The 144,179-nt window shown below is 34.8% G+C and overlaps 1 pseudogene; it reads left to right on the top strand.

Annotated features, from left to right (window-relative positions):
• The first annotated feature begins 82,041 nt into the window (after positions 1–82,041).
• On the top strand, positions 82,042–82,632 carry LOC145685184 (macro domain-containing protein PG1779 pseudogene; annotated as a pseudogene).
• The last annotated feature ends 61,547 nt before the right edge of the window (positions 82,633–144,179 follow it).

Raw genomic sequence — 144,179 nt, 5'->3', positions numbered from 1 at the left:
CATAAAAGTTTATAGAAGTAATGAAGTAAATAATATTGTGTAAGTTATCGTTTTCTAATCGGATTAAAACTAGAATATTCGTTTGCATCGCACTTTAACCCGAGATTACTAACCCTATATTTTACCTCTTATTACTAACTATGCGTAAAACTGACGCATATATCCAAAATGTGTTAAATATAAGGCAAAATGGAATAATAAAAAGATATTAATATTGAATGTATTTTATTGCATTACAATACTAACGTAAACAACTTACTGTGAGATGTGCATAAGCAGTTTCTTTGATTTATGGTTTACACTATGTTGCCATACAAAATTGTGTGTTGAATTTAGAAGCTAATTTAATTTTATGCTGATATCACGGACACAAAATATTCTACGAAAACAGAAATATTTGTCTTACATTAAAATGAAGATTTTCAGACTGCCCATACATTGTTATGAGTTTCACTCACTCTTCACGGTCATTTTAACAGTTTGGACAACATTTCCTTTGTTGCTCACCACATATTGGCTTCTTGCATTTTGTGTATGTTGTAGTGAATCGCCGTTTCGAGTAATGACACAGAAAGCAGTATTTGAGGTTTCCTTTTCCAGTGACTGGCTCGGCTTACTGTTCTTCTGTTATCCCCAACAACTTAGTTATTGTAACTTTAAATTCTCTGCTTATAGACGGTGTAGCAAATCTTTGCTCTTGCCAAGGTGCAACCAATTGCTTGTGTAATTCTATCATGAAATGCAGTCTTGAAAGAGGACTTGTAGTTTCTTCTTTGGGTCTTCGAAAGAACTGATGACAATGTATAACATAAGTATTAATTCCTGCAATATTTGGCATACCATAAAACATTCAAAGTGGTCAACGTCATGTTTTCCTGTTGCTATTCATGTCTCCGCACATGTGGTCAAATGTGTCTACTGACCATTTTCTTTGGTTATATATCAGTATTATTTCAGGTTTGCTTGATGTCTTATCTACGGACGGTCCATTGTGCATAGTTGACAGTTACCTATTGATTCCTCTTCCTGAAGGCATAGAACCGTTGAAGGACTAACTCCATCCAATTGTGTTGAACTAGAAGACTCGTCTTTAGAAATTTTCTTATACTTTACATTGCCACGAGTTTCTACACTTTGCTTCATGGATCGCTCTGCCTCACGAATATTCTCCACAGTTATGTTTTCAGTTTCTGATTCACTCGGTACGTAAGTGGGATCCACATCACTATCGTCAGACCAAAATTGTTCTTCAAGACAATCCTCCTCGCTTCCATCACCGTCATCTATTTCATCAAGCATACGAATTATTCGTCCTTCCTCATTCATAGTCATTCAGTAATTTAAAAATTAAAAAAATGGAAAGGCCTCATAATCATAGCATTCTTTTCAACTCATGTGAGAATGCTGTGCCTGTTTTACGCAGAAAGATTCACTGTTAATCATATACTTGCATAAACATAACGTATTATTTATAACCCCTTAATACTAACCATGAGTAAACCATACGTACAACATTTTTCTATAAATACTAACCATGCGTAAAATCGACGCACTAACTTATAAATAAGCACCTGTTGCTAGCTGTCCCGCTGCAAAAATGAACTATCACTTGCACGAACAGAGAGCCAAATGAACGGAGGTAGCACTGCTAGGAGGTTAGTAAATTGAGACATCAGGGTGGCAAACAACACTAAAATTTTAGTGACTATGCGTAAAATTTACGCAGTGTTAGTAATCTCGGGTTAAAGTAAATCCTACCTGTATATAATTCTTACTGGAAAGCATGTTTAACTCCAATTACTTAATCAATATATTTAATAATATATTTTTATTATCATATTTTTACTATTCAATGTTGTATGCACTTCATTTCCCAAAGCAAAATCTTGCAAATGTATAGTGGGCTAGTGAATATTATCAAATAAATTATCATTTAGTTTACTTAAATACTGCATCGCCTGATTTGAAACCTCGTACTTTAACTACTACTAATAATAATAACAATGATAATAAAATAATAGCCATATCTCATAAGAATTTCAGGCTTACTCGATAAATGAATTAAACGTGGTCTCTATTAGAAGTTCTATTTATTTGAATCCCATAGAAATCCAAAGAGAAACTTCGAGAACAGGTAAAAGAAAAACGTTATTTTGGTTGGGCTGTAACTAGCCTTGAAGAGTTCCTTTCAAGTTACAAATGCCTTATACACTTTCTTTCTTGTCTTTAAGTTAACTGATTCGCTGAACGTATATGAGTAAGTTGTCTTTATTTTCTACTCGGTTATACACGTTTTACAATAATTTCTCTTAAGCTTGAACGACAGGAACATGAATGCAAACACATTTAGGTAAATTAAAATTCGGAATCGAAGCGGGGACCCCGTACACCAAAGACACACGTGCTAACCACTAGACCAGCGATAAGAACGAGTGAAATCTGTTTTGAAGTGTCTGAAATTGATGCCTATTTCGCACTAATGTATTATGTCTATTGTTGAAACGATGAGGTGTATACGGTTTGGGGTTGATATAGTTGTTGTTGCAGAATCTAAAAAGAAAATTAATAAGATGTAGAAAACTTGAGAAAGGCTTTTGAAGAATATGGGATGAAAATAAATGTTAAAAAGACAAAATCCATGGTGATTGAAACGAAGCGATCGGTGTCAAATATAGAAGTAGGAGCGGGAGAAGACAACAAATGACTAGTTTTCCATATCTGAGTAGTATTATTAGTGATGATATGATATGCGAACGTGAAATAAAACCAAGGATAGAAATGGCGAAAGAAGCCTTTAGGATGAAGAAAATATTATTTTGTGGTATCTTGAATAGAGTTGAAAAAGACTCATAAAATGCTTCTTGCATTGTATTTTACTGTATTTATAAAGCAGAATAATGGACATTATGAAAAAAAGGATGAGAAACAATTGAAGGGTTTCGAAATATGTGCGTCGAGAAGAATGGAGAGAAATAGCTGGGTCGAGAGGAAAACGAATGAGAGGGCGTTAGAATTGGAAGGAGAAAAATATTATTAAGAAGAGGAAGAAAAATTGGTTGGGGTATTGGTTAAGAAGGAACTGTATCATGAGGAATGTGCTACAGGGTATGGTGGCAGGAAAGAGAGGGAGGGAATTAATTAAACTATATAGAAACAGAATTAGCCTATTGGCAATATCAAAACAGAAAAATCGTATGTGAAGATGGGAAGGTTAATAGAAGATCGTGGAGCATGGCAGTTTCTCAGCCGCGGTAAGTGACCCGCTGGTAACGGCGGAATACTTCTGATATAATGATGCCGATGATGCACAGTAGAAACAGATAAATCCACTTTACTGTCATTGCTAATACGAATCACAATTCAAATTTCTACAGGCTGTTTATCTGTTTCTACAGCAAATTCCATATTACTGTTTAGCTTATATTTCTCATGGCTTTCGTTTTGCAGTGTAATCAGGTCATGATTTCAAGAGGAGTTAAAACGAATGAACCATTTATCAAACTCGACTGAACTCGACGCGAAAAACTGAATCGGCTCGGAACTCGACTCGAGGTTATTACCTTTAACTTGACTCGAAACTCAATTTGAATTCGAGTCGAGTAGAGTTTTGGGAAACACCTTAGACTCTTTGCTAGCTTTTGACATCTTAAACATAGCGGCTCCCCTTCTACGTTCGCGCCAATGAACCTTGTGCTGGACAAACACTGTGTGCGTGGGTTTTCTCGAGGTTCTCCCGTTTTATCCCAATTTCTTCATTCTACCTTTTCATTCATTTCTTATCATCACTGTCTCCTTTAGCCCATCCGGCATAATCGTGGGACCTAAATCTTAAAGATTTCATTTCAAATCATTTCAATCAAAAAACAGTTACAGGAAGTATGTAATTTCGAATAAAACAAACTACTATATACAATTCTGAAACTACTATATACAATGTGTATTATTCTTTTATGACATTCTCGCGAACCTTATATCTAAATCGAAGGGTGAGAAGACTAAATTCACTCTCTTATTATTATAGATCTATTTCAATTGAAGGAGTTGGAATAGTTGGAAAAGATTTAAAAAAAACATACCCTATATTCCAGTGTGCCACAAACGGTATAACGCAGCACACTGGTGTGTCCAGCAAAGTGAACAGTGTAACGCAAACTAGTTCATATTATTTGCAAGAATATTTGTGGAGTTTCTGTTATACGATTCTTCAATGGATCAGCTGTCTGTATACGGTTAAGCAACCACAAGTATCACATTGAGGGAATGAGTATAATTATTCACTTTAATAGTAATACAAAAGTCTATTTGCTTGTATATTCTACCGGGAGTAACTGCATCCGTCTAGAAAGCTAGGACTAACAACAAAGGGATCCGATGTTGTGACCACACACCGCCCCAAATCTTCAGTGCCACAAGTTCTCTTCTACGCCTTAGCACAATAAAGGCTGTTGCGTTCAGAGAGAGAGAGAGAAACAATTTCATTGCAGTTATATGATTATTAAATGTTAATTTATATTTATAAATTATGTAAATGATCGTATCGTTTTCTGTTTATTATTATTATACATTTGTTAATACGTTGATTGTCAAGTGTATGGAATTCCATAAACACGGCTCTCCTGTGCAGTAGAGCGTGATGATTTTCCATACGCAAACAACGTAGATATTCCAAGTTTGATGTGTTCTTTCTATAGGTGTGTATGTAATAAGACACATATGGCGTAGAAATCAAAACTTAATGTCCATGCCACGTATATGCAAAACCATACTGAAAGAAATTTATGAACAAAGACATTGAATTTGAGTTTAACGTCTCGTTCAGCAACGAAGCTATATGAGACGTCGGACTATTGATTAACGTGAACTCCGAACCACGTGAGCTCTCGCCGGTTCTTCCACGCCAAAAGCGCGTACGCTAACCGCTTAGCCACTAAGGAGCTCATGAACAGATACATTTATGTGCTAAAACAAAGGAGAAAGCAAAGATGTGTGATGTGATTTTGAGTTTATCGTTCCTTTCAGCAGAGAGGCTATATGAGACGTGGACCTACTGATCAACGTGGAATTCGAACCATTTGAGCTACCGCCGGACGAAAACAAAGACCTTTGGAATTGACACCGTTTGGACATTTCAGTCGCACCTACCTAATATTAACGTTTCTACGATAATTTCGTAACACTGTATTATTTCTTTTGTTGATTAGCTTGGTTAGGCTTATTTAAACACTTTCTTCTTTGCTCCGATGTGTCACATCTCTTGTATGAAAATACACTAGCTCTCACTGGAAATCAAATCCAGAACCAACCATTGCACTTGAATGCACTTGAACCATTTGACCACAACAAGGCACATTTAAAAAGAAGTTTCGATTTTGTTCGGAAAATTGTGATTAGGTGTAACATTTAAAAATATATTTCAGAAAGGGTACGGAGCAAACGCACTGTACTTTCTCGCTCGAATTTTTTACACTTACTTATGTTAGGCGGCAACTATTATTGAAACATTTTTCTTGGGAAATTGCGAATAAAATAATGTTTTGGAAAACTTTGCTAAAGTAAAGTACCCTTCAGGTTCAAAAGTAAAGTACCCATTGGTCATATTTCCGTTAGAAATAACTTGATCCATATATTAGAATTATTAAGGATATAATTGTTTGTGAACTATAAGCAAAAGCGTCTGAGTAATTTCTGAGAAAATTATGAAAAAAGTTCCCCCAATAATAAATTATCCTCTGTGGATGTTTTCAGGACAAACGAGCTATGCTATATTGTTAGTGTTTTCATAAAACATTTATTCACGAAATACGAACACAATCGCCTGGGTCGTTTTTGGAAAAATCGCAGGGTAAAACTTACTGTCAATAGTAATATACCATTTCTAGATTTTTCGGATGAGGGAATTATACCATATAGCTAGGTTATTTATGTAATATGTATTTATGAAATACGAACAACAAACCTCTCCTGAGTTGTTTTTGGAATGGTCATCGGAAAAAGATTACCCCCAAAAGTAAACTCTTTTATCTGTAATTTTGACAGTGTATCGAGTAATTTTTAAGCAAATCGTTGGGAAAAAAATCACTATCAAAGTAAACTATCTTTTGGATTTTTCTTTTTTGATAAAGCGAGTTATACCATATTATAAGATTATTACAGAAAATATTTTTTACTGAAATTAGAACAAATTTGTCTCAGTTATTACTGAGAAAATTGTCCAAAAAAATTCAACGCTTGAGAAAACCACTTCTTCTGTATGGTATCGGAATAAACGATTTATGATATATGTTAGTTTATTAATGAAACATTTCTTTACGAAATATGAACAAAATTGCCTGAGGCGTTAATGGGAAAACCATCGGGGGAAAGCTCACCCTAAGATTAAGCTACTCCTTCGTACGAGTTGTCATATTGTTAGGTTATTAATGATACGTTTATTTATGAAATGTGGTCGAGAAAATTGTGCGAAAAGAACGCATACCGTACAGTAAATTACATCATATATATTGTTTCAGAAAAAATATTCATATGCCTTGGAGATTTGTTAATAAAATATATATTTATAAAAAGTAAATAAAATTGTCACAGCCTTTTTTACTTGAGAAAATTGAATTATTTTAAATTTTAATCCTTCAGTAAATTATCCTTCCTTTTAGGTGTCGAAGGGCAAAATTCGAAAGATAGTATGTTATTAAATGGATATGTCTATAATTCGGTCCACATACGTTGAACAGTATGGCCTCTATTTGAGTGCGTGTAAAAGCGTGACGAACCGAGAGGCGAATAGATGGACAGACATGGAAAAATCATTTTTTCGATATGTAGGAGCCATGTAACTTGAATTAATTGAAATCTGGTATTCGGTTTTTTATAATTATCACCATTTTCTTCGTTCGTCGTTCGAAAGTGAAAACGAATAGGCCTACACGACACGAAATGTGATAATTTATAATCCCCAAAATTTAATTTGTTATGTTTAATGTGATGTCACGCTAGAAAAAAAAGCTTATGCATGTTACATCATTTTCGATCGATGGTGATTTCGATGCCTCGATGCAATTTCGAAGAATTGATGCATCATTTCAACGTCGAAGGTGATTCGCTTTTGGGAAGCATTGTTACAGGTGATGAGAACTGGTGTTACTATCAGCAACCAGAGACAAAAGAAACAAGCAAAGAATCTCGCAATAAATCATCCCCAAAGTCCCTCCTCCTCCCAAAAAAGAGAAAGAAAAACTCACTCAATCATCAGAATGAAAAATCATGCTCAATTTCTTCTGGATTCAAAGGGCAATATTTTGGAACATTACACGAAAACTAACAAATATTGTATTCATATTTGTCAGAAACCAGCTTCGCCCAGCAAACGGAGTTAACGGTGTGGGCTACTGACTTCAGATGTATTGTTACAGCACGATAACTCTTGACTGCATATTGCCCGTTTGACAGCTTAGACTATCCACAATTTGAAATTTGAATGCCTCCTGTACCCATCTGATTCATCAAACCTCGCTCCTAGTGATTTTCATGTGCTTGGACCGCTCACCGAAGCCTTGGGAGGCAACTACTACGTTATTAACTGTTAAAATAAAGAACGTCTAACTATATTCTACGTAATTTTCTAGTGCTTACTACACATCAACTTTATACTAACCGGCCAACTACTATTCCGGCCAACAATTGAATTGAAACATCTTCTTTACTTACATTCTGTTGAAGACAGATACAATTAATGTTTTCCACCGTAACTATAATTGTTATTACTCTTCTGTGGCCTTTTTTGTACTAAACAAAATTTATAATTCTTGTAGTGTTTCAAATCTTCGTATCTTCTAGTGTTTCAGCTGTATTTTGCAAATCTGTTCTTGGATGTCCAAAGTTAGCTAGTAATTCTCAAACCATTTTCTGAGTTTATCGGGTGATTTCAAAATATGTAAATATTTGCCATGTCCGTAAGTTACCCTCTGAGGACAGTTAGCCACGTAATTTTCTAACTTTCCACGAATCACCCATTTCGTAATCCGAAATTGTATTCTTCTGCAGCTATAGTCAAATTGAATATATTTTATTAATTCATGTATGGATCATTTCTAGATTGATTTTCTGTTTCAGTAAAGCACCATTTTGTATAATGCGCACTACAATAAGAAGATATAAAGAAACATGGAATGTAATGCCAACAATTTACTCCTTGTTTCGTATATAAACAAAATTTTTTCTCTCATGCAATCGACATGAATAACGACACAATAATGCCAAATATCATTCTAGTGTTTTATTAAAATATCCATTACAAAAATTTCAGGTAATAAAAGAAAAATATATTTATCAAAACAATTTTTGTATCGAAGGGTATGCAAAAAAATATAAAATAAATAGCACGTAGTTTAGGGTCAATCCATACGTAATGGTCCAGAGTACGTTGCTCGACCATGTCCGATAATTATAAAAAATGAGTGATGAACCTTGTGTATGAGAAGGTAAATAACACTTTTTCGTTGTCGTAAATACAGGATTTCTTGAATGGTGGTCACCTTTGTTGCCGATAGAGTGCCGATTTTTGTATTTGCAAGTGGCGTATACTGGTTTGAAGGCATGGCCTTGTCAACCACTGACCTTGTATGTTATTATTATTATTATTATTATTATTATTATTATTATTATTATTATTATTATTATTATTATTATTATTATTATTAACAATAATAATGATAATAATAATAATATAAAGTATGCATAACAATGAACAAGAAGTAGTTGATGTGTTTTGTTTGAATTTTTGCTTTGAGACCATTAATGTTTTATACCGCAAATGAAATTCCATCATACATTTGAGCAGTTAACTTCTTGTGGATTGCATTAGTAAAATGTTAATTTTTATCAATGTCACTTCCCTCAAAAGTCGCCTCTGTTACTGACGTTGGTTATCATTTCGTACCAATCTTCCCGAAAACTCTGACAAGTAAACCTTACGTTTGGATGAATCGAGTTGCTGACTGAGACACATATGAAAAAGTAGTACTAAATGTGGTCAGTATTTCAGTGAAGTTGTAGGTGCGAAGCTCCAGGGGTTTAGGAGATACAGCTACCAGAACATCACATGGAAGTACAGAATAGTCTTCATACAGTTGTTGGTAAAAGCCCTGCAAGACCTCTTGTAACGACAAAAGGTGAATAACAAATATATGGGTACATATTAGGACTAGGAGGAAGTCATATAGTAATGGTGTACCTGATGGCGGCCATCTTGAAATCCGCCATTTTGAATTAAGGTTAAGTTTTTAAAATAGGAATAGGGTTATACGTTAATTTTATTTTACGCGCAATTGGTAAAAAGTTACAGGGAAATTAAATAGGGGCGCCGCCAGAACGAAAACAAATTGGGGCTGTCCAAATGGTAGCCCCCCCTCCATGTCCAATTCAATCACAAATTGTCGCAATCGTTTGCACTTCGTTTGTACAGAAATGTGCAGGCGAAATTTTTGTTTTTACACAATTAGAGGCGCCGCCAGAACGAAAAAAACTGGGGGGGGCGTCTAAGTGGTAGTCCCCCACTATGTACAATTGAATCAGAAATTGTCGCAATCGTTTGTACATCGTTTGTACAGAAATGTGCAGGCGAAATTTTTGTTTGTACACAATTAGGGGCGCCGCCAGAACGAAATCAATGTGGGGTCTGTCTAAATGGTATCCCCTCCACTATGTCCAATTTAATCACAAATTGTCGCAATCGTTTCTACATCGTTTGTAAAGAAATGTGCAGGCGAGATTTTCGTTTCTACACAATTAGGGGCGCCGCCAGAACGAAAAAGAAGTGGGGGCTGTCTAAATGGTATACCCTCCACCATGTCCAATTCAATCACAAATTGTCGCAATCGTTCCTACATCGTTTGTACAAAATGTGCGAGCGAAATTTTTGTTTGTACATAATTAGGAGCGCCGTCAAAACTGAAACAAATTTGGGGCTGTCTAAGTGATAGCCCGCCCAAATGTTCAATTCAATCACAAATTGTCGCAATCGTTTCCGCATCAATCGGAAATGGTCTCAATCGTTTGCACACAAATGTGCAGGCGAAATTTTCGATTGTACACAATTAGGGGCGCCGCCAGAACGAAAACAATGTGGGGGCTGTCTAAGTGGTACCCCCCACCTTGTCCAATTCAAGCGCAATTGATCGCAATCGTTTGTACATCATTTGTACAGAAATGTGCATGGCAAATTTTCATTTGTTCACAATTAGGGGCACGCCAGAACGAAAACAATGTGACGGCTGTCCAAATGGTAGCCCCCCCACCATGTCCAATTCAATCACAAATTGTCGCAATCTTTTGTACTTCGTTTGTACAGAAATGTGCAGGCGAAATTTTTGTTTTTACACAATTAGAGGCGCCGCCAGAACGAAAAAAACTGGGGGGGGCTGTCTAAGTGATAGTCCCCCACTATGTACAATTGAATCACAAATTGTCGCAATCGTTTGTACATCGTTTGTACAGAAATGTGCATGGCAAATTTTCATTTGTTCACAATTAGGGGCGCGCCAGAACGAAAACAATGTGGGGGGCTATCTAAATGGTAGCCCCCACCATGTGCAATTGAATCACAAATTGTCGCAATCGTTTGAACATAGTTATACAGAAATGTGCTGGCGAGATTTTCGTTTGTACACAAATAGGGGCGCCGCCAGAACGAAAACAAAGTGGGGGGCTGTCTAAATGGTAGCCCTCGCACCATGTTCAATTCAACCACAAATTGTCGCACTTGTTTGTACGCCTTTGTACATAAATGTGCAGCTGAAACTTTCGTTTGCACATAAATGAGGCCCCGCCGAAACGATAACAAACTATGGGCTCTCTAATTGATAGCCCTCCCACCATGTCGAATTCAACCACAAACTGTCGCACTTGTTTGTTACGGTTTATTACAGAAATATGCAGGCGAAATTTTCGTTTGTACACAATTGCGGGCGCGCCAAAACGATAACAAAGTATAGGCTGCCTAACTGGTAGCACCTCCCTACGTCCGATTCGAAACAAAAATATCTCAATTGTTTGTACATTGTTTGATTAGTAATGCGCAGGCGAAAGTTTTTTTCCTACGCTATCAGGTGCGTAGACAGAACGAAAAAAAGGGGAGTTGTCTAAGTGCTAGCCCCACCATGTTCGATTGAACCACAAATTGTCGCGATCGTTTATACATCGTTTGTGCAGAAATGTGCAGGTAAAATTTTCGTTTGTATTAAATAATATACGGATGTGAGTATTTTAATATCAGCGGTCAACGTTAATCGGTTTGAATAACGGTTGCTGAGTTTGAAAATGGTACCTATTACACTAGTCGAAAAAAAATTCTTTTTCTCTGGCACACGGAAGAAAATACCTGATTCTAATAGAACTTTTCACGTAGAATTCGAATCTGTAATCAGTTTTTCTCGATCACCCTCAGTTTTCCCGTGACAGAGGTGTTTCTAAGCCCTCTAAGTTTCATAAGAATAGCATTATTCTATCTAGAGAAATAAACATATTTATAAAAAAAATATGCTATGTGTACTGTTCATTTTACAATATTCGTTAGTGCAGATAAAATCACATATAACTTCCACGAAAATTACAATATATGCACGGTTTATATCTTATAGGATTTGAAACAAAACATATTTTCAATGATGTATACACCGTGTCACCATTTTATATCTACTTAATAAATAATACAGAAGAAGTGAGTGGTATCTTCTTTATAAATGGATACTTACCACTCACTTACCTCAACTAATATGTTTTAGTTGTCGACTTTCTTCTGTGTTTGGTTTCTGTAACATCTCGTTTAAGTGTCCAACAGTAATCAGCTAGTATTTTTGAACTTCACTGTCACTGGTATTTCTTCTCCATGGAGGAAATGTTCTGATGAAAATGTTCCCCATACTCATCACTAACAGCACCAAGGTTGTCAGGAAAGAAATGCAGATGGGAGTCTAGAAAGTGAACTTTAAGGGACATGTTGCAACCCATTTCATTGAGTGATTGCAGGAAATCACTCACAATTTCACGGTAATATGGGGCTTTCTTGTTTCCTAAAAAATTTTCTGTTAAACATTTAAATGAACATCAAGCTGCTTTCTCAACCAGAGTTAAGAGATCTTCAAATTTTTGGTTACGAATCAAACATCTTATTTGGGGGTCTACAAAAATCCCTATCGTCACTAACCCGATGAATTTTTTCCTTGAGGTAACAAGATCGTGCATTACTTTTGTATCCTCGTCGCCATAAGTGCCTTTACATCGCAGTGACGGGTATGTGACCGCGCAGTACTCCAAGGAAGGGATGGTTGTATAAGAATTTTTGATTAATTTTGAAGAGTTTTTATTTTGACTAGGGAATTAACATAGGTATAGGGAGTAAAGACACAGATTTGAAGCATCAGTGCACGAAAAGATTCGTATTCTCAGTTTTTCTATTTATTGTTTTATATGTTAAGTTAAACACCACAATATGTATCACTGATATCGCAGATCGTATTATTTTGTAAAATCGTGTCTGTAACCTATTGTCAAAACATTCATCTCAAGACATGATGTAGAGAAAAGAGAAAGAGATAAGACATCTGTAATATATGTATAATTACTCAATAAGTAATTATAAGTAAATTAGACTCAATAAGTAATTGTAGAAATTAGTTAAAGAACACGTAAGAGAGCGAAAAGGAGGTCTAGAAGTCTGAACTTTTTAGAAACGTCCTAGATAGGTGAAAATATAGTTAAAAATTGCAAAAGGTATCATGTAATTTATCTTTCTTTTCTTATATCCTAGTATACTTTTTTCTTTCAAATCCAAACATCTCTATTCAGAATTACGAGATGTTTGTGAAGAGAGGTGAAGAGAGAAACATTTCCATCTCAAGAATTATATCAGAAAAAAATCTTTTGACTTAGGCTAGATTCGAACTCGTAACCCTTGAATCCATAAGTCTGCGCTCTACCGATCGAGCTAACAATTGCTGTTGCAAAAGTATGATTTCTACAACTACCGGTTGCTGAATGGTGTGTATTAACGAAATTGGCCGAGATAATTGCTTCATATAGCTATTGCAATAATAATAATAATAATAATAATAATAATAATAATAATAATAATAATAATAATAATAATAATAATAATAATAATAATAATAAAGAAGATGATGAACAGAATTTAAAAAGTCGCATTGTTAAAAGTTTGGTGTGCGAAGTTAGTCCTAATATGAGATTTTATTAATTATATATAATAAATGTAAGCGTGGTTTATTCGTGCGTGCTACTCAAACTGCGCAGCTCATAAGGGTTGTACGCGTATGGTACAGTAGCCTTGCGTCCTCCAACCGTGAAGAAAGATTCGGTTTCGAACCTATGCGTGTCCTAAGAAGAAGGAGGAGATTCAAAGAAAGAGAAGTGGTTTAGAAATTATGCAAAAATACAATATCTCACGAGGTGAGGTAATATAGAGTTCAGCGTGTCTTTCAGCTGTGACTCTATACCAGATATGCATCTACGACGTAACGTGGAAACCGAACCACACGACTTATGCCGGGAATCGAAACCCATATCACCTCTAGCTCTATCATGGAAGACACAGGGACCTGTAAAAATAATCGAAAATAAACGATATTAATGTTAAATCCATAGCTTTCGAGGTCCTAAAAATTCCTAATTGAAAGATATGAGTGTCTATTCAATAGTTATCGGGGTCGCTAAAGTGAATAATGACACTCCCGATAAAATGGTGCATCCATTATATACTCTGAAGCAATAGGGAGAACTATTGGAGGTGTATTTTATTTATCTACTGTCGAATTTAGTGTGGAATAATTTCAAAGAATTTATTTCGAAACTATCGAGACGAGACTGAGACCGCTATTTGTCGGTTGAAAGGAGACTAATACTATAAATAGTCTCGTATTGTCTCGTTTTGGTACCAGTTCTACTTCGGGGTTTTTTCTCTAGTAACTGGTTGCGTAGTGCACCTACAGTATATAAGACGTCGTATATTTAAATGTTTGAGAACTTACCCCACCTCCACTTGACGGATCCGGGCCCCACCTGGCTTACAACAAGTATAATATATATGTATAATTTCTTAAGATTTTCTTAATACAAATAAAAATACCAAACGTAATATACCAACCAGGAAGATGACCCCTCTAAAAAATTCTTCGGGCCCCCATGGAAGCAAGTAGGCTTTCTTGTCCATTCGCCCAGGGAGTGGAGCGAATACTAAGAAAACACGGGCAGTACAAAGAGATTTTTTAAAAATCATTTCTGAGGTAAATTTTAAGTTCCTAATGGCTCAAATCGCTGTCCACTGCTTAATGCTCACTTTGTTTAATATCTATTAGTTCATTTGTCGTTCGTCAAGATTTTCATTTCTATCCTAAGTCATTTCGTTTTTGTTTTATTTTTTAAATTTATAATGATGTGTGCTTTCACTTTTTAATAGTACTTTGTTTTTCATATAATAATAATGAGCAACGATATAAAACCAAGTGAGCATTTTATCGGAAAAGAAAGCTACAAAACATGAAAGAAGATAAGAGGCAACCGAAGGCTTCTAAAAGGTTTCTTTCGCGTTCTGGACAAAATCATACAAATGTTGAGGTGGGGAGTTGTCAATACCAGTCACTGTTAAGGAAGCATTTGCAGGTCGACATTCTTTTGAAACTGTAAGGTTATTTTACCTGATTGCAGTAATTTAATTGTTGAATTAAAATGGGACGATACGGTCATTTTTGTTACGGGTCTGAATTAAATTTCATGTATTTCAAAATATGTTTGAATACAATTAGTTTTCACGCGGCATATAAGTATATAACTTGAAAGGATATAATCGAAAGCGATGAAAGGTCATTTGGATGACAAGTAGTTTTTTTTTTCAGTACTCTCACTTTCAATCACAGCAGGATATACAGATGCTTGTTTTATTATAACAGTATAACAATAATTATTAATCCATTCTCTGTTATTAAATTTAGATGGAGCGATATTTTAAATTAGTAATAATTCTAATGCAAAGTAGAGTTTTGATTATTAGTTACTTGTGTTCAGGGATGCTCCGACATAGGTGCTATTGATGCGCACGAGACGAATCGAGACAGGATTTTCCAGACAAAATTATAATCGAGACACGGTTCTTCCAATAGAGAATTATACATTTTCGAGTCGAGACATAACTTTTACAACACATTTTCGAGACGAGACAGCTACACATCTTGTCTCGTGGGCATCCCTAATAGGTACAGTGTTCCTTTCAGAAAAAAATCTTCCGGGGGGGTACACTTAGTATTCAGAGGCCCACTGCTGCTACTCTTTTATTTATTATTATATTACAGACGTATTATTTTGATCTCCTCCCGGGGGAAAGTGGGCCCCTAAAAATATGTGTGGACGAAACACTGCACAGGTAGTCTGAGAGTCTGGATCCTTCAATTAGCACAATTTCAGGGGCAGATACACAAAATTATTTGCATTTGTAGGCTATTCCGAAAAATCTTCGAACCCGAAAGAAAAATCTTGGGTGCATCTTTGCTTGTGTTTACATTGTGTTACTGCCTGATTTCGTACGTTTATGTTGGAAAGAAACATGAAAGAATTGAATTGTTCTATAGGCCTAAAGAGCCCTGAAAAGAATTTTTGCGAAGGAACCTGATTTTAAAGTGCTGCCACTGGATCGAGGACAAATTAAATATCAATTAACACACATTCTTTTGTCATTTGTTGTGTATTGAACTAGTTTAACTAAAATTAATAAAGAATTATATGAAATCAAGTATATCTCAAGAACGATTAAATGGACTAGCTTTGATGGTCATTGATAATTACATTCTGAATGTTTCAACTGTATTTGTCAAAATACATCTTAGGTATACATTTTAGTTGTTTCCTGTGCTTATTTAATAAAAAAAAATATATAAATTATTAAAACTGGAACTTTGGTCATGATTCATCCACAGTTAATTAGGTTTAATTTCGCCATTTTTCTTTAATACTCACAGGAAGACTGAATTATTATATATTGAAGAAATTTGTAATTGTAACAATTATCTGAAGAATTTTTGTCCATTACAGCATTCTATTCTTTTATTATCATTTAGGCGGGGGCGACTAAATATTGTTTATTTACACTTACAAAATGTCTACAACCGATCCTGTTACTGTTATATATATATATATATATATATATATATATATATATATATATATATATATATATATATATATATATATATATATATATATATTGTCAACCTAGCCACTCAGTGCCTATTTGGGGATGCAATAATGAGTGCTACTAGGCGCCTTCCACTCACCATCTAAAATGAGTGGGTAACTTATAACTTAACTTGCGAGAGGTTTATTTAGGGATTTAAACAAATAAATATACTTCCACTTCATTTAACATAAAACACTGTATTTCTAAAATCTGATGAATGAATTGTGAGATTCCTGAATATTTGCTATAACGGATATTCGGAGTCATTTGCCAGTAAGGTATAGTACGACCAAGCATTGAGCTTTGAATTCTGACTCGGAGTCACACATACCTGGTTCAATCTGTTGTTGTCCCACGTCGATCTGGTGTTGAACTCTGCACCTTAAGCTGTCACTCCTTGTTGTTGGACGATGAAAGCTGGCATTGAGGAATGGGCCTCTCAATGTAAATCTCCCTCGAAGTTCTGCGTCGTTATAATATGTCGAAGTACAACGTACTGTTTTCTCCTATCATCTGGTGACTAATTAAATGTAACTTGGTTCTCCAGACTCGAACCCAAGTATCTTCAACATCGAAGACCAATCTTGGAACTCTTAGAACTGACTCTCAAGAGCTGATCTGAACTGCCATGGACTGATCTGATCCGCAATCGATCCTCCTGAACTCCATGAACTGATCCCAAAACCTTCTCGTCCTGTGGTTTTGTTTGGCTGGGTCCAACTACCATCGTCTGCTGTTTCGTCTGCTGTTGCACGTGTGACCCCGTTTTCACATGGAGAGACAAATTCCTTCCATGTGTCAAAACTCAAAACTGCAACCCTCGACACGTTCTGATTTTCCGATCCTAAGCAATTCTCCGTACATCCGTAATCTCATGAAATTCATACCATCCCACAAATTCACGTTTTTGTACAATTTCCAGAATCTGGCTAATGTGAGGAAAGACACATTTTCAACATTTCCTTCCTACATTGCCAGACACGATACGATGACATTTTTATACAACATTGTTTACAATGAATTGCTGACACAACTGTTAGCGAGATTGTGCAGCTTGCATTAACTTTACACATTCAACATTAAATTCCCATAACCTTTCTTAATAATTTCAAGACATAAACATAACAATAAATTTGAAATATACAAATAATTATTCTCGAAAATCGAGTTCCTCTACATGTCCCCCCTTAAAAAATTGGTTGCTCCGCAAACCAAATTCGACGTCGTAAGAGGGCGATTTTCTATAAACACCCTGTACATGATATATATACTGACACCATATTAAAGATAAATATCAACTTAAAATGAAATAAAATATGTATTATTATTCAACATGATTATATAAATATTGATTAATCTTCCTTCACCTAACATTTATTTAAAAATTATATATATATTCGAATTTTTTAATCTTTGTATTACTTTTTTAACATTATAAAATACGACATTTCAAAATGTCATGTCACAAAGTATATCCTCGCGACATCTAACGAGTTTTTGCTAAACTACTTGCACAGCACATTTCGTCAAGAGTGAATGTGCATACACATTTGCCAGTACTCTTGAGCTATCTCCTCTTAGAGACAACGCTTTTACAGTATCAAGTAACCAAAAATTTCCATTACTCTGAATGTTCATACTTGCCAACCAATGAAATTATTGGCCGTATCAGTAATGTTTTAACTCCGTCTCTTTCCACCTTTCCGTGGATGGAACTGTAAAAATAAAAACTTGTCACAAAGTTATTAGAACATATGCAATTAACATATTCACATCTGCACTCTATAGCTTGAAAATATTAATGTTTTATTTTCATAAAAATTTTTATTCACTGATTTTTAATCTGAACAGAAAGAAAATCCTGCAGCAGTGCATTGGAAATCCTGATTCTTCAAGCTACTTAGTAACTGCAAGCTCAACAGTTTTTCAATCAAGCTTTGTCAAGGTTAATTCAACTTCCTGCGTTCTATTCACGCGTCATCGTCGACTGGATAACATCAAGTTCCAATCTTGCGTCGCAATTATTACACTAATAGTTTTAAAACACATTATTTTATATAATGACTATATCACACGATGTACGTAAATGTTTTATCTACGTCGAATGTTTATTGGAATTCACTAACAATGTTCCAATGCGTGACCTCTATTCGTGAAATTGCGTACGGGATCTCTTGCACTACGGTAGTGTTACCGACATTCAAAATTCATGCTATTACCTGACCATTACTCTATCTATCTGGCATATCCGTTCGTGAATAAATATTCAAAATGTGATATGTTAAAGTTAAAATGTTATAAAGTGATTAAAACATTTAAAAGTGAAAAATTATTGATTAATATGTGATCTTACTCTAATGGATATATAATTACTTGGACATTACAAAGGACTATTTAATGGATTAATCATATGGGTAAGTACCAAATTTACACGCGACTATATATTATTTAAATACTACAATTATTTACTTGACCTAAACCTATAATTATTATTAACCTAACACTTGTTAACTGTATACAAAAATTGATTGTGATTCAGAAAATGATGGATTTTCCATTTCCTAAAAATCCTAAAGGCTTTGGTCGTTAAATACGGCAGCCTGACTTGCCGTATCATCACACTCAACAATTGGCTACAGTTAACATATTTATAACTATCTATACATGGTTTAACAAAATCTGACGGGTTTTCAAAAATTTAATTCTTCTCCATACCTAAATTTAACAAAATTAACGTGACGTGATTCTCTTTTTTTCATATCAAAGACGTGACTCTTTTTCTTTTAAATCATTATCATAGACTATTTATTTATTTATTTATTTACTTATTTACCTACTTTCATTGTTTAGGATGGCCATTCCGCAACAATTACACTAGGTTAACATCTTCTTATTATTATTACTATTCTTCTTAACTTATTATACTATACTTATCTTTATATTAAATTATTAAATTATTACATTATTACATTATTTTAACACTTGCCGACAGGGCCTATAGCTTGTGAGTAGGACAACTATTGAAGAAAGTCTAAAACTACTTCTTATTTCCAACTCCGAAAGTTCTATATCTTTTCAGGGCTTCTCTTCTGCAGGAAAAATCCTCTGCATATCCCCGATAATATTTCTCCATTTTCTTCTTTTCTTGCGCTTTATTCTTATATTCTACATTTATATAACTATTTCTTCTATTCTCATGGAGTACTCCTAGCGCTCATCTATGCATACTTAATTATCTATATATATCCACTCGTCGATGTATGCTTAAATCTCTAAAGTCAATATTTACTTATATCTTATTACTTATTTATTTATTTAACATTCTTTACTATTAATTATTATTTCTATCTTCTTCTCTCTCTCCACATTTCATTATTAACTTATAGTCTATGTTATAGATCTATTGATGTTCTTCTTTTACGTCTTACGTCTATAATTACATACATTCTAAATCTAATTATCACTAAAATTTCCTTCTTCTCAATACTCACATTCCTAAAATCCAACTCTCTTTTCCTCTTTCTTCCTGACTAATACAACTGAATCGATTAATCTAGACTATTTTTACTTTTATACTAGAAGAATATAATTATATTCTATCTCTACTATTAGATGCTCTACTAACATCTCTCTCTCTCTTCTGACTATCCTAGAATTCCCTAGAATGTCGAATGATTTACTTGCTAATTAATTCTATCTTAATTTTAATCTTACGCTAAGGGATTAGCTAAAAATGAAGGATATCTCCACCAAAAAAAAATTTGCACTGCTTTCACGTGATGTGCGAGTCAATTCTGTGTCTCTTTTCAACAATCACGGAAGACTTATGTTGCATTATAAATAAATATTCTCATCGACGTTTGGTAATCACCCAATTTAACTCGAAGAGAATGGGATTTCCTTCCTGATTAGAGTTTCCCCTAATGAAAGGTTTGGCCTAATTAACAGGGTTTCTTAATTTTTACTTACGTCTAGACTAACTCTACTTCAATTGCATCATTCACTTTGCTTTTTTTTTTCATTCTTGCCTTCTCTTACATCTAAAATCCTAACGCCGAACTAATCACATAAAATCATTCATGTTTCTTTTCCTTTGTTTTGCTTTTCTTCTCCATAGTCTTCCTATTTTTATTCTACGTCACTATTTAAAATTATATTAAAACTATATGCCATAAAGACATACTATAATAACCGATTGATAGTCAGATTTTCTTCCCATAATAATAATACTAATACTATAATTACCCATATATCTACGTTCTATATTACTAACACAAAATATCATATAATTAAATTACTATCGTTACTAAATTCTAAATCCTTAATAATTTACTAATAATATATCCTTATCCCATATATATCTAACCAATAATAATACTAATATCTACATAACACTCTTGTAGTTTCTTGACCATCACTAGGCTAATAACCAAGGTGTTCGTTGTTTGAAGAACAACGCAAAAGCTACTAAATCAAGCAATGATTTATCGCTTGCTACTATAATTTGTGCTATTTTCTCGTATAACGCTACTGTACTCACAAACTCAGAAATCTTTACTGCCTGCGTGCAGTCAAATCTATTTCTAAAATGATCAAGCCATGTATTCACTAGCTCTTGACTAGCACCGCTAGTAAATAACGCACATACTCTATATTTAAGTTGTTCCTCTTTTATTGCGAAAAATATAGCGTTGCGTATTAATGTATTTGTTTCCGCAATATCAGTAATTATGGATAAGAAATGTCTCCTGAATCCCAATTCTACTAACTTATCAACGCTAAAATCCTTCTCAGAAAATTCGATCATGTAATAGTTTTTGTATTGGCGACCCAGAACATTCTCTCTAAATGTCTGTTCTTTGTTTACACTATATGTCGGAAAATATTCCGCAAAATATCTCAAAACTCCTAAATCTAATGAATAATACCTAGTTCCTCTACAATATATATATATATATATATATATATATAGAGAGAGAGAGAGAGAGAGAGAGAGAGAGAGTGAGAGAAAGTTTTGATTCAGAAAAAAGTACAGTTGAACGTACGATGCAACATGGGCTCCTGGAGGGATTTCAAACGAATTTAGTATACGTATACATTACCATCTGAACAATTTAACCCTAAAAATGCTTTCGATCACTGAAATAAATTTCTGCCTACGCTCCTGTAAAGCAGTAAGAATTTTAGAGACTGATCATGGAGTAATGCCTCCCTGGAGCAACGACAGTTCCCCAGAAATCATACCTCTGATAGGTCCGGATGTGACACCAGTATTTGTGTATTACCACTCCTCACTCTAAGTTTATTGAAACTTAAGTCAAAGGAACTGTTCTGAAATCTTTACCGGTTCTCTCCTCTGAAACCGCATGCGAATGGGGCCAACCTTGGTCATATATCACATCTGGAATATTACCGTTTATGTCAGAGATCCCGAAAAATATATATTCTACAAAAATAAAGGATGTTTTCGATTTTATTTTATTTTATTTATTTATTTATTTATTTGCCTGTCAACCTCCCACTGTGACCTCCATGCCAACCAAGGCTTAACTTGAACTTAAGCAACATCGACAGCGTCACTATTCATCTGCGATCACGAAAACTAATACCATAACGATTTTGGTATTAATATTGTTCATATTGAGTACTTTTACATGCCACTTGCCCCCTTATTACGGATGGCTTCAGTGTCTCGCCCCCACAACTGTGGAGCAATTTCAACAAACTTACGTATAGCTATAAACCACCATCTGTAAAATAAATGTGCGGGTGACCTTTTTCGGGGAGGAATTCATTAGCTACTTTTCCAATATCAATTTGGTGGCTTTTTTCTCTTTCCATGCTAAAGATTGCCGAAGAGCTCAACTGCATTTGCACCACTGTCCTATGAATATAGATTTTAATGGCATTTACTTTACTAAGTGCTTGCTTAGGTGTTACAGGAAAAGTGAGATTCTGTTATAAATGAGTAGGGGTCTAAACAAATACGGAAAACTATTAGCAATGACACTACTCGAAATGAGTTTTCGCAATGTAATGGAACAGTATTTTATTCGAATGTGAAAGAAATCATTGCATAAATTGGCCCTTTCCCTCCTTAGAAGTCTAAGCTAAAATACGTATCTAATAATTTTGAATTAGAAATATATGCATCGAGTTTCATATCCTTAACTTTAAGGTCTCCTGAGTTAAGTAAATGAATAACATTCCTGCTAACGAAAGAGTAAAGCTTTGGACTTTAATGGTATCTGGAGTGTAATTATTAATTTCAGCAACCCTGAAAACTATTGAATACACACTCATATCTTTCAATTAAGAATTATTAAATTTTCACCCCTCCCATGAAACCTCCATGCCGATAATGCTAAACTTTGATGTGAACGATATAGAAGGTTTCATAATTCATGTACTCAAAAGCTATGGATTTAACATTAATATCGTTTATTTTCGATTATTTTTGCATGTCTCTGTGTCTCCGGGGGCCCATTAAGGAAGTAAGAGGGGGCGATTGCCCCCTCTAGAGGAAATTATACTTTGCAAGATCGAGAACCCAAAAATTGTTTGAATATTTACCCCAAAATTTGGAACTATATTTGAAATGTCGCTTATACTTGCTCCCTTTCAAAACCACAATATGTCTCTCATGATAGAGCCAGAGATGATACGGGTTTCGATTCCCGGCAGGAGTCGTGTGGTTCGGGTTCCACGTTAAGTCGTAGATGCACATCTTGTATAGAGTCAAAGCTGAAAGACACGCTGAACTCTATATCACCTCACCTCGTGAGATATTCTATTTTTGCATAATTTCTAAACCACTTCTCTTTCTTTGAATCTCCTCCTTCTTCTTAGGACACGCATAGGTTCAAAACCGAATCTTTCTTCACGGTTGGAGGACGCAAGGCTACTGTACCATACGCGTACAACCCTTATGAGCTGCGCAGTTTGAGTAGCACGCACGAATAAACCACGCTTACATTTATTATATATAATTAATAAAATCTCATATTAGGACTAACTTCGCACACCAAACTTTTAACAATGCGACTTTTTAAATTCTGTTCATCATCTTCTTTATTATTATTATTATTATTATTATTATTATTATTATTATTATTATTATTATTATTATTATTATTATTATTATTATTATTGCAATAGCTATATGAAGCAATTATCTCGGCCAATTTCGTTAATACACACCATTCAGCAACCGGTAGTTGTAGAAATCATACTTTTGCAACAGCAATTGTTAGCTCGATCGGTAGAGCGCAGACTTATGGATTCAAGGGTTACGAGTTCGAATCTAGCCTAAGTCAAAAGATTTTTTTCTGATATAATTCTTGAGATGGAAATGTTTCTCTCTTCACTTCTCTTCACAAACATCTCGTAATTCTGAATAGAGATGTTTGGATGTGAAAGAAAAAAGTATACTAGGATATAAGAAAAGAAAGATAAATTACATGATACCTTTTGCAATTTTTAACTATATTTTCACCTATCTAGGACGTTTCTAAAAAGTTCAGACTTCTAGACCTCCTTTTCGCTCTCTTACGTGTTCTTTAACTAGTTTCTACAATTACTTAATGAGTCTAATTTACTTATAATTACTTATTGAGTAATTATACATATATTACAGATGTCTTATCTCTTTCTCTTTTCTCTACATCATGTCTTGAGATGAATGTTTTGACAATAGGTTACAGACACGATTTTACAAAATAATACGATCTGCGATATCAGTGATACATATTGTGGTGTTTAACTTAACATATAAAACAATAACTAGAAAAACTGAGAATACGAATCTTTTCGTGCACTGATGCTTCAAATCTGTGTCTTTACTCCCTATACCTATGTTAATTCCCTAGTCAAAATAAAAACTCTTCAAAATTAATCAAAAATTCTTATACAACCATCCCTTCCTTGGAGTACTGCGCGGTCACATACCCATCACTGCGATGTAAAGGCACTTATGTCGACGAGGATACATTGCTCTAACAAAGTTTTTGAAGAGTCCCAACTGTATGTGAAGAGGAGGTAGAATTATCTAATCAGGGCTCACCAGTGAGGAATAGACAGCATTCTTCTGTCCAAAAGTCAATACATGCGTTGGCCATTCCTTCTTGATGTAATGTTCCGCTTTGTTCCTGCTGTCCCATTCGCAGAGGAAACAACAATATTTCGTATAACCAAGCTGCAAACTCATTAACTAAGAAATGACTTGTAAATCACAGCAAACGGTCCACTTGTATTTCTCATACTGAATTTTTTCTAACACTATTTCGATGTTTTCATAGGTTTCTTTCATATTAGTTGCATAAGCCAAAGGCACTGAAGGAAATTTGTTACCATTGTGCAAAAGGACAGCCTTCAAACTAGTTTTCCAAGAGTCAATAAGCAATCTCCACTCTATACTTATATGTGCATGTCCAAGTGTATCTATCACAGCACAGACATTATTACAATACACTAAATCATTTTCTTGAAAATAATAGTTTTGAAACTCTGTATGATGGTTTCGAAAAATACACACTTTAGTATCACGATGGAGCAGATTCCAGCCTTAAGTTTAGAATCAAGAAGTTCTGTCTGTGTCTTGGAGAGTTTTAAATCCCGTACGAGGTCATTTAGTTCACCCGGAGTTATCAAATGGGGATACAATGTATATGTGCTTCCTACATAAGTAGGATCATCATCTTCATTTGGAACTTCAATAGTTGCCTCAAGTACGTAATACTCATTTACCGTAAGATGAGGAGGAGGTACTAGTACAGGTAATTCTGCACTGTGTGGAACTGGCCTAGTTGCTGATGGCAAATTAGGGTACTGTACTGTGTGGTTAGATTTACTGCTTATTTCTTTTATCTGTGTCATACAAAAGTAGCGGTCTGAAGAATGATCTTTTCGTTCCCTCCAGATCATCGGTACTGCGAAGTTCATGTTTCGTCCACCATTTGCCCACCCAGTCAGACGTTTCACGCAAGTACAACAAATGTAGTGAGGAACCCAGTTCTTATCCTGGTCTCCTACACAGCAACCAAAATATAACTGATAACACTACCTCACAAGTGGAGTAAAACATCGACCTTGTGATTTAAATATCAGCTCCCCACGTACATAACAGAAATTGTCCGGTTTATTTACACACTTCCTCGACATCTTGTATCCTGTAAGGTATCACAGACACACACACACACACACAGGAATCTACACTCCATCAAATTCCCACAAAATCCCTCTAAAAATTCCTTCATACAAAAATGGTGACATGGTGTACACATCATTGAAAATGTTTTATTGGAAGCCAATGAGGTATAAACCGTGATATATTGTAATTTTCGTGGAAATTATATGTGTTTAAGACCGACCCGACCCCACCCGTGACCCGAATTGACTGACCTGACCCGACAACCCGACCAGTGCTGACCCGATTGACCCGACCCAAAGTGACCCGAGTGAACCAACCCGAGGTGACCTAACCCAACAACCGACCCGAGTGACCTGACCTTACAATCTAACCAGTTTGAGAGAGCTAGAACCTTACAAAACTGCCACCAGAAAAAAATGCTGATCAATTATTATGCATAAACCATTATTTCGGCTTTTTTTCTTGTAGTATAATTATCCTTCTCCTCCTCCTCGGTGTTCTGCCATTAATGACAGGCCAGTTTCCGTGAACTAGGTAAGAATCTTCCATTTTTGCGATTTCCCGCTAATATCTGCCTCGCAACCCAACATAAAGTACCATCCTCCTTTTTACAGTCTATCAATTGCAACCTTCTTACACACTCTCGCTCTTCTGATATCACCCCCTTTACTACATCTCTCAGAATGCAATCCCTTAGCAAGATCGAAACTTGTGATCCGTCCATTTTTTCGCTTCCTTATATCGTCTATTATTGCTCTCGTCTCTTGCATTTTTTCACCATTTCCTAATTCGTTTTCCTCTCTACCCTGCTAACCTTCTTTATTTTACTCCACATCCAAATTTCCAAGGTTAAAATTTAGGCAATCAACTTCGAAAGTCAAAATAAAATTTGACTGAGTTCTGAAGCCATGTTCTGAAGACTAAAAGAATAAAAGTTCTGAAGACAACATTATTTTCTAGTATGGAATGTATATAGAACTTCTTTTAATATTTTTTGCTGTGTAACAAACAAAAATTTCATCATGTTAACATTCCGATTTTTCTATTTAAAAACAGCGTTGCTGTCTGATAGAATCATAAGGAACTAATTGCACTGAAATATCATTCTGTAGGGAATTACCTTTTATTTTTTCTTGATTAATTTATCTACAAGGTATTTGCAACGTTATATAAAATTAGCAAGTATTTTGTTGCGGAGAAAGTCAAATCACTACCGCAGCAATAATAATAATAATAATAATAATAATAATAATAATAATAATAACAATAATTTGAAGGTGACCAAGAAAGTTCTGTTTCTTTGTGGAGGTCTGTGTTCAATTGGCCCTCACACCGTGAGTTGAATGCGAATGGATACAAGGTGAAGGTCAGTTGTTGGACGAGACGAGACGAGACAGAATTTTCATGAAGGGGTACGAGATGAGACAGAGCTCTTTCAATAGAAACATATGCACTTTTCGAGACGAGACTACCTTCACGACACATTTTCGAGACTAGAATGTCCCAAACCTGGTCTCGTGAGCAACACTAGTAAGTATATCCAACACACTACTTGGTTGTGGCTGTTCAGATACACCGTGAACGTGCGTAAGGACTGAGTGAACATGGAGCCTTCACAGAGCGTCATAAAGGCTTGTTTGCTGTACGAGTTCAAATTGCTGCTCCACGGGGCGGAAGATATTACAGGCCTTTGGTGAGGGTGTCGTGTCTACGCGGAGAGTGCAGTGGTATGACGGTTTAATGACGGTGACGAAACACTCGAAGACGCACCACGTGCCGAAAGACAAACAGATGTTTAAAATAAAGATCTTCAGGCAGCAATTGAGGCGAAGACAGACATGTGAGGAACTAGTACTACATTTCAGTGTGAGTGGAGAAACCATTCGGCACCACCACCATCAACTTGGGAAGCACTGCAAGTTGGGTTGATGGGACCTATATGATTTGACTTGGAGCCAGAAAGCAACGCTAGCTGGAAGGAGCAATTTCTGAACAGAGTGTTGACATGTGATGGGAAGTGGGTCCTGTACGAAGCTCCACGGTGCCGTCATTGTTGGTTAGCATCCCATGAACCGGTCCAAAAACAGCCCAAGCCAGCACTACACCAGAATAAGGTTCTCCTGTGCATTTTGTGGACTGCTCGAGGCATCTTCCATCGGGAACTGCTACCAGCTGGTCAGATCATCAATGCAACTGTGTACTGTCACTGTGTACTGTCTGGATCCAGCAGTTCTGAATCGCAAAGGGGTTCTCCTGTTACAAGGCAACGCTAAGCCCCACGTGGCTAAAATGACCCAGTACATCATTCTACGCCTTGGATGGAAAACACTATTGGATCCGCCATACTCCACGGACATTGTACCATCCGATTATCACCTTTTCCATTCCTTGGACAATCACCTTAGAGAACGCCAATTCAAATCGCTAATAGAGGTTCAATATGCACTTGATACCTTCTTCACTTCACGTCCCACCAAGTTCGACTGCGATGGATTCCATAGCCTTCCAGAACGTCGGTAGAAGGTCGTCGAGGCTGATGGAGACGATTTTTGATATTCCAGGTACGTCTTAGGTTACATATCAATGTTCAAAGGTGTTGGTGAAAAGGCGGCGGAACTTTCTTGGGCACTCTTAAAGTTATAATAATAATAATAATAATAATAATAATAATAATAATAATAATAATAATAATAATAATAATAATAATAATAATAATAATAATAATAATAATAATAATGTGTCCTGCCCAAAGGCAGATGTTTGACCCGAAGGTCCATGGGTATTGATTCCAGCTCGTACCATGTAAGTTTTCTGGTGGACAAACACCATGTCCATGGGTTTTCTCGGTGTTCTCCCATTTTCTTCATTCAACCACTTCAATTATTTCTCATCACTTTCTCTCTTAGCGTTGGTGCATAACGTGGGACGTTAACTAGATATTTCCTTTCAAATTCACTTAATGTGACATTTAACTTGACATACAAACGCAGAAAGGAAAAAAAAGTCAGTAGTAATATTGATTACAATTACAATGCCAATTAGTTAATATAGGGTTAAATTAAAATTTTATTACTATTTCAACTTTAATTAGTCACAATTATCATTCATTCACCAACTTCGAATTGAATTCTACAACAAAGCTCCTTATAGTATTCCGTATAGAAAATAAGTGAAGAATGTGACGACCCGACCCGAGTGACCCGACACGAGGTAACCCGACTGACCTGATCCGACCAGTAACCCGACCCGTTTGAGAGCACTATCAGAGGGGTACAATTTACAGTACAATGTATTTTGTATGGTATAGCATACTTTAAGGCTACCATACTTTTTGAAAACAGAAAAAACGGGACATCTTACAAATTAGTAGTAAATATTGCATTTTGTATTAATTTTATCTTTCGAATTTTACTACAGTATCGCACTAGTTATACAACTTAAAATAATGTTTAATATAGTCCATTCTTAATCAACAGTGCTAAAAATTATTATAGAAGCTAGAAGCTGTTATACAACATAAACGCAATCAGTGAACATACAATATTTAGACAAAAATTATATTTTCAATATTATTACACATACCATCTTTACATGCTCTACATGTCTATAAAGAAAAAAATCCAGATTTATGAAGTTGTTTCCAAATTTCAATAGACTGATTTATTTTTGTTAACCTAAAATGCGAAGTAAAAGAAAGCAATTTGCATAATTGTTTTTCTGAAACAGAAAAAAAATGTGTTTTCGGGGCTGGTCTGCAACGTCACAAGAATTTGTTGCCACCTCGGAGTATACATTCTTACTTTTAGTGATAAGAGTGCTACTTAGGAGGATTTAAACATTGCATGTTATATCCGGGGAAGCAGCGATTGGAATAATAATAAAGATTAGAATGAAATGAAAGATTAGAATGTTCCTATAGTATTGTCGGAATTGAAAACAAAAGGAATAAGTCGATTTTATTATCTTTTCAGAAATTTTGATATGTAATTAATAATAATAATAAAGAAAAAAACAGGACAAGAAGGAAAATTTCTGCACACCGTAACAAATTTTAAGAAACCGGGGCGTATGGTAGCCTTACATACTTATTTGCATGCGGAGTGTCAGTACGGAGAAACTACGTAGCAGAGTTGAAACAAAACCTCGTAAATAGGTTGCCAACTCAGGAAAACAAAATTACCGGCACACCCTCAAAATTATCTGTACAAATTAGAAACTGTATTGATCGCTATTGTATTTACCAGCAATTGCCACTTCTTTAAAATTATCGAAACAGATGAATAATACTAAATATTAATCTTTATGTAACAATAGTTGATTCATAAAATGAAATTTACTGTATAAACTTACACTTCAAACAAAGGAAATTGCTTTAAAAAGTGATTTTGTACTCTCAATAAATGTTTAAAATTCTTTTACAATAAAATATAAGTGTTATCAAATTTGTTATGTTAAATAAATAAAAAAACTGCCACACATTAACCCTTATCCGGGCAAGAGATTTTTGTAAAGTAAACGGGCAACCGGGGCCTGTGAGGCTCAGTATATATTTTAAGTGCAGAATACACAAAAATCAATGCCTATTGTCACTTACTGTTCAGACTAGTCTAAAATGTACCGGTATGTATTTTTGTCAAGTAGCGAAACTACGTGTCACGCTTTTGTGAGCCGACCAAGCAGAATAGCAAATCAGATCCAGACATTTTTGTAACGTAAACGGGCAACCGGGGCCTGTGAGGCCCAGTATATATTTTAAGTGCAGAACACTCAAAATTAAATGTCTGTTGCCGCATACTGTTCCGACTAAAGGTTACAATAGTCACGTGTTCAATATATAATTATGTGACAATTTGATCTAATATTTGACAGGAATTTCAATAAACTTATACGGGGCCTCCTAGGCCCCGGTTGCCCGGTTTCATCAGGAAAAAATTTTCAATTTTTTAAAAAAAAAATGCTTTACCAACTCGATATGTTCAAGATTTTAACTTCGAAGAAAGATAGAAGAATTCAGTATTTTATGTCTTCGAAATATGTATGGTTATTGAGAAATTTTAGAAAAATGAAGCTACTGGGCCTGGGAGGCCCCGGTTACCCGGATAAGGGTTAAAAAATATCGACAATGTATAATACTAAGGAAATTGGTGTTTGTAAAGGAACTGTTGAAAAATTTCGTTGTTCAATGTTATATTCTGGATTGCAGATTCCAAAATACCGGTCAGAAGGGGGCTAATAAGAAGTTTGTACCGGTCACCGGCCTTAATCGAAATCACAGCAAATACCGGCCAGTTAGCAACTCTACTCGTAAATCAGAATGCTGAATGCACCAAAATACTTCACCATGCATTCTATAGTTTCTGCAAAATGAGTTTAATGAAGATGATCAAACAAAACAAAATACTGTGTTATAATTTTCCCTTTAACAGTCTACTTTGTGAATTTGTTTTATCTCCCACTTATCAATTTCCTGAGAATAACGCTTTCTGCGTTAGATAGAAAGAAAAAATAAATTTTTCTCATAAGGATTCAGCTCACGTAAGAAATAATGAATAAGTTTAATAATAAGAGCCGAGGAGTGATAAACTAACTCAGCAATAATGACTGTAAGTATAAATATAAATATATATATATATAAAAACATTTAATTCCATCATCGCAAGAATAAGATCAATATAGTGAATCACACGATAGTGTGAAGATACCAAACCACACAACAGTGTGAACAAAGTCCTGTTAGAAAAATACTCCATAAACGTGACACATTTTTTTAATGTTTCTACCATTTGTATAGTCCCCCGCATTGTTTTCGTTCTGGCGGCGCCCCTAATAGAGTACAAACGAAAATTTCCCCTGCACATTTTTGTGCAAATGATGTACAAGCGATTGATATAATTTGTGATTGAATTGGATATGGTGGGGGCTACCATTAAGACAGCCCCACATTGTTTTCGATCTGGCGGCGCCATTAATTGTGTACAAACGAAAATTACGCCTGCATAATTCTATGCGAACGATGTACAAACGATTACGACAATTTGTGATTGAATTGGACATGATGGACGGGGTACCATTTAGACAGACCCCACATTAATTTCTTTCTGGAGTCGCCTCTAATTGTGTACAAAAGAAAAATTCGCCTGCACATTTCTGTACAAACGACGCAAAAACGATTGCGACAATTTGTGATTGAATTGGACATGGTCGGGGGCTACCACTTAGACAGCTCCCACTTTTTTTCGTTCTGGCGGCGTCTTTAATTGTGTACAAACAATCATTTCGCCTGCACATTTCTGTACAAACGAAGTACACACGATTGCGACAATTTGAGATTCAACTGGACATGGTGGGGGAGCTACCACTTAGGGAGACCGCAGTTTGTCTTCGTTCTGGCGGCGCCCCTAATTGTGTACAAACGAAAATTTTGCCTGCACATTTTTGTACAAACAAAGTACAAACGATTGCGACAATTTTGTGATTCAATTGGACAATGTGGGGGGTATTACTTAGAAAGAACCCTACTTTGTTTTCATTCTGGCGGCGTCTTTAATTGTGTACAAACAAATATTTCGCCTGCACACTTCTGTACAAACGACGTAAAGACGAATGCGACAATATGTGATTAAATTGGACATAATCGGGGGCTATCACTTAGACAGGCCACACTTTGTTTTCGTTCTGGCAGCGCCTTTAATTGTGTACAAACAAACATTTCGCCTGCACACTTCTGCACAACGAAAAACAAACGATTGCGACAGCTTGTGATTGAATTGGACATGTTGATGGGAAGCTACCACTTAGACAGCCCCCACTTTGTTTTCATTTTGGAGGCGCGATTGTTTGTGTACAAATGAAAATTTCGCCTGCACATTTCTGTACAAACGACGTACAAAAGATTGCGAAAATTTCTGATTGAATTGTACATGGTCGGGGGCTGCCACTTAGACAGCCCCACTTTTTTCGTTCTGGCGCCGCCCCTAATTGTGTACAAATAAACGTTTCGCCTGCACATTTCTGCACAAACGAAGTGCAACGATTGCGAAAATTTGTTCTTGGATTGGATATTGTGGGGGTGATCCACTTAGACAGCCCCCAATTTTTTCTGTTCTGTCGGCGCCCCTAATTGTGTACAAACAAAAATTTCGCCTGTACATTTCTGTACAAACGAAGTACATTTCTGTACAAACAAAGTACAAACGATTGCAACAATTTGTGATTGAATAGGACATGTTGGTCGGGAGTTACCACTTAGAGAGCCACCACTTTGTTTTCGTTCTGGCGGTGCCCTTAATTGTGTTCAAACGAAAATTTTGCCTGCATATTCCTGTACAAAGGACGTACAAACGATTGCGACAATTTGTGATTGAATTGGACATGGTCGGGGGCTACCACTTCGACAGCCAGACTTTGTTTTCGTTCTGACGGCGTCCCTAATTGTGTACAAATAAACATTTCGCCTGCACATTTCTTTACAAACGAAGTACAAACGATTGCGATAATTTGTGATTGAATAGAACATGTCGGCGGGTGGCTACCAGTTAGACAGCCCCAAATTGGTTTTCATTCTGGCAGCGCCTTTAATTGTGTACAAACAAACATTTCGCCTGCACATTTCAGTACAAACGGTGCACAAACGAATGCGACAACTTGTGATTGAATTGGACATCGTGGGGGGCTACCACTTAGATAGCCCACATCTTTTTCTGTTCTGACCGCGCCCCTAATTGTGTACAAACGAAAATTTCGCCTGTATATTTCTGTACAAACGAAGTACAAACGATTCCGATAATTTGTGATTAAATAGGACATGTTGGTAGGGGCTCCCCTTAGACATCCCCCCTTTTTTCTGTTCTGCCGGGGCCCCTAATTGTGTACAAGCGAAAATTTCTAATGCACATTTCTGTACAAACGAAGTACAAACGATTGCGATAATTTGTGATTCAATTGGGCATGTTGGTGGGAAGCTACCACTTAGAGAGCCACCACTTTGTTTTCGTTCTGGCGGCGCCCTTAATTGGGTTCAAACGAAAATTTTGCCTGCATATTCCTGTACAAAGGACGAACAAACGATTGCGACAATTTGTGATTGAATTGGACATGGTCGGGGGCTACCACTTAGACAGCCCAACTTTGTTTTCGTTCTGACGGCGTCCCTAATTGTTTACAAATAAACATTTCGCCTGCACATTTCTTTACAAACGAAGTACAAACGATTGCGGTAATTTGTGATTGAATAGGACATGTTGGTGGGTGGCTACCAGTTAGACAGCCCCAAATTGGTTTTCATTCTGGCAGCGCCTTTAATTGTGTACAAACAAACATTTCGCCTGCACATTTCAGTACAAACGGTGCACAAACGAATGCGACAACTTGTGATTGAATTGGACATCGTGGGGGGCTACCACTTAGATAGCCCACATCTTTTTCTGTTCTGACGGCGCCCCTAATTGTGTACAAACGAAAATTTCGCCTGTATATTTCTGAACAAACGAAGTACAAACGATTCCGATAATTTGTGATTGAATAGGACATGTTGGTGGGGGCTCTCCCTTAGACATCCCCCCTTTTTTCTGTTCTGCCGGGGCCCCTAATTGTGTACAAGCAAAAATTTCTACTGCACATATCTGTACAAACGAAGTACAAACGATTGCGATAATTTGTAATTCAATTGTACATGTTGGTGGGAAGCTACCACTTTCAGAGCCCCCAAAGTGTTTTCATTCTGGCAGCGCCTTTAATTGTGTACAAACAAACATTTCGCCTGCACATTTCAGTACAAACGGTGCACAAACGATTGCGATAATTTGTGATTCAATTGGACATGTTGGTGGGAAGCTACCACTTAGAGAGACCGCAGTTTGTCTTCGCTCTGGCGGCGCCATTAATTGTGTACAAACGAAAATTACGCCTGCATATTTCTATACGAACGATGTACAAATGATTACGATAATTTGTGATTGAATTGGACATGTCGGACGGGGTACCATTTAGACAGACCCCACATTAATTTCTTTCTGGCGTCGCCTCTAATTGTGTACAAAAGAAAATTTCGCATGCACGTTTCTGTACAAACTACGTACAAACGATTGCGACAATTTGTGATTCAATTGGACATGTTGGTGGGAAGCTACCATTTAGAGAGCCCCTAGTGTGTTTTCGTTCTGGCGGCGCCCCTAATTGTGTACAAACAAACATTTTGCCAGCACATTTCTGTACAAACGAAGTACACACGATTGCGACAATTTGAGATTCAACTGGACATGGTGGGGGAGCTACCACTTAGGCAGCCCCCACTTTGTTTTCGTTCTGGCGGCGCCCCTAATTTTGTTCAAACAAACAATTCGCCTGCACATTTCTGTACAAACGACGTACAAACGATTGCGACAATTTGTCATTGAATTGGACATGGTCGGAAGCTACCACTTACACAGCCCCACTTTGTATTTGTCCTGGCGGCGCCGCTAATTGTGTACAAACAAACATTTCGCATGCTCATTTCTGTACAAACGAAGTGCAAACGATTCCGACAATTTTGTGATTCAATTGGACATGGTCGGGGGTTACCACTTAGACAGCGTCCACTTTGTATTCGTTCTGGCGGCGCCTTTAATTTTGTACAAACAAAAAATTCGCCTGCACACTTCTGCACAAACGAAGAACAATCGATTGCGACAGTTTGTGATTGAATTGGACATGTTGATGGAAGCTACCACATAAACAGCCCCCACTTTGTTTTCATTTTGGAGGCGCGATTGATTGTGTACAAATGAAAATTTTGCCTGCACATTACTGTACAAACGACGTATAAAAGATTGCGAAAATTTGTGATTGAATTGTACATGGTCCGGGGCTGCCACTTAGACAGCCCCCAGTTTTTTCGTTCTGCCGGCGCCCCTAATTGTATACAAATAAACTTTCGCCTCCACATTTCTGCACAAACGAAGTACAAACGCTTGCGAAAATTTGTGCTTGAATTGAATATGGTGGGGGGATTCCACTGAGACAGCCTCCAATTTTTTCTGTTCTGGCGGCGCCCCTAATTGTGTACAAACGAAAATTTCGCCTGCACACTTTTGTACAAACGAAGTACAAACGATTGCGATAATTTGTGATTGAATAGGACATGTTGGTGGGGGGCTCCCAGTTAGACAGTCCCCCATTTTATTTTCGTTCTGGCAGCGCCCTTAATTATGTACAAACAAAAATTCGCCTGCACATTTCTGTACAAACGACGCAAAAACGATTGCGACAATTTGTGATTGAATTGGACATGGTCGGGGGCTACCACTTAGACAGCTCCCACTTTTTTTCGTTCTGGCGGCATCTTTAATTGTGTACAAACAATCATTTCGCCTGCACATTTCTGTACAAACGAAGTACACACGATTGCGACAATTTGAGATTCAACTGGACATGGTGGGGGAGCTACCACTTAGAGAGACCGCAGTTTGTCTTCGTTCTGGCGGCGCCCCTAATTGTGTACAAACGAAAATTTTGCCTGCACATTTTTGTACAAACAAAGTACAAACGATTGCGACAATTTTGTGATTCAATTGGACAATGTGGGGGGTATTACTTAGAAAGAACCCTACTTTGTTTTCGTTCTGGCGGCGTCCCTAGTTGTGTACAAACAAATATTTCGCCTGCACACTTCTGTACAAACGACGTAAAGACGAATGCGACAATATGTGATTAAATTGGACATAATCGGGGGCTACCACTTAGACAGGCCACACTTTGTTTTCGTTCTTGCGGCGCCTTTAATTGTGTACAAACAAACATTTCGCCTGCACACTTCTGCACAAACGAAAAACAAACGATTGCGACAGTTTGTGATTGAATTGGACATGTTGATGGGAAGCTACCACTTAGACAGCCCCCACTTTGTTTTCATTTTGGAGGCGCGATTGTTTGTGTAGAAATGAAAATTTCGCCTGCACATTTCTGTACAAACGACGTACAAAAGATTGCGAAAATTTCTGATTGAATTGTACATGGTCGGGGGCTGCCACTTAGACAGCCCCCACTTTTTTCGTTCTGGCGGCGCCCCTAATTGTGTACAAATAAACGTTTCGCCTGCACATTTCTGCACAAACGAAGTGCAACGATTGCGAAAATTTGTTCTTGGATTGGATATTGTGGGGGTGATCCACTTAGACAGCCCCCAATTTTTTCTGTTCTGTCGGCGCCCCTAATTGTGTACAAACAAAGATTTCGCCTGTACATTTCTGTACAAACGAAGTACAAACGATTGCAACAATTTGTGATTGAATAGGACATGTTGGTCGGGAGTTACCACTTAGAGAGCCACCACTTTGTTTTCGTTCTGGCGGCGCCCTTAATTGTGTTCAAACGAAAATTTTGCCTGCATATTCCTGTACAAAGGACGTACAAACGATTGCGACAATTTGTGATTGAATTGGACATGGTCGGGGGCTACCACTTAGACAGCCAGACTTTGTTTTCGTTCTGACGGCGTCCCTAATTGTGTACAAATAAACATTTCGCCTGCACATTTCTTTACAAACGAAGTACAAACGATTGCGATAATTTGTGATTGAATAGAACATGTCGGCGGGTGGCTACCAGTTAGAGAGCCCCAAATTGCTTTTCATTCTGGCAGCGCCTTTAATTGTGTACAAACAAACATTTCGCCTGCACATTTCAGTACAAACGGTGCACAAACGAATGCGACAACTTGTGATTGAATTGGACATCGTGGGGGGCTACCACTTAGATAGCCCACATCTTTTTCTGTTCTGACGGCGCCCCTAATTGTGTACAAACGAAAATTTCGCATGTATATTTCTGTACAAACGAAGTACAAACGATTCCGATAATTTGTGATTGAATAGGACATGTTGGTGGGGGCTCCCCTTAGACATCCCCCCTTTTTTCTGTTCTGCCGGGGCCCCTAATTGTGTACAAGCGAAAATTTCTAATGCACATTTCTGTACAAACGAAGTACAAACGATTGCGATAATTTGTGATTCAATTGGGCATGTTGGTGGGAAGCTACCACTTAGAGAGCCACCACTTTGTTTTCGTTCTGGCGGCGCCCTTAATTGGGTTCAAACGAAAATTTTGCCTGCATATTCCTGTACAAAGGACGTACAAACGATTGCGACAATTTGTGATTGAATTGGACATGGTCGGGGGCTACCACTTAGACAGCCCAACTTTGTTTTCGTTCTGACGGCGTCCCTAATTGTTTACAAATAAACATTTCGCCTGCACATTTCTTTACAAACGAAGGACAAACGATTGCGATAATTTGTGATTGAATAGGACATGTTGGTGGGTGGCTACCAGTTAGACAGCCCCAAATTGGTTTTCATTCTGGCAGCGCCTTTAATTGTGTACAAACAAACATTTCGCCTGCACATTTCAGTACAAACGGTGCACAAAAGAATGCGACAACTTGTGATTGAATTGGACATCGTGGGGGGCTACCACTTAGATAGCCCATATCTTTTTCTGTTCTGACGGCGCCCCTAATTGTGTACAAACGAAAATTTCGCCTGTATATTTCTGTACAAACGAAGTACAAACGATTCCGATAATTTGTGATTGAATAGGACATGTTGGTGGGGGCTCTCCCTTAGACATCCCCCCTTTTTCCTGTTCTGCCGGGGCCCCTAATTGTGTACAAGCAAAAACTTCTACTGCACATTTCTGTACAAACGAAGTACAAACGATTGCGATAATTTGTAATTCAATTGTGCATGTTGGTGGGAAGCTACCACTTACAGAGCCCCCAATGTGTTTTCATTCTGGCAGCGCCTTTAATTGTGTACAAACAAACATTTCGCCTGCACATTTCAGTACAAACGGTGCACAAACGATTGCGATAATTTGTGATTCAATTGGACATGTTGGTGGGAAGCTACCACTTAGAGAGACCGCAGTTTGTCTTCGCTCTGGCGGCGCCATTAATTGTGTACAAACGAAAATTACGCCTGCATATTTCTATACGAACGATGTACAAACGATTACGATAATTTGTGATTGAATTGGACATGTCGGACGGGGTACCATTTAGACAGACCCCACATTAATTTCTTTCTGGCGTCGCCTCTAATTGTGTACAAAAGAAAATTTCGCATGCACGTTTCTGTACAAACTACGTACAAACGATTGCGACAATTTGTGATTCAATTGGACATGTTGGTGGGAAGCTACCATTTAGAGAGCCCCTAGTGTGTTTTCGTTCTGGCGGCGCCCCTAATTGTGTACAAACAAACATTTTGCCAGCACATTTCTGTACAAACGAAGTACAAACGATTGCGACAATTTGTCATTGAATTGGACATGGTCGGAAGCTACCACTTACACAGCCCCACTTTGTATTCGTCCTGGCGGCGCCGCTAATTGTGTACAAACAAACATTTCGCCTGGTCATATCTGTACAAACGAAGTGCAAACGATTGCGACAATTTTGTGATTCAATTGGACATGGTCGGGGGTTACCACTTAGACAGCGTCCACTTTGTTTTCGTTCTGGCGGCGCCTTTAATTGTGTACAAACAAACATTTCGCCTGCACACTTCTGCACAAACGAAAAACAAACGATTGCGACAGTTTGTGATTGAATAGGACATGTTGGTGGGTGGCTACCAGTTAGACAGCCCCAAATTTGTTTTCGTTCTGGCAGCGCCTTTAATTGTGTACAAACAAATATTTCGCCTGCACATTTCTGTACAAACGATGCACAAACGAATGCGACAACTTGTGATTGAATTGGACATGTTGGGGGGCTACCACTTAGACAGCCTCCATCTTTTTCTGTTCTGACGGCGCCCCAAATTTTGTACAAACGAAAATTTTGCCTGCACATTTTTGTACAAACGAAGTACAAACGATTGCGAAAATTTGTGTTTGAATAGGACATGTTGGTGGGGGCTCCCACTTATACAGCCACCCTTTTTTCTGTTCTGCCGGGGCCCCTTATTGTGTACAAACGAAAATTTCGCCTGCACATTTCTGTACAAACAAAGTACAAACGATTGCGACAATTTGTGTTTGAATAGGACATGTTGGTGGCGGCTCCCACTTATACAGCCACCATTTTTTCTGTTCTTGCGGCGCCCATAATTGTGTACAAATATACATTTCGCCTGCAAATTTCTGTACAAACGAAGTACAAACAATTGCAACAATTTGTGATTCAATTGGGCATGATGGGGGGATACCACTTATACAACTCCACTTTGTTTTCGTTCTGGCGGCGCCCCTAAATTTGTTCAAGCAAACATTTCTCCTGCACATTTCTGTACAAACGATGCACAAACGAATGCGACAACTTGTGATTGAATTGGAAATGGTGGGGGGGCTACCATTTAGACAGCCCCCATCTTTTTCTGTTCTGGCGGCGCCCCTTATTGTTTATTGCAAAAAACAGAATTTAAAAATTCGTATTCGTCCAAAGTTATCGTTTGAAGTAACAGCCGTTTGTATGTACGTACTAATATCGATAAGTTCCACTACGCGATCCCAATTAGTACTTCATATACCCGAGCCACACACACACGCACTAGCATATGTACACACGAAAGTTTACCTGGTAGTATCCACATGCTTACGGCGGAAACTAGAAACAAACACACACACACACACAAAGAAACACAGAGAGAGAAAGAGAGAGAGAGAGAGGGGGGGAGGGAGGGAGAGAGAGAAAGGGAGAGAGAGAGAGAGGGAGGGAGAGAGAATATCTTGTTGTACCTTTATACTGAATGCACCATTACTCACAAAATCAGTTAAAAAGGATAAAGGAAAAAAGTTGTAAATGAAACTTTCTAAGATTGGTACCACTGCTGCGTGTCAGACATGAGATTGTTCTATAACGATTGATTCGTAATATGATGTATATGGGTTTGTTAATGGTAGTATAACAAACTGCCTTCAAATTGACAACTAAATAAAAAGTGAAATTCGAAGTCGGCGAGCATTATGGAAACAGTCTACAATAACAATATATGCAAATAAATATTAATATGCTCCACGTTTTGCAGTGGGTGGAAGAAAGCTTCGAATAGTGTTTGTTGTCATAAGCATTAGCTGATGTAAATATATATATATATATATATATATATATATATATATATATATATATATATATATATATATATATATATATATATATATATATATATATATATATACAGTGCAATCTCGATATAACAAATCGGAAGGGAACAAGTAAATATTCGTTATATCAAGTAATTCGTTGAACTAAGGTTTGGTATGTTGAGGTTAGGTTGGTCTAAAATTCGTTATAAAGAGGTAAAAAAAAATAGTTTTATTCACCACAACATTACGTACTCGTCTTGTTATAGCGTACAACTTCTACTAATAAATGATAACACATTTTTATCAAATTACTGTATGTATTTTCTACTATACGTATTTAAAAACAATTAGGTAGGTAACAATTTTTTTCTTACATTAACACTGTAATCAAAATTAAATGCAGTGAAATCCGTAAAAGTGGGTACATACATTATGTAGATAATTTAACGTTAATTACAAAGATTCACACAACAAAACTCACGAATTAAAGGTAAAGAATCAACAATGTGGTTATAGAAGCTTAATCTTAATTTTGTTCATCTTTATTAGAAAAAAGTCATAAATAGTTGTTGTTTACCACCGTTAAGAGTTATCATATCCAAAGCGCAATCCAATTTCGTGATCGATTTGACTACATCGTCACTCAAACCTCCCTTTTTGAGAAACACAGATTTTATTATATTTAAAGCATTATAAGCATCTTTTATGGTGAAGTTATGCTCATCAATTTCACCCCCTTCTTCCTCGTCTTCATCCGCTTCTGCATTAGTAACCGGCAGCACAGATGTGACAATGCCAGCATCAGTTAGTTCTCCACAGACGGCTAAATCATTATCAAAGTTAACGAAGTCTTCGAACTCAGTCTCTTGAAAGTGCAATTCTTCTTGAACTCTTTGCCAGGTCGTAGCAAGTTTTGCGAGTGGTAAGTCGTCTTCCTCCTCTTCGCATGTTACTTTAAACCCACTTTTCTTGAAGCAGTTTGCAATGGTCTTTTCAGTGACTAGATTCCAAGCTTTGGCGATCATTCACATAGCTTGTAAAACGTCAATTGTAGTTGGCGTTTGGCGTTCAACATCAGCAAGAAATCGTCTGACAACTTACTTCCTATAATGCATTTTGAAGCTTTGGATGATGCCTTGGTCCAGTGGTTGTAGTTTCGAAGTGGTATTTGCAGGCAAGTTTTTATTTTTAAATTTTTCAGGTTATGAATTTCTCCGTGTGCAGTAGAATTATCGATGAGCATAAGAATTTTCTTGTTTTCTTTCTCCATCACTTTATCCAGGCTCTTAAGCCAATTGCAAAAAGCATCACTGGTCATCCAAACCTTATGGTTGGACGTGTAATCTGTTGGCATATTACTCACATTTTTAAAACATCGCGGTTTTTGATATTTTCCTATGATGAGTAGCTTAAGTTTGTAGGTATCAGTACAACTTGTTCCCAGCAGTACTGTTAAGCGAAGTTTCCTGTTTTTTTCCGCGATTACATTCATCGCCTTTGAATGATAAGGTTTTGTCTGGTAAACATTTATAGAGAAGTCCAGTTTCATCGGGGTTAAAGATGTCTTCGGGATCGTATCCGTCGGTCAGCTCTGCCAGTTTGTCTTTCCAATCATCACATACTTTTTCATCAACACTACCACTTTCACCACAATTTTTTCGAAAAACAATCTCGTTTCGTTTTTTGAAATTTTGAAGCCACCCGTTGCTAGCACGTAACTTTGCATGTTCCAATTCTACTGCAAACTGCTGAGCCTTTTTCCTGAAGGATAGGGCCTCCGATTGTGACCTTTTTGTCTCGGCAGTGTTTTAACCACTTCAACACACATTCCTCTACGTCTTTGAACTCGCATGATTTTAATCTTCTACTGTTTACAGGCAAACCACTTTTTTCTGAAAACTTATCTTTAAATTTTAAAATTGTAGCCAATGTACTTGCGGGAATCCCGAACTTATTAGCTATGTCTAATTTTTTCTTCATAGGATTTTTATCAACATAATTAATGATGTTTCACTTTTCTGCGACCGAGAAGGAACCTTTTACGTTTCTGAGCCATTTCAACTTGAATCTTTAACAATAGTGACGAGCAGCAGTGTTTACATTACTTTCCATCAAACAACAATAATTGTTTTACGAACAAAAGTGCGTCAAAACCTTTTGCGACATGAATCACATACTATAAGATTAAGAGTCATACATTGGTGGGAACTTTATATAAAGGTTTTGGGTTGACAAAATTCGTTAATTAGAGGTATTTATACTTTTTCTTGATAGTTAAATATTCGTTATAAAGAGGTTGTTCGCAATGTAAAGTTATATTTTACATTAACTCTTATGGACAATTGAAGGGGATTACGAAGAATTTGTTAAATCGAGGAAGTCGTTATATCGAGGTACGTTATATTAAGGTTGCACTATATATATATATATATATATATATATATATATATATATATATATATATATATATATATATATATATATATATATATATATATATATTGATATTGACATTATAGAGCAAGCGGGCTGATAGTATACGGTAGTGTCGGAGATGGTGACACCTAGCTGCGACACTGTGGCCAATGCAGTTACATCGAACTTTGCTTGTCATCTAAACATTACTTGACATTAGTGTCTTCGTCTTCGACGTACTTATGAGCAATTTATATTCATGTATGTCAATGTTTCAGAATGTAAGAAAAGAAGTAGTAGTAGTCAGGGTCGAGGAGCCTCAGATAACTAACAGCAGAGAAATATTATCTTCTTTACTAATTGTCCTTGCCTCGTGTGCTTATTTGAATTTAAGACCTTTAGGCAACTTTGTCTCACGCCGAATGGTGATGATGGGAGAATTAGTGCAATGGAGAAAGTGGTAGGATATGAGATAACTCCGAGAAAACACACACACTCGATGTTTGTCCACCACGAAGCTCACACGCCACTGACTGAGATCGAGCAGACTACTACACGCACCAGACGTGAATGCTTCACGATGAAGTTACCATGACAATTCTTGTCTTGTTTCATCTGGGTAATAACTTTGTTGCATCTTGATGAGCATGGTGCGGTCTGCTACATTTTACTTTCGTTCGCATGATATGCAATATTTTACAAGAGAAGACTAAACAAAACGAGAGAAACAAGACGAGACGAACACATCTTTTCGAGACGAGACATGTTTTGCACGACACGCTAAATATTTGCCACTAAAAATAAGGTAAGTTCTGCATATGAAACATTCTATTTTGCTGTGGGAAATATTGACATTTGAACCCTTTATATTTGTTCAAATTCCACGTTAAATGGTTTGTCTGCCTTTTATATAGCCTCAGTTCTGAGAAAGATACCAAACTCTTATCTAACCAACCTAACTGAAGATACTTTAGTTAACCTAGATTTCACTGATTACACCACTCCAATCACGGTACGAAAAAATGTTTCTAATAAAATTTACTCTTTTTCCCCTAGAACCCGAATCTGCAATTAAAATTATAGGATTCCTATATAATTTTTCAGTTCCTCCGTTTACCCCTCAGTGTTGAAGCGGGAGGCTAATTTTAGCACAGGTAAATTTATTCCTGCAAAATATTAACTTTTTATTTCGTACATTTTTTCATCGTCTGATACTTGTTTCTCAAGATATTTTGCAATATGAGGTAACAAAATTGATCCTATATATACAGTCTCATCTCTTATTTTAATGGACCTCCTCCATTTTTTAATTCGTTTAAAAAGGGAGCATAAGTAGTCAAATATTTCCGATTGTCTGTAAGTTCTTGAATGCAATGGCTAATATCTACAATTACACTGTGAAAGAAAGTTGAGCAAGACAGTAGCACTATTTACTTTCAGCAATAATGAAGCACAATATTCAACCTGGCCGTGTAAAATACGGATACGCTGTAAATATACATTATAACACAGTAATTTCAACATTTTTATTTTAAAATAAGGACTTTCAGACTGAATCGGCTCCTCCATATATTGTACGCCGCTTCCGAAATTCGTTAAATTGAGGTTCAAAAATTGAAAGATGAGTATATATATATAAATTATAACTGTTATTTTCATATTCTTTGAATATATGAAGTATTAGTGAAAAATAAAATCACCGCTGTACTGGTAGACTTGACAGCAAATCTCCCCCTCGTTTCCTGCCTACTCGTCAATTTGAAAGAGTTTAATTATTTAACACTGTATCTAGAAACCTAAATCTTGGTGGAACCAACAGTCAGGGTTGGAAAAAATACATTAAAAAAAGAACAAAACGTGTTTAAAACATGAAAAAGGAGTTCAAAATATTTTAAACATGTTTTAAAACACACACGAAATAAACATTTTTTGAACAGTTTTAAACATGATTTTGAACATATTTAAAAATCGTGTAATAACGTATTTATTAAGGCCGTTTTGCTCCTACAACTGATCTTTTCATATATTTTATTCTCGTTAAGACTTCACTGGTTTGATACAGAGTATTTTATTATAGATGAGTAATTCTCCATTTATGTAAGCAAGCCTGAACCTCGAAAGTAGAGCTAGCTTTGGAATCCTTGGGCTAAAAAATATACAAGAGAGCAATATAGGCCTATAGCTCCTTAGAGCCAAAGGAAATGGATTATAACTGATGAAAATCCGTATTTATTCGGTGTAAAGACTTCAAATACTTTATGTTGGACTTTGCTCAGCAAAAAGTTTCTAAATCTACATTACTGCCCCTAATAACTGAAATTCAGGTAGGGGGTGGATGACCTCTAAACGAACGCCCCTCTCTAGCAGCAATCATATAAATTCTAGATTGCATCTTGTCATGTTTTTCTTTCTTTTGTGAAAATATCATGTTTTCCGTTAGTGTACTCTTTTGGACACACCCTGCATTTATTTAATTATGCATCATTGACTATGACATTCGGAGCTTGACTTGTTAATCATTCTCACGCCGCAGCGTACATAATATAATGTTATTATTGTAAATATATGAGCATGGAGGTGGAAATTAGCCCTACTCGCCCATTTCATCCTTGTCTAGCTATTGTCATATGAAACTCTAGTCCGCACACTTTCATGTGGTTTTTGTTTCTTTTATTTCGGACTCTTGGATACGAAGATACTACTTTTGCTGAGCAAAATGAACTTTTTTGCAATTGTACTTGGATCCCTTGCGCTCTGAACGCTCCATATCTAAAAATATTTTTATAAAAACTGAGTTGGAGATAAATCTATCCTGCAACTCAAATTTGCTTGAAACGCATAGAATTAGTTTGTTTAGTTTGATTGATTTCAACTAACTATAGCATCAGTAACCAGGCCATATGAGACATGTTTTTTTTTTTTTTTTGTTTAAAGTGGGATGCGAACTACTAATTTTGAAGTTTTACGTCGGATCGCAGTCAAAATCTGTACAGCAAATTCCGACGTCTCGTGCCTCTACTCTCAAACTTTGATATTAAAAGATCGAAAATTGCGCCCTGTAGCGTGGTGCATACATACAGACAGACGAAAAAATTGAGATCAAATTGTCCCAGACACTGACGTTCGGCACGGGTGACTGCCATTTCTTGCGCTTTCTCGCCTGGTCCCTTCATACAAGCTATGCAAAAGTGTAAAGTTTTTGAGAAAATTTAGAACTTAGATGGGGAAGGGACGAAATAAAATTTTCATAATATAATGAAAAAGACATTGTTGATACAAAATTAATTCTTTCCTGAAGTTTCCAGTTGCATCTCAACCACATCACTGCCGTTAGAATCATCAGAAGTAGTTTTAAGATCGACACTTTTACCATTTGTTTGGGTTTCCAGTTTTTTCACAGCATTGCATTTTTCATAATGATTCTTCATTCTTTGAACTAAATCAATCATTTCTTTCTTACATGTTTTGCAATGAGCTCGTATGGTCGTTTTTTTTATCTGATGGAGTTTGAGTTACTTTAATAAATTTGCTTCAAATGATGTCCGTTTTCTTCCCGTAAAACTCATGTTAAATGTTTCCAAGTTGTACGAAGACTGAGAACCAACATGTACTGCATCAATGAATGCATACAATATTTTAATTTCAGGCCCGCAATTTAGCAAATAACCATTTGTTTGTTTTCTGAATACAACACAAAAATTTATTTACATGATAATTATTGTAATTACTTTTTTAAATATCGTTTCTACAAGTAGTCCAACCTTTGTCTACGACACTTCTTTGCAAATTCACTGAGTAGCATTTAAACAATACCATATACGAACAAAATAAGGGGGAAAAAGAGACAAAATAAATTGTAGATCACCAGATTGACGTGCTGTAGCCAAGAGAAATCAAAATATTCATATAGGAAGAAAATAGTCTTCTGAATGGGAGCACTTTTCGACAAATTTCTTTCTCTGGCTTTTTTTTTTTTTACAAAAATGATATAAAATAAAAATAAACATATGTTTAAAACAAGTCTTAAGAAATACACGTGTTTAAAACAAAATGTTTAAAACGTATACAAAATTTGTTTTAAACAAAATCAATTGTTTAAAACAAGTTTTAATCATTTGTTTTAAATATTTTGTTTTAAACAAACCAACCCTGCCAACAGTACACTCATGTTTTGTTGTTTGGCGTATGCACTGTGAATTTCAATTTTAAAAATGCAGATTTTAGGTCAACATTCCTTGTAATTCGATTAATCCGAGATACTTTGCTTGTAAACCATCTCATCAATATTCCCTATCACAGCAAAATTGAAATTTCATGAACTGTTTGGTTTTTAAGTTATATACTCTGAGTAAAACGCAAAATAAGAGTATATAAACTTTGATACAATGTGATATGTTACGAGAGGCTGCTGAAAACCAAGAAGGTAGATGGAATGATGAAATCATACAGTTTTGAAGAATATATCTTTGAATGTGTAAATACAAATTTTCATATTAAAAACGAAATTCTTATTGTGTTTTTTAGGCCTTTTAAGTGATCACGTGTGCCCAAACAGCGAATTTCACAAACGTTGAGATCACAGCTGTCATCAAAGTTTTGTTCCATGAAGGAAAGTCACCGAAGTAAATTCATGAGGACATGAATGAAACATTACGAGACAATCCTCCGTCATATGCAGTGATGAAGAAATGAGTGACACACTTTAATCATGGTAATTTCTCACGAGATGATGCTTTACGTTCAGGATGACCAAAAGTAATGACTCTCCCCGAAATCATGGATGAAATTCGTGATATTATTCTTGAAATTTGCAGAATTTGAGCAAAACGTGTAGACTAGATTGTGGCCATTTCTCTGGAACACGTCGATAGCATAATTCATAGTGACTTGCGCATGCGCAAGTTCTCGGTATAATAGGTTCCAAAAAATCTGTCAGAAGATCAAAAGAGTAAAAGAGTGACGGCAACAAGGGAAGTCTTGTCTCATTTTTACCGCTATGCTGATCAATTTAATAATAACCATGAGCGAACCATGGTTGTACCACTACGATCCTGAAACAGTCAATTCAGTGGTAGAACTCATTTTCCCCTCGGCCCAAGAAGAGACAGAAGTCTACTAGAAAAGTGCTTGCAACCTTCTTCTGGGATAAGGATGCAGTTATATTCATAGAACACCTGCCCAAAGGTCAGACATTAAATGGAGAACCTCTGTATTAGTCACAAAACTGAAAGACATATTGAAAGAATGTTATGAAAAGCTGAAAGAAAAACTATTCTGTACTTCAGGACAATGCATCTGTATATCAAGCACTGGAAACACAACTGACATTGCATGATGTAGGGTTTCAATGTTTAAATCATCCCCCTTATTCCCCAAATTTAGTTTCGTCTATTATTTATTCCCCAAACTCAAATTCCACTTGAAAGGACGCGATTTTGGATCTGATAAAGGTAGTGCTGTGAACAGTATGGTATTCAATTTTTTTATTGTAATCATTGTTGCTGCCAGGGATAAAAGTGCGGGGAAAGGCGAGCTATGCTATCTCCATACCTCCAAAAACTACGTACGCTGTCCCTGCAGCTCCTAAAAATTACAATTCGCAAAGATAGGCAGGGGACTGTGGGATATCATGCCACTACCTACCGCCCTCTACATATTCATGTCCATCTTTACCCCTGGTTCCAGCTAGATAAATTTCAATTTTGTGTGAAAATAAAGTCAGGACAATATATAAGGGATTTTGTTATTTTGACATGAGATGCCTTTGATATTCTTCTAATGAACGTTTGTGAAAAGGCGAGGATTTCATTGTTTACGATTATATGGATGTAAAAGCATTAGCCTTTTTCGTAGCTATATTTTGATTTTAATTCAGTTAGGATGATGTATTTATCTGGCAAATAATGTTCGTAAGGGTTTCTAATTATTCACTAACTTTTCATCCAAACTATCGGTTTAATAAAGACAATATGCGTGATTTGCCAAACATACTGTAATGTAAAACATAGAATTCATTTGTTTGTTAACAGAGATTAATCTTCAGATTTTATAAATAAAATTCAAAATATTTTTACCTTTTGGTTTGATGTTTAACTACATAGAGTTCAACTGGTTGTAAGGAAATATCGGTTCAAAAAGCATCCCTAAATAGTATTATTTCATAATACAGAGTTTTAAAATGAACGCCTTAGTTACTAGATTTTTTGTTTCGTTTGTCTTATTATTCCATTTAACTTGTTTGCTTTATATTATAACCCCTTATTTATCCTGATTTAAAAAGCTCAGCCGCTCAGTCTGTGTGTAACGCGTAATATATATTGCTACTTGTACTGATGCCTCCCTGACTTCCAGAGATGATTGTAGAATACAGGTATTATGTAGGTACGAAGTTAAATTAAATCTTTGAGTTTTACGTCCCACTATAATGCTGGTTAAGGTAAAGGAGACGGTAATGATGAGAAATAAAGGAACAGGTGGAATGAGAAGGTGGGAGGAAACGGGAGAACTCCGAGGGAAACCCCCCACATCGTGTGTGTCCACCACAAAGTTCACTTCGCAAGAGCTGGGATTGAACAAGGGACGCATGCACCTGAGGTGAAAGCTTTAACACTGAGTCTCCGTGGTCCCTTAAGTATGTATGTTTTTAACCTGTAGTGTATAGCCAGCTAGAGGCTTGAATAAACAAGTAGTATATAGTAAGGAAGAAAGTGTGACTTAACAACCTTGCGTAATATAAAGTTAAGTATTACAAAAGAATACTTAGGTATTAATGATTCTTAGTCATAACACTGACCATGTAATAAATCACGGCACGAATGTATACTAGACGAAATAATTTTAACTACTGTTTTATAAATGTACTTTAATTGCAGTGTAGTGTAATCTTAGTTGTGAAATGTAAATATATTAATTTACACGCTTTAGTTATTGCTAATATAAATCACTGACAAGTGGAAATTTAAAAGAAAATATAATTTTGGGATATTATATAAGGCGCTATATTTATCAATTGAGCTGTTTTTTATGATTTGTATTTATATATATATTTGTATATATTTTAGCCAAGACGTAGAGTTGCACTATGCAAATGGTGAAACATGTAGCTTGAAACATCTTCGTAACGTTTTAACTGATATATAACAAATGTTGATATTTTCTGTGATGCAAGATCTATATGAATAAATTGTTTGATATTCTCTCCAATGTTATGAGATTAGCAAAGAAGTAGTAAAGATCAATGTATTTCTTCACATGTGTGGGTACTTACAAAAGTTTTATCTTACTGTCACGAAATTAGCATAAATTATATCTTCTGTATTGGACAATATCCAGTGCGAAAACTACGTAAAAGTCTGTGGAGATCGCCTGATATCTCAATATTGTTCGAACAACGTAGTTGTAATTATTCCAACAATAATGATAGCTGCACAATGGAAATAGATAAAATCCTTGCAGAAGGCACCTAATACAGGTTGGTGTGCGTTTTTCACTTGGATAATAGTTATTTTTCCATACCTACGTTAACTTCTCACTTGCTCCTTAGGGGTAGATCACCAAGTATCCTAGTGGCCCACTAGCTTTGTACTCCTGTTAAAACGGATAGATACAATGTTTGCTTGTAGTGGATACATAGCACAGGTTGATGAGAGTTTAACCCTGAATAGTCGTTTTAATGACACATCAATGAGAAAATGTTGCTTCTTTTACGTTGTTTTCTTGTTATTTTTGACTAAAATGTTTTCAATTTTCGATTGAAATAATATGCATACTTTTGAACGTGTATGCATATTATGTATTCAGACTAAGGTATTCAAATTAACAATATATTTTAGGTTGAACTATAGTCATCTATAAGGAAGGAATGCAAACAACGCATATAACGAAACACTGAAATAGCACACAAGAATGTGTTTTCTATTGTAGAAACAAGTAAGTTGGTGTTTTACTGGGCATAGACTAACAGTATGAGGTTGAGCACAATCGTTTGGATGTGGAAGGTCTGGCATATATAAACTTTGTAGATGCGCCATTAGTAACGCTCAAAAGTGGGTATTATTTTGTCCAATTGTACGAACGCAGAATACGCAAGATTGGTAAATGAAATTCTTGGATTTTATATAATATAAATAGCAATGCTCCTTGACTAAATAAATATAGTCTACTTTTCGGTGACCAGACGTGCTGTTAGCGCGATCAGATGCACTGACTATGGTGAGCGTTTGGTTAGCGCATTTTCCCTTCTCATCGAAACCGTTCGCATAATTGATCCAATGGTAGAGGCGGGAAAAACGCTGCGTTTAAGTTTAGAGCGTTTGTATATCCTAAACCATTTTTTTGTCAGCTGCAAGGTGACTCAGTATGAAATGTTTATAGAATGGATATACGTAAAGATTGTTATTATTACTATTATAATTATTATTCTGTATCACTTCATTTGTATGAGAAATTCTTATTAAATTCTAGTGGAAATAAATTGAGGAGTTAAAAATTATTATTCGAATTTTCTTTCATTCAGCAATCTGAATGTTTTAATAATATATATTTTTCTTATAATACTTAAGTCATCTTTGTTTTAGGATACAGTATTAAATCTTCATAGATAAATGATTTTCTTCTTCTAAAAGAATGCCTTCTAAAATGATTTTTGTGGATTTCCGGAGTAAAATAGTTTGACTGCTCTCATAATCTTGAGAAATCCCTGATTCTTGTATAATAGGGATTCCCATACAGAAATTGAAGGAAAAAATTTACTATCACAGAAAACCGTCACGCTTATTTCATGAGATTCATATGGTCATACGTTTTGTAGGAGATGAGATTATTGGGTATACCTTCAGCATATGGATAACTCAATGCAAAACAAAATTTCAACAACTAAAACCAAGCATTTGTTACCAGGGATGGCCTGGACGGGTTATTGGTGGAACCGGTTTTCATCTCTGAACGGATTCGGTTCTAGAGGATCCGGTTCAGGAACCGGTTTTTCGGATCCACGTGAAAAACAGGGTTTTCGGATCCAGGTCTGCAACCGGTTCTGAAAAATCAGATCTCCAAGGGCCGGTTCCTCCACCGGAACGGGAACTTTGTAGCCATCCCTACGATATACCCGCGCTGTTGGCAGTCTGTGAACAGTCTGCTAGATGAAAGATGGAAGCGACAGGCAGGCACCCAGGCTACGGCTGCTTGTCTCATTTGGCTAAACAAACTTGGTAAATGGCAAACTCATTGGCTAAAAAGAAAAACTGCACATTTACTTAGTTAAACACCCACTGGTGGACCAACATTTTTTCTGGGGGCATAAGCGGGTCTAGGCGGGGAGAGCACAAGCTCGTATTCCTCTTTGCTGTCTCTTGAAGGTGAACTCTGTGCCTCCTTTACGGGTCCTTTGGGAGCTTTCGGAAACAGGTGTGGAACAGGATCACCAAAAACCAGTTCATCGCGGAATCGGTTCCGCTGGACCCAGAAATTTGTGACCATCCCTATTTGTTACCACGATCGGTTGCTGTATCCAACCATGACATTGAGTTTCCTTGTAATATCTTAAATTTTTGTTTACTGGAAATTTTCTAAGTTCCACCTTTTAACAAATTGTAGAATTTTCATAAATCTAGAACCTTGCCGAGTTTGCTTTTCCAAATTTGGAAAATAAAAATTCTGAATTTCTGCATCCCTAATATACACGTACATATTTTTACGTTATTGGTTATTAGAACAAAAATCTAGGTTAAAAGGGGAAATCTAGATCTTTTTTTTGAAGATGTTTACGCGAAGTGACTAATATCACTGACTCACATAAAAAACTTAATTTCCTCGCTTGATTCTTATTCTTATAGATATCCATTGATATAGAAAAGAAATCTGCCTATGTTGTAACTATTACCTTCTTTTGCAGAAAAAATAAAATTCTGTAGAACGATAAACCTCTGGAACAATATTTGCCGTAACTATGTTTAAAAGCAATGAAAGCGAGGGCATTTTTATGCTCAAAACAAACCAAAAAACAAAGTTCTAAAGTTTAATATTTATATGAAACATAATACACTAATGAAAGTATACCTCTATATTTTTGTATAAAGCACTTTTTTCAGGCTCTTCTTTTCCGTCTTTCTCTTGATATTCTCTTGATCGTAGTTGTGTTTCTTTCGAGAAGTATTACTATTTTTTGACGGGTAGTCTACAACGGTTGTAATGATCTTAATCATATAAAGGTTTAAGAATCTTTCAGTGACATTCCCATCAGTTTTTTGTCATTTTAAATACATCTCACTGAAAATTTTTACCTTTCAGAAAGTGATAGTGGCACAATGATAGAATCAATCGAACGTGAGTTTATTATTGTTGACTAAGTAGGTGTTTCAGAATTGATTTGGAAACTATTTAATACGTAATACTTACAAATTGTTAGTATTGTAACGTAAAGTATGTCAATACCAGGAGCGTCCGAGAAGTATCCTTACAGATTAACATATGGATCTTATTAGACATGAATTGAATTTACTTCTAAACTTAATCTTCTTCGATTGTAAATATTTTTGACATCTGGGTCTTCATTCCATTTGAGTCATAAAAATACAAGTGAGTTTCGTTTCACAGTTTGAAAGTGTGGTAGACTTCCAAACTATGCGAATTCGATACTCAAACTTTCATGTGCTACATTCTTAATTATTGGTTGCAATAGAAGAATAAGATCAATGATAGAACCCGTTCTTTGGTGCTTCATCCATACCAGAAAGCCATTACTCGCTACCTTTACAGTTTTTTTCTCTATGGAAATTAACACTAAAGCCAGCGATAGTTACTGTCTGTCACGTCTGGTTGTAATAGAGAAATTAAGTAAAGGATGAAACATTATAAGTATTGCATCCATATAAAGAAAATGCTCATTGTGTGTGTGTGGAGTTGTAACCAATACATTCTTCATTTTCACCATTTTCTGTTTAAAAGTTATATAGACGAGGACACAAAATTCCTTAGACGCTGAATGTGTTTCAATAAATGTTTTTTTGATACTTCTCATTGGTTTTGCTTTACGGAAATATGTATTGGATCGAAACGTACTAGTAAATTTCAACTACTTTGAGCTTGAGTAGAATATTTTGTTGAGCAATAAATTTGTCCTCTTGATCCGCTCAATTGTTTTACTTTAAAAAAAAAGCTTATCGATAGCTATTACAGTTTTTAATTTTTGGTTGCACAACCATCACATTTAAAACAAAAATGTTGATTTCTACCAGTTAAAAAGCAAGAATTAATATAGAGGATTAAAACGAAGACACGGTTTATACTTGGGATGGCGAGTCGGTTACATAAATGTGCTTCACTCTTTCTCTTACCATTTTTGCTCTATAAAAGTCAATATTGCAAGCCGAATTATATTGCAAGCACTTCTGATATCTTGTATGTTATCTTAAACTTTGAATCGATTGCAAAGAAGTTATTGCTATCTTTTATCATTTAGCGATGAACGTTAAACCAGAAGTGGTCGATCATTTCTTATACCCACAACTTATACAAAATATTTTTTCTGACTTTACCACGTGCAGTTTCACCCTTCGGACAGGGGTGGCCAAAGTTGAACACTCTGATGCGTCACTTTTTAATCCGCTCTTGTGTGCACACTAATTAAGAAATGAGGATAGATTTTTGCCAATTAAAGTTGCACTATTATTTATCATATTAAATTCTTTTTCTCTGGGTGCCGAATTTCCTTTTCAAATTTCAGCCCAAAGTACAAAATTCGAAAATTTTCGAATTACTAATTTTCTTTTTTCCCTCTAGCTTCATTCGTGGCAGAAACATCTCCTTAAGAATTGTCAGATAGATACTTCGGATGGGTACGTAATTGTTGGCATCAATTGGACCACCAGCGAGCAGTGATGCCAATTAGGGAAATTAAAATTTCAATAAATTTGGATTAAAAACTGGAATTTTTGTTTATAAATCTATACCTATATATCCGAGTGCAAGTCAACTTCCGCTAGTCGAACTTTGAATCATGCTGAACAAAAGCGGGTACAAATCATTACAATGGTGTAATTAGAGGGAGCATGAAAAATTCTTATTTAGGTTCTACCCCATGATTTATCCAGTTTTCTCCTACTTTTCTGTTTACGGTAATCTTTTTTTTTTGTAATTAGAAGCTACGTTTCTTAAATATCGACATGATACTTGTAGGATGTATTAGTGGTGTACTAATGTTTATTTTAAGAAACTTTGCATCTGCCTGGTGGAAATGTTATCAGCTACAGAAAATTCCAGAATTTTGGGAGAAAATTACCTTCTTGTTTCTATTATTCCTCTCTTCTTAGCTAATTCGAAAAAAACAACACTGTCTTTGAAAGCCTAGCACTCATCCTACTCAACGCACCTTAAACAGTTTCAGTAGGATAATTGTGGAAAGTACAGTTGAGGTTTGTAGAAAACCATGTTCTGTAAATGACAAGGTATTGCTGAATTTCTGAGGTAGAATGAGATATTATTTTAATTTCATGCTTATTTTATTAGATATCATCATGATTTTGTAGGATATATTAGTGGGGTAGGAAGGTTTATTTGCTGATAGGTTGCCTCTCTCTAGCCGCAGTATTTCAGTAAATTTGTGGAAGCATATTATACGTTTTTTCTGTTAAGTTATATTTTTCATGAAGCGTTGTGAACACAAATTGTAATCTCAGTCGGAAGAAAGTACTACTACACTAGACTCTAGCTAATCCGGCCGTCTATAGTCCGGCCTCTTGGTAGTTTGTAATACATCCAGCCTCTAGTTACTCAAGCCAAAATGGCGTGCACAACAATGAATTAACGTGTGTAACAATCTCGTTAGTAAAAAAAATGTTAAGCAATGCTATACATACACATTATAAATTGTGACATTCTTACAGTAAAGTTCAGTGCATACAGTTGCTCTTATAGGAAACAAGTTACGCTTGACCTCGCGTATCAACATTGCTAGAACTAAAAGTTCATGACATGTTTCATAGTGAGTAATTCTACTGCATATGTACACATTAAATGACAAATTTTCTATGTAAATGAATATACAGTGTCTTTGTATTTAATAAAATTCAGCCTGTATAGTTCCTCCGCCAAGCCATATAGTTCCTCCGCCATACTTCTGATGCACAAATAGTGGAGTGCAAAAAAACTCCGAAATATGGCTTGGCGGCTACCGACCCTGTCAATACTCCGGCACAAAATGATATAAATAGCTACTTAAGGTCTTAATTTTCTTCAATAAAATAAACAACATTGATAAGCTATTTGCTCTTCTTCTACACTTATGGTTTTGCCTTATTTATGTTTATTAGAAAAAATCGAAGTAGCCGGTAACCTGTTTGTGTGCTTGTAAATTGACACGCACTCTGCGTATTTTTTTCTTAAAATTCTGATTTTGACTCAAGATTCAGATAACATATGTGTTTTTACTTGGATTTGAAGTATCCTTAGTATGCCTTAATAATGTATTAATTAGCAAAATATATTGCATCTTTAGGAAACTATTTTTTTATTGAAGAATCAATTGTCATTTGTCCCACTCTCAATGTTACCATATTACTACTAAATTGTGTGTGTCTGTGTATGTGTTAAACATTTGTCTTTCAAGAAAATGGGTTGGAATTTTCATTATATAAAATAAAGACAAACAAAAGATAGAGATAGAAAGCAGTTGTACCTGCTGTTGTTATTTTGGATATTAAGTTCTTTATATTTCAGATCATTCCATGCAGTTTCATTACAGATGAGAAAATTGTCAAAATTTAAGTAACTGCAAAAGAGAAAGACACTATTACTTAAGTCTGTTTCTTATGGAATAGGGAGGTTTAATACCGCGTTTACAAAAGCTCTCCCAACTGATTTCTATCCTTAGCCAACTGACTCCAGTTACTATTTTGTTTTCCTGTTTTCTTGCCAGATCCATCTTAATATTGTCCTCACATCTGCGCCTAGGTCTTCCTAATGCCCGTTTTTCGATTGGATCTCCATATAGAACTTTCAAAGTGTTGCTACTTTCCTGCACTCGCCTACATGACTTGCCTGCTTGAGATTTCTAGACTTGATATACCTAACAATGGTTTGTAAGCAATATAAATTATGCATCTTCTTATTTAAAAAATCGCCATTCTCATTCCCATTCCTCTTCGGTCCAAATGTTCGTTTCAGATTTCCTTCAAGTACTTTCAGTCTGCGATCCTATTTCAGAATAAGTGACCATGGTATCCGACCGTACAGCACAACAGGCATGATTATCGTCTTATATATATTTTAATTTTTAAATTCCTCGAGAAAACGGGTGATGACAAAAGATTTTGAAATCAATTATAACACGAATTCCCTGCTTGTAATTAACATTTAATTTCTTCGTGTATATGGTTCTGATTTGTTACCATTGAGTCTTGATATTTAAAAGTTGATCTACTTTGTTGAAAGTTTTATTTGATATTTTAAAACATCCTTAATTTGCAGTATTACTATATCTATGCATTTATTTTTCACTGCATTTACTTTGGAACAAATTTTCCTGCAAGTATTCAATAAGATCTCTGCAGTTCTTTCTGTTATTCTCCTATCTCCCCTATTATATTTATATATTCAGCATATGCCATAACGTAGTGAACATCATCCAGCTCTAGACCCTGATTCCTATCATTTGTTTTTTTAGAGCATACTTCAGAACAAAGTTGAAGATACTGGCGACAACACCAATGGTGAATATATCCTTGCTCCGGGATATTCTCGGTGGATTCTAGAGAAGAATGTTCCTGCTGGTATTTTACTTTGAAATTCATTTAAGTGTATCTTAAATAATATAACTATCGTTTTAGGTTATTCAAATTCTGTGAGAATGTGGTATAAGATTTCCCTCCTGAGTCATAATCCTTTCTAAAATTAACAAATAATTGATGTTCCAGGATATTGTATTCCCTCGACTATTTGCCAAATAGGCAACATCAGGTCGATAGTTGATCGATTTTGCATAAATCCGCACTGATGATCTCCAATAATGTTATCTTTGTACGTGATCAATCTTGTTGATAGTATGATTGAGATAATTTTAAATGGTGTGGATAAGAGAAGTGCACCGATAATTATGACAATCAGGGCATCCACTTACTTGTAAATTTGAAAAATTGTTAATTTTATCCACTGTTGTGACAATTCTTCTTCTTTCAAATAAGTAGGAGGAGTTGGTGTATCTTATTTCATAATTATCCAATGTAGATAAATTTACTCAGTCGGAATTGCACCTACTCCTGAAGATTTATGTTTCTTTACGTTCATGATAGCGAAATCTACTTTCTTCAGTTAGACTGGCCAAATTTGGTTCTACTGTGTGTATTTTCTTTTCCCCACAAACATTAGTTGTTGTCTGGGTATTTAGCAAGTGGCTACAGAAATCTTTCTATTTATTCAAGATTGTTCCATATAATTGAGAATTGTTCCGTCAACTTTCTTTAATACATAAGCACGAGGTTGATAGCTTATCTTAAATTCGTCGATGTCCTTATTCATGTCCCGATTTTTTTCTCTTTAGGTTTATTAATTTTAAGTTTCGAAAGATAGTATTTCCTTCTTCTAAAAGTTTTGGAATTTATTTCGTTTGATGTCAACGAAATTTTGCCTGATGGTTTTTTTATGTAGTTATTTTCTTTGGATTTGTGGTCAAGGCAATTTCGAGTGATTTCGCTTCTCCGCTAGCTTTGTGTATTCTTAGACAAATCATGGTTTGTTCCTACGTATTTCTGAGGTCATTATTTTTTTCTCTTGCTGAATGTTAAATACTGCGTGTAATTCAACCCAACTATCTTCAATATTATTTTACTATGAACGTTCTAAATCCAAAAATCTATTCAACACTTCAATCTGGTATTCCTCTTTCGGCTAGCCTTGCTCTAATTTCTTTAAATTAAATCTCTTCGTTTCCAGATATTTAATACGTTCTTCATTAAACGATACTTTCTTTATTATCGCTACTATAAGATAGTGATCGATGTCAGAGCCAACTCCTTCGAACCACTGCATACACACCGTCTCCTCGTTTCTATTAAAACTTGATCAATTTGAGTATGTGTTTTTCCATTAGGTTATGTCCAAGCATCGCTAATGAATATGAGATGAAAGAATTTTGTGTTCTTCACGATAAGGTTTTAGTATGATGTGAAGTTCACGAGTCTAAGACTGTTGTCATTATATTGCTCACGTAGATTTTCATTCGCTTTATTCCGTTTGAAAATATCCTCTCGTCCTATCTTCGTATTGATTTTCCATAATAGAAGTTTCATATGGTGTTGAGGGAATTGGTAAAGTATTCAGTCTACTTCTTCGAAGAAACTGTATTTTATGTCGTCGGCCTTGCCTTCTGTTACTTCATGTAAGTTTAAAACAATAATACTACACCAGCGACCCTTAAGAGTAATAAATGAAAGTCATTAAAATCATTAACAAATTAAACCCTCCTAATTGCTGATACTATTCGTTTGTGAGCGAAAAACGCTATTCTTAAACAGCGATTTTTATTTCCTTCCCCGTAATGGAAAGTATAATTTGGACTTCACTACTACCTCTCTTTATCATCTAACTCCCTCAGCTCCTACTAGTCCAATCTGTAACTCTCGAACTCGCTCGTTACAGATTTTAACGTGTCTTCCCTATAAAAGCTGTTTGTATTTCATGTCAGTTTTACTTTGCTGAGGTCGTGCCAAGTTATCAATCATTGTGCGAGGCTCCTGTGAATGTTCCTGAAGAAGTGTCTTTTTGACGGGAGATTTTCATTCTCGCCCAAAACCACCAAGCTAGAGGATCATCTCTTCTCATCTGTCCGCAACTGCTTATTCAGTATATTCAACGGTAACTTCTACATCTAGATACCTTCTCCTCGATCCGCAACCTGAGCACGTGCCACGTCATGATGACAGAAATCAACATAAAAATAATAATAACTAAACCACTGAATCATTATACAAAGTAGTGTAATGTATGAGGTTAATTCTTCATGGAAATCTAATAATACTCATATTGCCCTTTAAAAACGTAAACAAATTAAATGAATATATAAAATTAATGTCCGGTGTCATAATATCAAACCATTCGAAGGAATATAAAAATGGTATAATTTTATATAGTTGGATAGGATGCTTCAAAACGTCTGATCCCCTTTTCACCCAGCTACGGTAAAATTTATAGGAAAGTGCTATATCCATGTTAGATTATGTGTTTCTCTATCCTTATATGGAACCGGATTCTTATAATATAATGACTGAAGTGTCAATAGGTTCTGTATAGTCTCAGTACTAACACTTGGTATATGCGGTCACATTTTCTGTTGGATATCAAATAAAACATAAGTTGCGAGCATTCACATGATAATTTATTACGTGTGAAAAAGGAAAATCTAATTAATCCTGTTTTCAATAAAAAAAAAAAGAATGAAAGTAGTTCTCGACTTAAAAAATGAACAATTGCTGGTTCCGAAAATTATTTCGCCTCTCATGGAAAGGTACGAGGCAGTGAAGACACTAGAGGGTACAAGGTGGCTGGTCATACTGAAGGCATCGTCCATCTATTCGACTGTCCCCAGACGTGTTGCTTGTATTGTATATCAACAACAAATAAACCTATAATTTAATATTTACAAAAATAGCTACTCCCAAAAATGTTTCCGTCCCTCCGCTTGTACCACAAGAACCTAAAGCTGCCATCTGCCATTACCACAAGCAGCTCAATACTCTAAACGCGAACGGTGAGAAAAAGTGCACATATATTTTTAAGATCAGTTAATCAGTTCCCTTCTAGAAGTATGATTGGCTTAAGCGTTTTCCAACCGGGAAATCCAGGATTGATTCCTGGTGGGAACTAATGTGGGAGCCAATCTCATAGAACCTCGTTCCTGAAAGAGAGGCTAAACCCTAATCCAAACATAGCTCTGCTACTAGGACCACTAAGACAGCAGAGTACTTGATTCTGATTCCTACATTGTATGTTGGTTCACAGCTAGTTGAAACTTTAGAAGTAGATATTACAAAGCTTAGTTGTGACAAAGGTAGCTTTTAAGGTATTAATATGAACCCTTTGTTTACAGAGAAGGTTATGACCGGTCAGGAATAGCTGCAGCTTACAATGGTAAGATAAATTCAACGTGTAGTTCTTTCTTCCTTCTGATCATGCTTGTCTATTTTTATATACTAGCTAGAATATTCAGGAGTGAGAAAATGGCTTCTGCTCGTGCTATCACAAGCCAGTCATTTAATTTTTAATTAATTGTTCCCTTCCTCTAGATTGCTTTATCATTTGCTATCACAAGATTACATGAAATATTTCTTGTTTAATGAGTTTGAAAAAATACTTCTTTCCTACAATCTGCATTGTTTTCAAAGGCTACAAAACTTCGTGGCAAATAATTTTTGATGAAGAGAATTTTTTAATGGACGTAGCACATACTGAGTTTCTTCTGTCAAAGTATTATATTTCAGACGATTTATATCTATAAAAATTTAGTATTAAATATTTTGTTTCTATCTGGTTTATATTGGAGCGGGAAATATCTCGACATATAGGATAGGAAGTAAGAGACTACTAGATGTGATATGTGTGCGGAGAAAGAGAAAGGAGAGCCAAGATGCATTAATATAAAGATGATGAGTGATTTACTGGAGACAATGTAAAGAGTATGAAGGCTATCATATAGGTGAAACACTGCAGAAGCTAAAAGTTCGTGTAAAGCAGCAGAAGGATGTTGTAAGATTAGGAAAAGAAGGAAATGCTACTTTCAAACAGGTAAGAGCATGACATAAATTGATGCAAAGATAAGGCTTTACGCCTTGAAAAAAGAAAAGTAAGATATGGCAAAAGTTCAGGTATGTTGAGAAGAACAATGTTATGTTATGCAATAGGTTATAGGTTTCAAAATTGGAGAGTAGGGGAAGATATTTTTTGTTCCTTTGAAGTTACAGAGTTGCAAAGAGGATTAAACATTAAGGAGAGATCCATACTTTCAGTAATACTTTAGATATGGCAGTCTGTAATTGAGATATAAGGGTGGTGAAGGGATTAACATGTGAAGTAACCTGTTATAATGCCAATAAATAAATAAATATTGCCACAGAAAATTAATGACTACCGGAAGTGTCGTAGATAGTAAGAAATGAGGTAGACCCCAACTTTGTTATCAGAGGAAAGCGTTGCCAGAGGGAAAGAGATGTTCAAGCGAAGAAATTAAGAAAGGGGTCTGCAAGAAATAGTTGCACTAAATGCTACTCGTACGTGGAATTCTCTACAAAGAGTTACATTATTGGCGAATGAAAGCCACGCTATGTGAAAAAGTTCTATCCAGATGATCGCGATAGCCGTGCTCAATTTTTTGAAAATGATGCCCGTATGGCATGAATATTATCTGCACCATTTTGAAACAATTCTGTGGGATGCCGAAGCCGTATATCATATTGGGGTTTTCGTATATCGTCAAAATAGCCATTATTGAGTAGAAGGTGGCCCCAAAGAGACAGTTGAAAATACAAATCAAGCCAAAATAACAGTATAGTGTTGGTAACTTCTTCTCGCATTATTTTACCCTATATATTGAGATACACACATAAACTGTTATTTTTGGACGATGGAGCTCCTCATTATTACGCCTTGCCTGTAAGAGAATTGCTTGGGAATGCTTCGCAGCACGCTGGAAAGGTGAAATCGTGTTTTTGTCATGGTTATAATCTTTTAAATATAACTGTAACGTTCATAATTATTTTGTTTCCTTTTCCGAAGGTTTACATCTCTCTTTCTATCTCTCTCTCTCTCTCTCTCTGTCACTCGTTTGTTGTGTTTATCCGAGCTTTGCTACGGCGAATCACGATTTCTTCCGTACCTAAGTTTTTGTCATAAAGCGAAGCTGGGGGAACGGCACACAAAACATAGATACCGTAAAAAATGGAAAAGTGTGCAAGTGATTAAATTAAGCACATATATTAAGCAATTAAAATTATCCTGCGGTGCAAATCACAAAACCTGGTTAAACAGTATAGCCAATGTAATAATACTGAACGTAATTCATACAAATTGAATAAACATCAAAAGATTATAACTGAACAAGCAACGTTTACTGTATATGTTTACGGCCTAACCTCTTTTACTTCTCCCTTTACCTTATTTAGTTTTTGTTTTATTTTCTTTTAATAAAGGGGCTGTGTGGCAAAATTGATAAATTAAGATTTCACTTACTCACAATAATCTTGACCCGTCAGTTGATTCGCTACTGATGCTGATTGGGTCCTGGCATCGAATCCAAATTGGATGCAAAGGTGATCTACAGAAGAGTTCCTGTACCGGGCCCTGGATAGTTTTAGGAGTACGTCGCTAGGTCCCACACTGAACAGTTGCTGCACCGTTATTCGGTAATATATGTTTGACTTAGCAACCTTTTACTGGCACTGTTACTTAAACAAGTATGGTAACGCAGAGGACACTTAAAACGTATTAGATTAACGCACGATCTCTGATACTAAACCACAAAAAGTTTACTTTCACAGAAATAGGCTAACCACTGAATTTGCGATAGCTCGACCTATACAGGGGAGCATATACGCAGGAATGCGTATGTTCAGTTTAAAACAATGCACCACTTCCCTTTGTGGGTGCTTTTCCGAGCGACGACGTAACGGGTCTTGCGTCCAAGCGTTCGTGCCAAGCACAGATGGTTTCTTCAGTAGACCAAAGGTTGTAAATGGTCAGCCGGGAACATCCCGATTTTCACTCCTAGCATCGGGACCAGAATTATCGTCCAATGAACTCTTAGCTATAACAGTGCGTTGGTGAAGGGTGAAAGTCCCGAAAGTCAGATAAAAGAAGCAATCACCAGAAATGCAGAACTCACGTGATCATGTGTTTCTTAATAATATATGGCCGTAAAATCGAAGTGAGGCTTACAAACACAAATGTGCAAGATACCAAACTGATGAAGAAAGATTCGAGACTGTTCCTCTATATACGAGGCTTGGTTAATAAAGTTTGAAATTAACACTATCTTTTCCAATTTCTTTTAAATTGGAAAAAACGACCTTCGGGTCGGTGACAAAGATCTCCGTGGTCTTACAGAATGGACAGCTAAAAATCCAAACCTCACCCCATACGATTTCGTTTCATTGGGTACGGCTAAGGAAAAAATTTATAGCAGCAAATCAAAAGCTCTTGGAGAACTTGAGAAAGAGATCCGTGAGGTCATAAGTGGTGTTCCTGCTGAGGTCTTGAGGAATTTTGTAGCACACGTACCAGGTCGTGTGAAACAGTGTCTATAAAATAGTGGAGCACACAGAGTTGTAACCTTTAGAAAGATAATATTATAACAAGTAATAAAATACATGTGTGTAAAGAATTGAGTCTACACTTACAATATTTTAAGAGGCAAAATTTGAAAAATAGGGAATTGCTTTCCGTAGATAAGTTTCGCCGAACAGCATGCTTTACATAGATATGTTTAAATAAATCATACTTCCCATAAGCTCTACTTTTAACGCTACACAAAATTTGAGCTTATTATGGACTGACTTTTAGTTATTTCGAAATTCTTCTCGTTACCAAAAACATCAATATTTAATATATGTGGGTGCGAATAGAGAAAACTAAGGAATGGAATGTAACAACTCCTATCGTGGCTGTTTTGTTACATACTATTATTATTTAGGTCTCGTTTATTCGCGCGGTCGCTGGTTCTTTCCGCGATCGGAGCATAAGAATTTTCTTGTATTCACCGAGCAAAATGAGGTAATTGTGCTACTTGAAATAGGAGGTAGTAAGCTCTCATCCAGAAAGCATGACACAATGCCGTCTAAGAAGCGATGCGCTGGCCACTCATCACATATTGAACGTGAGCCATCTGGCTAGTGACACCGTTTCATAACTGTAGCGGTAGGAAGTTTAATTTAGTATTTCACACCAAATTTAATGAATATATCAGGACTTTGTAAGAGAAGAAAACTAAACAAAATATTACTTCTTTCTAATCTGCTTCTCTTAACTATAATCCAACTTAATTATTGTACTGTAATAAAATACTAAACTTCGTGTCACAAAAGCCCACAAAGGACTCTGGCAGATCAAATAGCACACATTTCTGCTGATGACGCCATATAACGCTTGGTGAATGTGCTTATTTGAGTGTGTAAGCACACTTCTCTGAATGGCAATTATTCATGACATCCATGGTATGTTCGGTGTAATGCCACTGACCAGTATTATACAGATTATTGCATTTGGAAATGTCATTACTGTTATAATATGTTGTCGCGGTTTAGAAATTTTCCTTTCAAACCTGTATAATTATCAGAAAATTAGTAGGGGATACATGTATGTTCTGCAGACACTTTTCCCCCTTCCATCCCCTAACTGTCAAAAAATTATGAAGCCACCACTGGCTTTAACACAGAAGGATAACCCAAAGTGAGATCGCATAGGCTTTTATGACATTTAAAAATCAAACAAAATGAACTAAGTATTTTGAATATTTTATATTTAATAAATCATGAGAAAGTGTGTAATTTGTGGAGAATTAAAAATATTCCAAGAGTTCGCTAGAAATGGAAACAAAAGGTCCGATAACTGTAAAAGATGGTATAGAGCAGATAATATTAATAAAGAAATTGAACAGGGTTTACAATATTCTGGACCGTTGTTAGATTATTCACTCTCATCAAAAGAACGAGTGGTTGAAATACATAATAAAATGTTAGAGCATGACTTTATAAAAATAATGTATCTTTTCTTTAAGGACATAGACACACGATTTAAGATTTTAAGACCAGCTACATTATCAGAATGTAAGTTTGTAGATCCAACATATAACCCCATAGGTTTTACATTACCGGCACCACAAGTTATTTTATTTAAAGATATAATACGTGTTGGTTTCCCACCATATTTTACTAGAAGGAATGAAACTACATCTTGTTATGACTTAACTAATGTAAGAAATATTAATAATAAATGTGTTGTATGTGGAATTCCTGCATATTATAATGAGAACTTTTGTTCCATATCCCATATAAAACTACATGATTGGATACAAAAAAGATTGTCAGAATTTAAAGAAAAGGGATATATCATCACTAACTAGAAATCACCACTAGATGACTAACGTAATCACTAAGCACTCTTTTTGAATATTTTTTTTGCTTTAACATTAGTTGACTAGCACATAAGGGTCCAAGAAACTAATGCAAAGTATTCCCATTACTACAATGTTAAAGTGAGATCGCATAGGCTTTATGACATTTAAAATCATAAAAACTTACATCTAAAACTTATAACTTATAGTGCTGTCTTTGATTGAAAAAGTAGTTTTTGTTTGATCGAAATCGGTCCACAGATGGCTGAATGATGATAAGTTAAAATTAAGTATGTTGATTCGCTGTTACATACATATATACACTTACACCAGACGTACATACATATATTCAGCTTACAAACCAGTTTCAGTTAAGAGAGAGCATGAGCATACATGTACATGAGATTTATAGCCTCTCTCTTTCCTTCTTCTCCTCACACTAACATACATATATATACATTAGCCTCCTCATGCCAACGCAACTTCTATCTAGCAGTCGTGGGTTGAAGCTGTATACCGATGACGTAGTATAATAGCTGTTAGACAACGTTATATATACATATTCAAGCACTCTCTTTGTCTTTACCAGAGAGCGCTGTACCGATGACGTAGTATAATAGCTGTTACACGACGTCACTGAATCCAGAACAAAATATCTCCCGAGTATCTCTCTCTCTTTCCTTCCCATCAACACTCAATGATAAACTACATGATATGCAACACAATCTATTGAGTAGGTGAGTAACTTCTTAAAATACCCACCTAGCTAGCAAATATAGCTAAAACCTCAATGTTCAAAAAAGAAAAAATGTCAGTGTATCCAACTCAATATTTTTTCGGAACGTTCCAGGATTTTAATTTTTCAAGATATTGCTTTAAAACATATAGGGATGAATTCACCCCATTACTGATAAATATGATAATTGTGAAAAGTGAGTTGGCAACACTGCAACCTTACCCCCAAATAACGTTAAAATTCAATAGCTCGGTCCCTAATTAACCGATTTCAAAAATTCAAACGGCAAATGAATACTAATAACATAACCAATTTTATAAAATGCATAAATGGCTGCACACCCCAAAGGATATTTCTCCTTTTTTAATATCTCTACTAATTTTCACTAAATCGAAAAAATAAAAATATTATCGTAATCTAGATTTAATTCTAAGACTTTTATAAAGAATAACATTTTTCCAAAAACTCAAAAATAAACCCGTAAAAAATTCCCGAAATTTTGAATTTGTTATAATTCGGCTAAATACCAACCGATTTTCAAAATTCAAACGGTAATCAATAGAGAAATGAATTTGATATCTACCGAATGTCTTATAAATTGCATAACTCTAAGGATATAATTATAAAAACTCAAATAATTCCCTTATTTATACATGTATCTTTAAATTTAAATAAAATTATGTTCTGTATATCCAAAGGTCTTAGTTTTTATAGTCTTGATACTATAAAAACACTTATACACTTAAAACATACTTAAAATTACAAGTTCGGATATTGAAAATGAAACCATAAAAACACATACACTTAAAACATACTTAAAGTTACAAGTTTTATATTTGTTATTTTTGGATTCATTTGTAAAGTAAAACTGATGTATTTTATAACCATTATCTAAATCTTTCAAACCCTCATACTTAACAATCAGCTTATACTATTTCAAATCTTTCAATACTTGCTCAGTTTCGTCATTATATCTTTGTGGTAATAACGTTTTATATTTCTCATCTAAATGTATTAAAACTCTTTGACCATAACGCTGTGTTTGAATCAATTTCCATAATGTTATCTCGTACGCTTTACCTCTTCTAACTCATCTATGCGAAGAAATCTCAATGCTTTAACGTCATTTTTTATTCAAATAATTAGCCATAGCTTATTTGTTATAAGGAAAATGTTCGTTTTATGAGAAATTCATAAAACCAATCCTCATTTACATACAGAAAATTTACATAAAATTTACATACAGAACTCAACAGTTAGATAATTATCTTTTAAACCAGTGTATATAATTTTTATTAAATCTTTAACGATCTCATCAATCATTTTATCTGTTAAGTGTTTTGTAAATCTAGGTGGAAGAAAGACTTTAAACTCCTCATACTCAACTAAAACGCTCTTTCCAAACTTAGTTTTCATCTTTTCCATTTTCACAATGTTATATTCTGTATTTAATTTTTATTTTCTTAATCCAATAACTTGTTTTTGCTCAAGACTTCCAAGTTTATTTAAAAGCTTAATATGACTCACCATCGTATTTATTATATAGCAAATCAATGAACACTCTTCAATTTTTATCTTGACCAGAAATATTTAATCATTTTTATCAATTTCGTTCATGGAAAAACTTTCATAAAACAATACAAACATACATTTAACTATCTAAAACTCTTCTACTACTTTCTCATTCTTAGGATCATATGTAAAGTTCTTTTGCCCAGTTAAAATCGCATAACATATAGTATCAGCAGCCACAGCTTCTGCAAAGTCTACTACAATCTTTATGTTTGTTCTCTCATTTACCGATACATTCTTCCTCTTACTACAATTAATCACATACATTGGTCTGTTATCTATAAACTCTTTAGGATCATAGTACATTTCGGTATTGAAGCATGTTATTCTCTTAAATGCAGTATAATCTTCATGCATCTTAAAATAATCCCTGTTAGCAATATCTAAGTTTCTTGATTCTTTTGGAAATACCTCATTCCTCCCATTCTTAAGATAGATATTTTTTACCGTACAATGATCAAACTTACTTGCATCTGCTGTTTGTTTACCACTTCTATCAGTTTGGAACATTACAACTACGAAATCAAGCATATCAAACTGTCTAGTATTAAATTGAGTAGTAACATCGAACTCCAAGAAAGAACCTACAACAGTCTTCTGAACACATTGATAAGTATGGAATGAAAACATGATTTTAGGTTCTTTAAGAATATTCAACTTTAACTTGTTTTCATAATTAGATTCGTATTCAACAATAGGCATTCTTATCTCCATACTTTTTATTGTTATTTTTCCATCATGAGGAGCTGCTGCACCTGCCCCTGCTCCAGTCCATTTGTACAAGACATCGTTATTGTTGTTAGTTTTTGTAAATGTTATTCTCAATCCACCTTTCCACATAACCTCTTTATAATCACTTAAAAAGCCTGGAATGAATCTTAATGAATACAAAACGCTAAAGTCCTTTCTTAGACCAAGTTTATCATCCGTTTCAAATCCTGCTTGTTTTAAATATTCAACTTCTGGTTTGGAAATCTTTAATGTTCCAATAGCTGTAGATGTTATTCCAGGTAGTTCAATCTTATCTATAACAACACCATGCTTTCTAAGCTCAATTTGAGAAAAGAAGAATGGTAAGAAGTTATCTACAAGTTTTATAGTATCATTTGCACCAAATGTACCTCCAACTGATGCAATAAAAACTTCAAAACTCATATTACAATCTGCTTTGTGTGGATGTATAAAGCCATCCCCCACATCGAAATCAAACTCAATATCTTTGTTAGCTTCATTCAAATTATTAAATGTTCTTGTGTTAGCTTTAAAACTCTGTAACTCGTAACTCTCAACACTATCCATTTATAATAAAGAAAATCTTGAAACAACGCTTTTATGGGATATGCCCATAAAAGAATCATACATAATAACAATTAAAAAACTTATAATCCCCATCCTAACCTAACTTTAGCATTCATAGCAGTACCAACTCCAAAAGCAGCTAATCGTTCACCAATTGGTGTATCACTACTAAATGCTCTTTTCCATGCTTTAGTTTCTAGTTCCTTATCTGCAATATGTCTTGACTCTGTATCTTTATTGTCTCTGTAGTATATATCGTGTTCTTTACAAGCCTCATATAATGGGTTAATACCTTTATCACCTCTTTCTAATCTTTCTTGTAGCTTAGTTCCCGGACCACAGTACGAAAATCCTGGAATATGTAATTCAAATGGGAGTTTATTAATCAAATCATTTACTAATCCTTTTCCAAGCTTCTCATCATTCCAGAATCGTGGTGGTAATGTATTTAAAATCTTAATCAAATAACCTATACCTTTTCAATCATTAGGAATAAATTGTGAAAGCTTATTATTAATCATACTCACTATACCTACTTTCTCATTATAAAAGTTTTCAATTAATAACTTATTCAGCCAATCACAATAATTTGTAAATTATTGTGATTGGCTAAATAAGTTATTAATTGAAAAAAGTTTGAAAATGTTGCTTCTTGGGGATTTCAATTCTGCAGGTATTGATTGGCATAATGGAATTGTAAAAACAAAGCATTCTTATTTAAAAACAAAAGCTGAGAAGATGTTAGAGTTAGCGTCTATATTTAGCTTAAAGCAGTATAATCAACCATACGACTCTCAGTTGCCGTATAATATATTGGATCTTGTTCTAACTGATATTACTGAATGCTCAATATGGTTTGATGTGAGTCCATTAGTCAAGGTAGATAGGTTTCACCCACCTTTTGTATTCGAATGGCAGGTTGACGAAAAGTTAAATTTCTTAAATGCAGATACAGCTCAAGCTCAAGGTGAGTTATATGACTATGTAAGAGCTGACTTTTATCAATTATACGAGGACATTAAAAATGAGATGAAAGTAGATTGGTTTTCAGGAAATGTAAATAACAGTACGGTATTATTGCAAGATTGTTTGGAAAATATATTGAAAGCAAATGTACCGAGAAAGCATATTATACAAAAGAAGAAATACAAAGCTCCTTGGATTACTAAAGAGTTAAAAGCATTAATTAATAAAAAAAAACAAAATATTTTGTAAAATTTAAGAAAACTGGTAATTTAGTCATTTATGAAAAATTTTCGGTTTTAAGAAAAAATGTTAAAAGAATGTACAATAAACTTAAAAAATGTTATTTTGAGCAATTGGAGAATAGTATTTGTACCAACAAAGTGTATTTTTGGAATAACTTTAAAAAGTCTCAAGACAAAACTGTACCAAGTAGAATTTTGTTCAATGGTACCACCATTACAGGGACAAAGCAAATTGCTGAAGTTTTTAAAGATGTATTTTACAATAATTTTAATTTAAAAGTTAATACCCTAGATTGTGCTGTAGTTAGTAATCTGAACAGTAATAATATAACGATTCCAGTAATATGTGAAAATGATGTTACTGAAGTAATAGGCAAACTTCGGCCATTAGCATCTTCAGGACCTGGGAGCTTTCCAAATTATATCCTTAAAGCATGTTCGAAAGAAATAGCCGCAGTCTTGTCAAAAATATACAATACCTCATTAAGAACAGGGTCATTCCCATCTAAATGGAAACATGTACATGTGGTACCGGTTTACAAGAATAATGACAAGTTAAATCCGAACAACTACAGGCCGATAACCTTATTGAACATATTTTCTAAAATTTTTGAAACCATCATTCACAAACACTTGTTTTTTAATGTAAAAAATATATTGCAAAAATCACAGCATGGCTTTTATAAAGGGAAATCAGTTGTAACCAATCTCTGTGAAATAACGGATTTTATCTACTATACAATGAAAAGTAGATCACAAACTGATGTCATATACATTGACATGAGTAAAGCTTTTGATTCAGTTGACCATAGATTGCTGTTAAAAAAACTGTCAAATACAGGTGTAACACCCTTGTACCTGAAATTTTTTGAAAGCTATTTGACTGGTAGAACATACCAAATTAAAATTGGAAATGTCATGTCAGATTCAGCCAGTATTAGTAACGGTGTTCCTCAAGGTTCTCCTCTGGGCCCATTACTTTTCTCTATTTTTATTAATGACTTACCAACAGTCTTAAATCATTCAAAGGTTTTACTTTATGCTGATGACATTAAGCTTTTTAGTGTAGTAAATAATATTGAGGACAACGATAGGCTACAAGATGACTTAAATAGAATCATTATGTGGTGCAAGGATAACGGTATGAGTATCAATTGTCTGAAAACTAAGTGCATGACCTACAGTAACAAATCGCAATACTATGTAAGTCAATACGAAATACAAGGTACTGTAATACAGAAAGTTGACACAATAAAGGATTTAGGTGTAACATTTGACAGGTCACTAAGCTTTGGTGATCATATACAAAATGTATGTAATGAAGCAAGAAAAATAATTGGTTACCTGTTTAATCAATGGCCTGCTTTCTGTCAATCAAATACATATGTACTCTTATATAAATTACTGGTAAGGTCGAAACTAGAATATGCATCAGTGACTTGGAACAGCCTAACGAAAACTCTCGTAAACAAACTCGAGATGGTGCAAAAGTGTTTTATTAGAATACTTTGTTTTAAGTTAGGACTTGACTATTATTCCAGCACGTATGAACATTGGATAACGTATTTTAATTTGGAACGACTGGCTGACAGGAGAAAATTGATTGAATCTGTATTTGTAGGAAAGTTACTTGACAACCAATATACCTCAGACTATATTTTTAAAAATGTTGATTTTAAAGTTCCAACATATGGTACAAGGGCAAAAATTTTATTGCAACCGCATAATAGAAAACATATTTTAATCTGTAGGATTTTAGAAAGCTATAATGAATGCATATCTTAAAATATGACTTTATTTTAGAATTTTAAATATACGTAACTTTTTATTTTTATTTTATTTTATTTTATTACTTTTAATTTTTGACACATCTTTGTTTTAATAATTGACGTACACTACACTGTCAATGTTTTTATTATTAATAATTAATGATATAGATGTAATCATAATTTAATCACTAGTATTATATATTCATTGCTAAAATAATGTAGAATAAGACAAAGTGCTGTATTTTTGCTGTATTTTAGCTGTTCTCAGCACGTAAAATAAAGTTTATTATTATTATTATTATTATTATTATTATTATTATTATTATTATTATTATTATTATTATTATTATTATTATTATTACCAGCCTTTTCTTCTCCATCTATAACTATTAACCGATCAATTAACTTTCTTACATCATCCATCCATATATATTCTTTAGGTATCTCTGTATATTGTTTAATTCCTTCACCAGTCTTTTTAGGAGTTGGAGGTAAATTTGGTTTAATATAATCATCCCAAATAGGCTTGATAATATTAATGTATTTAGAACCTCTATTAGATGCTACTTTTTTATCTCGGTTATATTTTTGGAAAGCAGCATCTGATTCTATTATTATTCCCTTATACTGTTCAAAATCGTCATCATCATAATCTTCAATGGTTTTATTAGTATTCATCGTTAACAATTCCCATAGACCTTCTGTTCCTTTATAAGTTTTACCATTAATTATCAAATCATCGCCACTCACTTTAACTTCAGAATTTCCTATCTTATTTATTATTTTTCCATCTTCTTCTACAGCTCTTATTCTAAATACACTATCATTTCTTCTACTATAATATTTCGTTGCAATCTTACCAAATGATTGTGCTGTTGTTAAAGGCTCTACTCCTTCAACTTTATCTTCAATTTGTTTTCTCATTTGTTTTATTTCTCCTGTTATAGGTGTATCACTGCTACTTGGAGGACTATCATAAGTTATCTTTTTAGGTGTTTCTAGTAGACTAGGATCTATTGAAGCCGTCTTATGTACAACTGGAACAAGTTCAGTTATTAGATTTTTATTTTGTTCTGCTACTTCTTTGATCTCACTTCCTAAATTTTGAATAGCATCAATTACAGGCTGTTCTTGTGTCTTAAATTTATCATATATACCTGCTCTTTCTTTCTTCCAAGATTTGAAGCCCTTTATCAAGAACTCCTTTAACTTGATATTCTTATTAATATCTTTCTCATACATTTATTATATAGAAAACGAACAAACGTCAATAAACGTCAAAGAACATCAATAAACGTGAAAAAAGACAAACGTTTAAGAAATGTTTTATCTTGTTCCTATACTTACCATTGTTTACCTTCCTTGTCATATCAATTATTATAAAACCATAATCATCTTGGCAACATTTTGAACATATCTCTTTAAATTTATCATAAGACATATCTCCTCCAACAAACTCATTATACGCATGTTTAAGATTAATATCATCTTGTCTGAATATGCATAGGAAGTTAACGTTATCTCTTATCAGCTGTTTAGGTACTTTTGAATATGTTTGTGCAAGATTGAAACAGTCTAAATGTCTATGTCTACCTCTTGTAAAGTAATTTCTAACAGTATCTTGATTCTCCAAAATGTAATCATCAAACACAACTACAGAGTATTTTTCACATTCATCAATAGGTACAATACAATCATTACTGCTTAAGAACGTTGCTATTTGCTTCTTAAACTTTAGTACTGCTTTTTTCAAATCGATCTTTTAATTGCTCATACTTTGGCTGATTCATGCTTTTAGAATATATGTAGAAGTAATTATTGTTTAACCAACCTGGCTGTAATAAAAAATTAAATAATAAAAATGTTTTACCACACCCAGATGGACCCACTATAAGACATCGAATATCATCAGGTATAAGCTCACCATTTCTTTTCTTAACTGTTGTTTCTTTTATCATCTCTTTTACATCCCAATTAATAGTTTTCTTACTCATTTATTATAGAGAAAATCGTCTCTTCTATGATCTTATATCTTTAAGTTGTTCTCTGATCTTAAGCAACGTATCTTTTATATATTCGTTATCCATTTCATCATTTAATGTTATTATCATCTCTAACTGTTCTTTAAATGAGTTAATACAAGTTACAATGGTTTTATATACATCTTTTCTTTTGCTTATGTTTAACTTAGAAGACAAACCTGTTATTATAGCACTTCCAGTTGCAAGAGATGTTGTTAATATTGAGTAAATTGTTACAGGTATAAAAATATTAATAAACCCAGTTGTTGCAGAAAGTATAACACAACGTGATCAAAGTGTAGTATGCATATTTAACAATTCGTAGTTTTCTCTTTTTCTTCTTTAAACTGTATTCTAACTTTTGAATGATATCTTCTATTAACTTGATTACTTTCTCTCTTGGAATATCTCTAGGTAAATCAAACTCATTCATTTATTATATAATAAATGGCTAAGGTATTTAAGTTAACGAATGATACTTCTGTTTTAAAGAAGAAAAAATCCTTAAGTTTTACGTCCCACGGTTATGCCGGTTATGCTAAAGGAGACGGTGATGATGAGAGATGAGTGAAAATGGTGGAATGAAGAAAGTGGGAGGAAACGGGAGAACCCCGAGAAAACCCACGAGCACGGTGTTTGTCCACCACAAAGTTCATTGGCGGGGGCTGGGATCGAACCCGGGACCCCAAGCACCAGAGGTGAACGCTCTACCACTGAGCCACCGCGCCTGTTTTAAAGAAGAAACTACATTACGAATTAGATAACAGTAGCAACTATTTAAGTATAGGACTAGTTGGGTTTTACACAACATACTTAACTCCAAACATAACAACAGAAAAAAACAGTTTCTCATATGGTGATAGACAAGTTTTTATACCAGAAGGGCAATATAATTTCAAATCACTTAATGAGTATTTAAAATCCCAATCCATCAACATAACATTATCAGAAGATCATTTAAGAAATAGAGTTAAAAGAGAAAGTGATAGTAATGATGTTACAATTGGGGATATAGGTACTGTCCTCGGGTTTAATGTTCTTGAAGTTTTAGAAAAAAAAACACATATTGGAAGTAAGTTTGCCAAAGTTTCACCCGTTTGATACAATTAATGTTCACTGTAATATAGCAGATGGTATGTTTGTTAATGATACAGAATACACACATAGAGAAACAGGAATTATAGCATCATTTAAAACAGATGCTGAGTTTAAACATAGTATTATTTACGAGCCTACTTGTCCATTATTTTTCACTATATCTAAAGACAAGGTTGACAATTTTGAGATAAGGATAACAGATGAGAATGATTCCTTAATTGATTTTGGTGGAGCTACAACAACTGTACCTTTACAAACTAACATTTTCTCTTAAATAAATAGGAAGATGTGTTCTATTAAGGGTTGTATATTTAGTGTTCCTTATAACGAACTAAAGGATTTAAATATCGATCATGTATTAACAAAGAAACCACTTAGTGATAGATCCAAGAAAATTAAACAATGTAAAGGAATGGATTTAGCTTTAACTACTGCACAAATGAAAAAGATTAAGAAAGAGCATATGGGTGGTTTTATCTTTACAATTCCAGCCATTTTAGCAGCTTTAGGAGCAGTTGGCTCATTAGCAGGCGGTGCAGCAGCGATTACAAAAACTGTACTTGATGCTGAGAAGAATAAACAAGAACTTGAAGAACTAAAAAGGCACAATATGGCTATGGAAGAAAAGCAGGGAGCAGGTAAACCAAAGAAGCAAAAAAAACTAAAACCATTGACCAACTTCGATATAGAGAGGTTGGTTAAAGAATTAAAGATAAAACGATTTAGAGGTGTATTTATGAGTGACGAACTTCCACAAAAACTCTATGTAAATGAGTGTGGTGTAGTTAACCTCGATAAATCAGAAAACATTGGTACTCATTGGATATGCTATTGGAAAGATAACAACATAAAGTACGTGTTCGATTCTTATGGTGGTGTTCCTCCTAAACAACTAGTATAATATCTTGGTATCAAAAACTTATTTTACAATGACGAACGAATACAAGACTTTAATTCAGTTATATGTGGTCATCTTCGTGTTACGGTTTTAAATCTTTTAAATCAAGGGTATTCTTTTAGTGATGTTATGTATATGATTAAAAATGTTTAAGTTTAAGTGCTTTTATGATTTATATCCATAAAAGTTTTTTTTAAGATAAATATGGAAGCTATACACAATAGGTTTTTGATTATTATCAGAAGCATGAACTAGATGGACTAGTTAGTTGTAATTTTTATCGGTATTTTCAGTATGTTAGTAACATAGACTTAAAAGATAAAAACAACGTATATTATGTTATTCAATTATGGAAAATGTTTATACCTAAATTTTTGTACACGGAAGAATAGTTGGTAAAGTTATATCCAATAATTACTTTAAAGGATATGTTAACAAATTATAACACCGGACCATCAAAATGCAGTAATTGTGGTAGTAAGTCATTAACAAAAGGTATGAGCAGTTTCATTTGTGATTATTGTTCTGTACTGAATGGTTTTGTTTACAGTACTAATGAAGGAATGAGAGCTGGTTATGCAAGAAAACCATGGTATGATACTACAACAAGATTTAAGTTACAGTTATCTCGTTTGCAAGCTTTACAGGATAGAATTATTCCCGAAGATGTGTTCAAGGTGTTAAATGATGAATTTAGAGATATAGCAAAAGATTTAATATCAACAAAAGATGTTTTAGAAGTACTAAATAAAATAAATACACAAAATATTATGATGATGTTTATTTAATACACTGTCACCTTACCGACCAAAAACCATTAAACTTACGACATATGGAAGAAACACTTATAAATGAATTCGAAAACTTATACGAAACCTTTAAACAACTGTATCCGAAAAGAGTATTGTTTATTAACTTAAAATGTGTATTGTAATATCTGTTGAAAAAGCACGATGTTCATGTTGATATTGATTTTAAACACTCATCTAAACAAATAGAGAGATTAAAGGAATGTTTTGAAAAATATGGATGGACATTTTCTGTATAATAAATGAGTATGTATATATTTGGTAATGTTAAAGATAGAAAAGATAATGTTGATATTAGTGAGGAAAAATTAAAATTGTTGGAGAATTTAAATGATGTTGTTTGCGTAAGTCAACTTAAATCAATAGAAGCTCAATTAGAGGACGATAGAAAACGATTTGAAGATGCATTAGAAAAGTTACAAGACACATACATAAAGAAAGAAGATTTTCAAAAGATTTGGATGGATACTACTAAACTGATTATGCAGAAAAAAAACTATACCTCTATTATATCGATTAAGAGTTAAAACGTTAAGGAGCCAATCTTTAGAATATTTAATCTCACTAATGGATACACATTTCTCTATAATGGGAAAATAATGCACATGGAATTAAGTTTGGATAAATACTTTTTAGACATGTATTTAGGAGATACTTTGATTGAAAATATACCTTTTAACTTTAACAAGAACGATATAATTACGATTAAACCAACTAAAAATTCAGCTATGGAAGGTCAATTTTTGTTTGTTGTAATGTACATAGAAAGAGAGCTTTCCTAAAGACGTTTGCTATATAATAAATATGGATATTTTTGGTAACATTAAAAGTATAAAAGAAGAATCTAGAGAAATTCTTACATCCTGGGTTGATTTTAAGAATAAAAGATTGGTTAAGGTATCTAATGCTATTGATAAACAAGATGTTGTAACATTCAAACAGGTTGAATCAGTTAAAGAAGAGTTTAATTTACTTACAAGAAAAGAAATAGTTGAATTACCATGTCGATTGGCAGAAGATGATCTTGGGAAACCAGCCTTTTTTGTATATAATTTATCTCCTGCCTACAAATTTCTTTATAGAGGTAGGTTAATGCATATAGAATCAATTCTTAATAAACATCTTATAGATCTATTTTTAAATGACGCTTTAGTTGAAAGTTTTCCATTACACTTTAATATACATGATCAGTTAACAATTAGACCAACCAAAGATTCTGATTTAAAAGAAGGTAAGTTATTATTGATTATTATGTATATAGAAACAGAAGATGGAAACGAATCAAGTGATGATGACGATAATGTTAAAAGTATAGTATTAGGTAATGATAAATTTTAATTTTTTTTTTTGTTGATTTTCTATACAATAAATAATGATGATGTATTGTGTTAAATGTAAGAAATTGACAGATACGGAGAAAGATACCATTAGAATTGAACAAACAAAGAATGGAAGATATTTAAAGAAAGGTAATTGTTCTGTATGTGGTGTTACTAAAACTCAATTCGTTAAAAAGCCCGATTGACTATATGATGGTAAAGGTGTTAGAGAAGACATTATAGAAGAAATTCACAAACCATCTAGAAAAAACTTTGACAGATTAAATGTAGTTAAAAAAGGTATCGATGATCTTTGTCAAGCTGATTTTGTTGAAATGGATAGCGGAGTATTAAAAGGTGTTTCCAAATTAAATAAAGGTTATAAGTGTGAAGAGACTAATATTTATTGACTTTCGTTGATCTCCCACAAAATCATTTATTCTTTAAGACTTATCTTCGGTGTTGTGAGATTATTCTTTTTTTTTCTTTTCTTCCTAATTACATAAAGCTATCTCTTATGTGTCGAAGAACGCTAGTTATTCGGATGTCTTAGTTTATGAAATTCATATATGTCTGAGAATTTAGTCTACGTTTCTCTTCCGTAATTTTGTGTTTTCATGGCTAAATCGTGGAAGTGTTTGTTTATGTTATATAATGTATTATGTCAATGTGTATTTTATGTAATAAAGCTGAGAGAGCTACTTTCCCAACTATCTGTCCATCTCTGACGTCATGATTACCTGTTGGGACGAAAACATCTCATCTACACGTGTCTGGAGTCAGCAGGATTACCAGAAGATGTTGGTCTTTAAATACTCCCTCCATCCCGGAAACAGGGAGTCACACGGAGCCTTTGAAGAGACACGGAGCCTTCGAAGTCTCACGGAACCTTTGGAGTCGCTTGGAGACTTTGGAGTCGGACATCGAGGACTATAGTCGCGAAGTTATCAAAAGACAGTCAACGGAGTCGGTCCGGGGACTGCACGGCAGTCAATCGAGCACTTCGGGAGTAATTTGGAAAACAAACCGAACAGTTTATAATTCGGTACCCGACATATTGACCACCAGGCGAACAACAGGAGGAAGCCCAGCAGAGAAGATGAAGCTACAGGTACTGTGATGTCAGTTTTCTTCCTTTCTCTTCCACACCTCTCTCCTACCCTCATTCTCTCCAGAAAAAGCTAAAATTCTTATTTTTATTTCTTTTAAAATCAGACGGGTGTCGTCCGGTCCCAGGACTCGTTCTACCCTTGAGAAACATCCCAATAATCTCACTTTGACGACACAGCTTTCTTTGAAAATATTTTTCAAATTAAGCACCCGTAAAATGGTAGAGATGCTGGCTCTTTCTTAGTAATTTCTACTTTATTCTCTCCCCCCCGTAAAAATGGCGGAGATACTGATCTTTTATCAGTAATTGTTCCTTTATCCCCCCGTAAAATTGTGGATATACTGGTTTCTTCTTTACAACTTTTCAATTAAGTTTTTTTCTAATCATTTTCACCACCGCTACCCCTCCCCCATACCTCTGTATTACGCTTCTCAAACGCTATTAGTTTATTTTTTTCTTATTCGCAAGATTTGTTTTCTTTTCTCTTCAATCCTTTGAATAGTGGTGGAGAAACCCCAAATACCTCTTGTGCTTTAAGACATTCTGTTATCCCTCTTCTTCTCTCTTAAGTTTTTGCATGTGTTATTTAGGCTTAAGTAGTTATATATGTACACTGTGTATTTCGTTAAACTAGTGCCCATTTTAGTTCATTTTTTGTGTATATGTTGCGACGTCTTGTTGACGAATTTTTAGTACCGGGTGATGACTTCTTAAATCTTAGTGACACGATTTATTTCGATCCCGCGGCTTGTTCGTCCCCTGTATCGGCTAAGTTTACCAGAAATTATTTAGACCAGCTTCGGAAAAATTTAGAATTTTCTGAGGTCTTATCCGATATTTCTCCCGATTCTTTGGAAGTTACCGTTGAGAAGCCCAGTTTAGACATGGCGTCAGGAGGCAATAACCAACCGTTGCCTATTTTTAATACCATAGTAAGACCAGAGCATTTCTACGCTAGATTAGGGGAAGACGTGGAACGTTTTGTGCGTAAATATGAATCTATTGCTGACATCAATGGTTGGGATGGGATGAGACGGAAGCTTGTACTTGGGAATTTGCTTAGGGGTCCAGCTGAATCATGGTTTACATCTATGAAGAGAAAGCCGGATTTTGCTCAGCTGTCTTATGAGCAATTTAAGCAGGCGTTAATAACAGCGTTTAAGGATAATTTGTTTCCTCAGTTGACAGAGGCCCAAAGGCGAGGACGGGAACAGGGCGATGATGAGTCAGTCGTTGATTATGTATATGCAAAACAGGATCTCATTCTGAGAGCAGATCCTAACGCGCCTGAGAGAAAACAAATACAACTGATCATAGAAGAGTTATTGCCCGACTTTTTCAAGGTCGTCATTCGTAAAGAATATAATACGGTAGCTGCGTTATTGGGTGATTTAGTAGTGGAAGAAGACTCGGCTATTACTCAAGAGAAAAGAGTTGGAAAAATTCTTTAAAAAGAATTCTGCGCTTTTGCATTCGTCAGTGCTTCCGCCAAGCCAAGTTGATAGTCAGTTATGTAGAAGTGCGGAGTCAGCAGTTCAAAGTCCGCTGTACAGGCAAGAGAATTTTGTTCAGTCAGCTACAGCTCAGAAAGAACAGACTAAGGCAATTAGTGATCAAATGAATGACTTGCAACAGCAATTGAAGTTAGCTTTGGACAAATATGATCAGTCGAATTGGATAGAATTACTTCCACAGGTTACGTTCTCGTACAACGTGACTTGTAACTTGAGTATGGGTTTTAGTCCTTTCGAAGCCTTTCATGGATATTCCCCACGACTATTACACTCTGCTATATTAGCCACGCAATGTCAGTTTTCTGAGAATCAAGACAGAATTAAGCAACTTCAGTACATAAGGGACAAGGCCCAAGAAAACTTGTACAATAGACATCTGACTTCTGTAAAGTCACATAATAAGAAGAGGGAGCAGCAGACATTTAACAAGGGTCAACTTGTGTGGATCTACGATGCGACGAAACGGAAAGGTGACTGTAGTGCATTCTCTGGAAAATATTTTGGACCAGGACAAATAGTATCCCGTAAGCATGACAATAGTTACTATGTAAAATACCGAACTCCCCGAGGTCAAATAAAGATTGATTCTATAGCGATCGACAGGTTAAAAAAGTATTATCCTCCTCCAGAAGGACGCCTTAAAATTTACGTAAATAAGAAACATCTGAGATTGATGTAGTAGGAGAGGGAGTACCGGATAAAAATCTCCAGGAAGTGGATAAGGTAAATTCCTTCTTGATGGAGTTCCAAGATCCGGATAACGAAACGCAATTAGAATCGTTGTTTATAAGGAAAGTTGTTTTCATGTCCGATCTACCATCTTGGGATCAGGTGGGTCCGAAAACAAGTTCAGTGGAAGGTTTGGAGAGATCTAAGTTTGCCGTCAACCACGACATTAATAAGAAAGTTGCGCTCTATTACGGTTCAATCACGACGTTAGCTGGTGATTGTATAGTAAACTCATCCAATTCCTTTCTAGAGCCACGAGGAGGCGTGGACAAAGCAATTCAAAGTCTTGCAGGAGAAGAAATGCAAGACGAGTGTCGTAAAATATCCCACCTTTCCCAGGGTAACGTATGCATTACACAGGGTTACAATCTACCCGTGGATTTTGTGATTCATGTTAGCGCACCTGATGATCGAAATCCTAAGAAGTTAAAAATGTGTTACGAAAAAACGTTGCAATTAGCAGTAGACAACGATATAACATCCATTGCGTTCCCCAACATCTCTACAGGAGTTTTTGGTTTTCCTAAAGCAGATGCTTGTCGCATTGCTTTACAGACAGTACGTCTTTTCCTGGAAGAACATCTTGACTCTATCGAATGAAGTGTTCGTGCAGTATGACAAAGAGAATCAAAAAATCTATGAACAACTTATGCACCTCTATTTTCCTATATAATATAGCTGAAAGAAAAAGTATTAGTATGTTACTGGTTAATTGACTTAATGCTATCTTAACGCTAGCAATATATATAGAATATGGGAAAGGATATAGTTATTCATCATCAGTGCTATGCAGTTTTCTTTTGCTCTCGTCATCATATCCGTCTCCTATTATCATTTTTTGGGAATTTCAGATTCTCCACTTACCTAGAAAAAGAAAAAAGAAACATTGAAATAAGTAACGCAATTTAACAATCACATATCGTCGTCGGCAATTCAAAACCTGCTATGTGCATTTTGCAGGAGAAGCGAAAAACAGTATCCTGGTTAGATTTTTCGCTTTATAAAAGTGATGTTATAAGTAATATTTGATGCTGCACGTAACTTGATACCTTCTCAAGTAACTGAGTGATAGTGGCGACTAATTTCTTTTCGCTTTACCGCACTGAAAACAAAATCAACGAAGAGTGATCCGATTTCTTTCTTCGAAGCTTGGTTTGAGGACACCGCAGTTCAAAAGCGTTCCGGCTCCACCTCCACTTTCCACAATAACAATATCTACGAAACTATTGTTTCTTTAAAACATCGCCACTCGCCGGCTTGTAAAAGGACCGGAGTAGGCAATGGTATCCAAATCCAATAACAGCCTGAAATCTACTGTGTTTCTTATCTTGAAAAAAGTAGTAGTTAACGTGCTCGTTTTTAACAGCTGATGTATCACAAACCCTGCAATGTTTTAGGGCCTGATTGTCTCATAGACGGAACCTTTCCAAGTCGATAAACGTGAAGAAGAATAAGGTCTGTTCATGAAAGTTTAACTTTACGTCTTTTTTATGCAAAACACAAGTTTGCAGGAGTTGCCCTGCCATATTTTTGATGTTAGTAGGTTTAATTGAGCACATCTCTTTAAAATTGGTGAAGGGGCCCACCTGTTTGGGGGCCCACCCTGCATTTGCAGGGTAGCAGGGTGGGCCAGTCCGCCCCTGATCGCACTAACTTTTCTAATAGCATGCTATTTCTTGAGGTAGACACTTATATCATTTTTCTGCACTGCAAGGAAATTGGCACCGCGGCCCACACCGCTGACACGAATATCTTTGCTTTCCGCTTACAACTCAAGTGGATAGAAGACTATGTTTTCTTCTTCAATTCCTTGTGCACGATGGTGGGAAACTCACTTTCAAAGCTTTAGTATGCTCTTGATGGAAAAACTCAGTTCTCGTGGCAGATGTCCAATGAACAATCTACGTTCTATGTGAGCCCTAACAAGTCATTTTGCCAACGTTTTCATGAAATCAAGTCTTGTCATCACTGCAGACTTAGCATAAACTTGATGCAAGACATAGGCATTGACATCACACGCAACATCCACCAGCATAAAGAAAATTGTCAATGGCTATCGTTTTGTTCGATGACTTGATGTGTAATCTGTACATTTTTTTTAGGGTATCCATTGCGCTTTTATTCATGTTATAAAATATGATTATTTTAGGTCTTCCAGTCTCTGGGTCATTATTTGATGTGTGGTGCAAGCCGTGCCACACGTTAAGACACAAAACTGCTAATAATCAGGAGATAACGAAAGACAACTGAACAGAAACATACTCACGTAACTACTATAGTACGTCTGTGAGACCGCTCGACCCCTCCAGCGCCGCGCACAGGGGATCAATTATAACACGAACTTCACAATGCGTAACCATTTGCTAGACAGGAAGGTAGACGAAAAGATCCACTTGTAGTAGTGAGACTGTGGAAGATATAATGATACGAAAAGTTGCAGCGGTCTGAGAGACGGTCCATAGTACTTACGGGTTAAGAATGAGAAAACCTAGTAACTTACAAACTGATCAAGGTAAAGAGTTTTACAATAAAGAATTTAAGTTAATGGAGGAAAATAAGATTAATCATTACTCAACCTATAGTGGTAAGAAAGCTTCTGTTGTTGAAAGATTTAATAGAACACTTAAACAAAACATGTGGAAGATATTTACAACACAAGGGAATTATAAATGGATAGAGATATTACCAACATTGGTTAGTGAGTATAATAATAGAGTACATAGAACAATTGGTTTAAAGCCTATAGAAGTTAATAAGAAGAATGAGCGAACAATATTGGAGAAAGTGTATAAGAAAGAATATAAGCGTGTTAAACCCAAATACAAATTAGGCGATCATGTTCGTATAAGTAAGTCGAAAGGGTTATTTGAGAAAGGATATACACCTAATTGGTCAACAGAAGTATTTGTTATTAGTGAAGTTATTCCATTTAATCCGCCTACATATAGGATTAAAGATTTAGAAGAAGAGGATGTACAAGGTAGATTTTACGAACCAGAACTATTAAAGACGAAACATAAAGATGAATACTTGGTGGAAAAGGTGTTGAGAAATAAAGGTGATAAATGTTAAATGGCTAGGTTTTGATAATTCACATAATAGTTGGGTAGATAAGAGTAATGTTGTTATGTAAATATAAATGTTTTTTCTTTTATGGTTATTATTCCATAAAAGACTAGCGAACCGTTACTCTCTGTGTTAGATGATTATGTAAGGGTGTAACTATTTCGAAAGAGTTAATTCTTGATATGATAAGATGGTTAATGAGAATTTATTTGTGTGGGTAAAAACTCCGAAAATGATTAAATCAACATTTTATATAATAAATATGAGTAGTATGGATAATTCGTATAGTTTAAATGATATTTGTTACGAACAGATTAAAGGTAATTATTGGTATGGTGTTTTTGGTGATTTTAAATTGATTATAGATAAGAGTACAGGATATTTCAATGCTACTAAACTGTGTCAAGATGGTGGTAAAGAGTTTTAAAATTGGTTTCAAAATAAAGAATCTAAAGAACTAATAGCATACATTTCCAGCGCTGGTAATCCAGCTGTGGAAATTATTAGAAAAGTAGCAGGTGGCAAAGGAGAAATATGGAATAAATTAAGAGGAACATATGTTTGTAAAGAACTGATTCTAGATATATCTAGATGGTTATTTCCAGAGTTTTATCTTAAATGTAACCAAATAATTATCAATTACTTCGTTAAAGACTTTCAACAGCTATACCTTACTAACAACGATCAACTTCAAACAAGACTACAAGAAATAGAACAACAAATGAATGAATTACGTATAAACAATGAGAAAGAAGAAAAGGAAAACCATCTTAAAACAATCGCAGCACCATATACAGATGATGTTTCAAAAGATAATTGTCTAATCATATATAAGAAGAACAAACGTAATGATCCTTTCCCTTATTATGCTATCAGATGCCAAAAGAGAACTCTATATAAGCCTCTTAATGAAGCAGAAGAAAAATATCCGAATCATGTAATAATATATGAAAAGTTTAGAGATCCTAACAGTATTAAGCTATTCAACCTAATGCAACAAGAACTAGATATTTGTAAAAGTAAGGGTAATGAGTTTCGGACACCCCTATCAGAAGAAGAATTGGTTAAAGAAATTGATTGTTTATATGATCGGTTATTATCTGATAATTAAGATTAATATCTGATAATTAAAGTTACAACTTTTATGATATAATAATCATAAAAGATAATTAAAGTTAATATTAGATAATTAAGGCTACAACTTTTATGATATAATAGTCATAAAAGGTAATTAGTTAAACATTAAACAAACCATCTGTTGTAACATCGAATGCTAAATTCAATATACTACCTAAATCGGGATTATTATGATATTTTCTTATTATAACTCTCCAATCTACGTAATGTCTAAATAAATATATAAACTCTACAGAGAGGTGTTGATAAATTAAAATTTTATGCCAATGAACTTTGTCTTTGAACTCTGCAATAAATCCTTCTGTTAAATTTTGAAACAATGAAATCATTTCCCAATCTACTTTGTCAGCGTAATCTCTTATAAGGTTTTCTGATAATTGTTGAGTTCCAGATAAGCGCCCCCAAGAAACTTTATCTGCATGTTCTCGTATAAAGGTTTCAGAGAGTTTGTTTCCATAAGATATAGCATCAAAATCAACTTTATCTATAAACTCATTAATAAATTCTTCAGATAGGTTTTGATTATACAATACTTCTTTCCAATCAACTATATCTGCAAATTCTCTTATAAAGTCTTCTGATAAGTCTTGGCTTCCTGAAATAATTTCCCAATCAACTTTATCAGCTAATTCTCTTATAAACTATTCTGATAACTTTTTCCATGAACATATTTCGTTCAAATTAACTTTCTGCAGATATTTGCATATGAAATCTTCTGTAATGTGATCATAGTTATATTCCTCCTCATAATCATCATAACCTATAGATAACCATTGTTCATCAGTTAGTGAATCTAATATCTCATCAGACAAGTTCATAACGTTTGTATAGAGAATGTTTTGTATAAGAAATGAGTTGTTTTCTTTAGTGGCTTTCTTGAACAAATGATCTAACATACCTATGGACACGCTAAAATTTGTCTTTATCATTATAACCACCAATATCTAAATGTTTACATACACAATCAAATATAGGTTTGTAAGATAGTATTTCCTTAGCACTAGTCATGTTCGTTTTTATTCTTAGATTTTTTAAAATTTATCTCACTTTTGTTGGTTTTCTACATAATAAATATGGAGAAAGAATTTTATTTATTACATGATAGACTTAAACTAATTCATCACGATCTTAAACTCTCAACAGGACTACTAGAGAAGCAAATACTGTTAAAGGAAAAAGAATTATTAATAATGCAACAAAAAACATCTGATTTGAGTAGTGATGATAAATATAAATATGGTAGTGTTGATTATGATGATGATGATGAGTAAGTTTACAAAAGTGATTTAATTTTAATATGTGTATATGTAACTTTGATGGGATACTCTCATCAAAGTCGTGTTCTAATACAACGCGTAATATGTAGACAATGGCAGGAGTGTACAATGTTAAGCGTTGTATTAGGATATATGGAACTAAAAATAGTACAAAAATGAATAGAATTAATCCGGCGAAGATAAAAATTGAGTAGTAAGATTTTCTATATAGTAAATAAGATGAGTAATTATACTAAATTTACTGTAATAGAGTTAAGACGACAATGTAAAGAAAAGGGAATCAAAAAATATTCCCGATTAAGAAAAGCAGAACTAATAAACCTTCTTAAACAATATGATGATGAACAAAGCAGAAGACAGATTAGAAATATATTCCCATTTAAACAAGAAGTAATTGAAGAATCGAAACCAACACGTATACCTATAAAAGTAGAATTAGAAGAAACAGCACTCAAGAAGCGTCTACAAACTATTAAAGTTGAAAATATAGGAGGATATAAAGATCCAATAAAATTTTTAGATACAAGTGGAAGAGTTGCTATTAACAAAATTAAAGAAGAATTAAAATTTCACCCTGTTAAAGTTAACCTTGTTTTCATTTGTGACTATATTAAAGATAAAGAAATATAAGAGCACAATTTTAAAACATCAAACGAGAGAATATTAGAATCAACTGACTTAAATGAATATATATCTTATGCAAAACAAAAACTTCGTAGAGAAATGGAAGAGTTTGAAGGCAGAGGATCAGGATGGACATTGCATCAAATTAAATATTTACAAATCAGATTAAACAAGTATGTACCATTAAGGGCTTCTTCCTATATTGAACTTCCTAAACCAATTAAAGATAAGAAAGCAGTGATTAATATTAAAAATAAAGACAATAAATGTTTCTTGTATTCTATTGCAAGCTATTTAAAACCTATAGACAGATGTTCTCAGTATCAAAGACCTTCACATTATAAACAGCTTGTTAATGAGTTGCAAAAGAAGTATTGTGATAACATTGAATTTCCTGTACAATTAAAAGATATTCAAAAATTTGAAAGAAGAAGTAATATTTCTATCAATGTTTACAGCTATGACAGGAACTATAATGTATTTCCACTTCAAATCACTAAAAATAAGCAGCAAACTCATATCAATTTATTATATGTAAAAGATGAAAAACAGTCATTTTTGTTGGATAAAAGACTTATCACGATTAATAAGAATTCAAGTGACAAAACATACTGAGAAGTTATACTTTTGTGATAGATGTTTAACAAGACACTTTCGAAATGAGAAGAAGTTGCAAAAACATAGGCTATATTGTAAAGAGCATGAGGCTCTTAGAATAGAACTTCCAAAACCATACGACAATCAAATAGAGTTTCAAAACTATAATCGATCATTAAGAGTTCCATTTGTCATATTTGCTGATTTGAATGTATCTTATGTAAGTTAGAAATAGAGCATAATTGCAGTAAAACAGTAAAATATCAAAAGCATGAACCAATGAGTTTTTGTTACTATGTCAAATATTCAAATGGGAACTATAAAGCCCCTGTTAGTTATATAGGTCCAGATGCTGCGAAAGTATTTCTTGAAATGTTACAAAAAGAAGCAATAGAAATTATGGAAATATATAACAGGGTAGTTGATATGACCCCAGCTTAGTGATGAAGAAATAGAAGCTTATAACAGTTCAGATGCTTGTCATATATGTGAGAAAAACTTGAATGGCTTACCACCAGCCGTTGAGAAAAAAATAAATATATTAAAGGGGAAAATACAGATCTATAAGGATAGAGATGATATGAGTGAAAAAATAAAAGAATGGAAGCATGACTTAAAAAAGTGTTTGTATAAGATAAATAAAAATAAAGCAAAAGTAAGAGATCATGATCATTTAACTGGAAAGTTTAGAGGTGCAGCTCACAGTTATTGCAATTTAAACGTAAATATCCCAACTTTGTTCCTGTATTTCTTCACAATTTAACTGGTTATGATACGCATTTGTTTATTAAGGAGTTAGCTTATGATACACAGAAAATTAAACTGATCGCAAATAATGAAGAAAGGTACATAACATATGAAAAATATATAAAAGCAGGACCAGAAAAAGATGGAATAAATTTAAGATTTGTTGATTCATTTAGATTTATGCCAAAGAGTTTAGCAGAGTTAACTAGTAATTTAAAACCAGAACAATTTCGTGAAACATTAAAGTTTTTCCCGATTGATAAACTTGATCTAGTTAATACTAAAGGTGATTATCCATTTGAGTTCGTTGATTCATTTCAAAAATTAGAAGAACCCGTTCCACTATCTCCAGAGAAATTTACAAACAGATTAACAGGAGAAAAAATGAGTCCTGAACGTCATAAGCTTCATGTTCGAGTTTGTAAAGAATTCGATCTGAAGTTAGTGAGGGACTTAACTGAACATTATAACAAAACAGATGTCCTTCAATTAACAGATATATTTGAAAACTTTAGAGATGTGTGTTTAAAGGCATATGGATTAGATCCTGCTTGGTATTATACAGCACCAGGCTTATCGTGGGATGCAATGTTAAAGATGACTAACATTAACTTGGAAATGTTAACTGATTATGATAAAATACTAATGCTAGAAAAGGGTATACGAGGAGGAATCTCACAATGCAGTAAAAGATATGCAAAAACTAACAACAAATATATGCAAGATTATAATAAAGATGAGTGTTCAACATACCTAGCATATCTAGACGCAAACAACTTATATGGATGGGCTATGAGTCAATACATGCCTTATAAAGACTTTAAATGGATTAAACCTTACATAGATATAATGAACATTCCAGATGATTCAGAAACTGGCTACATATTAGAAGTAGATTTAGAATATCCGAAGTATTTACACAACAAACATTCTGATTTACCATTAGCTCCAGAAAACATGTGTCCACCAGAATCTAAACAATCAAAACTACTAACGACACTTTATAATAAGGAAAGATATGTAATTCACTATAGGAACTTAAAACTATATATGTCACTTGGAATGGAATTAAAGAAAGTGCATAAAGTATTAGAATTCAAACAATCAGACTGGTTAAAGAAATACATTGATTTAAATACAAATATGAGAACGTAAGCTAAAAACAAGTTTGAAGAAGACGTTTATAAGCTCATGAATAACTCAGTATTTGGAAAGACTATGGAAAATATTAGAAAGAGGCAGCCCATACAATTAGAATATGATCCTGAAAGAGTAGAAAAAATAATTGCAAAACCTAATTTTGATTACAGAACAATATTTACAGAGACTTTATGTGCTATACATATGAAAAAAGAGCGATTAACATTTAATAAGCCAATATATGTTGTTATGAGTGTATTAGAACTATCAAAACTATTAATGTATGATTTTTCATTAAAACACTATGAAGCCAAAATATGGAAACAATATAGATTTATGTTACATGGATACCGATAGCTTTATATATGAGATTGAGAGTGAAGACTTTTATAAAGACATAGCAGAAATAGTTGACCAGTTTGACACGAGTGAATACAAGGAAAATAATATATATGGACTACCACTAATAAACAAAAAAGTAATAGGTAAGATGAAAGATGAGCATAAAGGTAAGATACTGACGGAGTTTATTGGATTGAGATCAAAGATGTATGCTTATAGAGTAGAAAATAAAGAAGAGAAAAAAGCTAAAGGAGTAACTATAGCTGTAATATCAAAGGAGTTGCAGTTTGATGATTATAAAGAAAGCTTATTTAAAAATGTTAAAACTTATACAGACATAAACCTCATTAGAAGTTGTAAGCACGATATATATAGCATAACCGTTTATAAGCTAGCATTAGATTCCTCAGATGAGAAAAGATATATAACGCGAGATGGTATAAATACATTAGCTTGGGGGCATTATGGGATAGAATAAAAGTGTAATTATGTATAGTGTAGTGTAGTGTAATGTAGTGTAATTTTAGATGTAAGTTTTTATGATTTTAAATTTCACAAAAACCTATGCGATCTCACTTTGGGTTATCCTTCTGTGTTAAAGCCAGTGGTGGCTTCATAATTTTTTCGAAGGTTAGGGGGTGGAAGGGGGGAAACGTGTCTGCAGAACATACATGTATACCCTACTAAAATTTAAACAGGAAACGTCTTTTTCCATGGAAAAAGCAAGGTTAAAGATGCTTTACTTTTTCCCAAGAATGAAGTATATCACATTAGAAAGATGGAAATTTGCATATAAGCTTCTCGTTACAAATAACTGACAATAGGTTTCAGTATTTTTCGAAAATTTTATTCTGAAATGGGAAAGAAGAGGCAATATCTACCTTTAAAAATTCAATTATTTTTTCTGAAGTTGTGAAAAGTCAGGATTCACTCAAGTTAATGGTAATAAAATCGGTATTTAGAGTCTTAATTAAAAATAAGAAAATATGTATTTCGACAATTCAACTATTAATGGTAAAAGGAAACCATTTCTATAACATTCAAACTTTTGATTCTTTATACAGAAATATGTTTTGTGAGTATTCGCAAGAGAAGGTTTCTACTACTATTTTTTTTAAATATTTCATTCAGAAAATGCATAACTTGAATATTCACTAAAGTCGTAGGTCTGCAATTCAAGATATATATATATATATATATATATATATATATATATATATATATATATATATATATATATATATATATATATATATATATATATATATATATATATATATATATATATATATATATATATATATATATATATATATATATATATATATATATAAACAGGGTGTTGCACTGAAAGAGGCGTGATTTTGAAGTGCCACAACTTATTTTATTGATGCCTATAGTATGAGAAATTTACATGGTGTGATAAGTGAAAAACTAATGTTTAATGAAGCAGTAAAATTTAATGTAACACAGGATCGAATTGTCACACCCTAACGATTGAACACTTCCCTGACCCTGATTCACATGCTACCAAAAACCTTACCAATTGTGACGTGACTAACTGCTGCGATACACTGCTGAATGTTTGCTCTTAATTCATTTGAAGATCAGAGTTTATGCTTGAATACCTTCTGCTTGAGTTAATCCCATAAAAAATCACAATTGTAAATGTCGGGCTGCATGGCGGTCACTCTAAGCTTGTTCAAAAAACAATGGATAGCGATTAAAGATCATACGATTGCAGAATTTTGTATGAAGGAAATTAAGGACAGGTTCTGTGTCATGTGGTTATTTCCATCCTGCTGGAACCATTGCGTACGAAGAGGACACCTTTTATGATGAAGGCTAGAATAGTAGTAATGCTCAAGCCTTTCCAAATAATTATCTAATGTGAGGATGTGATATAGCCATCAAAGAAGAAAGGGAAAATTATGCCACATTTCGATACAGGACACCAAATCAAAACCTTTTCCGGATGTAGGGGTCAGTCTACCATTTCATGTGGATTTTCTGTTGCCCAAAATCTTACATATTGTTTTTTTACTTCACCTGACAGATAAAAGTAAGTTTTGTTTGTACACCACAAGTTTTCAACATGGTCTGGGTCATCAGCAATTAACGCACTGAATGATTTGCAAAATACCGACGCTTTCTTTGTGCAATGCCTCTTAATTATTGAAGCATCTGCATTTTGTAGGGGGACATTTGTAGGTCTTTTCGCAGAATACGCCAATATGATGTTACGGATATTGCGTTTGGGCCTACAAACGTTGCAGAGATTTTCTTAGTCGGCCTATTCACAACCGATGCAGCTGTAGAATCACTACTACAATACGCTGTTCTGTGCACAGTTTGTTTGGATCCCCCTCCTTAAAGTCCTGTAACATTACTAGTCTTATTGAACTGATCGACATAACGTCATATGAACTTGGTGGATGGTGCCCATGCACAATTTTTCTCCAGTCGGAATCGTCGTTGGACGTCAACAAGAGAGTGTGATTCAATGAACCAAGTCACCAATCAGATTTTCTGCTCCAACCTAAGTCTACGATTCTCCATTATTATACTGGATTATGCAAAATGAAACAAAAAAACATTGTAAAACCAAATTTATACTTTGCTTGCTGTAAATTTACACACACACACACACACACACATATATATATATATATATATATATATATATATATATATATATATATATATATTACTATGCTATTATTTCAATAAATTTTGTAGAGGCTAGAAATCATGGGTTTCTGGGTGAAACGCACTGTATATAATCTAATACCCCATACCAAATATCTCACAAAAATATTTCTTACTTACAAAGACACAACGCTTCAAACAAAATGCAAAAATTAGCTTCTTACATCACGGGAACACAAAGAAGTATTTTCACCGTGACGTCATATCTTGGTATCCCTCTCTGAGACGTATTGAAAGCTTCAGTAAATCCTTTCATGTTGAAGCTTCTTTTTGTATACGAGAAATAATTTTAGTCCAACGGTGAAAGGCAAAGTGACGAAATAAGTTAAAAAAAGAAAACCTACTGTGCGGAAAAGTAACGTCTTAATAAGACGTATTCTCCTAGTTTAAAATACATTATGTCATTTGCAATGTTCCATCATTACATATATTTTAGATACATTTAACCTGAATTACTTTATTATTGTATTAGACCAAAAACATTAGGAGTCTAAGTACTGTGTAAATTCAAATTAATACACGCGCAAATTGGGAATAACTCTCATCCGCAACCATTAATAGCATTTCTTTATTTACAAAATTTGCCTTGACTCTTCATGCAATTATACTATTGCTACAAATAAGGTCTTTCTTGACTAAAAAGCTTTTAATACCTTTAAAACATTCATATCCTACTACATTCTTACATTGATTTTACTATTTGCTGTGCATATAAGCAATAGGTCACCCCACAGCATTCGTACTGTTCTTATCTTTATGCTATAAGAATTGTATTATAAAACGCTTTATTCTTTGCTATATTTCTACAAGGGATATGGTTTCGTAGTCACAGCGGTTATTTGGAACTGAAGAAAACATTAACGAATAGAGGCTTAGACATGGTTAGAATGTCGAAATTGAATTATTAAGAAGAGAAGTGCTGGAAAATTTTTATTCTGGCCTAGGCGCCAGTTCTCAAAACTAGGAATCATAATACAATTAGATGCATGGGTCTACATAATTGTATTTTAGATTTGAATTATACAGGCGCCATACTCATATTTCCAATCGCCATCATTACCGGCTCGTGGGATTTTCAAGCCTCAAAAAAAGTAATATTTGCAGAAATGCAATGTGTTGTTACTTTGAAACTTCATTTTTTTCTTTTCAATAATCTCTCACGAAATAGTGTCCTAAGCATAAGAACATAAGTATATTTACATTATTTCTTTTATCAGTTCTGAGTGTAAGTAACGCTTCGTATATGATAGTGCACTTCCAAAAAGATCACATCGTGAAAGTATTGCGTTTTGTGTATTTTCGGATTTCCAGAAGTAAAACAAACAAAACTCATAAAAGCAAATATTTAAAGTTCAACACTTTCTTTTCTTCCGCTAGTCTACGTTGGTTTCCAATATAGTGCTTCACCCACTAAAACAGAATATTGTTTATATCACTCATCATGACATGCCATAAACGTTCATAATCAGGATAGGCAGTGAGTGGATCAATGGTGGAGCGTTTATCTACGGTGCAAGGGAGTCTCTGATTTAATCCTAGGATATTCAGCTTTTGGTGGGCAACATTGTGGTCATGTATTTTCTCTAGGCTATGGCGTTCTTCACAAACGATAAACCCTTCAATTATTTTATAATCATTCACTTCCCTTATTAATCATCCGCCTATCTTAACCTACACTGCACTAAAAATTTAATTCAGTAATCAGCCAATTGGAACTAATTTATTATCATTACGTTGCTGTCATATATTTTTTTAGTTTGTTAGTTTAAATATTACATTCTTCTGTGTGGCCAAAATACTTCAGTCAATCTGTAAATGTTTCAACTGGACTATATATGTATATGACTCGACTTCCGAAGAAATGTCTGAGCTTCTCTATTGACTCATCTAATGTATGAATTATTATTCCATCCTGTTAGAAACAACAGTAGCTTCCGTCTTCCTCGAGCAAAGTCACAAATTATGATGTCACTATATCGTCTGAATTAACAGTCTTGTAGGAAAATATAGACTCATACTTCTCAATTATCAAACAAATCATCTTGATGAAAGAAAGAGATCAGAACCGGAATTTGTCAGTTCCCTCCAACCACTTCGGGTATACGGTACTTAATACAGTTTCCGCGTGTAGGATACATCCATCGATCGCACACATGCAACAGATATATCAATCATATTGGTTGAACAAGAGAAAGCGACAGGTACTACACTTAGTCACATCTCGTACATGGTATAATACTGTTTCCAAGGGTTCTGTGTTAAAAGCGATTAAACACATACAACGTTTATACCAATCAACATCTGTTGAAGGAAGGCAACAATCTTTACAGGAATTGGTAGCTCACGGTATTTAATACAATTTGCAGGGGTGCAGCATTTACAGTGATTTTACACATGCTTGCTTGCATATCAATCAACTCGTCTTGAAGAAAAGAAACGATCGAGACCGGAAATGGTCACTTGTGGTATACGGTACTTAATACATGTAGGGTATTCCCAGCAATTGCACACATGCAATATAAATATGTTATATGTACATATATAACATTGTATTGACGAAAGAAAGCGATATGTACCTTAATTATCCACTTCCGGTACACGATACCTAATACAGTTTCCGAGGGTTCTCTATTTCCAACGCATGAACAGTAAAACACTTATACCATTCAACTCGTGTTAACGAAAGAAATAAACAATACCGAGATTGATCACTTCCGGTATACTGTATCTAATTTAGTTTCTGAGTGTGTGGTGTTACCAATTATTGCACACATGCAAGATACATAACAATCAACTCGTCTTCAGACAAAAACGATCAGAAATGGTATTAGTAACATCCGGTTTGCGTTATCGTATACAGTTTCCACGATTGAGGTGTTTCCAGTGACTGCATGCATGCATTTTACATGTTACTGAACTCTTCTTGAAAAACAAAGTAAAAATTAACGGAATTTGTCACTACCGTTCAATCACTTACGATGTGGTATTTAATACAGTTTCTGCTCTTGCGATGTTTCCAAAGATTGCATACATGCAATTTATTTATAATCTCTATATCAATCAACTTGTATTGAAAACGAAAGCGATCGTTACCTGAATTGATCGCTTTCGCTCAACCACTTTCAGTACACCGTAACAAAACAGTTTCCTAGAGTGGAAATATAAACAATTAACGAGTATGTTTCACTAGTTAAAGAACACGACGGTAAGTGCAAATATATTATGGTAATATTATCTTTTTAGTGTTTAAAGTAATTCGGTAATTCGAAACTCATGGACATGATCATCACCGTTTGTGCTTATTAGTGACGCATCGTAAGATCAGTTGGTAACCCAAACCTGAGGAAAGTAATTAATATATTAACTCAGGCTGCAAACAGTGCCTATTTAGGAAAAGTTATTAAACAGCATTACTATCACAACAGCCTTCGTGTGTTTACACTTGTAGCATACAATACAGATTTTAAAATTACTACTAATCTTCAATGAGTATTTATATTCATATACACTGAATGTTTGTACTGTTAAGGGAGGTAACACTGGTTAAATATTTAAGTGGTTTCGTAGAGTCAGTGCATTTTAATTACTGAGAAATACGTTAGAAACGTATGTTAGATACTTTGTTGCATAATCTTATAAATTAGTAAATTGTAACATTGTCCTTAGATTTAAACTATATTGAAATTAACTGCAAAAGTAGATAAATAGTTTCCCAAGAAGCCTTATGTTCTGTTACATTCTTCGTTTTATTACCAACGTTGTACCCACACTGCACATATACGTATATCATATGCATAATGTACGTAACGTACATTATACGTATATCAGTAGTTTAGATATCGGCCTTCATGATGTATATTATATGTTTAAAGTAGGAATTTATAGTCTGTACTTTCAACGCAATTTATATGTACGAAATTTCGTGCTATCGCTGCACTTTTGAGGTGACAGGTTCAGATTTATCCTCCGTTATCCAGTTGCTGTTCCAGTTTTTTAATATAGTACAGTGCAGTGCACAAATTAAGATTTTCACGGCGAAAATCCCTTCGTAACGTAGTACACAACAAAAACTAAAGAATTTAAATCGCACAAATCCCTTCGTAACGTAGTACACAACAAAAACTAAAGAATTTAAATCGCACAAAATGACCACCACTATAGCAGACCACTTTTATGGTATTTAAACATTAAAGACCATTCTTTGGTCCGTCTTTCCGTTTAAAGGGTTTTGCCCTTTTTTGGGTAAGTGCTTCATATATATAAAGGTTAGATGAAGTTGAAGGTGGATGGTGTAAGAGATGTCGTATATTTAATCTTTATTTGTTTATTTAGTGGTTACAGATACATAGAGAGAGGTGACTAAAGAATGCAAAACAACAATTAAGCAGGTACAGGTTTATGATGTGAGAACAAGAATGTCACATTAACATTGTTGCAAATAACACACATAGGTGGTCTTGGCAGGTTGAATTACGGCGAATGCATGGTTGGAGTAAATATAATGAACTCAGGATCCAGGAAGCAGCAAAAGATGATATGCAGTGCTCAAATCAATTATTATAATAGAAACCAGATAAACTGCGAAGCACTTTCTCAATTCTATATCAACTGTGGCTGACCCGGACCACTAAACTTAGTTATCCATTTAATAGGTAGATGGCATTTCAAATTAGCATACGACACTATAGTATTCGTCAACAAATTCTTAAAATTATGACCAAGGTTTTGAAAGTGATACAAACATTTTCGAGAGTCCAATTCATGATGTTTATTGCTAAACATTAAGGATACCTATTAATATATAAGGAGAATAACTAATTACTTTATACATTCGTTATCTTATTAATTCCAGTGAGTATTATTACATAATCCAATCACCCTTCGGTACTACAAGTAGACTTAAGTATCACCAACTTCCAAACTAGAAGGTAAATAATTAAAAGTTTCAAGAAAATAGACAAATTGATTATAAGACTCAGAAGATAGGATTATCAGTCGTTTCTATATACCCTAAGCTTAATAAAAACAATTTAGTTATTCAACTGACCTAGTACAATTTCTAATCAATTCCATTCCTTATTCATGGTCTAAAGAAAGTGTGTGTCAGAGGTGATTCTACGTATAAAAGATTTTAGAAGACAGCTTCTATTCAGAGATAAAGAATGACTTTCATTGCTGACTAATTACGGATAGATTTCCGCATTAGTTCACCGAGTCGTTGTTTTGGTACTAGTGTGCTTCAAACTAGATACGGCGTTCTGGATTTGTTGAGTGAGCTTTCCTGGAGCACTTAGCGCAGTCTTATACTCCATCTACAGCCTGAATCTTTTTCCATCACTTTTATACGGAACTATCTTCAACAATTTCAATAAGAAATACATTTTTGTAACACGTTTATAACAGCAGTCAGACACGAATCAAAAATTCATTTCTAGTGGTGTTCAAGGCTTTTGCGGACGCCCAAATTCAGGATGAATTTTAAATCTTACACATGTCGAAAATTTTGCGTAAAATTGTAGTACCAGTAAGCCTATGTTTAAAAAATATGGTAATTTCAAAGAAGGGAACTAGACAGCAGTACCAAGCAAATGAAATTATTGTTTACCCAGTTTCGTAATCTCTCTTACATGTTCCTTCTAGTATTATCACCTTTGAATTAGTTGTCCTTTCTTTCCACTTGGATCTAGGAGTCATTATCTGATGTTGATGAGAATGATTCCGGGCCACCACTAGGTACATAATCATAACTTGAACATGAACTGAAAATGACATTCGTTTACTATACCATTAGTTTCAGTGTTTTGTTCACCCGCTTTCTGGGCGTTATTCAATTCTATTGTTGATGGTAACGATTCTAGTTCAGCAATAGGTACATAATTATTACTGGAAAATAAAAGATTTTTTTCTGTAATGACTCAATGTTTTCTTCTACCGTTTTCTCGGTGTTATCTAATTTGATTAACTCGAGAACTCTTCTCTCCCTCGAAGTCATTTTGTTATTTGTAAACGAACTGTGCGGGATAACATGCTAGTCAGAACCATACTTCAATCGCTACTCTCTCTTTTTTGTCATTCTTCCTAAGGAACGAAAAAAGCACTAAAAAGTCAATGGTCGGCAACGAAAGGCTGTCTAAAGTAACTTTCATTTTTGTACGCTAGTGTAAATGTGTAAATAATTTGCACATTTTCCTACGGAGTAGAAGGTGAACCGACATTTCATTTTGCTTACGTAATAATTGTTTAATATTTTATTTATTTGCTTTCAAAATAAAGATACAAACATTGCGCTTTCAGTGTAAGCATTACTTATCCCAGCTTACAGTAATGTTACTCAGTAACAAGTATTTTTTTTTTAGAATTCATCTAAGTTATCAAGTCAGAGAAACGTATGAGCCAATACGTCCCTCTGGTCCTAAAAATTGAATGACCTCTTATGGGACAAAAGAACGTATTGGATGTTACTCTCATCTGACTCTTAAGATCAGTTCGCAAATGAGAGATACGTTACTGCCTTTTAACTGTAAGGAGAAGAGATTGAGTCACATTGATTTGGCACCAAGTGGGCCTTTCAAAAATTATGTAGATGTAAGTAGTAATGGCCCCACCTGAGGACACTTTGGACTTTAACCCCGACTTTTGTGACGTCTTAGGTCAAAGGTCAATGACCTTGGCCCTGGGTCAATGACCTATGGGTACATAGAACCACCCCTCTAAATTTTGGCAGGGGTACCATGGCCCTCTCCCTAAATTTTGGCAGGGGTGCCTAGGACCACGCCCCTTAAATTTTGAAATTGCCAAATTTAAAAATTTGGTATGGTAGCCTAGGACCATAGTATGAACCTCTATCAGTATTGAGGGTCTATGTCGTTCCCTTTTGTGGGTAAAAAATTGACAAAAATTCAAATTTCGGAGGTTTATTTTATCACCTTTCATGAGGTGTTAGTACCTTATATAGTTATATGGGCTTATAGAGAGGTTCATACCCTTTCACAAAATATGGGTATATTAATGCACCCCTTGAAAAATTTGGGAGGGGTGCCTTGGCCCATCCCTTAAATTTTGGAAATTGACCAATTTAAACATTGGGCATTATAGTGCAGGACCCTAATATATATCACTATAAATTTGGGTGGTCCACCTCGTTCTCTTTTAGGGGTACAAAATTGCCAAAATATAAACATAAGCAATACGTTGTACCACGTGTTTGGTTTTTGGTCCATTTTATCCCCCTTTCATGAGGTCCTATTACCTTATGTAGTTATGTGGTCATGTATAGGGATCCATTATCTATCATAAGACATGGGTACATTGGTGCACCCCTTTAAAATTTAGGGAGGGGTACCTTGGCCCACCCCTTAAATTTTGGAAATTGCCCAATTTAAACATTTGGTATTATAGTATAGAACCCTAGTATGTATCACTATAAATGTGGGTGGTCCTCCTCGTTCCCTTTTAGGGGTACAAAATTGCCAAAATTTTAGTACAACTACGTGTTTGGTATTTGGTACATTTTATCCCCCTTTGATGAGGTCCTATTACCATATAGGGTTATATGGTCATGTATAGGGGTCCATTATCTATCATAAGGCATGGGTACATTGGTGCACCCCTTTAAAATTTTCGGATGGGTACCTTGGCCCACCCCTTAAATTTTGGAATATGTCAAATTTAAACATTTGGTGTTATAGTACAGGACCTCAATATGTATCATGATAAATTTGGATGGTCCACCTCGTTCCCTTTTAGGGGTACAAAATTGCCAACATATAAACGTAAGAAATATGTTGTACCACGTGTTTGGTTTTTGGTCCATTTTATCCCATTTGATGAGAGTCTATTACCTTATAATATTACAGGCGTCCATTTCCTATCATAAGACATGGGTATATTGTTGCACCCTTCCTAAAATTTGCAAGGGGTATACCCCTTTAATTTTGGAAATTGTCCAATCTAAGCATAGTACAGGACCTCAATATGTTTCGGTGGTCCTATTGCCAAATTTTTTAGTACAACCACGTGTTCGGTTATTGACTCAATTTATCCTATTTGATAATGAAATAAGGTATGGACGGGTATCCCCTTTCAATTTGGTAGGACCCTTCGGGTGTAGTACGGTTACGTGATCGATGACCACATTGCTGTTTGTAAATGTGTATGTTTAGCTCCATCGCTATAATTGAGCAGTTTTTCCAGGTACGAACGATATGGATGATTATGTGACGGATATGAAATCGGTTTATTGTTCAAGTAGATTTGTACTTCACTAAACATAGCATTTAGAAAATCATTGGCAGTGTAGCGTTCCCATCCGCTGTCGGGACAAGAGCCGATATTAAAAGGGCAACATTCATGGATACCAAAACTCAAGAAATGTTGACCAGTCAACACCACCCTAACTCCAACCACAGAGAGATCTACGAAGACAAACGCAATTCCACAATCTCGGCAGTTAACAGATGGATAATTCAGCATAAACAAGTAATAAATGAATATTTCACCCCAATCTCAAGTTATATATATATATATATATATATATATATATATATATATATATATATATATATATATATAGTAAATAAATAACAACAACAACAACTGGAGTAAATATTATTTTATTATAATAAGATACAATATAATATTAAAAAAATATATTGAGCAATAAACAATTCCTTTCTTCCTTCGAAGTCTATGTGTATGATTAATTCTTTGACATCATTCAATCGATGATTATATTAAAGTCCAACTCTCATCGGAGTTATAACCCTATCCAGGAAAAATTATGAATTTGAGCAAAATACAAATGTTATTAATGATAATTAATATTTTTTTCAGTTTCAATTTATTCGATCAGAGAGGAGAGGAAAATTCCTTTGGATTGATTTCGAATCTTAATTTAAGAAAAAGTTCAAAAAATCAACTATCTGAACAAGAGAATTTTTTTTTGGGGGGGGTAATCTCCAAAAATCAAGAGATCCAAAAGGTAAATGTTGGCAACAACGATAACATTTAATTTAACAAGCTATATCAAATCGCTCTAACAATTTTGTATTGCCGTGCCTCACCGCACCGTTCGCCTACAATAGCAGCTAATAGAATCTCAAAATTCCAAAATCGGTATGGATTAACATCAATTTTTAACCGCATTAATTAGTGCTGAAAGACAAAGTAGATTAAAAACAGAACCATACTCATCGGGTTTAAGCCCGCTTACCAAAATGAAATGCTGAATTATCAATCACATTCACGAAATTATCAACGCGATACGCAGAAAATAATCTATAATACAATTCTATTGGAATCAATAATGACAACCCACAGACATAAAACACAAACAAAAGACAAACAACTGAAATATATTTCAATATACACTCACCTATTATAATCTTCTTTATGTTACCTTTCTTTGGATTTTGTCTCAATCTCAGTCTGCATGTCGTCCTTCCTGAATTTGGTTTCAAGAATAAACGTGCTTTGGCTCTGTCCAAGAAACTAGTTCAAAGACCAATACTTAGGTCTAGAAAATGAAAATGTCGGGAATGAAAAAATTTCGTCCACTGTTCCAGTCAGCTCTCTCGATCCACAAACAACGAGAGTCATGACACAAATCTCCAGTGAAAAACTGCGAGACAATAACCAGGATTAGGTCTTGTGTCACTTAGTGGGCATTAACCACCACTCTCACCTCAAACTCCAACATTGACATTCCACCATACAACTTGACTAACTTCTAACTGAAAATTACGAATGTCACGTTCTCGTTTCTAGGTTTATTAAAACCACAATGACCGAAGTTAGGTCTGGTTTCTAGCGATATGCTCTCACTCGCTTTCCCACACCGGCATTCCACCGTTCCGTCAGACAACTGGACAAAACGAGTGTCACCAATCTGATTACTGTGAATATAATTCCTATGATAGACCAGGTGTTGCAACGTGCAAAGGGGGTTGACCACTGTTCCCACTCGAATATCCCACATTGGCATTCCACGATCCGAACGGCCGCTTCAGCTTCTGGATATTACGAGTATTGCTGCACTGATGACATGCTATTTAATGTAGTGATCAAGAACAGGGTTAGCTCTGTTCAATAGCAAATCAACCACTCCTTACTCTTGAATGACCCACATAGACATTCCACCACTTGATCACTCACGCCAAAATACAATCACTTTGCCACCAAAAGGAGACAGTGATCGATCGACCAAGACTTCGGCCTACTTTACAGATATGCACGTCACCGAGTGAAACAATCAAATGCCCCTGGCCTCCTGATTGTGCAACCAACTTGTCTGACATAAAAAAGATGGATACTTATCAATTGCAATTTTCAACAAAATACTTCCCACTCCATTCGCGACACTGGGAGGAGCCACAGAGCATAATCTTGTAGAGATTTTCTTCAAAGTTGGGTTGCAATGGTTTTGAAGGTACAGCTTTTCCATCCACGTACAATGTAAAGAAATTAATGTTTAGATGTTGAAATTCAAATGGATTGCTGGTAATAGTTCCACTGGATGCTTCATTCGATGTAAATCCTACAATAATACGATTTGGCAATGTTCCCATAAACATGTTATCAATAGTTTTGGATTGTATATCCTTCGGGATGGTAAATGATTTCATGAACCCTTGTCAGAGGATACTTTGCCGGTGTAGAATGTAAAATTTTGTTGTGTGCCAATTTGACACTAGGACTGATGCTGACTTTTTTCACCTGATACGATGCATCTAGAATATTGATTTTTGCATTGACACCACTTTCACTGGCCATGAGACAAAAGTTTGGCTTTGCAGGAATAAGTTTCACACGTAATTCCACTCCATGAATTAAAAATTTATCTTGATTAAAAATGTCACAATGAAGATGTCCAATCATATCGAATTTCATACTTTGTTTTGTCAGTTCATAGCGTTGTTGAAATCCTTTGTTCTCTCTGGTGGTTGCGTTCATATGACCAGCCGTATCTTGAAACCACATTGCTGTTTGTAAATGTGTATTTTTAGCTCCATCGCTATAATTGAGCAGTCTTTCCAGGTACGAACGATATGGATGATTATGTGACGGAAATGAAATCAGTTTATTGTTCAAGTAGATTTGTACTTCACTAAACATAGCATTTAGAAAATCATTGACAGGTGCAATTGCTTTATCCGTTTCGGTGAAGGAGGAACCATCTGGTTTCACAATTTGTGCTTGGATGTATAATATGGTTCCTGGCAAATCAATGTATTCATCACTGCTACCACTCACTATAAATTCTATTGGTGAATTTTCAGCTATTGAACTAATTGGTTTGTAGCCTATAATACGATTGTCTATAACACTGGTTTGCGTGGGCAACGTTGAAAAAATGTCCAATTCACAGGATTGATGATGTGAGAAAGCCATCGTTGAATTAATCAAAAATATCTGGTGACGATGTCAATGATCTCTTCTTCTTCTTATGTGATAATTTACGTCTCTTCGTAGGATTGATGGTGTTGTGGATCGTTAGAAGGTCAACCTCAAACTGAGAGCAGTGATCCCATTTTCGTTTATGATGTCCACTTCCCAGCATTGTTTTCAACTTATTTTTAGCTTTTTCTTGTAAATTTGTTTTTGCCTCTTGCATCCGTTGATGAAGCGATTCTTCCAGCGGTTGATTCGAGATCACAACATCATTAATCATATTGGCACCTGATTTTAATAATTCTTTTCCCACAGTTTTAGCTCCTTGCTTCACAAGTGGTAACACTGAACGAAATAAGCCACGAAGGAAACTTTCAATGCCATGTCCTGCTTGATAGGGACTTCCCACATAGACGTTGCCGATACCGGATAACGCTTGTTTTTGGTAGTATTGCAAATACGGATCAGTCATGACGACGACGACGGAAATGTAGTTTTGTACACACCGTTCCAAAGGTAAATGGCATACGATGACCTGTGCTATCCCTTATATCGATTCGTATTTTCTCAAAATTAATTTTTTCCACCGGAACATAATGTGCAGGATTAAAGATTTGTACTACATGACTTCCAAAAGTATGATTCTCAGGATCCATGTTGACAATTCGTAACAAGGGTACCATTGTATCTCCAACAATGACAGATTCAATAATGTCACAGCAGACGTAGATTTGTGATGATAAACCTAATCGTACATCCGGTGTATATTGTCCCTTTTGCATATCTTTTAAATCACTTTTCGATTCAAATCCAAACATTAAACTAACACTTGGTGAGAGTTGTACAGAAGTATTGATTTCCTTATTAGGATGTCTTATGAGGCATATTTTATTAGTTGCATCATGTGATATAAATAAATTGGTTTCTTTATGATGTATATTAATAGCATAAATAAGATCCCATATATTGTTATAATAGCGTACAGATATCGTTACAACCTTCCACGGTTCTTGATCATTACTACTTGATGATTTGTAATATATTTTATTGGTTTCACTGTTAATGTTCAGTAAAGAATGTGGATAATGAATCTCTACAATTGCCACATCCCATTTCTGGCGAAACTCTACACGTCGTTGCAATTTCGTAATATATGAAGTCAATGTATTTTCTGGAAAATAATCCATGGAACTCTTACTGGGAAGTGTAACGTAAAAATCTTGATCAGGTTCCATTCTCCTTCTTCTTCTTCTTCTTCTTCAATGAAGTTGCAGGGATCCACGAATTGAATGAGGTAGGATATCCTTTCCACTGGACGAGATACTCCTTTCTGCGACCTTTTGTTCTTGTACGTAATATTTTATCGATGAGGAACGTCGAAGGGAGCGGCACTGGTTGTAATTCTTCTCTGTAGAAAACACCATCGATGAGTTGATGATTTAAATCCTCTAGTCGATACACTGGTGAGTTTCTTGGTACAATGGCTTTTACTCTAAATATTTCCCAAGTCCAGTTCTCAAGGTAACCCTTGTCAAAGATACGTTTTGTTTTACTAATACGAACAGTATCACCAACAGATAAATCCGTATCTTGTTTTGAACGCTGTAGTTTTTTTTCGTATAAGTTATGCCACACCTCCAGTAAATTGTCCTGAGAAACGTTTGCAATTGCCATTTTAATACGGGAATTCCGACTTTCATTGTAAGCTTTTACAAGTAAAGGCAATACTTTGATGTAATTGTATGTTTGATATTTGGTAAATATTTCCACATACGTTGTTTCAATGTCTGATTAAGTCTTTCTGCGATGCAGGCTTTAATATCTGGATCCTTTGTTCTAACATGTTGCACGTTGTGTTTCCTGAGAAACTTTTGTACTGTCTTGTTGGTAAATTCAGTTCCTTGATCACTACGTAGCACAATTGGTTTCCTGTCCTGGAAAATCATTTCAAATGCATTCAGTGTATCCTCGGCACTTTTCGATTTTAGTAGTACAGCCCACCCGTACCGACTAAACACATCAATCACTGTAAGAATATAGCGGTAATTGCCATTATAGTTTAGAAGTGATTGTAAATCATTTAAATCACATTCCCATTGATCATCAATATTGTTGACAAGATAAAAATCTCTACGGAAACGACGACATACAGGACGATGTAACGTGTAGGTAGGTTGTTTGTTTAACCAAAGTTTTATTTTGGCTAGATGTATAGATTTTCCTGTGGCTTGCCATAATTTCTTTGCAGTAGAAAACGATGCAGGGTGTGCTGGATTGTAATAAATGGATTTCAACTTTCTGTTCATGGTTTGTACGTTGACCATTGTGGCATGATACGTTTTCTTTTTGGTCGGACTTCTAAAACATCTTCATCATCATCATCTTCTTCTTCTTCTCTGGAAGAAAATAATTCAGGTGCCGGTTTTGGGGTGCAGATCCTTCAGATGCTGTTGTACTATTATGCTTGACAATATAGTTTAATCTTCGTGGATTACCAATCAATTCTTGAGGTGTATTTGACGATGCAATGTAGTTGCAAAACAATTCCCAGCCTCGAGGATTATAATGTTTCTTCGGTCGAGTCACATCGCACATTAAATCTACAATATTGGATCTATGTAGTTTATTATCGTTGATGTACACTGTTCCTTTATGATCCCACGTAATTGCGTCATCTTGTTTTAAACGACGGAATAGTAGTTCGGCTTTCTTACGATACATTTGTGGTATTGCGGCTAAAATTTCTTGATCGTGCTATCGTCAACATTCGGGACGTCACCATCAGGTTTCATTGATGTAATTGTAAGTAGTATTGGTTCTTCTTGTTTACGTATCACTTAAAGATATTTCTGTAATATTCTATTGTACTGATTCCATTTTTCTTCATCACATGGATACGATGTATTCAATATAGATTGCATTTCACGATCGAGAATTGATTCTCGATTTTCACTCGCACGGGATGATGATGCATGCATTCGTTGAAGCATTTCTGGTGGCACTAAAACCATCTTCTTGCTATGTTCCATGATGTTTATTGTTTAAACAAAATACTGGATAACACACTTCCTACAATAGATGCAAGTAATGCAGGTAAGAGTCCTCCTTGTTGTACGGCTAAATGTTTTTTTTTATCCAATGATTTTGTATTGTTTACGAGATAGCGGAGCGTGTTCTTGTAACGCTTTAATCTTGACTTCTGCGCACTTGTCAGTGGATCGTTGCTTTTTAAGACATTATAACAACATTCACAAATACTATGAATTAATGAAGCGTCTGCATTGGCAATAATAGCTTTACGCAATCTTGGTTTAGCTTTGTGCAGAGCATGTAGCAGATCAGAGTGTTTCACTGTAGGAGACATCGTGATAGACTAAGTAATTCTTTTCACATGCACAATAATTTAAACATTTTTTGTTGGTACGTAAACATAATGATGCAAATCGTCGGGAAAATATTTGTACGAAATCGCATTTCATCGGGTGCATCTTGCTTAAGATCCATCAGTAAATAGCCATGTGGATTTCTTGTTGCGTCTGCATAACTTTCTTGTAGAAACACTGGACGCTCAGGCTTGATTCGATAACTCATACGCTTGATTTGTGACTTTTCACGTGGATTTTTAAACACCAAACACGAACAATTTAAACTCATATTTCTATTTGCTTTACTTTGATGAAATACATTTTGTGTTATAAAAATCAGACTAATATTTCGATGATGCGATCCTTTCGTGAACATATCAACAATGTCACTATTCACTTCTCGCATATGGTCATCAATAATAATGAAATGTGGTCCATCTTGAGGCTGAAAATCTTTCATTCGTAGAAGTCCTTCGTGAAATTCTACTGGAACCGGCATTGTTGCATACACGTTTTGCCATTCTGCATAATTCGAGTATATCTTACGAAATTTGGCATTGATGATGGTTGGGAGATGTGACAGTAATCGCTTCACAAAACACGTTTTTCCGCACCCACTAGACCCTGCGAGAATACAGGAAAATGGATGTTTCGACTGTGTATCCATGACGAACACTAACACCTTGTTTCAAAAATGATGCGTATTTAAAGCGAGTACAATTTTTTTTGATTTAGTTTGTAAATTCATGCACTCACTGGTGTGAAAAGGAAAAAACCGTTCATCTGTTTATCGAATAGTTGAAAACAGTTTATTTATTAATCGAATAGTTGAATACCGTTTATTTGTTAATCGAATGATTAAAAACCGGATAAAGTTTAACGGTTAATCGTGAACGCTGATCACTGTTTGATTTAAATTATATTTGAAAATTTTTTCGTTTGAAATTTTTGAAATTTTTGTTTTAGAAATTATTTAAAAATTTTTTGTTTCAAAATTTTGGTTACAATTATTTTTTGTTTGAAATTTTTTGTTTGAAATTTTTGTTTCTAAATTTATTGTTTCAAAATTTTTCGTTCCAATTTTTTTTGAGAATTTTTTGTTTCAAAATTTTTGTTTGAAATTTTTCGTTTGAAATTTTTGTTTGTAAATTTATTGTTTCAAACTTTTTTGTTTGAAAATTTTTCGTTTCAAATTTTTTGTTGAAAATTTTTCGTTTCAAAACTTTGTTTGAAATTTTTGTTTGTAAATTTATTGTTTCAAAATTTTTTGTTTGAAAATTTTTTCGTTTCAAATTTTTTTTGTTGAATATTTTTTAGTTTCAAGATTTTGTTTAAATGTTTTCGTTTCAATTTTCGTTTTGAAAACTTTCGTTTGATTTTTTTAGTTTGAACGTTGAAAAATGTTTGAAATGCCATGAATCTTGTTCAAGGTTTCCACCGAATTCCTACAGAATATTGACCAGGGTCCTCGTCGCGCATCAAAACCAAATCATCGATCACGTGACCGTACTACACCCGAAGGGTCCTACCAAATTGAAAGGGGATATCCGTAGATACCTTATAACCTTATCAAATAGGATAAATTGAGTCAATAACCGAACACGTGGTTGTACTAAAAACATTTGGCAATAGGACCACCGAAACATATTGAGGTCCCTTACTATGCTTAAATTGGACAATTTTCAAAATTGAAGGGGTGTACCCCTATACAAATTATAAGAAGGGAGCAACAATATACCCATGTCTTATGATAGGAAATGGACCCCTGTAATCATATAAGGTAATAGACTCTCATCAAAGGGGATAAAATGGACCAAAAGCCAAACACGTGGTACAACATATTTCTTACGTTTATATGTTGGCAATTTTGTACCCGTAAAAGGGAACGAGGTGGACCATCCAAATTTATCATGATACATATTGAGGTCCTGTACTATAATAACAAATGTTTAAATTTGACATATTCCAAAATTTAAGGGGTGGGCCAAGGTACCCATCCGAAAATTTTAAAGGGGTGCACCAATGTACCCATGTCTTATGATAGATAATGGAACCCTATACATGACCATATAACCATATAAGGTAATAGGACCTCATCAAAGAGGGATAAAATGTACCAAATACCAAACACGTACTAAAATTTTTGCAATTTTGTGCCCCTAAAAGGGAACAAGGTGGACCACCCACATTTATAGTGATACATACTAGGGTTCTATACTATAATACCAAATGTTTAAATTCTGCAATTTCCAAAACTTAAGGGGTGGGCCAAGGTACCCCTCCCTAAATTTTAAAGGGGTGCACCAGTGTACCCATGTCTTATGATAGACAATGGACCCCTATACATGACCATATAACTATATAAGGTAATAGGACCTCATCAAAGGGGGATAAAATTTACCAGAAACCAAACACGTGGTACAACGTATTGCTTATGTTTATATTTTGGCCATTTTGTACCCCAAAAGAGAACGAGGTGGACCACCCAAATTTATAGTGATATATATTAGGGTCCTGTACTATAATACCCAATGTTTAAATTGGTCAATTTCCAAAATTTAAGGGATGGGCCAAGGTACCCCTCCCAAATTTTTCAGGGGTGCATTAATATACCCATACTTTATGAAAGGGAATGAACCCCTGTATACGCCCATATAACTATATAAGGTATTAACACCTCATCAAAGGGAATAAATTAGGTCAAAAACCTCCGAAATTTGAATTTTTGTCAATTTTTTAGCCATAAAAGGGAACGACATAGACCCCCAATACTGATAGAGGTACATACTATGGTCCTAGGCTACCATATCAAATTTTTAAATTTGGCAATTTCCAAAATTTAAGGGGGCTGGTCCTAGGTACCCCTGCCAAAATTTAGGGGAGGGCCATAGTACCCCTGCCAAAATTTAGAGGGGTGGTCCTATGTATCCCTAGGTCATTGACCCACGGCCAAGGTCATTGACATTTTACATATGACGTCACAAAAGTCGGGGTCAAAGTCCAAAGTGTCCTCAGGTGGGGCATTACTACTATGTATATAAAAGATCCGATTTTTAGAGTTAAGTTCCTATTGTTCTCATATGACGATATATTACAAACTTCTTGAAATTATAATCCGTTCTGGGAATCAGTATGTATCGTCATTATGAACTTATATGCTTCATACGGTCCTGATATCACAAAACTAGATGTTGCCCACGTATATAATGTTACTATAGATGACGTCACATTACTGATGTCATTACCCTTATATGGACAGTACCTATAATACATGTGTTTTCAGCTACACGTTTGCTGGAGGATGTTATATACGTTTGTACGTTAAATCCAAAAACTACAGGAATTAAGCATGTATCCTACATTTTTAAGTAGGCCACCTTCATTTTTCTCAGTGCAATTTCGGAAAATTATATCAAAGAAAACACTAAATTATCCCTTGAAGATATTCAATGAAAAAATATTTATGCAATGTTGTGCGGTTGTTACAGGAACGTCTATGTAATTTAAACATGCTTGCCTATGTTATTTTTAAGAAAACGTGAAGGAAAGGCTAACGCTCAAAAGTAAACTATAACTTGTGACTTTTTAATAAAAACAATATTTATTGGAAACTCTGTGTTTCATAATATAACATTTATTCCTGATTTTTTTTACACAATTTCGCGAGTATTGTTTTAGAAAATCGTTTGTGAGAAACTCACTCAAAAAGTAACCTACTCGTTTAGACTGTTTATTAAAAATAATATATGCCAAATAGTGACATTGTTGCAACATTCATTAAGAATAAAACAATTGTCTGAGTCGTTATTGACAAAATCGTCCAGGAAAATCCCTCTCCCACAAATAAACACTGCCTATTGTGAATTTTATGATGAAAAATTATGTATATGATACTATGGGTTTCTTAACGGAACATTTAATTATGGAATATGAATAAAATTATCTGGATCGGTTTTTGGAAAATCGTATAGCAAAAACTGACTCCCATGAATAAAATCGTCTTTTAAGTTAATAAGAGGAGCAACGAAGTCCTTAATGTACACGGAAAATTGAGTATTTCTTTTGAACTTGGTACATACAGTAAATAAGATAATTTATTGATTGATTTTATTTTAATGATGTCAGCAAGGAGAGGACTTATCCCGGTCAAAAGGAACAAGACCGCTCACATATACGGACTGTTGTAAACAAACCTTTTAAACCAACATATTAAGGAATGACAAACAACAGCTGCATACTAGATATAAAACCCAAAAAATGATAATAAATATATGAGAAAAACAAATATATAACATTTAAAAGTAATAATAGAATTGAAATTTAAAATATATAAAATAACGAGAAATGGTGATAATACCAACATTCGAGGACATATATAACAATAGAAACGAATAGTAAAAAACAATAAAAGAGTCAGAAATAAAGACAAAAATGCAGTTTGAATAAATTAAAAACAAACGGCTAAATATGTAGAGAATGAGAGCAATATACAAGTCTCAACAACATAATTTTCCAATACATGGCCAAGCAGTCCCTGACGCTCTCTGAGATTTGAATATTCAGGACATCCAACAACAATGTGTTGAATACACAATGGGACAATACATTCCTCACAAAACAGACAATTCGAACAACATAACAAATAACTGTACGGCAGATGAATGTGTCTGATACACAAACGCGTCAAAAGCACTTAATCTCGATGACAGGAGCGAACTGATGTGTGATATTCTCCAACGGCTTATGTGGCTTAACTACATGCAGATTCTATTCATTTGCCTGGTCTGAGTCTGCTTGCCAATGCGAGCACAAAAAGATATGATAATTGTATATGAAATCACAAATAAATTACATGACGCGGCATCCAGTAGATAACGAAGACACAACTCCTGTTGTCGTATTTGATAACATCTTATAAGAATATCTTGAACAAGGGCGTGCTTACAGAACACTTTCTATAGGCTCATAACTACGTCCCGCAACCAATACAAAGGAGATTATGACGTAATGAAAGAGTAAGATCATGGTCGACGCCAAACGTCATTCAACAGTCCCCTGAGCAAAGACTATGCAAACTCCTTTCTGATATTCCCTAGTCAGCAAGAAAAGCAAAACCAACAGATTTCCTATCCTTAGATTTGTCCGTGTAAAAGACACTACAGTTGAGATACTGCTTTAATAATGTTGCAATGTGCTGCTGGAATATCTGAGAACTGATGTGCTTTTAAAGAGTGCTGTGCAGAACTTAACTTACTAGAAGGAGAGGAGATTTCTTCGAATTTTTATCTTTCTCACAATCATATAAAAAAGGCAAAGCAATACAAAGATCAGTTGATAATATTCAGCAAAATTCGTTAATTGAAATCGCTTAAGGATCAGTTTTATTAACATTTAGAAAGGAATTCATTCATACAGAATATTTTAGAAAACTTGTTTTCTATCTTAATTTTAGTGCAGTATATATCCAACTAACGTCTGGTCCATGGTGGAAAGACTACAAGGTGGATGCAATGCAGTGCTACATTCTTGTCGCTCTGGCGCATGACGTCATCTTGGTCGCAGACGTGGCCAGCGAGACTCAGATGAACTTTTAACAAGCGCTTGCTCAGAGGTATCTCACACTCAAACTTCACTTCTATTTATAGTGATCTTCAACGAAGTAAAAATTTTAGTACAAACAATAATTATATAAATGTAATGTAATCTATGCTTAAGCTAAGTGAATTCAAAAGAAGATATTTACAATAGCAAAAGAAACAGCAATGTCAGTTCATACTAAAGAACATTGAAGCTTGAACAAGCCAATATTACTCACAACATTTTCTGATTTTTCTTTGTTTTCTTTTCTTTCTTTCCTTTCTTTTCTTTTTTAAACATTTGAAGTACCACACTCGAGTATGTATAGGCCTGAATAATCTATAACACAGTGTGTCGTTAATGCATTTCATTATTATATATTTATATATATTTTCGTAACACATTGATCGGTTTTGATTTACTATTATTATTATTTTGCTTGAAAGAGAATTCTTTACTGATGACCCCATATACATTTTGAGAATATCTCAAGGGAGACTTCATGGTTTCCGTAAACAGAAGTGCACGTACGTATATTTTCGTTATGCTTGGAAAGCTTTTATTTTTTTTATTTTTTATTTCTTTTACTTTTTTAAAATAGGTTGCTCCCACGTAAGTTTCATCAGAATCTCAGGGGAGGTTAAAAACTATTGAGCAGGGACGCACGTATTTAATATTTTAAACATCGTTTTTTTATTTATAAACAAATCATCTTATTTGAAATCGCTGATCGCTTATTTCTAGAATTTGTATTTAAACAAAAGGTTCGGTGAAACTGACAGTTCTCTGAATATTAGTGTCAAAATTTACACTATAACAAACTGTATTATAAAACATTTGTACCAAATAAAACATTGTGTTACATATACTATTGTGTTCTAAAAATATATAGAACTAAATACGTATATACAAAGCACTTCAAAGAAAGAAATTGCAACAACATGAATATTTCAAGCAAGAAACAAAGTACTAGGCGTAGGTGAAGAAGATGTAGGGGTGTTACACCTAGACTAGAAAACATATAAACCATAAAATTACATAATTGTCTTGATAATCTTTCGCTTTTCTGTCCCGTCGACTAAAGAAGACAAAAGATAAATGCAAGTGAATGATTATGTGGAATTTTGGTGGAATGAGAATGCGGGAGTAACCCGAGAAACTCACTGACACGATGTTGTCCAACACAAACTCACTTGACCGAGAAGCGGACCAGTATCCCTTGAACCAGAGGTGAGCCTTCTGCTACTGAGCCACCGTGCTTCCTTCATTGGTTGAGAATCTACCATATTTCTATATTTACTGCAGTCATTCTTGATTTTGTAATTCTGGAGGGGGCCCCTAAATATGTTGGCCCTATACGTAATTATCCATAGTTATGATTAAAATGAACAAACATTTCAAAACCTGAGTGTAAAAATGTCCCGACAATGTCGCCCTGACATGGTAGGTGGATACTTTATTCTCTTGATCTAATACATTGTTATATATCTTTGTAACCGTTAATCGTTATTACGAACCTTCCGTTTGTTAGTTAATTTGAAGTACAACGTCTCGTTTTAGCACCGAGGCTACGGGGAATGCAGACCTCCAGAATGAAATGGTACCTGAACTACTTTAACGCGTTCAAAGCTCTCCATTTGCGTAACTCGAGGGAGGAAAGCCTCCTAGATCATCGTGCCTCCCTTCTCGAGTTACATGCCTGCCTCTTTGGGGAAAAGTTTGTCTCAATATCTTATGTAGAAGGAAACGATGATAGAAATGATCACTTCTGTCGGTTCCCTTCCCTCATGATTTCGAATCCGCGTCTCACCTCGAAGTTTGTCTTTTCAAATATTACTATTGGATTTTTGTATGCAGAACCAACACAAGCTACTGTAGCCCTATATACTACTATTACATACTATTAACACTAAAAAAACACTACATAATGAAATCGCTTTTTTATAATTTCATTTAACATTGCATCTATTTATTACTTTTATGTAAAACTTACCATACTCTAGGTTAGTTTGTCCTGTCGCCTGCAAGCTAAAATCCATTTCTGGAGACATTCCCCCTTATTTTGAGGAAATCTAAAGTATTTTATATTAGTTCCCTTAGTTTTTCTGTAATAATTACTACAGCCGTACGCTGCACAGTTAGGCATTCTCGATATCATTTAAAAGAACAAAGTAACAAAGAATTTCCACTTGTCACATAAAGCCGCGCCTTTTCCCGTTGTCTCTTGCAAACCAGATGAAGTCACAGCCACGACAGCGCTCCAGGCGACATGCGCATGCAAACACCTTGTAGTCTTTCCACCATGATCTAGCCTACTCGTAAACTAAAATTAGTACTTATCAATTTCAGAAAGATAACTTACTTAACTCTCAGATGTTAAAGTTTGCGAACCATTAGAAAGACTCACAGAGCACTCATTCGATTTACTTTGTATACGGTTTTAATTTGCTACGAGTTTATCTAATAATTAATTAATAATATTCGAAATGTCATTTATATATAAAAAAAAGTTACCAAAAAGGTCAAAAGCCAGATTTAAATCTTTTACCATAGTTATTAATATACTACATCTTTATTAACGTTTCAATAAAGTATAAATTTCTCTCTTTATACCAATGATTTACTCCTTGACATCAAACAACTCTAACAAAGCAAACATCATAAATTTATTAATAACCAATTTAATTCAATAAACAAGCCTATATATATACCTTTATGCTAACGAGGAAATTTTAACTGGTGTTGCACGAAATGTTGAATGAGAGTATGGTCAATCGATTTTTATCTGTGAACACGAAAATCCATAGACTGGAGAAACCGTCGGTCGCAACCGTTCTGCACTTATGGGGGAAGAGGAGGGACACTGCCAAAACATTCTGAATAATGAAACAAAATATGGCGAGAGTTAGATGAAAATATGCATAGAAGCGCAGTTAAACATATACTAGAATGTGACATTACATTTGACATTACTCTGACAAGTGCGGGCAGAGACGTAACAAGTAAGGACAGAGGAGGAGGGCTAGTAGTGTGGAGCATAGTGTAGGGGAAAAGTTCCATAGAAGGTATGAACACATACGAGTTGGACTTGAGAAGAATACCATAGTAATATATCATGAACATGGTTTAGTACATGGGTGAAGAGTAGAAAGGCAAGGTGGCATCGGCCCCCATCTTCCTGAACTGATCTTTCAATGTATAGTGGTGTATTTTACTTTGCAGTACGTTTACACAGGGGCGTGTATTGTTGTCTTACTTTTATATCATCATTATCATCCTAATCATAAACATATGAAAATGAATGCCTACATGTATACAAGAATCTATACACATCGAACGTTACGAGGGGAGGAGGTCCGGACCGTATGGACAAAAACTCCATAGCTGTCTTCCTTCTATTTCTGCTTCACGGTGCTGGCCATAGGTTGTTTTATTTTGTGCTTGATTAATTGACCATGTATTAATACTGTACCATTCTCCTGACGTCTTGCTTCTCCGTTTCCTCAATTATATGACCATTTTTGTTGCAATGACCAACCCCTTTCTCTGCCCATACTTCTCAGGGTATTGTCTAATATAACGTCACATGTTAGTATATGTTGTGCTTCTACGCATATTTTGATGGAACATGCTCCTTTTATGTCTCATTATCCACAACGTGTTGTGTTGCCATTTCCCCTACTGCCCTCATAAGTACGGAACGGTTGCGATCGAGAGTTTTTCAAGCCTATGGATTTTCGTGTTCACTAACACAAATCGATTGACCATAGTCTCGTTACGCATTTCGTGTGACACCAGAGAAAGTTCCCTTGTAAGTTTTAATCATATCTTAATTAAGTACACATTAAAGTTATATAATTGAGCACATATTTTCTAAAAAATTCAATCTAGAAAAACAAATAAAAATGATTTATCAAACTTTAAGTTTGAAGACTATTCTAAGCTGTCACTTATTCGAAACATAATTTAAATGTTAATTTTTACTCGCAAATTTCCAAAGATACAAAAATATTTTACTCCATCGCATTCAACCACCAGAAATGCAGTTCAATAACAGGCAAAAAGAAGATAACTCAAGATTCATCAGATTCTTATGATTTCCCATGTATGAAGCAACACAACTTTGCTTCTTACACGTAGCAAGGAATGGGGAAGTCTTGTGACTCACAACAAGCTGTCACTACTACTGCCATCTGTAAGCTTAGCAGACCTTTACCACTTGCAATAAGATTAACAAATAGACATTTTGCTTCTCAATTCTCTCGTTGTTCTCTCTGTTAAAAACGAAATTGGTCTATTCACGATTTGTCTACAGACCTTCCAGCAACTTCTATCATTATCTCAGTCTCATCTTACCTGTAAGATAGGTATTCCTGTTTTGTCTATTCCCGTTTGGCCTACGCTCACTCGGCGAGGGATATTTAGTTTTTGAGGGATTTTTTGAGTGCTTGAAGTGGAATTTAGTCTAACCGGCATAATAATGGGACGTAAAATTCAAGAAACTCAATTCATTTTTCTTTAATAAATTTTATCGCAATAATTTATATGGTACAACATGGTATTGAACAAAAGAAAATAAAGTAATTTTGTAATAATCCTTTCTATACAGATAAAGCTTGTTTTGCCACAAGTTGTAAGTATAATCAAGTTATTTAAAATGTATTCTCATTTCCAGCCGACGACAGACCCCTATTATCTCTTAATACAAATTCTATTATTAAAAGGCGCAGGTAGACTCTTGATTAGGTAAATAGACAAATAACACCATAAATAATTAATCCTATCAACAGGGGTTTGCCTAATATCAATTGTGGAATGATTCCTTTTATCTATTTACAACTTTTCTAAGAGACTTATAAAAAAAGAGAAAGTCTATTATTATGCTTAAGAAACAAAAGTAAATACTAATTCTATATTCAACAGTATTCCATTACACCATTATTCCATTATGATAAATTGCATGCAAACATTTAGGTAGCAAATCATTACATAAAGTTGAAAGCCCGGAAGACTCTATCATCACAAAATTCCAACGATTCGCTATCAGCAGAACAAGGACACACATATGAATGAACAGACAAATGCATTATTATGCGGCTACGCATGCACTTTTTTAGATTATACTACCAACGTTTTCATTCTCATACAAAAAAACAAGGGGTGAACAAGAATATAAAATAACAATATAAGAATTTAAAATAAATTATTTATCCTTCCTTACTATCTATCCATTCTATTAATTGTGTTGTGCTGTTATAGAAGTTATTATTAAGTATTAAAGTATTAAAATTCGTTAATTGTGATTAATAGTTATTGTTATGTGTTAATTATTTGGAATTGTTAATTAGAGTTTATTTATTTGTTATTTAGAGCTTATAAGATTATAAATTAATATATTTCCAATTGTCTTTTCATGAGTAACTCTTGACTACGGCTCGAGAGGCGCCTCGTTCAAAATTAACGGCCAGCACTGGAAGGGGATACTTCTAAAATTGGTTAGCTCTTCAGACATTTGGAACAGCTATTGGACGGACAAGTGGATGACTGAACTTTACAAGGATAAGTTCACCCTTCAAAAATAGTATTCCTGGAGCACCTGCAGTATGACTAGTGTATTATTATATATAATGTTTGGTAGGACTAAGGAAAACCCATTAGACAATGGCTATTTACTTACCTGGTTAACGAAACTTTCCTTTTCTTGTACTCGTCTCAATACTTTCGTTCTCGCTTTAATACTTTCGTTTTAATACTAATTCTACGATTTGCGTGCCCTTAATCGTTCACTGCACTAAATAAATGCACTAAAGTGCACTAAATAAATGCCCTTGTTCCTTGTAACGCCACCTAAATTTTACACTGTACACCACCTACGTGGCATACCTTCCGAATTCCTAAGATCGAGTATTTGAAGAACAATAGTACACTTCGATACGAATCAACGTTTCCGGCCAACGCCCCTACCGAATTTCAACCACCAATCGAATAACAGAAAACATATTTTCAATCCATAATGGGCGTTGTGGATTCACTCACTAACATTAGTAAGAATTAAAACGTTCCATCCCCACATTTTTTACTAGTATACGATATCGCGCATAAACAGCTTGAAGGAATAAAAGTTGTAGAATTATGTAATACCCTATCTTGGTTTAAAACCCATACTTACAGGTGGAAATATTGTTGCAACTTTCTTCGCTGCATTCACACAAGTTCCTGTAATAGCATTTTAATGCGTAAACAGGAAGTCCATAACAGCACTGTGGTCTATGCTAGATGCGACTCAGAATATTTATTAAAATAATCTTCTCTCTGCTATAAATCGCATTTTTTTCAACAAAAAAGATTTTTTTACATGTGCCTGTTCAATCATCATGGCCATAGTGGGATAGCCTCTTGGATATGTTGATTTAAACACTGTATTAAGGATATGGTTTACTTATCGAATGCAAGTAATCATCGGTTCGACTCCCCTTCATTACAGACCGACATTCTGAAATCCTCTTTCTTTGCTCCATTCGCTACACAAGGTACATAATAGAGAAAGGAGAGAGAATTATTCATTACTAGCAGCGTTCACCCCGCTTCGCTGGGGTCACCCCGGAACGCAATAAACTTTGTTACTTAGATAATTTTTACTTTTTCGCTTTCAAGTGATATGATAAAAACCATAGAAGATTGCAGTAAATGTTAACATTATATCGCCTGTCATTTATGTTAACCCTCCGAGTGACACGGTCATGTGGGTTGCATATAAATACGGTTAGATTTAGCTATGATGAGCTAACAAAGGATTTCTACGTTATGGACACTTGAATGGTCAATTATCTCAAGACACTGGTAATTGAAAATTAAAGTGATATGATAAAAACCATCTAGGGTCCAAATCTTAATAACCCCCCAAAATTGAAAGAAATTGGTTCAGCCGTATTAGTGTGATGAGCTAACAAAGGATTTGTACGTTCTCTTTTATATATATAGATTTTGGAGGATTACTTAAGACGAAACCGGGTTCCAATACATTTTAAATTCATGACATATAGTCTCAAGGCAACGGCTCCGAGTAAACTCAATATTGAACTATTATTCGTTTGTTTTGTTTTGTCAAGATTAAAATAATATAACCTATAGTAAAGAGGTAAATTAAAATTTAATATCATAATATCAACAGTTTGACGGTAGTCGCCCCTTGAATCTACATGAACTTAAATATTGGAAATTCATTATAATAAATTAACAAATCAATATTAGTGAATAATAGTTAATCAACCCTTGTTGATATCTCGAATCTTTATGTAACCAAATCTCTATGAGCTATGTAAATGTAGAGATCTTCAAATAGTAACTGTATAGATCTTCAATCTATTTAAACCCCATTAATAGTTGACGTTACTAATTACTCATTACTAATTACTTGGGGTAACTAAAATTGTAATCTTCCATTTATCCTTGTAAACAACGAAACAAGGCTGTCTTGCTATGTAATTATCACAATTTATGTATTGGCATATCTTCTTTTCCACTCAAGTCAGAATTTTGCTCTTCAATTTGCTAATATTATTCAATTAGATGCCACAAATGTGCCAATTTCGTAATCAATGGTTGATGTTCTCTTATTTCATTCAATCACTTCATAAGCACAATATTGAAATTAAAATATGTGTCTAATGTAATGAAATAATGCAAACTAATTTGCTCCTGAGTATATTACATTGTTACTAATTATAACAATACTACTTCTTACTTCCTGTGTAGTGTTAAATTTCTAATGGGACCCTATTTCGTTGAATATGAGATGGTACACATCTCACTAGATTGAAGTATTACGTAATCGTCTTATTAAAGTTCAGAATTTGCCATTAGTGAATCTACAGTACTAAAGAAACTGAATTGAATCTAAGATAGTGTGCTGAACATTACAAAATCACCGTTAGAATGATAAACCGAACGGTTCTCTGTTATTGTCCAGTAGTCTAATTCACTCTCTGTCATTACTGTACTCTCTGTCCTTTTGCATATATCACAATTCCAATAAAATGTGGATGCTTGTCGTTTGAGGATTTTATGCAAGACTCTTTTAGTAATGAATCTTCCGAACTGAGAACTGTTAGTTGTTAATGAACATTATGTAGGTTGTTCTCCTGTTACATTCTTGCAATCGTAGCATTTGTGACAATTGAGAAAATTGACTTTATCTTAATGTAGCATGTTCAATATTTCATTGACTTTTCAACTTTAATGTGGTATTTCATTCAAGTGACTTCTTGCAATATTAGCACATTGAAATGTTGTTCATCTCTAACTTTGACATAGTACATCGGTAATGTTATATGATGTGTCAAACTAAAATATTCTTGTTAGTGGATGTTACTCATTCATAATCACCTGTATTTCCATTTAGCTGTGTTATGTGATGGAACAGAGAAACCATTTTGTTATAAACGTTCTCTGTATTATTGTTAAGAAAAGATGAAATGCGACTATGCTGACAAAAGACTCATAAGTATACATGACCTATGCTTTCTTCACTTTGTAAAATCTTGTTTATCCAATATAATTTTTTACGAGGGTCACTCGGAAAGTAAGGATATCTGTGTTCCAGCTTCAACGCTCGCTTCTTGATTATTTTCGAGGTCGAAAATTATGAAACAGTGGGAATATGACGCTGAGTTCAAAAATATGGTTACATTGCTCTTTATTGAAGGAATTGAAAAGGATTATTTTGATTAATATGCAGTTTAAAAGACATTTTTTATCTCTTGACTTGCCACAAGCTAGCAAGAGAGAAATGAAATACGTAAAACCTTCTGAAGGTGACTGATGTTGCTTTTGCTGCGCAATTTTGTTGGAAGTTTACTTGTCGAAGGTTACTCATAGTCATCCTACAGGATACATAATCATGATTTTGGCAACGTGACACCGCATTAATATGTTGAAATTGATTAAATAGTTAAGAATCTATAGATAAATCTAAAAATCATGCTATTAAATTCTTCCGGCTGTGATAGTACACGTGTGTACATGTGTGTCACGCCAGGTATCTTGGGTGCGGCAGTCTCTAAGAGCCAATCACAATGCAAAAGAGCAATAAGATTCCATATTTGTGGAGATGATAAATTGGATGTATTGACGGATATGAGGTTTGGGTGTGTCCCTCGTAAAATAATAAAAAGGGACCACAAGGTCTCAATGATTGATTCGGACGCCCGACGACGCAGAGATTAAGAGCATCAAAATTCAGACATTCGGGACGCCAAGTTGCAAAGTGTTAGAAGACTTCAAATACAAGGTATGTACAAGTACAATTTGCAATATTAATTTCAAGACATATCATGCAGTACTATAAAATGATTCATCAGCCTATAGTGAAACTTTCAAGGCTGAGAACTAAAAGTCGCATATTTGTAATTCATCTTCCATCTTTAATATCTTAAATATTTGAATGTCCAACCAGTTAATCAATCTATATTAATGTACTTAACTATCAATGAAGAAGCAGATATCAAATCACTTTTGTTGAAATCACTAAATTAAATGTTGTTCTGTATTACTATTTTAGTTATGCAATAAACTTACTGTTTATAAATAATTTTGTCATTCTACTAGATTAAACCATTTTTTCCCATGAAAATCATGGTGTAATTTAAGTATACTTCTTTCGTGACACCCGCTAAGATATAGCATGAGCAGTTCTCAATAAAATGTGGAAATTAATGAGCTAAGTAAACAGAAAGAGACCTGCACATCGTCACAGGATGAAAATTTCTTCTTCTAAACATTGTTTCCTGGGGTTGAAAATCACTTCAGTTGGTGGTCCTTGATGGTCTTCGCGTCTCATCCTCTTCTTCTTCATCGTATGGTATTCCGTGCAGACGTTGATAGGCATCTCTTCGTCAGAGTATTCAAGGTGGTCTTCGTCTTTCGGGTTTTCCATCTCATAAAACTTGTTCAATCTCTGAACTGCTATGCTGTCTATCTTGTAAGATCCTCGGGCGGTCTTATACTTAACAAAATATGAATTTGGATTTTCCACACGTTCAATTATGCCTGGACCAATAAACTTTCTGCTGCATGCTTTGGCGTGACCCTTCTTTCTTGAGGTGTCCAATATCCAAACTTTTTCTCCTTCTTTAAAAGCAGGTTTTGTATGTGTCTGGTCAAAAAATTTTGTCGTCGTTTTATGACGTTTATAAAGATATTCTTGCGCTGTCTCTAATTTCTTCTAATTGCTGTAGCCAAATGGCATTGTCTTCGTATTGACACGGAGTATTTAAAATTGCCTGATGAAGTAATCTAGGTTTGAAGCCAAAAAGACATTCAAATGGTGAAATTTGAGACGATAAGTTCTTGGTGACGTTAAGCAAATAAACTATAGGTTGTAATAAGTCAATCCATTCTCCTAAATCTTTGTCACATAAAGCTGATTTCAATCGTTGTTCTATGTTCCTAATACTAATTTCACAAACACCATTACTATAATGCCCATGTACATTTACAAAACACATGTTAATACCAATCATACCACATAATTCTTTAAATAGTCCACTAGTGAATGAACTGCCTTTGTCTAAGACAATTTCATTAAAAAATTCCAAACATTAAAATTACTTTATAATAAGGAAATGAAGCCAAAGTACTTGCTGCAACATCAGGAAGGGAATCTCTATGTATCTATGTATCTAGTACAACTGCCTACGTACTACAACTACCAAATGTTTATGATTCAACATATTATTCGGGGAATTATTTCCAGCTACATCTATGTGGACTCGATAGAAGGGGGGAACGGAGGGATAAGTAAGCAAAGTGCCATACGGAGAACCAATTTTCGATTTCGATACTTGACAAATCGTACATTCTTTACACTTCTGATATATATATATATATATATATATATATATATATATATATATATATATATATATATATATATATATATATATATATATATATATATATATATATATATATTTCTTCATGTTGGGAAAATATACTGTTTTTACTAACATGTCATAGGTTTTAGAATAACCAGACTGAGATGATCCCAATGCAGACGTATGACAAGCATTAAAACCTTTATAACCCAAAGAAGTAGGAACTGCAACTAAAAACCTTATACCTTGAGAAGTTTTCTGTTTTCTTTACAAAATTCCATCCTTAATAGTAAAATATAATGCTTGGCGTGCTATTTTAGGATTTCTATTTTCTTTCTGTTCCAACCAAGAAAAAATGGGTTACATGCACAGGACCGACACGGCGTAGGATCGACACGGCATAGGATCGACACGGCGTAGGATCGACACGGCATAGGATCGACACGGCGTAGGATCGACACGGCATAGGATCGACACGGCACAGAACCGAAACGGCACAGGATCGACACGGCATAGGATCGACAGCAGAACTTTCATACGATCGAAATAATAAAAAATACATTATTTTATAATTACGCAATATTAAGTAACAATTATTTTCTCAAGGATATATAGGAGAGAACCGTCATACGATCGAAACGGCATAGGAACGAAACGGCGTAGGATCGACACGGCATAGGACCGAAACGGCACAGGGCCGACACGGCATAGGACCGAAACGGCACAGGATCGACACGGCACAGGACCGAAACGGCATAGGATCGACACGGCACAGGATCGACACGGCACAGGATCGACATTCTGTAGGGTGGTCAACACTTTCTGAAAATATCAATATCGCATATACCTCACCTTGAATTTGTGGATATAAAAAATTGTAAGGATAAATAATTCTAAATGGTCTATTTTTAAAAAAATTATATATATATATATATATATATATACAAATTGTATAAAAATATTGTGCGTAATATATCCATGCCGTAATAAATACACCTTTAATTTTGTGATATTAAAAAAATACGCTAAATAACTCCAATAGTTGATTCGAGGTTTTCAATACCGAATAAATAATATTATTTGTCTGATATTTTTATAATGCTGTAATTTTTTATGTATACTAAGTTGAAGTATGTACATGTAACTGCAATTTTAAAACTGTAGGCTTAGAATTTGCGTTTGGATTTTTTTAAGCGAAGCAATGCACCTATGTTAAGTTGCCTCCTTTCAAATTTCGAATTGAAATCGGAAGCCAATCGTTTGTTTTTCGTTTGTTATTGACTTTTTTGAAGAAAAATAGTAAAAATCGTATCTTTCTTAAAACATAAAGAGATGTTTACAAAATCAAGTTGGTATATGGCCAAATTTACCCTTGTTCCTCCACTTAAAATTTTGATTGAAAATCAAAATCAATTGTTTGATATGCGTATGCTACTAATTATTTTGAAAAAGAATAGTCTGTTTCGAAAAACGTAAAGAGTCTTTTCAAGAGAAATGGGTGATGGAATTTCATATTGGCTCCACTTTAAAGTCTCGAATCAAAACCGAAGCCAAGCGTTTCTTATTGGTTGTTTTTAAGAGCAAATCGCTTGTTTCGAAAAAATAGAGAAAGAGATTTACAAAATAAATTTAGAATGTGATCAAATTCAATCTGATTCCTTTACTTACAAATTTCGATTCAAGACCAAAATCAATCGTTTGATATGGATTTGTTGTTGCTTGTTTGGAAGAAAAGTAATTTGATTCGAAAAACATAAGAATATAATTAAGAAATAATGTTGATGAAGGTGATTTGTTTCGGGACGGTTTGCTTATTTTGAAGAAAATCTCACTTGTTTCAAAACAACCAGTAAAATATATCTATTTCCAGGATACATTTGTTGGTCAACTTCATACTGTTTTTTCTGCTTTTAAATATCGATTCAATACTCAAGCTAATAACATGTTTTCCTTTCTTATTGATTGGTTTGAAGAGGAAATAGTTTGTTTTGAAAATTATTAAGAGTCATTTACAAAATAAGGTTGGGTGGGCCAACTTTTTGGTGGTATTTCAAATTTCGATTTAAAATCAAACTCAATCATTTATTTTTCGTTCGTTATTGATTGTTTTGAAGAAAAACTAAGAGCCATTAAAGAAATTTTTACAGTAAAGGTGGTCACCTTCACAGGGTTCCTGCACTTCAAATTTCGTTCAAAGCATAAAACGGTTAAAATAATAAGAGAAACACAGTCAGTACTCTACGCAAATGTTTAGGGGGTTCAGGGGCTTTAGGAACACAAGTTTATATAATATCAAGTGTTTATATATATAAACGTGCTAATATGATAAACGTGCTTAATTTTGCATAATACCTTGCTCAAGGGGGGTTTCAAAGTCCTTAATCCCTTTACTTCAGTACGCCACTAAACATCAATTATAAGTCATTCGTTATCCAAAATTGTACTTCTTGTACTGATTCAATCCTTAATTTTAAAGTTCAAAATTATATGAGCACTTATTATGCTATTGGAAAAGAGCACATATTTTATGACAGTGCAAGGTAGTTTCTTGTTTTAACAATTGAAAGAGAGGAAAACACCAATAAAAGTAATAATAATACCTGACACGAATTCCGATAGTAAATCATATTTTATTATCTTATTTGAAACTTTGAGAAAATTGAAGCTCTACACCGAATACAAATTGGATAATAAGCAATGCTTTATAATTGCTTGATAAATTTCAAATTGAGAACAAAGAGAGTGATACTGTTTAAAAGAAAGATTGAATGAAAACAAGAATTTTAGGAATGATCTAAAAAATGGATCAAAGTATTATGATCTTGGCTAATATTAATTTTTGGATCAGTTACCATAAAATATTCGAACGGTCTCTAAATCGAGTTTTCTCCAGATATGTAGTTCTCCAGGTATAAGGAGTACAAGAAAAATTTCGATTAATTAAATATTTTGGATTTTTTTTATAACGGGCCACAAAATTTTTGGACGGTCCCTAAATCGACTTTTCATATTTTTTACGCAATAAGCATATCACACTGAGTTAAGTGAAATCTTGGGTTGGGTTACACTATATGTAGTTCTCCATATATAAGACATACAATAAAATTATTGATTGAATGAAATATATTGGACTTTTTGGATCAGGGGCTACAAACGTTTGGACGGTCCCTAAATCAAGGTTTCGTATTACTTTCGGAATAAGCACATCATGCTGAGTTAAGTGATAGTTTAGGTTTGGCTGCACTATATGTAGTTCTTCAGATATAAGACGTACAAGATTTTTTTTTATTGAATGAAATATATTAGATTTTTTGGATCAAGGGCAACAGAATTTTTGAATGGCCCCTAAATCGAGCTTTCGTTTTATTCAGGCACTAAGCACATCATACTGAGTTCAGTCATAGTTTAGGTTTGGGTACACTATATGTTGTTCTCCAGATATAAAGCCTACAAGAAATTTATTGTCTGAAATATATTGGATCTTTTGATCCAATAATAGTTCTTCATCCTCCATTTATACATTAAGCAAGTAACAGTATAACGTGTACACTACGTGATACACTTTGTATTTTATGGTGTGATGTTTAATAATAAATTATTAACAGAATACCCGTTCTTCGCACGGGGAGAATAGTTTCATTTTGAGCATAAAGGGCAATGGAATCTGAGTATGGATTTAAAATGCATCGGGAGTGTTACTGTTCGTCTGAGTGACTCCAAATACTATTTCATCGACCCTAATATCGGTATTATTTTTTATCATTATATATATAGTGTATAACTTCATTAATGTAATGAACGTCTGGAGGTGATTCCTGGACTCGGAAGAAGAATTTAAATGAAACGAAGTCTTTAGCTTATCATAATTATAACTTCTATGCCAATGGTAACGGATGATCAATCAACGGCTTCCTGTTCAACTTAAGAGTGTGTAAAAATGAGAAAAAAATAACTTTGATCCAGAGTAGGTTTATAACGACTGTGCATAAGACAGTCAGGGGCAAAAGATCATGTACGATGAACTAGAGTATAAGGGATTCTTCACATAACAACAGTGATTCCCACAAATTATGTGAATATAATTTGAGCCAAAGTAAGCTAGATTAAAAGACTTCCTCCCCGTAATGCGTAAATTCGTGGAAGATAATAACTACGAGTACAGAAGGAATGAAACTCGACGATACTCAAGGTTTTGTGCGTGTTGCACAAGGAAAGAAAGAAATACAATTTCAAATTATCGATTTATTCTGTTTCGGAGAAGGTAGGATAACTGAAATACTCAGAGGTACCTTGTACAGTATTTGTGCAATGCAGTATGTGTACACGAGACAGCTATGAAGAATAACAGTTCACAGTCTGATATTGTCGACCGTTGACCGCATTGCAAAGATGACATCGGCGAAGCAAATTTTTCCGCGTGTGATCAAGCACATCTGAAATTTCGTAGATGATTGCCGCAGCTATATTACATCGAGCTACAAGTTCTTCGACTGTCGTGGCCGGAGTTTCATACGTATCCCCGAAATAAAAAATCAAGCAGCGTGAGGTAGAATGAACGAGGTTGTCATAACACAGGTTTTTCTCTCCCATTCTGGGAATGTTTCATTTAGGTAAGTCTGCATATTCCTGTCAAAATGTGCAGGTGTACTATCATACTGAAATCACATCTGCTGTCTTATGTTCAAAGGCACATGTTCTATCAATTTTGGGAGAAAATTACGTAAAAATAAAAGATACGTACTCCCACACAGGCAGACCGATAATAAATAAGATCCTACCACAAAATTATCCACCACACCACACCAAATTTCTGCTGCTGATCGTTTACTAGAGTTGCATGTGGGTTTTTACGCCATACACATGATAGTTTCAAGACGGTTTTGATCATTCGACGTACGCTGTCTTTAAGTTCAGCTGTCCATATGGGGCTATTTCCTCCGATTTCACGTACGAGAAACCGAAGGGACCCCTCTCTCGAAGTCGAATATGGAGGCGTGGAAAAATACAAGGAAAGTTACTCTCTTTTGAGGGGGACGGTCACGATATAAACGCCTCACTTCTGGGCTATTGCCCTTTGCTACTCCATAAATGAGTTGCATATCTGCCAGCTCGTGAGCAGGGTAATCTTCCATCGCGCAGGCGTGTACAGGTTAACACAATCAATTTTACTTAAACACCAACGTCTACACTTTTACACGACCTTAAATACCTGGACACAACCCTCTACCGTTGAACACAACATTTCCCATCCTGTTATACAGCAATTACACATGTAACAGTAGAGCATCTGACTATGTATATCACTCACAAGTTGCGTAGATGCTTATTACAACTCAGCCATGGTAACTGAAGCCATTCCACAATAAAACTTCAAGACAGCCTTCTGTAAGCCACTCGCAATTGGCACACAAGGGACGATAGTTCCGTAGGTATTCCTCCGTGTAGGTATTCCATACAGCTCTAAGGTATGTACATTAGAATGTCGAAAAAAGACTATCCTTTTTTAAAATGTACTTTCAACGAGCTTCCTTTGAGAAAAGTTCTCCGGCAATGATAAAATCAAAATGTAAGTGGTCTACACTAGGATAGTATTTTGGTATATTCACAATAGCAATGAAGTTTTTCATAGCTCAGGGAAAAGTTGAGGTTTGCCAACTCGAAGGAAGGGGAAAACGCCATCAAATGTATTCCTGGGAGAAGATTCATCTAACGGATAAATCAAGTATACTATTCCAGCGCACTTCTTGGTATCGTTATGCAACGTGTACAACATCCCTTGTTTCTCCACTTTTGTTGCTTCTGTGCACAGAAGTACCATATTCCACGGAATTACATATTACGAGGAAGAAACCGTTTAATGCAGCTTACTTTTGCCCCATATCTATTCACACAATATTTGGAATCCCTGGGTCATGTGGAGAATTCCTTGTACACTCGTTCATCACATATGATCTTTGCATTTTTCGATGTTATATTTATTTACATGCCGCCTGACTGTCCTATGCACAGTCGTTTTAAACCTAATCTTGATCAAAGTTATTTTTCCTTTTTCACACACTCTTGGACAGGAAGCCGTTCATTTATCATCCGTTACCATTAGCCTAGAAGATATAAGTGTGATACGTTAAAGACTTCGTTCCATTTAAAATCTTCTTCCGAGACGTCATTATGTACTGAGACAAAATAGATGAATCACACATGTGTATCTCTCTTCCTTTCGAATTCTGAGTGTTCTTCTAACTTGAACGATGCACTATTATTTTTTAATGTTAAATCTTGTACTTGATTGATCATTTCTTCATTCAACGTTTGATAAAATACTCAAAGGATTACTCCAGTTTCTTTGGAAGTCATCCTTGCATCGTCACTGTACACTAATCGAATCTACGACTAAAAACAATGGACATTCTTTTGCCCGACTTCAATCCGACGTTTTGTTCATGAGTTATGGCGGTTTATATATTTTTCCGACAAATGTTCGGGTGTTACACCCAGGTTGTTGTATAGTTTTTGTTTTATTTCGGTGTCAGGAATCACCTAACGACGTTTGTTATATTAATTAAGTTACACCCTATATATATACGGGCGCCATTTTATGTATTAAAAAAACCAAATTTGTTTAGTAACGTAAATAGCTAAACTATGAAAACGTATTTACTAGAGAAACACTTTTTAGTTCTTGTAATAATTTTTCTCAAACAAACTGAAGGTAAATATATACCAATAAATCAATACAGCTATATTTTAGAAAATGAAATGAAATCTTTGAGTTTTACGTCCCACGGTTATGCCGGTTAGGCTGAAGGAGACGGTGATTATGAGAAATGAATGAAATGGTGGAATGAAGAAAGTGGGAGGAAACGGGAGAACCCCGAGAATATCCACACACACGGCGTTTATCGACCACAAAGTTCACTTGGCGGGAGCAGGGTTTGAACCCGAGACCCCATGCACCAGGGGTGAACGCTCTACCACTGACCCACCGCGGCTCCAGCTATATTTTAGAAGTACAATAGGCACTGATTTTTCGAAGACTGCTCTAATACATAGGAACAATCAAATTTGTAAATAGAGAGTTTTCTTTTTAAATAAAACAAACTGAATTGCTTAAACTGCGCTATATCGATTGGTTTCAGCATCTGATTTTTTAAAAATAAATAATTAGCAGCACGAAAAATTCCTATATTATCTTCGAAAATATACCTACATGTTAATTACTTTACTGGCTTTATACATTTTTTTTTGAAAAAGTGATTGTAGGGGAAGATGGGGCTAGTTGCAACAATTTTCAGGTCTGTTTTTTACTCGAAAATTATTATTTATTTATTTATTTATTGAACAAATTCCCAGATACAGCATAACTTTGCCATTTTACACAGGGACATGCTAACAAAAGAAAGAAAAAAAACAAGATAGATATAAAAACTATATTGAGTGTACTAAAAGGTACATGCCTTAACTACATACCAAAAAAAGAGAAGTGCAAACCATCGAACGGCAGTTTTGATAGCATCCACTTTTTGAACTAAGTCCGACTGTTGACACTTTCCCCACCCATGGGGTAAATTACAACATCATCTGGGGTAAGTTGCAACAATCGGACTTGTTTCAGAAATTTAATGCTATCAAATCTACAGCTTGAACATCGCTTCACTCATTTTCACTGTGGCAGTCAATGTCTATAATCTATACAGATGTAGTACGGATTTCTCTCGGAACACGACCAATGAGACCACTTCTCACAACATAAACACTGTACCCAGTCTTCTTCTGTATCCTGTTCTTCGTACGGTTCTTCAGAAACCAAACAGACGACTTGAGAATAAATTCTTCTCAGCTGATGATTTTACGTTTTCGGTTGGTTTTAGATGCTTCTTTTTCATTTCGAAAGTACTTTTTTCTAGAGTGTCTGTGAGAATAGCACATCTCTTCCTTTTCCGAGCTGTCAGTTTTCTAGTTCCAGATTTTGGATAGAACCATACATGTTCAGGAGATCATCTGAAGGATTCTACACTATCTTCTTAGATGCATTTGCAGGTGATCCATGAAGCTCACTTTGACCTGCAGTCTGAAGTTCTAACTGAGAAGATGAAAGGAAACAACTACTACTAGGCACTGCAAGCAATAAGCCATCACTGTTGTCCTATAGTAATAGTAATAATAATAATAATAATAATAATAATAATAATAATAATAATAATAATAATAATAATAATAATAATGGAATAATAAGCCAGCAAGTGTTTCTAGAGGGCCTTCATTTTTACAAACTAAAAACAAATCAAAAGTATCTTTCAAGATTATGAAAGAATTAATAACACATAGATACATATGTATTTCAGAAGTACATATTATTATTATTATTATTATTATTATTATTATTATTATTGTTATTGTTATTATTATTGTTATTAATATTTAGTAGTAGTAGTAGTAGAAGTAGTATATTTCATATATGCTACATTTCTGAGACTTGAGTCTTGATAGTACGTGAAGTTTATATCAAAGGTTATGTTACGGACGGCAAATGATGGCTTAACACCAAAAATATATTCTGGCCGGGACCGGAGGTTAGTCTGTTTTATGTTTATTAAACGTGTTTAATAATTACAGCAAATGAAATATGTTTATAATAGAATGTGAAAGAATACAGTTTTAAAAGAATTAAACTACGTCAACATGTTAAAATAATGAAAAGAACCTAATTAATCAGCCACTTTGTACTCTCGTTTGCTTAACTGGATGAACCGAGGCCTAAAGGAAAAAGAGTTTTCTGCCCAAATCTCATAAGCAGTGGGATATTTTAATATTATAGAAACTGACCCTCCTTTCGCTTAGAAGTGTAATTTTCAAGACGCTGAAACATATAGTATTTTATTACTTTTAGTTAAAAGTTCAAATGCCGAGTTTCACGCATCTAGCTTAAACAAATCCTTCCTTAATTTATTTACATATTTTCTGAGTAAGTAATGGGGAAATCGAACATAAAAAAATGTGCTCCCTTTGCTCTTTCCCTTTTATGTGTTCAATTTTCAATTTTCAATTTTCAATTTTCAGTTTTTTTAAATAGGAAAGCTTATATGCCAAGTTTTATTTTACTAACTTTAGAAACTTGCGAGATACACTACCCTTTAAAAAAATCTTACCCCACCCTTTTTACGATACTTATTTCCAAAAATTCTTTCTTATGTACTGCTTTCATAAGAAAATTATATTTTATAACTAAAATTTATCGACTCTACTTGTAGTAGTATGCCCAAAAATCACTCATCTTTACTCTTTTATATAAGAGTACAGAAGATAAATACAGTCAAACAAATGGACTTCCATGAACAGTTTCCGATTTCTTATAACTAACTTATTCGTACATTTCCCACAAGCTGTGGTTTTAAATTTACGCTCTGTCAAGGTCCAGGTTTCAAAAAGGAAGTAACTGGAAATACAATAATATTATGTATTTATGTACATGTGTAATATGTATAAATTTATTGTCTTATTGAAGCTTTCGTAATCTGAAAATAAACTTTTGATTTGCTTTTAATATATAAAAATCAAGCTCCCCTAGAAAAAATTGCAGGCTACACCCCTAAATGACTAGGTAGTAATTTCTGCAAAAATGGCACAGGACCTAAAATTTAGGTCTAGTGCCTATATTTTTAGGACTTGTGCCGTTTAGAACTTATGAATGTCACGCAATGTATTGCATAGTAAATGTTCTTTGTTCAATTTTAAATCTACTGCGTTCTTTATGTATACCATTGGTATTTAATGTTCACTCGTGAAATGTCTAGTGAGCTTTTGTCTTAGTTAAGTAAACTTTGGTGGATTTTTGCCTTACTCTTAATAAAATTCGCTCCACACAGTATATATTGAAATTCTGAATGTTTTCTTGCTTTCAGAAGTCTGGTAAAATATGCTTTTTAAACATTTTTTTCAATTTTTTATTTATTTATTTTTGTTTTAGGAATTTGTCTTGGGATTCTCGTATCTCCATTCGAAAGAAACGAATTTCTTAACTAATTATGTAATTAATTCTTAGAATGAAATAAGTTGTATTATGTAATTCACGTATAAGTGCAGAACAGATAGTGATAATAATAATCTTAGTAGTACAAATATAGCTGTTATTGTTGGAATTAGCTACGTTCGTGACATTATTGCCAACTAGTTGCTGCATCGTCGCAATTTCGTGGGGTGGTGGCGAATTTCAGAACTAAAGCAAGTAAATGAAAAAGGCACAGGACCTAAACGGCACAAGTCCTAAAAGGCAGAAGTCCTAAACGCCAGAAGTCCTAAAAATCATATCGCGGCACAAGTCCTAAACGGCAGAAATCCTAAAAATCATACCGTGTCACAAGTCCTAACCTGCAGAAGTACTAAAATTCAGGTCTAGTGCCTATATTTTTAGGAGTTCTGCCGTTTAGGACTTCTGGATGACACCCGACACATCATGCTGCCTCAGTGATGGTTTGGTGGGGAGTGAGCTACTCAAGCACAACCCAGCTGTATTTTTGCGAACAAGGTGTTAAAACATCTGCCAAGGTATACCAGAACACAGTGCTAACACCTATAGTGTAACCACTATCTGCTACCATGTTCCCTGGAGAAAGGTGGACCTTCCAACAGGATTCCGCTCCAGGCCACACAGCGAAACCAACTTAGGACTGGCTGGCGCGGAACGTCCCTCACTTCATTTCTACCACTGATTGGCCTTCTAGCAGCCCGGATCTTAACCCGTTGGACTACAAACTTTGGGCAGTACTTCAGGCAAAGGTCTGCCATAAACGGCATCCATCTGTCGACAGTCAGAAACAATCTTGGCCCGAGCAGTGAACAATTTTCCCATGGACAGTTTTGGGTAAGTTACATGTAAAAATGTAACGCGTTACAAGTTACTTTACTTTTTCCTAAAATGTAACGCGTTACTTGCCCCCAAAAAGTAACTGTTTTTCAAAGACCTGTCCTGCGTGTTGCGAAGATGTCTAGGAAATCGAGAAATATCCTTCTTCTTTAAAATGTCCTGCGAAATGTCCAGAGTTAATTTATTTGCAATATCTTAATGTTTCATTCTTTATTCACAATATTTTGAATCAAACACACTCTTTTCCTGAATGATGAACCGCTGTGTTTTTTACCACTCCTCAGAAGACTAGGGATGGAGAACAATCAACAAACCATTTTTTACAATACATCGCTTTTACTGAGAAGGCCTTGTTGAGATATCGGTAAAGTAGGAAAGGTTTCTTATTGAACTTATGACAGTGATGCTAACCAAGTTAAATAGAAGTTCCTTTGTGTTTCATTCATGTGAAATTTTCTTTCATTTCTTAAAATAATACCACGCTTCGAAATTTATTATTATTATTATTATTATTATTTAGCCCAACACGAACTTTGACTGTACGTTCATAAAATAAACCAATTTGTTATTCATCAAAGCATTTGGAGTTGTGTTTAATTCCTTTAATAATTTTGTTCAGTGCTTCTTCTTAACAAAAATGTTCATTAACTTAAGGTTAACATTAATTGAAATAATGATATGCGTATTGCTGACGCAGTAAGATATCATATACAGTACTATTATACTTGTGTCCTACTTTTCGATTGTTAGAATGTGGTCATCCTACGATGGGCACGAGTGAGTACGAGCGAGTATTCTTTGAAACTCGATTCGACTAAAAACAGACATCTTTGAACGCGATTCGAAAAATTTCCTCCAACTCGACTCGAATTCGGGTCGAGTCGAACCAAATCTGGTTTGTAGTTTGTAGTTCTTCAAGTATCTTGCATAGACAATATAGGTTATCAATGATACTAGTACTACTACTAGTACAACTTTTATTATTATTATTAATAATAATAAATAATAATTATAATTATAATTATAACAACACTGTGTTTAAACATGAAAGAAACGCGGTCTGTGTTTGAATACTAAAAAACTAGTTGATTGCTAACCTCGGTAGTCGTGAATTCTAGGAGTCAAGGATATTGTTCACGAGCTTGTGAATTTGGGTTGAGGGTTTAGGTTGAGTATTCGGGCTCGAGCCAAACATTGTTAAAAGTTATAGGGCACTGGCCAAATATCTTCAAAACTGTTCGGCCCGGGTTTACTATTGTAAACAACTTGAGCAGCTGGGCTCACAGCTCACTCACTATGGACCCGAACCGAGAAGTGAGCCGAGCCAACAGCTCACCGAACCGTGTCAGCAAGAGCCTTCGGCCCAGATGAGCCGAACCGAGCAGATGGTTCATCCAACCAAGCCAGCTCGAGCCGATGGTTCACCCCAAGGGAGCCGGCTCGAGCCATCGGCTCAGTTATTACTTCCCAACTGAGCTTCTTATTAAAAAAGTCTCTTGTGGTCTCGATATCGAGACGAGAAGACATGCGAGCATGTTTCCTCTAGTGAGCAACATTAAAAGTATTCCATATTACTACTTAGCTTACATTTCTCATGGCTTTCGCTTTCTAGTGGAATCAGGCCATGATTTCAAAACGAGTTAAAACGTAATAATAATAATAATAATAATAATAATAATAATAATAATAATAATAAATATAAGTATTCCATACATATAGAAATGCTTTTGACCAAGCACACAAGAAATTATATTTTGTCCATTTAGCACTATCATTCTTTTGTCACTCTCAATTATTAATATTCATATAGTAAATATCTTATAATTCTTATATTTTAAAATCAATTGACAGGGCTCTGATTGCTTTTATGAGAAATAAATCTTTGGTTTTATAGATAATACGCAGTGGCGATGATCGTGCGTCGTTTCGGTCCTATGCCGTTTCGGTCCTGCGCCGTGTCGATCCTGTGCCGTGTCGATCCTGTGCCGTTTCGTTCCTATGCCGTGTCGATCCTGTGCCGTTTCGGTCCTATGCCGTGTCGATCCTGTGCCGTTTCGGTCCTATGCCGTGTCGGCTCTATGCCGTTTCGATCGTACGTATTCTATGCATATAACTTGCACAGGCATAGAATCGACAGGAGTTTATAATTTGTAAGAGCAAAGATTAAACAGATAATAAAAATATTATTTTTTTAGGCACATGATTAAAAGTTAAATTATTTCAGAGCAGCGGCGTGAGAGCAAAACGGCACAGGATCGACACGGCATAGGATCGACACGGCATAGGACCGAAACGGCACAGGATCGACACGGCACAGGACCGAAACAGGTTTCTGAGCTGAATTCTGAGCTGAGTCGGTCGTATGCCGTGTCGATCCTGTGCCGCATCCCCGAAAAAATATCTTTAAAAAACGGATCTTTACGCTGTTCTGTTGCCAGATTTGGTTCATCTAAACTTGAAAATGAATTTGTGTGCTGAGTAAACAAAATTTTCGGATCTTCTTGATTCTTTTTCTCATCTTCCAAATCTCCAGGGGGGTTAGAAAAATGAGAAATGTCGTCTGCCTCTTTGTTACTGGAGCCACTGATGTGTAAAATAGAAAAATTATACGATTCAATTTCACTCAACCATCTGGAAATTTTACTCACATGCTCTGTTTGCTTCAAATAAAGTAAACTATGACAATTTGTCTTCAAATAAAAATGACGTCCCAAAAGAAAATACCTGAATGAACGCAAAGAGTACAATAATGCTAGTAATTCAAGCTGATATAGGTGTAATTTTCTCGCACTAGGGAATGATGCACGACTACTATAACTAATGGGAACTAGATTTGTGTCGTCAGGTGAATTTTGAGGTTGTTTGATTAGTCCAGAAAGAGCGACCTTGCTGGCATCAAAATAGAGATACAGAGGATAATCAGGCTTGTATCTCATTAAATATGGTGCTGAAATGATGGCTTGTTTGATATTATTGAATGCTGCCTCCTGTGCTTCCTTCCAACGAAAAGGACCGTCCTTTTTCAACAAGAAAGTAACGCTTCTGCTAATTGACTGAAATACGGTAAATATGAACAAACAAAAGCAGCCAATCCTATGAAACTTTTAACAGGTTTCTTTGTTTTGGGACGTTGATATTTAGAAATTGAGTTAATTATTAGTTTCGAAGTAGACAAACCATCTCTACTAACAGTATGACCTAAAACATCTAATGAAAAATATCCTAATTTTGTTTTTTCTGGGGAGAGCTTTAAACCAATTTCTTTTATTCTTTGAAGCAACATACGAGTTAACTGCAGAATTCCATCAAAACTATCACTAGACCAGAAATAATCGTCAACATAGGCAAATATTTTATCTTGTGGAAGACCTTCTAATGAGAGTTTCACTAATCTATTCATACCACTAGTAGGTGTCTTTACCCCCTGAGACAGAAAATTAAAATGGTACGATCCAACGATTTTGATTCTTCAGTGAGGGGAATATTAAAGAATGCTCCAAAAACGTCGATAGAACATAGATGATTGCGTCCTGCCAAATTAGTCAAAATATCCTGTATAGGAGGAACTGGAAAGCTGTTGAGGAGCCGGAAACATTTTTTATTTATGTACCTCCCATCTTCTATAAATCTATACTGTTCATTTTTCTTTTTCACAAGCATTACCGGAGAATTATACGGACTAATACTAAGCTCAATGATCTTACTTTTCAATAAAACATCTACTTGGTTTTTGATCTCATCCCGTAGATGAAATTGTATCGCAAATTGGGGTCTATTAACTGGGGTCTACTAATTGGGGTCTACTAATTCAATTGTATGCTTATATCCCTTAGCGCAACCATAATCAAATTCATTCCAGGAAAAACGATAATAAAGTTCCTCTACTAAATCATATAATTGATGTTGTTGCTGTGGCAGCAATTCGAGGTTAACATTTACACGATATTTATCGTAACCTACAGAAAAATATTTCGTATCTAATGCACTGACTTGATGAAGCTTATCGTTAGTACTATTTTGTTTCTTGAAATTGGTATCATTGATAAAATATTCGGGAGAACCCAAAACAACATATTTTTTCAAGTAAAGTTTACTTTTGGTAGGATTACTCACAGAAATTACCGGATGAATTTCGTCTACAACTGATTTACAGACAAAAAATTTTGCTTGCGTATCTATTAACTCATTGGGAATTAGTAAATTGCGAGTTCCTGCAAGATTATTTACTTTTTTATGTAACTTGAACACTTGAATTTGGAGGCAAAACAAAAGAGCGAGCTACTAAAAATTGAGGTTTATATAATTTCGCTATATGGTTGGAAATTTCATCAAAAGATACGTATAGCGGCAATTCCACTCTTGGAGGAATACCACGTTTAACAAAACTAAAAGAATTCTTATTGTGATCAACCATTGCATGATGATTTTTTTAAAAATCCTGACCAATTATGCTATTATACGGAAAATCTTTATACACTCTAAAAGGATGCGTAAAATACTGTCCTCCTAATTTAAATTTCACTAAAGCGATTTGATCACTTTCTTGAGAATGTCCAGTGACGCCACGAATAAAAGTCGTTCCTTTGAGTATTTTATGCTTATTACTTAAACTATTACCAGAAATTATACTGACAGTGCTGCCTGCATCCAATAGAAATAAATGCGGCTTATTATCAATATGTGCTTTAACATGAGGCAAATTAGCTTCATATTGAATAGGCACATGATATCGCTTACTATTTCTAACATTATTACACATATTATTTTCTACTTTATTCCTATTATTCGACTTAACATTCTGATTTACATTGACTGCATTCACAGAAGCAAGAGGCAACGAACGAGAGGAGGATGCATGAATGGGATTTCTTCGCTCCAAACGCGAATGCTCATAAGATTGTATACACACATATTTCCCTTTGCGTGCGTGAGAAACTTTTGCGAGCGCAGTTCGTTGCACCAGATTTTTGTAACTGGACTTTAATATTGTCTAACTAAGCTATCAATGTATTTATTTTTTCAGGCGGACTTACAATTTCACTTACGTTTTGAATATTAACATCTAAAGAATTTTCTTTTTGCTGTATAGCATTATTACCAACAGGATGTATATTGTATTCGTTTCTTATTGCCAAGGACTTCGATTGCTGACAACACATGCTGAAAAGAAAATTAACTATTTCCTCTAAACCTAAGGACTTTGCTAACTCAATAACAGACTTACATGATTTTCTTACAACTACAGAATAAAACGAAGGCAATAACGCATCGATTATCAAGTCAATTTGCTCAGTCACTGTCACCTTCGGATCATACTCGAGTATTAATTTCCACTTATGAAAAATGTAATCTAAGACAGATTCAGAAACTGACTGTTCCCTATTTCTCATGTCTTGCTCTAAAACTTGCGAAACTATATTATCTTCATAAGCCCCTATTAATTTCTTCTTAATCTGTGCATACATGAGATTATGATATTTTGCGGTTGATTGTAAAGCTAACAGATAAAGCATGAACCCTATTTTCTAAACAATATGGAAACAAATTACGTTTGTGTACATCACGTAGGTTATGAAGGATAAAAAATCTTCAAAATGACTAAAAATGATTGAACCGACTCGTTCAATTTGCCAGAAAATCTGAGGGGTTCTAGTAAACGATCTAAGGCAGAAGATATAGCACCAGTATTCTCCATTATTGTCATTTTCAAAATCACACTTATAATAAATATCGTACACTACTATGCATATATATATATATATATATATATATATATATATATATATATATATATATATATATATATATATATATATCGAATAACAAAATGTAAATAAGATTTGTTATATACTAACAGAAAGAAAAACGAAATATAATAACTTGGTATGAGGAAGGAGCGAAGATCTATGCCGGAAAAACCATATGTGAGAATGTGTCGAAGAAAATCCTTGTATGTGTTGAGAACAACGGGTCAACATCAAACTGTTTTTTGTCAGTCGTCCCGCTAAAAGGATTTGCCCTTCCTTCGGGTAAGTGCTTTATATAAAAGATGAGTGGTGCACAGGTATATAATATTTATTTATTTATTAAATGCATATACACATAGAGATGTGATTGAAGGGTGACAATAACATCTAATGAAGTACAAGCATAATATAAGCATGAGACAGCAATATTGTAGAAAATAATACCTTTATTATCATGTAGTGCTGAGTTAAGACGAATGTGAAACTGGAATGAATATAATACAGTAGGCAGTATGGAGAGAAGTAGATGAAGATGAAATGCAGTTCTCTGAATTCCACGTCACAAGGTATTTGTTAGTACTGACGAATACAAGTTATCTTCTGTTCCTGGGGCGATTCAGGAACTGGAGGAAGCCCATGTTAATAGGTAGATACAGTGTGTATGATGGATATATGAATGATGAAAGCTCACGTGGTTCGTATGTGAGAAAGATTTCGGGATTCACTACAGCATCATCCTGTTGCATATGATAAAGAGTCATGAAGTGCTGTAGGGGAGTATCGACGTAAGTTGAGGGTGCGTCGTGATCCCGATCGTAATGTAGGATATCAAGTAACATGGGATGCTGCTGTTAAATTCGCTTGCAAACGTACCGAGTACTAAGCTGTTCGAGTTGATGCAATAAATGTGAAAAGTCAATCAGCTTTTAAAGTAACCGTGTGTGATGCGGTAGGCTGATGCGATGTGCTAGGCGTAGAGCATGGCGCTCTAGGATAGCCAACTTATGATAGAATTTTGGCAGTGCAGATGTTCAGGCAGTGTGACCGTATGTTAATGTACTGCACATAAATGCTTTATATGCATGAAGTACTGTAAACGGTTTTAATCCCCAGCTTGTACCAGCTAGGCGCTTGAGAAGGTTGAGCCAATTTTGCGCTTGGCGTATGATCTTGGTGAGGTGTGGGGTCAAGTAAGTTAGTAGTCAAATATGACACCAAGATAAGTAAGAGTATTTGACGCCACGACAGGTGTATTATCTACTTGGAGGTTTAATCGACTTGGATTCCTGTATATACGTGAACGGCGTCTACGTGGCAGGAAAACAATGGCCTGAGTTTTGGTAGAATTAATACTTAACCGCCATACATTACACCAGTGAACGAATGCATCAATTGCCGTTTGCAATGTTTTACTGATGCATTGCACTGTGCGGGCTGTCGTGAAAAAGGCGTTGTCGTCAGTAAACTGAAATATGTTGATTTTGTTTGGAACAACAAGGTGGGCAACAAACAACAGGTATATTAAGGGGGACAGTACGAGCCTTGAGGAATGCCAGATTGGATGAAGATTGGATGTGAAAGTATTCCGTTAATAGAGATATATGCTAGTCGCGCTAGTAAGAAAGAATGGATGAATCTAATATACGAGGATGGTAGAAAATAGTCATGGAGTTTGTACAGTAAACCAGGGTGCGAAATTTTGTCGAAAGCTTTTTCTAGATCAAAGGCTACGAGACAAGAAGAAACCCCTGTGCTGTATTGACCATAAACAGCCGTAGATAGTCGTAATAAGTAATCCAGCGCACTAAAATGAGGTGAAAAACCGGCTTGATGAATAGAAAGTAGATTATGAGTTGTAAGATGAGCGTACATGCGGCGGAATAGAATGCGTTCTAATATTTTGCAAAGGCAACTGGTGAGATGAATAGGGCGATAGGACTCTACGTCAGTTGGAGGTTTGTTAGGTTTAGGAAACAGAAGAGCTTTTGAGCATTTCCAGTCGATTTGAAAAAATCCAGCTCGCAGGATGAAACTATATATATTGTGCTGAGAAAAAGTAGAAAAGCAGGTGATGCTAGCGTGATGAGAACATAGGTAACATACTCAAATCCTGGGGCAGTGTTTCGTTTAAGGAGCAATGTTTGGCGAATATCATCTGGTTGGATCGGAATGGTAAGTTGATTATTGAGTTCTGAAGTGTGGTTGATAGATGGGCGCAGATGTTGGATCTGTACGTCGGTTTATTGAATTTTGTAGGCTCTGCGGTGTATGCCAACCAGGGAGAGGTGTAAAAATATCTTGAAAAGATGAAGCAAATGTATTAGCTTTATCCATATCAGTGATCACTGCCCGATGATTATGAACAATGGGGTATGGTGTGCGGGATACTGTCCCGGTGAGTTGATGGAATTTGCGGCAATATTTACTAGGGTGTGATTCACTTGCAAGTGTGATGCAAGTTTGAATCCAATGGTGTTTCTTGTAGGCAACAATATCATTGTGCGTAATTCTAAGGTATTAGCGACGAAGTCGAAGCGCCTCAAGATTACCCATAGCGAGGTGATCGCGATGTGCTCGACGAAAAGCGGATATAAAAGGTAAATAGTGCGTATGCAATTGTGGTTTATGTAATTGTACTTCCGTTGTTGGAATGCAACGGCGTGCTGCATCTTGAATAGATTCAGTAAGAGCAGTGA

The sequence above is a fragment of the Thermobia domestica genome, chromosome 5, assembly GCF_964235325.1.
Source record: "Thermobia domestica chromosome 5, izTheDome1.hap1.1, whole genome shotgun sequence".
NCBI lineage: Eukaryota > Metazoa > Arthropoda > Insecta > Zygentoma > Lepismatidae > Thermobia > Thermobia domestica.
Note: the sequence above shows the minus strand (reverse complement) of the source record. Positions and strands in the feature narration are given on the sequence as shown.